The sequence below is a fragment of the Ranitomeya imitator genome, chromosome 9 (genome assembly GCF_032444005.1).
Source record: "Ranitomeya imitator isolate aRanImi1 chromosome 9, aRanImi1.pri, whole genome shotgun sequence".
Taxonomy (NCBI): Eukaryota; Metazoa; Chordata; class Amphibia; order Anura; family Dendrobatidae; genus Ranitomeya; species Ranitomeya imitator.
In genome coordinates this window covers 129295957-129440135 of record NC_091290.1, presented here as the reverse complement: position 1 = coordinate 129440135, position 144179 = coordinate 129295957, and positions in this window count along the sequence as shown.

The window sequence follows — 144179 nt, the reverse complement described above, 5'->3', positions numbered from 1 at the left end:
CCGTCCGGTCACACTTTGAATTTTCAGGCAGAAAGAATCCTGTGGATACGTTGGCACGACAAATATTTTCCCACTCATTCCTGGGAAGCATGATGCATGTCTTTGACGTGTGCCACACCTTTCATGGCTTCATGAGGAAAGAGTGACCGGTGAGAGTGAAAAAATTACCCATTGGAGAGTTGCAACACCAGTATTGTTGAAGGGTTAGTTTAGGAGAGGGGTATACATATTTTTTTTACCTCTTACCTTATAAAAATTCTAGTATGTCCCAAAAATTTGATCTCATATCGAAATGCTTAACTCTCTAGTCGATAACACTTACCATGGCATCATCGAGATGAATTAACTCGTTGAGTATCGCTTTGACTTTTAACATATTCTTCGGCTATAAACAGATCCCAAGCTCATAAGAATAAAATGGAAAATGTTTTCGATGATACCATTCAACAATACTAAATGGCAGAATCCACAGATTTCAATCCTTCATCTCTCCTTTTTCTAGAAATAAATATTTCTTAACCGGATCTGTTCTGCCCAATTACTGTTGCCTCGTCTTCCATCCCTTAAGGCCATTTATAAAACAGAGCGCCAAATAAAAAATGCATTTTACTTAATCTTATCTAATTTTAGCTGATTTTCTTTGACAATCTATTTATCATAATTATTAGTACTTGTCGAGGTTAATACAATCAAAAGCAAAATCTGGAAAGTTCTGTTTCATTTTCTGGTACGTTACGTCTATCATACTAATGGACTGAGCAATAGTCTGCATTCAGTCGTGAAGGTAAAAAATGAGACCAGTAATTGGATGAAAAATCGGGAATGTATTTTTTGGACATTTTGGAAATTTGCTGTTACTTTTTTTGTCCCTATGGTATTTGCAAAAAGTAATTGAAAAATAATGGAAGGGAACACAAGGCTACCTTACAAGCCATGCCGCTCTTTTTTACGGTGATCATTTGGCGGTAAAAATGACGTGGCAGCATGATTGCACGGGTCAATATGATTATGGTGATACCAAGCTTAGAGAGATATTTTTATTATTTTAGTGGTTTAAAACATTTTGAAGTTTGACGCCTCTCATTCAGCCAAACTAGATCTCACACTTTGTACGGACGAGGGGCAGTACCCTGAAACACAGTGTCTACAAATTGACATCTGGTTTGGCTTTTATCCTAAGTCATGTGACAAGGATTGTTAAAGGGTCGACATTGACTGTTAGGATTGCTACTTCCAATAGGTGGTGCTAGAGTTCTAGTCGTCTTTCTCTTTGAAGAGACAATTTGCATATTTCCCAGAGCAGCATTGCGGCTTTAAGACTCCTCATCTCCACATGCTTAACATGTCACTCTCCACAAGGAGAAACGATACTTTTTGGATCCCTAAAAAAATAGTGTATGTTTTGATAAAAAATAGTTTACGCTATATTAAAAACTAGTTTATCTTTATAGCTTAAAAAAAACTTATGTCCCATAACTTTCACCTAATTCCATCATTTATCTCTATGAGGACTTGATTTTGAAATGCCAGTGTGTAGTTTAAATGGTACCAATTTGGAGGGCATACCATACAGTATTTTATTTTATTTTTTTTTGTGGTGTGAAAAAAACTGCAATAGTGATATTTGGATTTTGTCCTTTTTTATTATGCTTACATTATTGGTTAATTAAAGTTATATTCTGATAGATCAGACTTTTAAGCATGCAGCAATACTCAATATGCTTTTTTTAATTATTTTTTTATTTCTTCATTTAACTGGAAAAAATTTGAGTAATCCAAATTAAAAAAATATATATATATATTTTACAGAACATTTTTTGTTCCCATCCAGAACTTGAAGCTGCAGTCATTGATGGCTGTATTATACTATTGTTTTACATAGTAAAATCCAAGGTCTCCTATGGGATTCACCTGAAGATCAAGATGGCGGTACAAGGGGCTTTCAGCAGGCAACCAATTGGCATCCTGCGGTCATGTCAAATTGGCAGCTGAATGTGCGTGACACTGGGAAGGTGCTATTTAAATGCTGCTGTCAGTGATTGACAGTAGGATTTATGGGAATGAACAGCAAAAATAAGAGCTATCTCCATTCTTTACTGATAGAGACTGCTGCTCTCTGTATAAAACAGCCATGTGTTAGGTGTCGAGTTCCCGCCTCTGCACAGGGGGAATCTCGAACCATCTTCGCTGCAGTCTCCCTTTCTTCTCCAGCCGCAGTGGTGTCTGCTCAGTGGAGAGACATCGGTCCCAGTGCCTAGCTCAGGCTGATACTGGATGACTTACTGCTGCTGTTCCAGTTTCTGCCATTGTAGCCAGTACTGGGCAGCGGCGAGCAGACGTGTTTGGGACTAAGCTCTTCCCTTTCTGAGCATGCCCAGGGAAAGATCTCTCATTGGAGATCAAGGGTCACATGCTTAGATACTGCAACAAATCCCATTTGTCCTTTAGGAAGGTCCTGAAGGTGTTCTTCTTCTGTGGCTGACTCCCATTGGTCCTTCTGGGAAGGTCTTGTTCTTGCTGCAGCTATAAAAGGTTCGCATGGCCGCACGGCCATGCGCTAGTGTACATTTGGAATCGTGTATGTGTTGATGAGTGCAAGTCGTTCTTTAAAATCCCCTCTCTTGTGTATGACTGTTCACAAAAGGTGGATGCTTGCTGTCTAGCACCCAACTAAGGCTACATTCACACTAGCGTCATACTCGGTCCGTCGCAGTGCGTCGGGCCGACATACCGACGCTAGCAGTGAATGCGCCGCACAACGGGGGCAGTGGATGCATTTTTCCAGCGCATCCGCTGCCCCATTGTGAGGTGCGGGGAGGTGGGGTCGGAGTTCCGGCTGCGCATGCGCGGTCGGAAATGGCGGACCGTTGGCAGCTAAAAACGTTACGTGTAACATTTTTTGCTGCCGGCGGTCCACCACAACACGGTGCAACCGTCGCACCATGGTTGCGACGTGTGTCAATGCGTCGCAATGCATCGCTAATGTTAGTCTATAGGGAAAAAAACGCATCCTGCAGATAACTTTGCAGGATGCGTTTTTTCCCCTAAACGACGCATTGCGATGTATTGAAAATGACGCTAGTGTGAAAGTAGCCTAAGCTGTCAACATAAAGACACACGATACAGCGTCTATTGCTGTAACCGCCAGTGCTGCGCCGTGTGCTTTTAGAGTGCTTTCCTATCCCAAGTCTGGGGGATTAGTGGTGTCCGCCAAAGCGGCACAGCACGCACTCTTGTGCTTTAAGTTATATTTTCGTTTACTTTGACACCCCAGTTGCGGTGTCGAGCGCAAGTGGTCTGGACGTACTCTAACCCTATGTCTTAGGATAGAGTCCTGAGACTCCTTGCTTGCGCTCTTGGTGCGGTTCTGCGGCCGTGTGATGCAACAGGGTTTGCTTCCTTCGCACAGGGTGAAGTTAACCTGTGTGTGTATCCACATTGTACCACCATATAGTCCGTCATTACTCAGCAGCAGGTTCCATCTCTGCATTGTGGACCATGGGCTGCGAACACACCTTATACCATCTCTCTTATAATTTGGTGCTTTCTGCTAGCCCTAACACCAGCACCTTCCCTCTGTTAAGTGGGATCTGCACCAGAGCATGGATCTGCAGCACCCCAGAGATCTGGTCGTTGCAGTAACATCGCTCTGCCACTAAGGGGAGTGATGGTATGTCTGATGGCACTAAAGGAGTTCTACTGACCAGGTATCACCAAGCACACACTACACTTCACACTCCAGCCACTAGGGGGAGTAAAAGGCTTTATTTATTGGGCCACTCCTCACATTGGTAAAAATAGGGGTTGGACAGGAAGTTAGACAGAACGGAGCCTGGGAGAGCTCCAGGGAGGACCTGTCAGAACTGGGAAATCTGGCAGGTACCTAGCGAAAGGACAGATTGCTACGGAACCGCGCCTGCACTACCTTGCGGCGGTATCCTAAGAAAGAGACACGAAGCGAAGGATATTGTGGAACAGTGAGAAACGAGATCAGCACAAAGGGGATCCAGTAGGAGTCGTGCCCCGAGAATGGCAACATCCCACTGAGGCGCATAGCCGGTGGCCGGAGCACCGAGGAAGTAACAGTCTCCACGCATTACTTCAGACAGTGGCAGGACAGTTAATTACAGGTTGGCTGTCTACCATACAACACCTAAGAAGGACAAAGGGGGCAATCGTGGGAGAGGGGCGACACTAGGGTTCCAGAATAACTCCAGGCCTACCTGTCATAAAGGTGCGTCCTAGCCATAACATACCTGGGGGACGGAGAAGAGAAAGATCTAGAAAGAACGAGAACAGAAGTTGTGAGGACTATCCTGAATGCTCAGCAGGGAAGCACTACAACACACAGGCGCTAGTGGGTAGACACTGATTTCCACTTGCAAAGGGAGTTCTGTTGTTAATTCTGTTCTCGAACTCCCTCCTGTGGTCGTGAATGGTACTTCGGCGAGTTCTGTCCATGGACTCCCTCTGGTGGCTGTGAGTGAAGCTGCTGCTTCTGAGGTTCCTTACACAGGTGACGTGGTTTATCCTTTGGTTGGCTGCTCTATTTAACTCCACTCAGATCGTTACTCCATGCCAGCTGTCAATGTTCCTGCATTGGTTCAGTTCGCTCCTGGATCTTTCTGGTGACCTGTCTTCTCCAGCAGATGCTAAGTTCCTGATAGCTATTATTTGTTCATTGTTTCCTTGTCCAGCTGGTAATCATGATAACCAGCTGGACAAGGAAACAATGAACAAATAATAACTATCAGGAACTTAGCTTCTGCTGGAGAAGACAGGTCACCAGAAAGATCCAGGAGCGAACTGAACCAATGCAGGAACATTGACAGCTGGCATGGAGTAACGATCTGAGTGGAGTTAAATAGAGCAGCCAACCAAAGGATAAACCATGTCACCTGTGTAAGGAACCTCAGAAGCAGCAGCTTCACTCACAGTCACCAGAGGGAGTCCATGGACAGAACTCGCCGAAGTACCATTCACGACCACAGGAGGGAGTTCGACAACAGAATTCACAACAGTGTTCTGGAAATGCCCATCGGACCGGCCAGTCTCAGCCAGCCCTGTTAGCAGTGCTCTGGATTGCGGATCCCAAAGCCTTCAGTAAAGAGGTAAAGAGACTGCAACCCTGTGTCCTCGTTATTCATCGCGCCTCGCACCACGCATCACACCATCACCTTTCATTGGGCGCCCCTTAGCAGGGTCATGGACCAGGTCTAGCCACCGTGACGACCCCAATACAGAGACTGAGGGGCCCGCTATCGAGAACTCATGGCCCTGTGTCTGGGGGCGCTCCAGATCCCCAGTACTTCCATGTTGTAAAAGGTCATCATGGAAAGGGAAATGGTTAAATATTAGCCCTTAATGGCCCTAAGACCTAATTAAACATTGCATCTTGTTCTGTCACGAGGCATCTGGTGACCCCTAAAACCAATTAGCAAACACTGATTGATTGCAGCGATTATTTTCTGCCTAATCTGAAAGAAATGGTCTCCTAATATTTTCCTTTGGCTGGAAAGGAAGATGAAGGCTGCAATCAATTGGCTAATTATGTTCACCAGATACTAAAAGAAGAGGAAAGGAGACCAGTGGTGGACATCGGCAGCAGTATGAAATAATGGATGGGGATGTTAAAACAGTACATGTGTATACAGGCTTGGACTGGCCGACAGGAGAAAAGGAGAAACCTCCGGTAGACCACTGTACAAGAGTGGACCACCACCTTCATATATGAGTACTTAGCACTATATACTTGAATCTCTATGTACAGACAAGGGCGGCATCTTATTCTACCCTGTTCATTTTTATATAAATTTGTGATGGAAGATAATGTCACATTTGCCTGAAGTAAAATAATCGGGCCCTGGAGTTGGTTACTGGTGGGCCCTTGGAACCCGAGTCCGACACTATTTGTATATGGTATTTTTTGTTGGCTGCTCGGCATGTGTTTTCAGCATTGAACATAAAACTTGGTCTGAAATATGGGCTGAACTTGGATTTGGGCTCAGCTGATTGATTTGAAATTCAGGCCGACGAATGTGGGAGATTTCAACCCTAACAAGCTTCCTCTCAGTCAGAGACGAAATGTCCTACATCTCTTTTGTTTCATACACTATAAGATTGTTGAATGAGAGGAAGATAAAATAGATGCTTCCTTGGATATACAGTAATGTGAAAAAGTTTTAGGCAAGAGGGGGAAACTTTCTGCAAATTAAGAATTCTTTCAAAAAAGTTACGTTAATCTACTATATAATTGTCTAAGGGTCACTTCTGTCTGTCTGTCTGTCTGTCACGGAAATCCCGTGTCGCTGATTGGTTGTGGCCCAAGGCCGCAACCAATCAGCGACGGGCCCTGTCCGGCCGTGAATTGACCCCTCCCTACTCCCCCCCAGTCAGCGCACACATAGCGTTAACCGGACTGCCATACACCACGGCATAACGCGGTGTAAGGCAGTCCGTTAACACTGGCAGTAACCCTCTGTGTGACAAACTTTTTACTATTGACGCTGCCTATGCAGAATCAATAGTATAAACATATAATGTTAAAAATAATTTAAAAAATAAAAAAAATCATTATATACTCACCCTCCGAGGGCCCCTGGATCCATTCCAGGCCTTTCCCGCTTTTTGCGCGCCACTCAGGTCCCCAGAATGCATTGCAGCAATGACCGGAGATGATGTAGCGGTCTCACGAGACCACTACATCGTCACGTGTTATTACCGTTTGGGACCGGAGCGGCGGGCGAGGAGCGGGAAAGGCCTGGGCTTGATCCAGGGACAGTCAGAGGGTGAGAATATAACTATTTTTTATTTTAACTCTTATTTTTTAACAGGGATATGGTGCCCGCATTGCTATATACTGCGTGGGCTGTGTTATATACTACATCAGCTGTGCAATATAATACGTGGCTGTGCTATATACTGCGTGGGCTGTGTAATATACTACGTGGCTGTGTAATATACTGCGTGGGCTGTGCTATATACTGCGTGGGCTGTGTTATATACTGCGTCGGCTCTGCAATGTATTGCGTCGGCTGTGCAATATACTACGTGGCTGTGCTATATACTACATGAGCTGTGCTTTATACAACGTTGATTGGAATACACTATGTGGCTGTGCTATATACTTCATGGCTGTGCAATATACTACGTGGCTGTGCAATATAATTCGTGGCTGTGCAATATACTACTTGGCTGTGCTACAGTATATACTACGTGGGACTATGTGAGCCATGTTATATACTGCATGGGCTATGTTTTATACTACGTCGGCTGTGCAATATACTACGTAGGTTGTGTAATATATTACGTGGCTGTAATATACTGCATGGGCTGTGCTATATACTGCGTGGGCTGTGTTATATACTACGTGGACTGTGCAATATACTACATGGCTGTGCTATATACTACGTGGGTTGTGCAATACCCTACATGGCTGTGCAATCTAATACGTGGCTGTGCTATATACTACTTGGCTGTGCTATATACCATGTGTGACTATGTGGCTGTGTTATATACTGCATGGGCTGTGTTACATACTATGTCGCTGTGCTATATACTACGTCGGCTCTGTAATATACTACGTGGTTGTGTAATATACTGCGTGGGCTGTGCAATATACCACCTGGCTGTGCTATATACTACGTGGACACACAGGGGCAGAAATGCTGGACACACAGGGGCAGAAATGCTGGACACACAGGGGCAGAAATGCTGGACACACAGGGGCAGAAATGCTGGACACAGTGGGGCAGAAATGCTGGACACAGTGGGGCAGAATGGTGGACACAGTGGGGCAGAATGGCGGACACAGTGGGGCAGAAATGCTGGACACAGTGGGACAGAATGGTGGACACAGTGGGGCAGAATGGCGGACACAGTGGGGCAGAAATGCTGGACACAGTGGGACAGAATGGTAGACACAGTGGGGCAGAATGCTGGACACAGTGGGGCAGAATGCTGGACACACAGGGGCAGAAATGCTGGACACAGTGGGGCAGAATGCTGGACACACAGGGGCAGAAATGCTGGACACAGTGGGGCAGAATGCTGGAGACAGTGGGACAGAAATGCTGGACACAGTGGGGCAGAAATGCTGGACACAGTGGGGCAGAATGGTGGACACACAGGGGCAGAAATGCTGGACACAGTGGGACAGAATGGTGGACACACACAGGGGCAGAAATGCTGGACACAGTGGGGCAGAATGGTAGACACAGTGGGGCAGAAATGCTGGACTCAGAGGGGCAGAAATGCTGGACACAGTGGGGCAGAATGCTGGACACACAGTGGGGCAGAATGCTGGACACACAGTGGGGCAGAATGCTGGAGACAGTGGGGCAGAATGCTGGACACAGTGGGGCAGAAATGCTGGACACAGTGACAGGGGCAGAATGCTGGACACAGTGACAGGGGCAGAATGCTGGACACGGGCAGACTGTGAGACCCAGGGGCAGAATGCTGGACATTGGGGCAGAATGCGAGACACGGTGCAGAATGGAGATACGGGGCATGATTGGAGACACGGGGCAGGATGAAAGACATGGGGGCATGACTGGAGACAGATGGGGCAGGATTGGAGACAGATGGGGCAGAATGGATACACAGGGGGCATGATTGGAGACAAGTGTCAGGATTGCAGACATGGGGGCATGGTTGGAGACATAGGGGGCAGAATGGAGATATGGGGCATGATTGGAGACACTGGGGGCAGAATTGGAGACAGATCGTGCAGGATCATGGGGCAGGATGGATATGATGGAGACAGATGGGGCAGGATGGAGAGATCACATGGGGCGATCATATGGGGCAGGATGGGGAGATCATATGGGGCAGAATGGATACTCATGAGGGCAGGATGGGAGAACATCTGGCTGACGCCAGGAATGAGACACACGGGGCCAGGCTGGGGGATATTATTAATACCATAGGGGCTAATTTAGGGATATTATTACTGCAGTGATGTATTTATTTTATTTTTTGAGTATACTGTTTTAAATGGGGGGGCGGTCCTGTTACTGTATAGAGTGATACTACGTCGCCTTCTTCATGTGGTGTAATGTAGAAGTTGTGAAAAATTAAGTAATGTGTTCTGCAAGCGGAGCTCGAGATAACTGTGTTATTTCCTGCAGAGAGAAGTCCTGGCTGGATGAAATGATGGCGGTCTGTGCTGGATGAAAGATGAAGGACTTCACCTAGAGACGTCACTGGTGAGTCAGTTTGTTACCTATACACTGACACTATACACTGTATACAGAGCTCCTGTGTATAATTTCACTAGTGATCACTATATTATCTGTACACAGACACTGCATACTAAGTACAGATCTCCTGTGTATAATGGCACTTATGGTGATAGTATGGTGCTTTTTTTTAAATTACTGATCAGAATTGTAGTATTCAGTCACTATGTGGTGGTAATATGTGGTCTGGACATGGTGTTGTGGTATTTGTTCCTTGTATGTGATATTATTCGATCACTGTGGTGGTAATATGTGGTCTGGTCATGGTGTTGTGGTATTTGTTCCTTGTATGTGATATTATTCGATCACTGTGGTGGTAATATGTCATCTGGTCATGGTGTTGTGGTATTTGTTCCTTCTATGTGATATTATAGGTTATTTTAAAAATTGAAAAATAAATAAAAATATACCTAAATTGTATTGCATATTTTAACAAATATTTAATAGGTTACAGTAGAGTAGGGCCCGGACAAAAGTGTCTACCGTGTTATAGTGGCGGCTTAAAAAAATCTTTTGGCCAAAACAAAAGCTGCCTGCTATATGTGTGATCTGGTGATGGGAACTGTTAATGTGTGATTGGTGAGAAGTGGAGTTTTTCCAAGAGAGAGCGGTGGGACTGTGGACAGTTCGAGGGGTGGAGCCTGGAGGCGGGGCTGGGGTGGAGCCTGGGCGGAGTCTCAAGGGGGCCCCGAAAATGTTGCCAGTATGGGGCCCCGAAATTTCTAGTGGCAGCCCTGTGTGGCTGTGCAATATACTACGTGGGCTGTGCTATATACTATGTGGCTGTGTTATACACTACGTGGGCTGTGTTATACACTCCGTGGGCTGTGTTATAAAAAGCGTGGGCTGTTATATACTATGTGGGCTGTGTAATATACTACATGGCTGTGTAATATACTGTGTGGACTGTGAAATATACTATGTGGCTGTGCTATATAATACGTGGGCTGTGCAATATACTACGTGGGCTGTGCAATATACTATGTGGGCTGTGCAATATACTACATGGGCTGTGCTACATACTACGTGGCTGTGCAATATACTACGTGGGCTGTGTTATTCACTATGTGGCTGTGTTATCCACTATGTGGGCTGTTTTATATACTGTGTGGGCTGTGTTATATACTATGTGGCTGTGTTATATTCTATGTGGGCTGTTACATACTACGTGAGCTGTGTTATATACTACGTGACTTTGTTATATGCTATGTGGGCTGCTATATACTACGTGGCTGTGCTATATACTACGTGGCCGGCCACAAATAATCAGCATCAGGCACACTCTGGCTGCGAATTGGTGCGGGATTTGAACCATGCTTCACTAATTGGTCACGCCCGGCCAGGCTAATTCTGTGTATTCATTGTATTAAAATATTCATAAATAAACTACATATATATTCTAGAATACCCGATGCGTTAGAATCGGGCCTCCATCTAGTAATTTATAAGAACCAAGAAACAGAGAGCCCTTCACCAAATCTTAGTGTAAAAGTCGTACGTCTAAGCAATCCTGGAAGTGATGATTTGGTCCCATCATAGGGACTTTTAGTGATTATATGAAGAGACAGAAGGATTTTGGCAAGTCTAATTTCACAGAAGATTTGTGGTTCATTTCCCAAGACATTTGGCACAACCTACCTGCCAAATACCTAGAAGTATTGTTGCTATTTTAAAAGCAAACAATGATCTCCAATGTATTCTTTAATTATTTAAAGGCTTTTCGGCACAACCTCCAGCGATGGTGAGTTGATGGATGAACGATTTGTAGGAAGATCGATCTTGTGCAAGTCTAAATAGGTCCACCAGAGTCTTCTCCATTATTTTGATTATATCAAGCCATCGGGTTGCTGGTCTACCTCTTTGTCTTGTTCTTTCTATTCTTTAAACCATGATATCCTTCTTCAGTGATTGCTCTCTTGTATGATGTGTTCAAAGTAGGAATGCCGTAGCATGGTAGTCCTTGCTTTAAGTGAAAAGTCTAGTTTGAATTCTTCCAAAATAGAATTGTTTGGTCTTCTTGCCATCCATGCTATTGGTAACAACCTTCTCCATTACCACATTTCGAAGGCATCAATCCTTCTTCTGTCTTGCTTCTTTATCATCCTATGTTACCACAGAAAATGTTCCTTAATTTGAAGACCTTGTCCAGTAACTTTATTTAGTCCTTCGAGTGGCACTCTCCAACCTATTCTTTTCTTCAGCACTAAGCATTAGACTGTCATCCTGACTCATAGAGCTTCCAATTTTGAGTTGACCTCTGATATCACATGTCAAGACATTGTGATGTCACAATGTAGCCCCAAATCTTGTCATTGACTATCGGTAAAATATTTGTCTTAGAATTTGTAAAGGACTTCATTGACTAATGGCATTTTTAATTGAGGAAAATAATACATATTGGGTTTTCACCCATTATTCTTTAATATCGACAGATACTGTTTACATAGTGAACAAGGCGTCTCATCCAACGATTCAAGCAAGTTTTACACTATCCTTCTACATGTTATACTGTATATAACCATGAAATTACAATCTATAAGGTGCTTGTCGTTGTCACTATGATGGATGGTTAACACAATGGAAAATGTTTGTATTTGCAGGTGAAAAATATGTAATCTGACATATAGAATAATTTTTTCCATGCATGAATACATTATTATAGAGTCTGAACACTGGTCGAATGTTGTATAGTAAATTTATCAAATTGACATACCTGGAAACTGAATAAAAATCTGTAGAAAGGGAGCAAAAAATGTTATTTCTAATCCAGAGGTAAAACAGAGCTAATATTTTTGACCTATAATTGTTTTTGGTAAATTCGCAGAATTAAAAATCATGGTTCATTTATTATCAGAATATCAGGGCAAATTGCCCCAAATCTTTTTGAATATGCAATTAAAAATCTTCGACTGATTTATCTCCATGACAGTTTTTTTATTATCACATTTATATTAACTTTCCTTCAGAATACTTTTCTGTCCTTCCTTCCTCCATTTTCTCTTCTTTCCTTCCTTCCATCTTTTCTTTCTTCCTTCATCTCCCTCTCTCCCTCTTCCTTCCTTCTAGTCTTCCTTCCTTCCGTTCTTCCTTCCTCCCGTAATACTTTATTTTCTTCTTGCCCCATTCTCCGTTACCCCAATCCTCCCTTCTTTCTTTTCTTCTTCCCTCCAAACCTTTTCCTTTTCTCTCTCTACTCCTTCCTTCTTTGCTTTCTTCCTTGTTTCCACACTCATTCCTCTTTTCCTTCCTTCTTTCTTCATTCTTCCTTACTTTCTTACTCTCCTCCTTCCTTGTTTCCTCCTTCTGCTCCCTCATTCACTTCCTTATTTATTTCCTCCCTTCCTCTTTTCTATTCTTTCCTCCTTTCTCATCTCTTCAATTCCCCTTTTCTTTTATTTATTTCTTCCTTCTTTGCTCAATTCTTCTTTTCTGTTCTTTATTCTTTCCTTATTTTTTTCTTGGGTCATCCCTTTCTTCCTCTAGCCATCGGTTCTTTCCCCACTTTTTTTCTTCCCTCTACTACTTGTTTTTTCTTTACTTATTTCCACCCTTATTTTTATTTTCTTATTTCTTTTCTTTTCTTCTCAATTCTTCTTTTCCTTTCTTTAGTCCTTCCAAATTTTCATCTTTCTACCTCTATTTTTCTCCCGCCATTGGACCCTTCCCCTCTTTTCTTTTCTTCTTCCTTCCTTCGTTCCTTCCTTTCTTCCTTTATTCCATCTTTCCTTTCTCTCTTTTGCCTTTATTTCCCCCTTTCTCTCCTCATTTCTTCCAGATTTTTTCCTTCCCTTCCTATGTAGTTCTTTTTCTTTCCTTCACCTCTTCCTCCATACTTCCGATCTCTCTTCAATCCTTCCAACAAATACCAGAAAGGTAATTAAAACTACTCATTATGTAATATAAAATCTATTGGGGGCATCCCAGTTGGCCCAATCTATTATTTACGACAGAGTTGCTCCTGACAGGTGACATCAAGTTACTTTTTAATGACATATAAATGATGAATGGATGAGAACGACTTCCTCTGCAACCTCCACAAGAAATATGTCGACTTTGATTTTGTTACAATCTTTTTCATAAGGTTAATGTTATTTGTTTGCTTATTTAAAAAAAAATTAGCAAGAGCTGGAGAGATGTCTTATTTTACAGGGGTTGAGCAAGAATCCATTTTTTTTAGAAAGTTCCTCTAACAATATAATGATCACAGGGATCTTTCTTCGCATACCCACCTATGCAAACGGAGCTCCAAATCATTTGCATCAGTATAGATTGTAATGGCGCAATTCCTTCTGCTTGCAGCCGCCACTAGAAGGGGCCCAGGAGCTCATCGAACCTCAATAATAATACAAAACGCAGAGGACTTGGGGTTCAGTATCAAAGAATTATAAGCAGCTAATTACACATTTAGTCTCAGAAAAAAATGGCTAAGTGGAGATAAGAAAATAATTTCATGGAGAATTGAATTTGCTTTAAATTTTAGAAAAACATTGACATTGATTTTTTAAATTCTTATTTTCTATTGTTTCAGGAAACAACACATGTAGAGACTCTAATCAAAGGTTTTGGATTAAAGCATCTAATGAGCATGTGCAATGGTCATGGTGAAGGGAGGGCTAGCAGGGGAGCTGTGACATCATCTATTGTGAATGGTAGACCATGTGCTCTTAGCTGTGTATATAGGTGTTACCTCCTATCATTGAAATCTAGTGTGACAAACCTGTCCTGGGTCCGAGCTCTGCTCCCTTCTCTCTGGTCTGTTAAACTCTTGTTCTCTACGTCAGGTTTTGCAAGTAGCCCTTCATGCTCCCATGTGATAATTTACTTAGACCTTAATAAGGTCTACCAAGACCCACACCTGTGTCTTGTTATTAAGACTCTTACTTTATCTGTTCACCATGACCTGCTCAGTATCTCTCTGTGGTCTCCCGGACTTCTGCTACTTCTTTGTGGTCTCCAGGACCTCTGCTAGCTGTCTGCGATCTCCAGGACCTCTGCTATCTGTTCTTGGTCTCCAAGACTTCTGATATCTGTCTGTGGTCTACAGGACCTTGCTATATGTCTGCAGTCTCAAGGACCTCTGCTACCTGTTCACGGTCTGCAGCACCTTTTCGATCTTTCTATGGTCTACAGGACCTTGCTATATGTCTGCAGTCCTCAAGGACCTCTGCTACCTGTTCCTGGTCTGCAGCACCTTTGCTATCTTTCTATGGTCTCCAGGACCTCTGCTAATTGTCTACAGTGTTTAGGACCTCTGCAACCTCTTTGCGGACTCCTCTCTGTCTCCAGTCTCCAGTGCCTCTGTTACCTGTTTCCCTCCTGCCTCAACTGCCCACTACTCTGACGCCCGTGGCCCGTGTGCCCACTCGATCTTTGCGCTTTGTGGATCCACCGCACAAGATGAGCCCGTAACATCCTGCCTCTGCTGATCAGGAGCCTGCTGAAAAACTCTTCCTAAAAGAACAGAAAATATAAGCCAAAAAAAAAAAAAAATATGACCAGCGTGAAAGTTACAGGATTACAAATTTTGCTTTTATTAATACATTTTATTGATTTTTCTTCTTCATATCACGCAACACCGAAACCTGATTCAAACACATCTTCTTTTTCCTTGAATTTCCTAAAAAAAACTTGATTCTGGCAAATCAAATTTTGCCATGTTATTAGACCTTTGTTGTTATCCACGGTATCCATAGTAAATCAACAGTTCAGCTCAATGCCAGATAGCTGCCAGAAAAAGTTAAAGCCAACATTTTTTTTGGCATCATGTTTAATAAGGTTTATGCACTTTATTCAGATGTAGCGTTGTTGAGCCGGTCTAAAACTTTTTGCCAGTCGGCACAATTTTTTACAACATCACATTGCGTGATTTTTTTGTTTTCCATTGGGTGGCGCTATATCGGTACGGTATACTTTGTGCTGGTTTGTTATATACTGTATACCTACTGACTATATTCTGTAAATCAGCGTGAAGGCTGAGGACTTTCGGAGGTAGGTGCATGTATTAAGTGCGTATATCTGAGCGCCAATGCTGCTCGCGAATAACAAATGTTCTCTTTAACGGGCTATCTTCATGTTTATGTGCCAAAAGCTTTATGAGGTGTGAAAATTGAAATCTCAATTGCATTTTCTCCAGCACGCTATAATCTTTAACGTGGTATCTCTCAGTAAAAGAAAATAATATTCGTTCCATCGCATTCTTTGGATTGTGCTAGTTTAACTTGTTAAGATAATTGTCTTGCAATGATTGATTTGGACATGTCAGGGATAATAAGGTTTTTTTTTTTTGGAGTCACGAGAAGCCAGTAATGTAATTTTGGAAGGATTTTTTTTTTTTTGCTCTCTCTGTATCTACTTTATGAGTTAATCTCGATGTTTTTATTGGAATTTTGAGCTATAAAATTCAATAAACATTTCGTTGACAACTGGAGCCAAAAAAAAAACCTCTGGTTATCTGTTACTTTTTCCAGGGAGTTAAGTTTAATTTAGAAAATGTAATTATTACTAATCTTTAAGGATTTTTTTTTATTATTGGATTTTATGTAAATAAAGGGTAATCATAATGTACTGAACAGATATGAAGCTTTCTAATAAAGTTTTTGTTATGATTTTTTATCATTTTGAAGATCACTGCTGATTGCCTATGAATGGGAGTATAAATATTTTTATCTTTTTGCTCCCCTTCTTCCCAGAGCCATAGCTTTTTTATTTTTTCTGTTAAAATGACCATGTTAGGGCTTCTTTTTCTTGAGGGACAAGTTATTCTTTTGAACGACACCATTGGTTTAAATATAGCGTGTACTGGAAAACGAGAAAAAAATTCCAAGTGCGGTGAAAATGAAAAAAAAAGTACAATTCCATAGTTGTTTTTTGGGTTGTTTTTATTTTTTACAATGTTCACTAAATGCTAAAACTAACCTGCCATTAGGATTCTCCAGGTCATTACGAGTTCACAGACACCTAATATGTCTAGGTTATTTTTTATTTAATTGGTGAAAAAGAATCCAAAATTTGGTAAAAAAAAAAAAAAGACGCCATTTTCCGTTACCCGTAGCGTCTCCATTTTTCATGATCTGGGGTCAGATGAGGGCTTATTTTTTGCGTGCTGAGCTGATGTTTTTATTGATACCATTTTGGTGCAGATACGTTCTTTTGATCGCCCATTATTGCATTTTAATGCAATGTTGCGGCAACCAAAAAACGTAATTCTGAAGTTTGAATGTTTTTCTCGTTACGCCATTTAGCAATCAGGTTAAATCTTTTTTTAAATTGATAGATCGGGTGATTCTGAAGGCGGTGAGACCAAATATGTGTATATTTGATTTTTTTTATTTTTTATTTTGAATGGAGTGAAAGGGGACTGATTTGAACTTATATCTTTTTTTTAGGTTTTTAATATTTTTTAAAACTTTTTTTTAACTTTTGGAATGTTTCAATAGTCTCCATGTGGTACTAGAAGCTGCCATAACCTGATCGGCTCTGCTACATACAGGCAATGATCAGATTATCTGTGTGTAGCAGAAATGCTCACTTGCTATGAGCGCCGACCATCGGGGCAGCGTTCATGGCAATCCGGCTATGACAACCATAGAGGTCTGCTGGAAACCTCTGGTTGTCATGCCATCCCATTGGTGACCCGCGATCACGTGATGGGGTCACCGATGCCATTTCCAGCAGAGATTGACAGCTGCATTTAACATGTTAACAGCTGCAGGTGGATCGCGATTCCACCCGCTGCTGTTAGAGGCACATGTCAGCTGTTCCAAATAGCTGACATGCGCTCGGAAATATGTGGGCTCAGTGCCGGAGCCGATGAAATCTGTTGTCTTTTCGGAGGGGGAGGGTAGAGGTCAAGAGCGCCCCTCCATATTCACTTCGATGCAGGGAGCTGACTGAGCCAGGAAGTAGTGGCACAGCAACTTCCGGGGTCAGAGTGGTCCATGCATCCGAGGTGCTGCAGAATCTGTGCATCTGAAAAGAATGAGATCATCTCTCTCACTGCACACATCACAGCAGAGGAGGTCCGAGGAAGACGACATGCGAGGAGGACACAGGAGCAGGTGAGTGCTCATAGAGCTGAAGATGGGGGGAGGCTGGAGACAGGGGAGGGTGGTGCTATATACTGGTGACAGGGGAGTCTGGTGCTAAATACAGGTGACAGGGGAGGCTGGAGCTATATTCTGGTGACATGGGAGTCTGGTGCTATATACTGGTGACAAGGGAGGCTGGAGACAGGGGAGGATGGTGCTATATACTGGTGACAGGGGAGTCTGGTGCTAAATACAGGTGACAGGGGAGGCTGGAGCTATATTCTGGTGACATGGGAGTCTGGTGCTATATGCTGGTGACAGGGGAGTCTGGTGCTATATACTGCTGACAGGGGAGGCTGGAGCTATATACTGGTGAACAGGGGAGGCTGGTGCTGCTATATACTGGGGAATAGGGGAGGCTGGAGCTGCAATATACTGGGAAACAGAGGAGGCTGATGCTGCTATATACTGGTGACAGGGGAGGCTGGAGATGTTGTATACTGGAGAACAGGGGAGGTTGGCAGTTGTGGGCTTGGCCGGGTGGCAGGGATGCATTTCACCCTGGGCCTGTCCCCAGGCAGCTGTTCAGGGCTGCCAGAGAACCAGCACTGTATTTTTGATTGTGGTTGCCAAAACTTAATTTGCAGCCGGGCTGGCATACTCCTTCCAGATCTTGCATGATGCATCCAAATGTATTCACCTCTTAGAGATGCAAATACATTTGAATGCATAATATCCGGCACAGAGCAGAGCATCGCGGTTTCTCCTGCCCCGTGGCCTAGTGTGCAGCAGAGTGATGAGGACATCATGCTGCGACCTCATCACACTGCTGCTGCTGGCAACACAGAGCAGGGCAGAAGAGGCGGGACGCAGTGGCCGGCATGAAGAATGGTGAGCAGTGCTCCGATGAGGAGCAGAAGCTGAGCTGCTGAAGATTAGAGATCTGTCATTTGTTGTGTATGGTGAATGGGCCATGGTGTTAGTAGTCCACGAGTGCAGCCACATGGCATTATGTGTGTGTGTGTGTATACATATGAGTGAGTGTGTGTGTATACATATGAGTGAGTGTGTGTGCATATATGAGTGTGTGTATATATGAGTGTGTGTATGAGTGTGTGTATGTGAGTGTGTGTGTGTATGAGTGTGTGTGTATGAGTGTGTGTGTATGAGTGTGTGTGCATGAGTGTGTGTGTCTGAGTGAGTGTCTGAGTGTGTGTGTATGTGTGTGTATGTGTGTACGAGTCTGTGTATGTGTGTGTATGAGTGTGTGTGTCTATGAGTGTGTGTATGTGTGTGTATGTGTGTATGCATGTGTGTATGAGTGTGTGTATGAGTGTGTGTATGTGTAAGAGTGTGTGTATGAGTGTGTGTATGAGCGTGTGTGTGTATGAGCATGTGTGTGTACGAGCGTGTGTATGAGTGTGTGTATGAGCGTGTGTGTACGAGTGTGTGTGTGTATGAGTGTGTGTATGTGTGTGTATGAGTGTGTGTATGAGCGTGTGTGTACGAGTGTGTGTATGAGCGTGTGTGTGTATGAACGTATGTGTGTACAAGTGTGTGTGTATGAGTGTGTAAGGGCTTATACTCACATGCGAGAAACTCTGACAAGTCTCGCACATCAATACCCGGCGCTGCCACCACCTCTCGGATCGGAGAGTTCAGCCTCATAGAAATACACGCAGCTGAATGCTCTGGTCCAAGTGCCGGCGGCAGTGTCGCGTATTGATGTGCGAGACTCGTCCGATCAGATGTTACAGCATAGTGGATGGGATTTCATGAAATCCCATCTCCACTATGCATGCAATGACGCCTCCGGCTTCCCTGCGGAGACACACATGCGGCGCGTGTTTACGGACCGCAGCATGTCTATGCAAGATAAATGTCACCTGTACAATATTTTGGATGCTGTGATTCCGCACGGTTCAATGAACACATTATGAATCACCTACATTCAAAAGCCGGCAGCACTTTGGATGGAGCAGGCATGTGAAGATCAGGAAACACTAAAGCAAATCCATTTGCAATTTCTTAAAATGGAATTTGAAGCAACACGGTGGCTCAGTGGAAAGCATGGGTGCACTGTGGCATGGGCGTTCTGGGTTCTAATCCCACCATGGGAAGCTGCAGATGGACCTGCTTTAGTTTTTCCTGCTCATCCCATTAGTGCTGGTAGTAATATCAATGACTTGAAAACTTTTGCTTTTGCCCAGGACCATATCTCAGTGGTTATCTTGATTACCTGCCAAAGCTTGTGTTCTTAGTTCAATTCTGACCGTGGTCTGAGTAATTCTGCCTCTCAGTTGCTCTAGTTTTTCCTGATCTTCCCATTGGTGCTGCGAGTCATATTAATGACTTTGAAAAAGCTTTACTCTGAGCAGCACAGTAGCCCAGTGGAAAACACTGATGCTTTGCAGCATGTGAGTCTATGGTTCAAACCCCACCGTGGGAAGTTGCAAAAGAACCTGCTTTAGTTTTTCCTGAGCTTTGAATTGCTTCTGGTAGTAATATCAATGGCTTCCCAAAAACTCTTTTCCAAGCAGCGTGGTAGCTCAGTGGTTAGCTCCATTACCTGCCAATGCTTGCGTCCTTAGTTCAATTCTGACTGAGGTCTGAGTAATTCTACTTCTCAGTTGCTGTAATTTTTTTGATCTTCCCATTGGTGCTGGTAGTAAGATCAATGACTTTGGAAAAGTTATCTTCTGAGTAGCACGGTGGCCCAGTGGAAAGGACTGGTGCTCTGCAACATGGGAGTCCAGGGTTCTAATCCCACTATGGGAAGTTGCAATTGGACCTGCTCTAGTTTTTCCTGATCTTCCCATAGGTGCTGGTAGTAATATCAATGACTTTGACAAAGGTTATTTTCTAAGCAGCACGGTAGCCCAGTGGAAAGGACTGGTGCTCTGCAGCATGGGAGTCCAGGGTTCTGATCCCACCATGGACGACATCTGCAAGGAGTTTGTATGTTCTCCCCGTGCTCAGATTGTCGGCCACCAATTCTTGAAAGACATACATGTAAGGGCCAGTGATGGACATGCTGTGGCTAATGATGTGTCACCTGAGCAGCATCCAGGAGGGCTGCTTGCCTGCCACCCCCCTTTGGGCAAGTATTCTGATTGGATTAATGTTCTGACACAAGTAGCAAAAAATTCATTTGTATATATAAGCAGCTCAGCACAAGCTGAGCTGTGAAAAAGTCTTTTTGGGACTTAGGAAAAATTTTCCCCCTTACATCCATATCATTTCAGTAAATTCTCATGTTCCTCCAATCCTCAGAAACACAGGACAGGAGCTGCTTACCCAATAGACACAGGTAACACCACATCACCTCCATTGTATGTCTTTCAAGAATCGGTGGCCAACAATCTGAGCACGGGGAGAACATACAAACTCCTTGCAGATGTCGTCCATGGTGGGATCAGAACCCTGGACTCCCATGCTGCAGAGCACCAGTCCTTTCCACTGGGCTACTGTGCTGCTCAGAAAATAACCTTTATTGAAGTCATTGATATTACGACCAGCACCAATGGAAAGATAAGGAAAAGCTAAAGCAGGACCATTAGCAATTTCCCATGGTGGGATTCGAACCCCTGACTCTCACACTGCAAAGCACCAGTCCTTTCCACTGGGCTACCATGTTGCTCGGAATTTAATGCTTGGCAACGTCATTGATATTACTACCAGCACCAATGGAAAGCTAAGGAAAAACTAGAGCACGGTAATGCAGTGGAAAGCGCTGGTGCTTTGCAGCATGTGAATCCAGTGTTCAAAGCCACCATGAGAAATTTGAAATGGCCCTGCTCTAGTTTTTCCCGATCTTCCCCTAGGTGCTTGTAGTAATATCAATGACTTTGACACAGATTATCTTCCGAGCAGCACGGTAGCCCAGTGGAAAGGCCTGGTACTCTGCAGCATGGGAGTCCAGGGTTCTAATCCAGCCATGGGAAATTGCAAATGAATCTGCTCTTGTTTTTCCTGATCTTGCTGCTTGGAAAATAATATTTGGCAAACTAATTGATGTTACTACCAGCACCAATGGGAGGAGCAGGAAAAACTAAAGCAGGTCCATCGACAGATTCCCGTGGGATTCGAACCCAGAACTCCCACGCCGCAAAGCACCTGTGCTTTCCACTGAGCCACTGAGCTGCTTCAAATCCCATCATGAGAAATTGCAAATGGATTTGCTTTAGTGTTTCCTGATCATCACATAGGTGCTGGTAGTAATATCAATGACTTTGCCAAAGATTATTTTCAGAGCAGCACGGTGGCTCAGTGGAAAGGACTGGTGTTCTGTAACATGGGAGTCTAGTGTTCAAATCCCACCATTGGAAATTGCAAATGGACTTGCTTTTTCCTGACTTGATCTTCCCATTTGTGCTGGTAGTAATATCAATGACTTTGGCAAAGTTGCCTTCTGAGCAGCACGGTAGCCCAGTGGAAAGGACTGGTGCTCTGCAGCATGGGAGTCCAGGGTTCTGATCCCACCATGGACGACATCTGCAAGGAGTTTGTATGTTCTCCCCATGCTCAGATTGTCGGCCGCCCATTCTCTAAAGACATACAATGGAAGTGCTGTGGTGTTACCTGTGTCTATTGGGTAAGCAGCTCCTGTCCTGTGTTTCTGAGGATTGGAGGAACATAAGAATTTATTGAAATGATATGGATAGAAGGGGGAAAATTTTTCCTAAGTCCCAAAAAGACTTTTTCACAGCTCAGCTTGTGCTGAGCTGCTTATATATACAAATCAATTTTTTGCTAATTGTGTCAGAACATTAATCCAATCAGAATACTTGCCCAAAGGGGGGAGGCAGGCAAGCAGCCCTCCTGGATGCTGCACAGGAGACACATCATTAGCCACAGAACTTCCATCACTCGCCCTTACATGTATGTCTTTCAAGAATTGGAGGTCGACAATCTGAGCACGGGGAGAACATACAAACTCATTGCAGATGTCGTCCATGGTGGGATCAGAACCCTGGACTCCCATGCTGCAGAGCACCAGTCCTTTCCACTGGGCTACCGTGCTGCTCAGAAGATAACTTTTCCAAAGTCATTGATATTACTATCAGCACCAATGGGAAGGTCAAGAAAAAGCAAAGTCCATCTGCAACTTCCCATAGTAGGACTTGAACCCTGCACTCCCTTACTGCAAAGCATCAGTGTTTTCCACTGAGCCACCATGCTGCTCGGAAGTTGACTGTTTGCAAAGTCATTGATATTACTACCAGCACCAATTGGAAAATAAGCAAAAGCTAAAAGAGGTCCATTTGCAACTTCCCATGGTGGGATTAGAACCCTGGACTCCCATGCTGCAAAGCACCAGCGCTTCCCACTGGGCTACTGTGCTGCTCAGGAAGTAACTTTTGGAAAAGTTATTGATATTACTACCAGCAACAGGAACATCAGTAAAAACACCCATTTTGGCAAGTGTCCTAATTGGATCAATGTTCTGACACAATTAGTAAATTGATTTGTATATAAGCAGCTCAGCGTGAGCAGATCTGTGAATTGGACTTAGACAATTTATTTTTAAACCTAAGTCCAATTCACAGCTCAGCTCGCGCTGAGTTGCTTATATATGAATCAATTTGTTTCTAATTTGGAACGGCCTGTGTGAACGAGCTGTGTGAACGGCCTGTGTGAACGAGCTGTGTGAACGGCCTGTGTGAACGGCCTGTGTGAACGGCCTGTGTGAACGAGCTGTGTGAACGGCCTGTGTGAACGGCCTGTGTGAACGAGCTGTGTGAACGGCCTGTGTGAACGGCCTGTGTGAACGAGCTGTGTGAACGAGCTGTGTGAACGGCCTGTGTGAACGGCCTGTGTGAACGGCCTGTGTGAACGGCCTGTGTGAACGGCCTGTGTGAACGGCCTGTGTGAACGAGCTGTGTGAACGGCCTGTGTGAACGAGCTGTGTGAACGGCCTGTGTGAACGGCCTGTGTGAACGGCCTGTGTGAACGAGCTGTGTGAACGGCCTGTGTGAACGAGCTGTGTGAACGGCCTGTGTGAACGGCCTGTGTGAACGGCCTGTGTGAACGAGCTGTGTGAACGGCCTGTGTGAACGGCCTGTGTGAACGGCCTGTGTGAACGAGCTGTGTGAACGGCCTGTGTGAACGGCCTGTGTGAACGGCCTGTGTGAACGAGCTGTGTGAACGGCCTGTGTGAACGGCCTGTGTGAACGGCCTGTGTGAACGAGCTGTGTGAACGGCCTGTGTGAACGGCCTGTGTGAACGGCCTGTGTGAACGAGCTGTGTGAACGGCCTGTGTGAACGGCCTGTGTGAACGAGCTGTGTGAACGGCCTGTGTGAACGAGCTGTGTGAACGGCCTGTGTGAACGAGCTGTGTGAACGGCCTGTGTGAACGGCCTGTGTGAACGAGCTGTGTGAACGGCCTGTGTGAACGAGCTGTGTGAACGAGCTGTGTGAACGAGCTGTGTGGACGGCCTGTGTGGACGGCCTGTGTGGACGGCCTGTGTGAACAAGCTGTGTGGACGGCCTGTGTGGACGGCCTGTGTGGACGGCCTGTGTGGACGGCCTGTGTGGACGGCCTGTGTGAACGGCCTGTGTGAACGAGCTGTGTGAACGGCAAGTATCCTGATTGGATCAATGTTCTGACACAATTAGCAACAAATTGATCTGTATATAAGCAGCTCAGCGCAAGGTGAGCTGTGAACAGGAATTTTTGGACTTAGGTTACATTTTTTTTTCCTAAGTCCAAAAATTCCTTTTCACAGCTCAGTTTGCTCTGAGCTGATTATAAACAAATCAATTTGTTTCTAATAGTGTCAGAACATTGATCCAATCAGGAAACTTGCCCAAAAAGGGGACAGGCAAGCAGCCCTCCTGGATGCTGCACAGGTGACAAATCATTAGCCACAGTCACTGGTCCCTACCTGTATGTCTTTAGAGCATGGGTGTCAACCACCTGAGCACGGGGAAAACATACAAACTCCTTGCAGATGTCGTCCATGGTGGGATTAGAACCCTGGACTCCCATGCTGCAGAGAACCAGTCCTTTCCACTGGGCTACCGTGCTGCTCGGAAGAGAACATTTTCAAAGTCATTGATATGACTCGCAGAACCAATGGGAAAATCTGGAAAAGCTACAGCAACTGAGAGGTAGAACTACTCAGTCAGAATTGAACTAAGGACCCAAGCATTGGCAGGTAATCGAGCTAACCACTGAGCTACTGCTCTGCTTGGAAAAGAATCTTTGGGAAGTCAGTGATATTACTACCAGCAGCAATTCAAAGCTCAGGAAAAACTAAAGCATGTCCATTTGCAACTTCCCATGGTGGGGTTTGAACTATAGACTCCCATGCTGCAAAGCACCAGTGATTTCCACTGGGCTACCGTGCTGCTTGGAAGAAACTCTTTCCAAAGTCATTAATATGACTCGCAACAACCAATGGGAAGATCAGGAAAAACAACAGCAACTGAGAGGAAGATTTACTCAGATTTGAACTATGGACCATACATTTGGCAGGTAGTCGAGCTAACCATTGAGCTACAGTGCTGCATGGAGCAGTAAGTTTTCAAGTCATTGATATTACTACCATCACCAATGGGAAGATCAGGAAAAATGACAGCAGGTCCATTTGCAACTTCTCATGCCAGGATTTGAACCCCTGACTCCATGCTGCAAAGCACCAGTGATTTCCACTGAGCTACTATGCTGCTTGGAAGACGTCCTTTCAAAGTAATTGATATTACTACCTGCACCAATGCGAAGATCAGGAAAAACTATATCAGGACCATTCGCATTTTCCCATGGTGGGATTTGAACCCTGGTCTCACATGCTGTAAAGGACCAGTCCTTTCCACTGAGCTACCGTGTTGCTCTGCATATAACCTTTGTCAAAGTTATTGATTTTACTACCAGCACCAAGGTGAAGCTCAGGAAAAACTAGAGCAGGTCCATTTGCAATTTCTCATAGTGGGCTGTGAAGCCTGAACTCCCATGCGGCAAAGAACCAGTGCTTTCCACCGGCCTACCGTGCTGCTCAGAAGAGAGATTTTTCAAAGTTATTCATATTACTACCAGCTTCAATGAATACTGTTGGAGGAAATAGCGGAAAAATAGGGTCTTATCCGAGATATAGTCAGTTGGTACAATTAAATTGTACTCACCAGATGTAGCTAAATTAAAGCTTTGAGAGAATTCGCTGCCGCAGATCCACAGGTCCAGTAGAGACCGGCCGTTAAATAGAAGTAATGGGAGAAAGCACAGTTTACTTCTGCGCTTCTGAATCACTGAAATTCCGAACGTATTAATAAATGTGATTTTAATTTATTTTTATAAAAAACACATTTATTAATACTTTTGGACTTTCAGTGATTCAGCAGCGCAGATCTAAACCACGCTTTCTCCCATTGCTTCTATCTCACTACCAGCAGCAATAAGATCAGGAAAAATTAGTCCACACCCATTTGCACATTCTCATGGGGGGACTTGAACTCTGGACTCCCATGCTGCAAAGCACCAGTGTTATCCACTGAGCTACTGTGCTGCTCAGCAGAGGGGTTTTTCAAAGTCATTGATATTTATACAAGCACCAATGGGCAGATCAGAAAAAACAAGGTCAGGTCCATTTGCAATTTGCCATGGTGGGACTAGAACCCTGCATTCCCATGCTGCAAAGCACCAGTCCTTTCCACTGGGCTACCGTGTTAATCAGAAAATGTTGTTTGGGAAGTCATTGATATTACTACCAGCACTAATGGAAAGATCATGAAAAAACTTGAAGAAGGCCTGTTGGAAATTCCCGTGGTGGGGTTAAAACCACAGACTCACATTCTCCAAAGCACCAGTGCTTTCCACTAAGCCACCGTGCTGCTCGGAAGCAAATCTTTTCAAAGTCATTGATATGGCTCACAACACCAATGGGAAGATCAGGAAAAACTAGAGTAACTGAGGAGTAGAATTACTCAGACGTCAGTCAGAATTGAACTAAGAACCCAAGCATTGGCAGGAAAACGAGATAACCACTGAGCTAAGGTGCTACATGTAAGAGTAAGTTTTCAAGTCATTGATATTACTACCAGCACCAATGGGAACATCAGGAAAAACTACAGAAGGTCCATTTGCAATTTCTCATGGCGGGATTTGGATCCTGGTTTCACATGCTGCAAAGCACCAGTGCTTTAAACTGAGCTATCGTGCTGCTCGGAAAAAAGTCTTTTCAAAGTCATTGATATTACTACCAGCACCAATGTGAAGATCAGGAAAAACTAGATCATGTCCATTTGCAATTTCCAATTGTCCATCCATGAACTCACATGCTGCAAAGCACCAGTGCTTTCCACTGAGCTACCGCGCTGTTCAGAAGACAACCTTTTCAAAGTCTTTGATATGACTCACAGCACCAATGGGAAGATCAGGAAAACTACAGCAGGTCCACTTGCAATTTCTTTAGGTGGGACTTGAATCCTGGATTGACATGCTGCAAAGCACCATTGCTAACCACTGAGCTACCATACTGTTTGGAAGATAACCATTTTCAAAGTCATTGATATGACTCACAACACCAATGGAAAGATCAGGAAAAACTAGAGCTACTGAGTGGTAGAATTACTGAGACCTCAGTCAGAATTGAAATAAGAACCAAAGCATAGGCAGGTAATCAAGGTATCCACAGAGCTACAGTGAAGAGAAAGTTTTCAAGTTATTGATATTACTACCAGCACCAATGGGAAGATCAGGAAAAACTAGAGGAGATCCATTTGCAATTCCTAAAGTACAACTGAGAGGAAGCAATGGAGAATATCCTCATAAAGCAAATAGATAAAGCTGCGACTCAAGGAGAAGTCATTATTATGGGGGACTTCAACTACCCTGAAATAGATTGGGGAACAGAAATCTGCAGTTCCAGCAAAGGTGATCGGTGTCTGACAACTATGAGACACAATTACCTTTCACAATTTGTTCAGGACCCAACAAGAAGGGGGGCACTGCTAGACCGAATATTAACCAACAGGCCAGACCGCATATCAAATATAAGGGTTGGGGGTCACTTGGGGAATAGTGATCACAAAATAATATGTTTTCATGTATCATTTAATAAGATGTGTAGTAGAGGGGTTACAAGGACACTAAACTTCAGGAGGGCAAATTTCCAACGGATGAGAGAGGATCTTAGTGCAATTTACTGGGACGATATCCTGAGACACAAAAATACACAAAGAAAATGGGAGACATTTATTAGCATCCTGGATAGGACCTGTGCACAGTATATACCCTATGGGAATAAACATACTAGAAATAGGAGGAAACCAATATGGCTAAATAGAGCTGTAAGGGGCGCAATAAGTGACAAAAAGAAAGCATTTAGAGAATTAAAGGAAGTAGGTAGTGAGGAGGCATTAAATAAATACAAAAAATTAAATAAATTCTGTAAAAAGCAAATCAAGGCAGCAAAGATTGAGACAGAGAGACTCATTGCCAGAGAGAGTAAAAATAATCCCAAAAATATTCTTTAACTACGTAAATAGTAAGAAACTAAAAAATGATAGTGTTGGCCCACTTAAAAATAGTCTGGGTGAGATGGTGGATGAGGATGAGGAAAAAGCCAATATGCTAAATGACTTTTTTTCATCAGTATTAACCCAAGAAAATTCCATTGCAGACAAAATGACTAGTGATAAAAAATTCCCCATTAAATGTCACCTGCTTAACCCAGCAGGAAGTGCGGCGGCGTCTAAAAATCACTAAAATTGACAAATCTCCTGGGATACACCCTTGAGTACTGCAGGAACTAAGTACAGTCATTGATAGACCATTATTTTTAATCTTTAAAGACTCCATAATAACAGGGTCTGTACCACAGGACGGGCGTATAGCAAATGTGGTGCCAATATTCAAAAAGGGGCCAAAAACTGAACTCGGAAATTATAGGCCAGTAAGCTTAACCTCAACTGTGGGTAAAATCCTGGAGGGCATTCTAAGGGATGCTATGCTGGAGTATCTGAAGAGGAATAACCTAATCATGACCCAATACCAACATGGGTTTACTAGGGACCGTTCCTGTCAGACAAATCTGATAAATTTCTATGAAGAGGTAAGTTCCGGACTGGACCAAGGGAACCCAGTAGATGTAGTGTATATGGACTTTTCAAAAGCTTTTGATACGGTGCCACACAAAAGGTTGATACATAAAATGAGAATAATGGGGATAGGGGAAAATATGTGTAAGTGGGTTAAGAGCTGGCTCAGGGATAGGAAACAAAGGGTGGTTATTAATGGAGTCAGAATTGGGCCCTCTTCTTTTTAACATTTTTATTAATGATCTTGTAGGGGACATACAGAGTGGAATTTCAATATTTGCAGATGACACTAAACTCTGCAGGGTAATCAATACAGAAGAGGACAATTTTATATTACAGGATGATTTATGTAAACTAGAAGCTTGGGCTGATAAATGGCAAATGAGCTTTTATGGGGATGAATGTAAGGTCATGCACTTGGGTTGAAGTAATAAGATGTATAACTATATGCTTAATTCTAAAACTCTGAGCAAAACCGTCAATGAAAAAGACCTGGGAGTATGGGTGGATGACAAACTCATGGCCAGTGTCAGGCAGCTGCTACAAAAGCAAATAAAATAATGGGATGCATTAAAAGAGGCATAGATGCTCATGAGGAGAACATAATTTTACCTCTATACAAGTCACTAGTTCGACCACACTTAGAATACTGTGTACAGTTCTGGTCTCCGGTGTATAAGAAAGACATAGCTGAACTGGAGCGGGTGCAGAGAAGAGCGACCAAAGGTATTAGAGGACTGGGGGGTCTGCAATACCAAGCTAGGTTATTACACTTGGGGCTATTTAGTTTGGAAAAACGAAGGCTAAGGGGTAAGCTTATGTTAATGTATAAATATATGAGGGGACAGTACAAAGACCTTTCTGATGATCTTTTTAATCATAGACCTGAGACAGAGACAAGGGGGCATACTCTACGTCTGGAGGAAAGAAGGTTAAAGCATAATAACAGACGCAGATTCTTTACTGTAAGATAAGTGAGACTTTGGAACTCTCTGCCGTATGATGTTGTAATGAGTGATTCATTACTAACATTTAAGAGGGGACTGGATACCGTTCTTGAAAAGTATAATGTTACAGCTGTGGACAAAGAGCACCATGTGTGCTCAAAACGCGTTCAGCTAACTTATGGCTTCTTTTCTGGAATAGCTGTGCAGTCATTCCCAAGCAGCTTTTTCTGAATTTTAATATGTGGAAATAAATTTGATGATTTTTTACAGCGGCAGCTCTGGGGATGGCGAGGCGGCAGAATGGTTATTGCAGGCTGTAGGCTTTCTTGAAGAGATGGGTTTTCAGGTTCCATCTGAAGGAGCCGAGGGTGGTGGATAGTCGGACGTGTTGAGGCGTGGAATTCCAGAGGATGGGGGATATTCGGGAGAAATCTTGGAGGCGGTTGTGTGAGGAATGAATAAGTGTGGAGGAGAGTAGGAGGTCTTGGGAGGATCGGAGATTACGTGAGGGAAGATATTGGGAGATTAGTTCAGAGATATATGGAAGGGACAGGTTGTGGATGGCTTTGTAGATCAGTGTTAGTAGTTTGAACTGGATTCGTTGGGGAATTGGGAGCCAGTGGAGGGATATGCAGAGGGGAGAAGCAGGGGAGTAGCGAGGAGAGAGGTGGATTAGCTGGGCAGCAGAGTTGAGGACAGACTGGAGTGGTGCAAGAGAGTTAGCGGGGAGGCCACAGAGGAGGGTGTTGCAGTAGTCGAGGCGGGAGATGATGAGGGCATGCACAAGAGTTTTGGTAGATTGTGGGCTGAGGAAGGAATGGATTCTGGCAATATTTTTGAGTTGGAGGTGACAGGAGGTGACAATAGTTTGGACGTGCGGTTTGAAGGATAGGGCAGAGTCGAGAGTTACCCCGAGGCAGCAGATTTCAGGTATGGGAGAGAGCGTGATGTCATTTACCATAATAGATAGGTCAGGTAGGGGGGATACGTGAGATGGGGGAAAGATGATGAGTTCAGTTTTGTCTACATTGAGTTTTAGGAAGTGAGAGGTGAAGAAGGAGGATATGGCTGACAGACACTTCGGGATTCTGGACAGCAGAGAGGTGACATCTGGGCCAGAGAGGTAGATCTGAGTGTTGTCCGCATACAGGTGGTACTGGAAGCCGTGGGACTTTATGAGTTGTCCTAGGCCAAGAGTATAGATGGAAAAAAGTAGGGGCCCTAGGACAGAGCCTTGAGGGACTCCAACAGAGAGAGGGCGGGATGAGGAGGTGGTGTGGGAGTGGGAAACGCTAAATGTGCGGTCAGAAATGTATGAGGCAATCCAGGACAGGGCAAGGTCTTTGATGCCAAGGGAAGAAAGAATTTGTAGCAGTAGGCAGTGATCGACTGTGTCGAAAGCAGAGGACAGGTCAAGAAGGAGGAGGATGGAGAACTGTCTGTTAGCTTTAGCTGTGAGTAAGTCATTAGTAATTTTTGTCAGGGCAGTTTCGGTGGAGTGGTGGGGGCGGAAGCCAGACTGGAGGTTGTCAAGGAGAGAGTTAGATGAGAGGTGGGAGGAAATTTGAGCATGGACATGCTGCTCAATGAGTTTTGAAGCAAACGGGAGCAGTGATATGGGGCTGTAGCTGGGCATAGCAGTTGGCTCAAGGTTAGTTTTTTGAGGATGGGTGTGATGGTGGCATGTTTGAAGGCAGAGGGGAAGGTACCAGAAGATAGAGATAGGTTGAAGACATGGGTTAGGGCTGGAATGAGCATGTTAGTGAGGTTGGGGAGCAGGTGGGATGGGATGGGGTCAAGTGCACGGGTGGTGAGGTGCGATTTGGAAAAGAGGTGAGTAAGCTCTCCTTCAGTGATGTTGGAGAGGGAGGTTATTAGGGAAGGGCAGAGGTCTGGTTTTATGGAGTGGTTGGGGTCGTGGAACAGTTAGGGTTTGCCTTGTTTGGTCAATCTTGTTTTTGAAGTAGGTGGCAAAGTCCTCGGAAGAGATGAGGGGAGTTGGAGGTGGCAGTGGTGGGCGGAGGAGGGAGGTAAATGTGCTGAATAGTTGTTTTGGGTTGTAGGATAGTGAAGATACAAGGTTAGTGAAATAGGTATGTTTAGCGGAGGTGAGGGCTAATTTGAAGTCAAGTGTAGCTTGTTTGAAAGCAGTGAAGTCGTCTGGTAGGCGTGTTTTCTTCCAACGCCGCTCTGAAACCCTGGATGCTTGTAGAAGTTTTTTTGTGAGATTGTTATGCCAAGGTTGCCTATTGGTTCGTCGCACTGTGCCATGCATGAGAGGGGTGACTGAGTCTATGGCTGATGTGAGGGTGGGGTTATAGAAAGCGGTGGCACTGTCCGTGTTGTGGAGTGAAGATATGGAGGACAGGGGTAGGAGAGAGTCTGAGAGTCTGTTAATGTCTAGATGTGCAAGGTTTCTGTGAGGATATGGTAATGGCTGGACATGGGGGCAGGTTAGGAGGACAAGGATGAGAAGGTGAGTAGATGGTGGTCAGATAGGGGGAAGGGAGAGGTTGTAAGATTGGATTAGGAACAGAGGCGGGTGAAGATGAGGTCTATTGTATGTCCGTCTGTGTGGGTGGCTGTGGAGGACCACTGAGTGAGTCCAAAGGATGAAGTAAGGGCCTGTAGCTTGGAGGCTGCTGGCTGGCGGGCGTCAGTAGGGATATTAAAGTCACCCATGATGATGGTGGGGATGTCAGCAGAGAGAAAGTGAAGGAGCCAGGTGGAGAATTGGTCAATGAAGTCAGAGGCTGAGCCTGGTGGTCGGTATATGACAGCCATTTGGAGATTGGATGGAGAGTAGATGCGGACAGAGTGAACCTCGAAAGAAGGGAGGATAAGGGAGGGTGGGGGTTGGATAGGGTTGAAGGAACAGTTTTTAGAAAGAAGGATACCCACTCCTCCACCATGTCTGTTGCCAGAGCGAGGAGTGTGGGTAAATTGGAAGCCACCATAGCTCAGTGCTGCAGGTAAGGCCATGTCAGGGGGAGTCAGCCAGGTCTCAGTGAGGGCCAGGGAGGAAAGGTTTCAGGAAGTATGTCATTATCATACATCCCAAGAATCTGAGTGTAATTATTCTGTAATTGTCAGCATAATTACTCCCTATTCAGGTTACCAGTGTCATTACCCTGTACCCAAAGTGTTAATATCATTATGCTGTTACTCAAGTGTCAGTGTCATTATATACTGTTTGGAGGAGGGAAAATGAAGCATACACTGAAATGAACACCCTACCTACAGTTAAGCATGGCAGGGGGCTGTGGGATGTGTACAGTGAAGCATAGTGGTTGCTTATTGATTCCTACAGTGATGCATGGTGGTGGCTTGGTGATGCTTATAGTGTAGCACAGTGGCAGTTGCTGGGTAATGTAGTGGCTGTTGCCAGCTAGTACAGTGGCTCAGTGGTTAGCACTGAAGTGATTGGTTCAACTCTGACTAACAATAATGCGATTCCACCTCTCAGGTACACTTCAGAAATTAAAAACAATTAACTGATTTAATGCCTTGGGCATCTAGCTTTGTCTTTCATGATCTTGCCATTGCTGCTGGCAGTCATATTGATAACCTACGTATAAATAATCTCCCGGGCAGCATGGTGGCTCAGTGGTTAGTAATGTTGTTGAAGTCATGGTTTCAACTCGGACAGAGCACGCTGAGAGTCCACCTCTCAGGCACACTTTAAAAATTGAAGCGAGTGGCTGCAATTGGAACTAGTTTCTCTTTTCACAACTTTCTCATAGGTGTTGGAAGTCATTTTCATGACTTAGCCAGTAAACAGTTCTTGGAGAACACGGTGGCTGGGTGGTTATGTTGGAAGTGGATTAATCTGTGTACAGTCCAGCTGTTCAACAGTGAAGATAGATTTATTCATGAACAAAAATAACGCAGCTTACAACTGTTATTTCTTACAGCTCGGGGTCTTAGCATCTCATCTGCCAGCTTGTAAAGTGAAAGCAGAATATGCTCCAGCTACACACAGTGTGAACAGTGAGCAGGAACGTCCTTCTACTCTTCTTTAGACAATGTGTTATTGACAATATAACACTATTGTTGGAGACAGAGACTCATGCACCAATAAACAGTAGTACATAGTAATTGTAATATATGCAATAATAATAAACATTATTCCGACAGGTTAGCATTGTAGGTTTCCATTGCTCGGGTTATTGGTTCAAATCTAACCAAGGACAATCATTTTCCACCAGGTACGGACTGGCACTGAAATTCAGCCCTGGAATTAGAAATCACACAGGCCCATGTTGTCCCCGTCCCCATGAACCAGATGGGATATATTACTAATATTACCCTGGATAGAGGAAAGGAAGATTTTCTACAAGACCAATATTTCTAATGATACCCGTGGGCTACTGGGGTAAGTGACAGAGTCAGTGACTTTGTGCTCCATCACAACTCTTAACAGTGCGGGTATCTTGAGAACATGGATTCTGTTAACAACGTAGCAGACAAGGCAGCCCACAACCAGACAGGCCCTTCTGGCGTTTGTCAGAATTGCCAGATGGCCAGTCCGGCTCTTCACCACTGGCCGTTCTGTCACATGTTAGTAAAGGCAGACAGCATGGCAATAGATATCTATTAGATAGATAGATAGATAGATAGATAGATAGATAGATAGATACATAGATAGATAGATAGATGACAGAGAGATAAATATATAGATAGATGATAGATGGATAATAGATAGAAAGAAGATAGATGATAGATAAAAGATAGATAGATAAAAGATAGATGAATAAAAGATAAATAATAGATAGAGACACTGATTGATTGATTGATTGATTGATTGATTGATTGATAGATAGATAAAAGATAGATAGATAGATAGATAGATAGTAGATAGATAGATAGATAGATAGTAGATAGATAGATAGATAGATAGATAGATCAATAGATACATAGAAAGATAGATGATATATAGATAATATATAGATAAATAGATACATAGATGATAGGTCAATATATAATAGATAGATAGATAGATAGATAGAAGATAGATAGATAGATAATAGTAACATAGTAACATAGTAACATAGTTAGTAAGGCCGAAAAAAGACATTTGTCCATCCAGTTCAGCCTATATTCCATCATAATAAATACCCAGATCTACGTCCTTCTACAGAACCTAATAATTGTATGACACAATATTGTTCTGCTCCAGGAAGACATCCAGGCCTCTCTTGAACCCCTCGACTGAGTTCGCCATCACCACCTCCTCAGGCAAGCAATTCCAGATTCTCACTGCCCTAACAGTAAAGAATCCTCTTCTATGTTGGTGGAAAAACCTTCTCTCCTCCAGACGCAAAGAATGCCCCCTTGTGCCCGTCACCTTCCTTGGTATAAACAGATCCTCAGCGAGATATTTGTATTGTCCCCTTATATACTTATACATGGTTATTAGATCGCCCCTCAGTCGTCTTTTTTCTAGACTAAATAATCCTAATTTCGCTAATCTATCTGGGTATTGTAGTTCTCCCATCCCCTTTATTAATTTTGTTGCCCTCCTTTGTACTCTCTCTAGTTCCATTATATCCTTCATGAGCACCGGTGCCCAAAACTGGACACAGTACTCCATGTGCGGTCTAACTAGGGATTTGTACAGAGGCAGTATAATGCTCTCATCATGTGTATCCAGACCTCTTTTAATGCACCCCATGATCCTAATAGATAGATAGATAGATAGATAGATAGATTGATAGATAGACATGTGTGTTACAGAAAAAAATAGACATCAGTTAATATATCACCTTTCCCACTGAAAAACATATTTCATAATCTATGACACCAGTAGTTTTTTGGAGCAGTGCTATAAGATTTATCTCTCTTCAGCAATCCCTGATCTATAATTTAAAAGGAAATTGGAAGCTGTTCTGACTGCATTTAGATCTTGTTTATTGGAAGTAGCTCTTGGAGCTGAGCTTCGGTGTGCTTTATTACCTTTTCTTCTCTTGAGTGATGTTAAAATATAAATTAAGAAAACCATGCAGTTTGGTTATGTAATGTATTATATTTAGTCACAATAATACAGCAGAAGAATTAGGTAATACTTTGTTTTGTGCTTTACTTAATAATGCAAAATCATCTATTTATCTATCATCTATTATCTATCCATTATTTATCTATCTATTATCTATTATTCATATATTATCTATCTATTATCTATCTATTATCTATCTATCATCTATTATCTATTATCTATCTATCTATTATATATTTATCTATTATCTGTAATCTATCTATTATCTTTCTATTATCTGTCATCTGTCTATTATCTATCTATTATGATAATATGATTATCTATAATATTATTATAGGAGAAAGGATTGTATCCGAAACATCGCCATGCCGTTTGGGCATTAAACATCATTTTTTTTGGAAGTCTGCTGTGCTGTTTCCTCCTTTTTTCATTATCTTAAGGAGCCTTCTGAGACTGCTGGCTGGGGATGCGTTCACATTATAGAGGTATTTTGTCTGGTGCTGTTCCAAATTTTTTTCACTATCTATTATCTATCTACCTATCATCTGTCATCTGTCTATTATCTATCTATCTACAGTACAGACCAAATAACAGTTTGGACACACCTTCTCATTGAAAGATTTTTCTGTATTTTCATGACTTTTTAAATTGTACATTCACACTGAAGGCAATAAAAAATTTGAATTAACACATGTGGAATTATATACTTAACAAAAAAGTGTGAAACAACTGAAATTATGTCTTATATTCTAGGTTCTTCAAAGTAGCCACCTTTTGCTTTGATGACTGCTTTGCACACTCTTGGCATTCTCTTGATGAGCATCAAGAGATAGTCACCGGGAATGGTTTTCACTTCACAGGTGTGCCCTGTCAGGTTTAATAAGTGGGATTTCTTGCCTTATAAATGGTGTTGGGACCATCAGTTGTGTTGTGCAGAAGTCTGCTGGATACACAGCTGATAGTCCTACTGAATAGACTGTTAGAATTTGTATTATGGCAAGAAAAAAGCAGCTAAGTAAAGAAAAAACGAGTGGCCATCAATACTTTAAGAAATGAAGGTCAGTCAGTCCAAAAAATTGGGAAAACTTTGAAAGTGTCCCCAAGTGCAGTGGCAAAAACCATCAAGAGCTACAAAGAAACTGGCTCACATGAGGACCATCCCAGGAAAGGAAGACCAAGAGTCACCTCTGCTTCTGAGGATAAGTTTATCCGAGTCACCAGCCTCAGAAATCGCAGGTTAACAGCAGCTCAGATTAGAGACCAGGTCAATGCCACACAGAGTTCTAGCAGCAGACACATCTCTACAACAACTGTTAAGAGGAGACTTTGTTCAGCAGGCTTTCATGGTAAAATAGCTGCTAGGAAACCACTGCTAAGGACAGGCAACAAGCAGAAGAGACTTGTTTGGGCTAAAGAACACAAGGAATGGACATTAGACCAGTGGAAATCTGTGCTTTGGTCTGATGAGTCCAAATTTGAGATCTTTGGTTCCAACCACCGTGTCTTTGTGCGACGCAGAAAAGGTGAACGGATGGACTCTACATGCCTGGTTCCCACCATGAAGCATGGAGGAGGAGGTGTGATGGTGTGGGGGTGCATTGCTGGTGACACTGTTGGGGATTTATTCAAAATTGAAGGCATACTGAACCAGCATGGCTACCACAGCATCTTGCAGCGGCATGCTATTCCATCCAGTTTGCGTTTAGTTGGACCATCATTTATTTTTCAACAGGACAATGACCCCAAACACACCTCCAGGCTGTGTAAGGGCTATTTGACCAAGAAGGAGAGTGATGGGGTGCTACGCCAGATGACCTGGCCTCCACAGTCACCAGACCTGAACCCAATCGAGATGGTTTGGGGTGAGCTGGACCGAGAGTGAAGGCAAAAGGGCCAACAAGTGCTAAGCATCTCTGGGAACTCCTTCAAGATTGTTGGAAGACCATTCCCGGTGACTACCTCTTGAAGCTCATCAAGAGAATGCCAAGAGTGTGCAAAGCAGTCATCAAAGCAAAAGGTGGCTACTTTGAAGAACCTAGAATATAAGACATAATTTCAGTTGTTTCACACTTTTTTGTTAAGTTACACCACAAATGTAACAGAATGAGTCTGGATCGTTAAGACAACTTCTTGATGAGTTCATGCTTTTCACTGGAAAACAGACAACAACATAAAGTTAGTGCAAAAATCAAGCTATGAACAAACTTTTAGAACACTAATTAACACAAAACTATATTGAGAACTGCTCAGTTCAAGTACTAATCCAAAGAAATTAATGAGATGATGCGTCGCATTTACCAACAAGTGCTATAAATAAGATACCAAAAATCTCAAAAACTTGAGCCAATCTGGCAAAACTGATAGCATATTCAGAATCAGCCCCCCAAAAATACCCCAAATTCATTAAAATATTTTGGACACCAGAAAAAAATTTTTTTTTTGTTGACCTGTGTTATCTATCTATAGATCTATTATTTATGCATTATGTTTCTATAATCTATCTGTCTATCATCATCATCTGTTTCTCTTGCCTATCTATCCAACAACCTACCTATAATCTATCCAGTTTCATCTATCACCGATTCAGTTTTTATTTGCAAACACAAAATTCATTATTTACCTAAACAGCAGTAATCTATCAGAAGGAACCTCATGGGCGGGCATAAAAACTAATAAATTAAGTGGTGAAAAACCTTAATATGAATGTATAGCCTTGAGAAATGTCTTTTGTGGTGGGCCCTTTTAAAGTGCATGTAAGACATGTCACGTAACGTCGCCTCACAACTATTTTAAAGACTTCCAATTATTTGCTTAAAGGGCTTCTCCACTACTATGACAGCCCCTTCTCATTCTAAATGTTTTCCTGCATTGAAATTAAAACACCTAAACTCACCACCCGCACCAGCACCGTTTCATTGGTGTCAACACTTGTCTTCCCGGGGGCTCATGTGAGGTTGTTTTGTCACGTGAGTCCTGTGCCCAATCAACGCTGGCGTCACTGTCTCCTCCTTCGAAGCGAGCATCCAGCAGCAGGTCCCATTTTCTCTTGATCACACATCAAACATTCAGAGTGAGAAGAGCTTTTCCTAATAGTGGACAACCCATTTAATGAAAAATACAAAAAAATATATCTACCTCCTGTCACCACTAGGAGGAGCTCACAGTGTGGAAAATGTAACAGCTTCCATTAAACTGTATAATCGCTTTATATGCTGAGAGCTCCCCCTAGTGGTAGCAGAGATATATTAAAATTCTAGGTTTATTGGCAGATAACTTGTATAGTTGAGCAAATAATATAATTTCCATATTTTAAAGCTGCATTTCCTTAATTCTCTCCTACAAACTATTAAAATTATAATCTGCTTTCAAAGAGTTTTTTTTTTTCCTGTGATGGTAAGGATGTTAGACAGCCGCCTACTGCTAGATGTAGTCGCTGGCCTGAAGCATCCCATCTGTAAGACAGAGTATTCCCGCAATCTGCCACTCCCATCACCTGCTAGAACGCTCCATACGCATGAGTGCCACCAATCAGGCTGGGTGCACATTTTCTTAAGTGCAGGTACTTTGCCGTCATGCTGACACCGTAACTTTTATAATAGGTTCTTAATATGTCTAATGGGTACTTAAATAGCTTCAGCTTTCATCCCTCCAGTGTAAAAGATGAAAATCTTGTAAGAGCCTGGCTCCCAAGCAAATGTAAATTCCGATCTCTCAGTACTGACATTTCAAAAGAGTGCGGTCCCACCAGCAGAGAATCATTCCTTTTTATCGGCTCTGCTGTCACTCATGTTGATTAAGTCTGATAAACACTGCAATTCTCCCGGGGGGCAGAGAAAAGGACACAAAAGAGCCATGTAACTAACATAAAAGCCGAGCGCATTTCTTCTAAGAGAATAAAACTTGATAGTTTGTATACTTTCGAAAACAGAACTATTCCTTTATCGGAGAGAAGAAGAAAAAAAAAGAGACTTCAAGACTTGCTCAGCCTCGTATTCCGACTCTTTCCTTATCGGCTTTCAAATCACATTTGATATGAAGTCACTGTTTGTCTTCACAATACCCTTGTGTCATAAATAGTATTTAATTCTCCATGGAAGAAAAAAACTTCACAAGTCACTTTCAGAAAAGTAGGTGATCGCAACGCTCCGAGAGGAATCCGGACATTTTGTCTTCGTTATGGAAAGTTGCGATGCTTATGGAACTGTAAGACTGAGTTCACATGAAAAAAATTCTGAAACAGAAAATTCTGAATTTTTTAAATCTGTATTGTATTCTGTAACCGGTTTATCACATCCGCTTTCCATCCGGTAGAGAATCTCTGACGAGAATTGAAGACGCCGAATCACATTAACTTTGCTTTGAAATTAGCTTGACAGTTAATTTATTCTCTGTGAATTGAATATTCTTTATTATGTTCTGGGGTCGGCAGAGACCCAGGGGCAAAATAAAACATGAGATGTTGAAAAAAAACCTAATATTCAACGTACCGCTTACCTCCATTGTTCAATGACCCCATATGCTCCGAGAGGAATCTGGACATTTTGTTTTCGTTCCGGACAGTTGCGATGCTTATGGAACTGTAAGGCTAAGTTCACATGAACGTGTATAAAAAAATCATGGTATAGAAAATTCTGAATTTTTTTCATCTGTATTGTCATCTGTAACCGGTTTATCCCATCCGTTTTCCAGTAGAGAATCTATGACGAGAATCGCATGAATTTTGCTGGGAAATTCGTTTGACAGTTACTTTATTCTCTATGAATTGAATGTTATTATGTTCTGGAGTTTGCAGAGACCTAAAGGCAAAAAAAAATGAGATGTTGAAAAAAAACTGATATTCATCTTACTGCTTACCTCCATTGCTCAATAACCCCATATGCTCCGAAAGGAATCTGGACATTTTTTTTCATTCTGGAAAGTTGTGATGCTTATCAAACTGTAAGGCTAAGTTCACACAAAGGTGTAAAAAGATCCTGATACAGAAAATAATGAAGATTTTTCATCTGTGCGCCATTCATTGCATCCATATTACATCCGGTAGAGAATCTCTGACGAGAATTGAAGCCGCCGAATCGAATGAATTTTGCTGGGAAATTCGTTTGACAATTAATTTTTTTCTATACGAATTGAATGTCCCTTATTATGTTCTGGGGTCTGAAGAGACCCAGGGGGCAAAAAAAAATTAGATGTAGAAAAAAAACCTAATATTCAACTTACCAGTTACCGCCATTGTTCAATGATCCCATATGGCCTTCACCGCCTTACCACAAAATCTTCCAAATAAGACTGGGTTAAGAGTGGGAAGGGACTCAACCTGGATGTCCAAGTCTAGCATGAACATACCCAGTGCATGGCGGCAGTAAAAAGAGACGCCAAAGATTGTGTGGGGGGAAAGCAAGCACCGCAGGAGGCCGTAGAGGTATGCAGTGAAGCATTTATTATTTTTATTATTTTATTTTTAATATCTTTTTATTTTTATATTATTATTATTTTTTTTTTTTTTTACATTTAACGTTCATTAACCAAACTCCAGGGCATAACAAGGAGCATTCAATTCATGGAGAAAAAAATTGCTGTGAATCAAATTTCCTTGCGAAATCTACACAATTTGGTGAATTCAAGTGTCGTCAAATCCACTCATCACAACATCTAACTCCACCTTACCTAGGAACGCTTAGCTCAGCCGATCTATGTTCTCTATGCGTGAACCACTGTCAGGCTCCTCGGGCAATGGCTAATTTCCAGGGTGAATGAAAATATTGACTGTTCAAAGTCAACTGGCTGGATCAATAGCTTCCGTGACATCATGTGTGTTGTCTCCTAAGATCATTTATTGCAAGGCTCTCCTCTCCACCTTCCGGATAGAAAAATCATCAACTAACCTTTGAATTGAAGCTGCCGCCATGTCACGAGCTGCTTCTGTGAGTAATTCAATCTGCTGCTGCTATTGTCGGTTCTGTTGCTGGAGCTGTTGCATAAACAACTTATTTGACGCCTCTTGTGCCAGCTGTTTTTGCTGCTGTTGCTGTATAAAGCAGCTTACTTGTCTCCTGTTGTGCCAGCTGTTGCTGCTGTAGCTGTTGCTGCTGCTGGACTTGCACCAAGTGTTTAATCAGGCACTCCACGCTGTCTGACATTGCTCTGTGGCTTATAGCTGCCTTCACCCACAACTTGCGGCATTTCTGTAGCAGTCACATGTGTTCCTTGGGAATGCTGCCAGCACTTCTAACACCAAATGTGCCAATGCTACTCACTTGTGAGTGATCTGAGGTATCAGAGGAACTGTTTCTATTTAAAGTTTGACTGGTATATTGCAGTCTTCATAAACAAACCACATGATAGGAAAACGTAAATACAGCCTATGTCCAACACAAAGTTAAACATAAAGTAAACAGTTCATACAATAGTGTGGATTCCTCAGCTTGGCTTATGGTACCGTTACACTAAACGACTTACCAACGATCACGACCAGCGATACTACCTGGCCGTGATCGTTGGTAAGTCGTTGTGTGGTCGCTGGAGAGCTGTCACACAGACAGCTCTCTCCTGCGACCAACGATCAGGGGAACGACTTCGGCATCGTTGAAACTGTCAGCGCCGGCCGTAAAGCAGAGCACAGCGGTGACGTCACCGCTGTGCTCTGCTTTACGGCCGGCGCTGACACAGTCAGTGCGGGAAGCTGACGCCGGGGGACGTGACAGACATCGGAATGTGAGTATGCACTGTTTTTTTATTTTTACTTTTACAATGGTAACCAGGGTAAATATTGGGTTACTAAGCGCGGCCCTGCGCTTAGTAACCCGATATTTACCCTGGTTACCAGTGAACACATCGCTGGATCGGCATCACACACGCCGATTCAGCAATGACAGCAGGTGATCAGCGACCAAAAAAAGGTCCTGATCATTCCCAGCGACCAACGATCTCCCAGCAGGGGCCTGATCGTTGGTCGCTGTCACGCATAACGATTTCGTTAAAGATATCATTGCTACGTCACAAAAAGCAACGATATCGTAAAAGAAATCGTTATGTGTGAAGGTACCTTTAGAGTCCAGCTTCTTAGTCCTTTTGCAAGGCCACACAATCCAGAAAGTCTACCCACCTCCATACACAGCACCCTGTGTCAGATAAACATGTGCCATTTGACAATGTGAATCACACTCAGGCGTGGAGATATGGTGAATAGATTACCTGTCCTAACTCTTCAGCTGCTCACAATTAGAGCTGGACCTAAGATTGCCGTTTAAGCCCTTTTAGTGCTATGCATACTAAAGTATTACTCCAGGTTTATATCACAGAGGACATGTACCTGTGTGATAAATATATCCCATCCACTATGTGTCCAGCAGCCACCTGACAGTGTCTACATGAGGCCGCCCAGTAGTTCTGATGTCAATTTTTTGGGTAAGATGTCACACAGGGATAACTCAGAGTACATAAAAAGTACGAATAATTCCACCATATTGTTACTAAACTAAACCTGGTAAACTAAAGTCTATATTGCAAGATCTCCTTCTCTACTCCCCTCTTATCTCCTCTTCTCACAATCGTATACAAGATTTCTCTCGCGTATCACCCCTACTCTGGAACCCTCTACTACAACACATCAGACTCTCGCCTACCATCGAAACCTTCAAAAAGAACCTGAAGACCCACCTCTTCAGACAAGCCTACAACCTGCAGTAACCACCGATCGACCAAACCGCTGCATGACTAGCTCTACCCTCACCTACTGTATTCTCACCCATCCCTTGTAGATTGTGAGCCTTCGCAGGCAGGGTCCTCATTCCTCCTGTACCAGTTATGACTTGTATTGTTTAAGATTATTGTACTTGTTTTTATTATGTATACCCCTCCTCACATGTAAAGCGCCATGGAATAAATGGCGCTATAACAATAAATAATAATAATAATAATAATGCCGCTATATAAGGACAAAAGATCCTGCCAGAATATTATCCTGATCCAATGACAAAAGAATGACAGATACCAGCTATATCATTTACTCTTTTAGACTTCATAAGTTTATACATTAAGAAATATACATATAATTCCAGTGACTCTGACACAATGCTCTGTTCAATTGTAGCCATTAATTTTCCCTTTCTTCTTCATCCAGCCCAGACCGCCATTACAACTTCTTCCATTCATCTGTACAGATTTGTAATGCACAGACATCTTTTTCCATCACCTTTCTCCCTTCTCCTCACTTCTACACAAACCCCATAGCACTGTAACCAAAGACAGCGCCCCAGCCAGTAATTATACCCCTCCATTTATCCCTTCACAGAAAGTGTACCCTTTTTTGTGACTTACACAGTAATAGTGCATATTTTGTGCTTCCAAGAGGTAATAATGCCTTCTCTTGGTAATATTGATAACACTGCCCCTTTGTGCTCCAACTCAGAAAAATTAGGAAATTGAGAAGTTTAGAAAATATTATTTCCTTTTTTTAACCTTCTGTATATCAGTAACAAGTCTATCCATCCCGTAATTTCCATTGTTTCATGACTTTTGCGTTCGTAGTGTTGTAATTTCCATGTTAAGGTGTATACATGTAACTACCTATTGATGCAAAATCTCTGAGGTTTGATGCTACCTCTCACAAATTATGATGTCGGATTCCATATTCCCAATCCAATTACTGCATCATGTGCCATGAGGTTTAACTGCAGAGCGTCCCAGTTTAGTAATGCATTGTGTAGTGGTTTTGCTTATTGCAGAGTAATTACGGTTAATTTTACATTTTTGATGAATTGTTTAGTTTGAATGATCAATAGATATTGCATGTGGCACAGACCACACTCCCATGTAGAAATCATTCAGATGGGTTAATATGTGATGCTATATTCATCATCATGGAATCCTTTCACTTTTTGAGCAAGATGTGTCAGGATAAAACCATTTTCTCCAAGGATAATGTATGTATCTATTTCAGCATCGCTTCATACTGCAAATCAGATGAACCCTCTGAACACACGAAGAATACAGAAATGCTGGAAAAATAAAAAAATATATAGTAGGATACATTGAAACGAGAAATGCGTCTGACCTGCATATTTCAAGCCTATTCTCACTTTCCGCAAATAAACATTTTTTCCACTTGCAGCTCCCTCCTCCCTCTCACAGCATGATCCTCCTTTACAATGAGACTGTTGTTAATAGACTGCATGTCCTGCTCTCTGTATGTCGTTGACAGAGCTACAATAGAACAATTTTTTTGTTCACTGGACCTTTTTTGAGCATTTTCAGAGAGACTTCAATCCGATAAAGGGGAACTACAGGCTGCTTCTGTAAGCTTCCTTCTGTTAAAAATATATATTACAAGGTTTTAGGCACTCATTCGAACAACTGGTTTTGTATCACAGACAACCCTCTTAATGCAGATACCAGTACATCCAGAATTGCAGGCATACAATAGATTTTTAAGGGGGGGTAAATGCTTCTCCAACAGTGTGCTCTGTGTGGAAAATGTAGTTTTACATAGCTGAAATGATGAGAAGAATTGATTATAGTTTAATCCAATATGCTTAAAATTTTACCAAAATTTGCACATTCGAACAATCTAATTTTTTTTGACAATTCAATTCACAGGATTTCAGCTGCCATTTTGCTGGATTCATAGGAGTTGGTAAGAGGTTAAAAAATGGAAATTGGTGCACATTTGATTTGGATGGAATAAATTCAATGTGATTCAAATTTGCCAGATGAATTTGAGAAAAATATTGCTAATCTGAATTTCAGAAGATTCAATCATCCCTGTAGCCATTGTGGTAAATGGATGTGCATTTAATATAAGGAATTCTCATGATCTGATCTTCAACTCTCCATTCTAGCTCTTAGTTGGACTTCCTGAACATGATATTCCTCCTTCTCTTCCTTCCCAATACATATTATATCTTCTTAGGTTGGCCATAGGATGAGTTGTACAAAGAATACTGGTCATGAACTATTCACAGAATTGGTGATAATGTGAGCAGGTTGCAAGATGCAGTAACGGATTGGAGGCACAGCAAGGGTTAATGTGGGGTTTAATTTAGCAGTGGATACTCCACGCAAGGAGAAGGGTCGGTAGGGTTGAATTAAGGAAGGGGTTTGTAACTTGGGAAAAACAGACACAGGTAAACAAGGTAAAGAGTTAAGGGGTAATAGACTTATCAGTCCGACGATGTCAGGAATTGGATTCCTGGATGCAAATGGTGGTACCAAGGCTGCAGCGCATGCTGGGGTCCGATGTAGTCCTGGAAAACATGGCATCCTGGATCCTGGTGGCGGCGATGATTCCTCGTGGTCCTCGGTCTGAAAGGCGAAGTGCAGACAGGAAATAAGTCTTTAAACCCAGCAGGGGCTAGGGTATCTCGGCGATTGGAAGCAGGCTGATCAGAATACAGTTCACAGTGGGTCACCCGGCCTCCCTGGTGGTATGTGCGCATGTCTGTGCTCTGACCGTGGACCTTGTCACTACTGGTCAGCGGTGTCAGCAGAAACGGGGCAACTCTCCATCTACAGTCTCTAGTCATGGATCTGAAGCCCCTCAGACTTAGGCTTGCTCTGTCTCGGTGCCCAAGGGTCGCAGTACTGACACTGGCCTTCTGCACTCTATACGTTCCTGCCAAGACTGACTGATTTCCCGCGCACCAGAGCTTTTTTAGCTTAGCCGCATCCCCATTCACTGAGAGCAAAGGTTGGTCAGGGGCCTGAAGCTTTCCCCTATGCAACATTGGTGACAGCCCCAACAGTTCTGCATCGTCACGAAAAGGTACTCCCAATCCAGTTCTTCTCCTTACAATAACTTACAAGATTACAAGATTTCTCATGATCCCACTGCTGGTACCACCATTATTTCAGAGCATGAGGGTCAAGAATCCTCTATTGGGATATTCCTGCAGTGATCTTTCTCAGACAATTTGATTGGAGTGTCGTTGCACATGCTCAACAACATGGCCTTTGAAATTGGTAACTCTTGGCTCCTTTTCTTGTTAACCATCGTGGGCTCAGTCTTCAAACTCCCAGCGATCAGAAATTTATCACCTAAGCTATATATAACCAGAGACAAAATAGCTAACAAACATAAGCTTGGGTGTTACATATTGTTACACACCTGCCCTGGGTATATCGGTTTCTGCTTCCTTCCCCTTAGATAGCTGCCCTCAGCTGTGCAGCATGCTGGAATTTGCAAGTTGCAAAGGTAGCTTTCAGGCCTAATCTCCTGAGGCCTTTTGAGGCCCCAAAAAACATCACTTTATATTAGAATTAATATAGGCCAGTGTTCCCCAACTCCATTCCTCAAGAGCTACCAACAGATGATGTTTTCAGGGTTTCATCAGTATTACACTGATGATGGAATTATCACCAGGGCAATACTAATGAGATCCTGAAAATATGATCTCTTGGCGGCTCACTGTAGAGTAGAATAGAGTACTGGAGTTTAGGAACCCTGCTCTAACCATTCGGTGCTCTCAACCTGGAACACCTCTGAATTGCTGCACTAATTCGAATTGCTTCGCTAACTCAATATTGCCAGATACCAGTCAAGTTCCAAATCCAGTGTTACCTTCAAGCAGCTATTTTTGAGATTTGTTTGCTCTATTCACACACCAGTGCTATACATCTGTGTACTCTTAGCCTACCTCTGAGTGCTGACCAAGATTAAATATGTCCTTTCTACCTCTTGTGGTCTCCAGTGTGCCAGATATTCGCTTCCCATGTGTCTACATGCCTGTAGCTCTTGCTCAATGTGCCCACCCTGACCTACGGCTTTGAGAGCTCACCTCATCATGCAAGTCTAACACATGTGCATCAACAATATCTTAAAGCCCAATTCCAGTGGTTTTCTTATTTCAGAGCTAGAGTGGTGCCACTAACATAAAGTTCCTGGCCCTAGCTGCCTGCTTCAGGTTTTCTCAGAGTGGCTCATGTCCCACAGCTACCATTTTGTGACTGAAGGCAGACTTAACAGTCAGAAGCTCTCAAAGTAAGTCTGTAAGAGTTTCATTCTGGACTTGTTCTGGCTTTCATAGAATTAAGTTGAGTTATGACGTCCTGATTGCCCAGGAAACACTGGAGCTATTCAGCAGCTGGAGAACAATTGGAGCACCACCGATAACAGAAGATTTTGGAGACTGTTGAGTATGAGACTAAGTGCGGGGACCTTAAATTGATGGCAAAATTCCAGCTCTGCAATAAAATGCTGGAGAGTAGTGTTGAGCGATACCTTCCGATACTCAAAGGTATCGGTATCGGATGGGATTGGCCGATATCCCAAAAATATCGGATATCGCCGATACCGATACCCGATACCAATGCAAGTCAATGGGACACAAGTATCGGAAGCTATCCTGTATGGTTCCCTGGGTCTGGAGGAGAGGAAACTCTCCTTCAGTCCCTGGGATCCATATTCATGTAAAAAATAAAGAATAAAAATAAAAAATATGGATATTCTCACCCCTCCGACGAACCCTGGCTGTCACCGCTGCAAGAGTCTGCCTCCGTTCCTAAGAATGCAGAGAGTGAAGGACCTTCGATGATGTCACCTGACCGCGACATCATCGAAGGTCCTCCACTCTCTGCATTCTTAGGAACAGAGGCAGACTCTTGCAGCGGTGACAGCCAGGGTTCGTCGGAGGGGTGAGAATATCCATATTTTTTTATTTTTATTCTTTATTTTTTACATGAATATGGATCCCAGGGCCTGAAGGAGAGTTTCCTCTCCTTCAGACCCTGGGAACCATACGCACCGCACACGCCGAAGATGACTGGGAACATTTCCGATTCCAATTTCCGATATCGCAAAAATATCGGAACTCGGTATCAGAATTCCGATACAGCAAATATTGGCCGATACCCGATATTTGCAGTATCGGAATGCTCAACACTACTGGAGAGGTGTTTTAAGAGAAAACAACATAAACAAGACAAAATATTTATGGGTCTTTGCTGCTGTATCACAGTCATGTAAAAATATACATTTTAGTAAAACATAAATTCATTAAAAAAAAATAAATATATATACTGTATATGTTAGGGCTAGCGGAACGCACTGAGTAAATATAGATGTTTATTATTGGTGCGTTCGCAGCCCGGGGTCCACTGTGCAGGAGGAACCTGCTGCTAGTGAATGGTGGCACTATTTGGTGGTATAAGCTAGCTCTGTTACTTCACAGAGTAGCCGTGAAAGGAAAGCACTGCGCCCTGTTTGACTCACAGGAGCATAAGCTAAGTGCCGAGCTGATAGCAGTCAGTGGTCATGCAAACACACAATCTCCTCATCGGAGGTGCCGGTATTCTAGGGGCTTATTTCAGCCGGGTCCCTGAATACGTACACAACCCACAATCTCCTCACCAGAGGTGCCGGTATTCTAGGGGCTTATTTCAGCCAGGTCCCTGAATACATACACAACCCACAATCTCCTCACCGGAGGTGCCGGTATTCAAGGGGCTTATTTCAGCCGGGTCCCTGAATACATACACACATAACCACACTGGCGCAAAGCACATAACATAGATTGATACTAGCGCATGGCGGTGCAGTCATGCGAACCTTTTATAACTGCAGCATCCACAGGACCTTCCCAAAAGGACCAATGGGAGGCTGCCACAGAACTTGAGCAACTTCAGGACCTTCCTAGAGGACTAATGGGAATTGCTGCAGTACCTGAGCATGTGACCCTTGATCTCCAATGAGAAATCTTACCCTGGGCATGCTCAGAAGGGTAAAAGTAGGACTTAATCCCAAAGACGTCTGCCCATTACTGGCTACAATGGCAGAAGCTGGAAAGGCAGCAGTAACCCTTTGCACAGTGTCAGACTGAGCAAGACGCTGGGACCGACGTCTCCGCTGAGCAGACTCCACTGTGGCAGGAGAAGAATGGGAGATTGCAGCGGAGATGGCTCGAGATTCCCCCTGTGCATAGGCGGGAACTTGACTCCTAACAATATACATATATATATATATATATATAAACACAAAAATCTTTCCATTTTTAAACTTGGGACAACCCTTTCAATGATTGTCCCTTTCCTGTTTCTGGAGGAACACGTCTACTACTTTATTCTATCCATGCAATAAACATTTACTCTTGGTAAAAATAAAAAAAGTAATAAGACACAAAAATCCTCCAGTTTGTGATGTCTGTTTGGTATATTACAATTCTCAAGATTACTTCACGTTTGCCCGGAGCGCGATTTAAAGGATTTTAATATAATTTAGTTGTGTTTAGAATCTCCATCACGGCAGCCCTAGTTTTACTGATTTATTGTGTGAATTTTCTCTTGAATTTTTATGTGACTCTTGATCTCCCCCGAGGTGCTTCTTCAGTTCTGATTGGCCGATGCAAATTTCCACTGGAGATTAAGCATAAATGAGCTTGAAATTGATTTATTATAATGAGCGAAATTGAGGTCTAAGGTCTTTCTTTTCTTTTTTAGAAACCAAAGCTGCCGAATGACAGCAATATTTTGCTGTTACTGGAAGAACAATGTAAGTAAATGTAAATTAGTCGAAAGCGTTTCATGTCTCAAGAAGCAGACAAGTTGCTCGAGAAAAAAAATTCTGAAAGGTAGAAGAATATAGTCAGTATAATCAGAGGATTTCAGGGTATTTGCATCAACTTTAATTCCTGTGATTTAATTTTCGGTTCATTCATCTTGTAAGGTCAACCTCAATGTAAGACAACTCATCTCCTAATTATCCTATGTCTTCACGCCGTTATTTCAAAGCAATCATCAAACTGGCTAACTGACTGTCGAAGAAAAGAAACCTGATTGCTAAAAACTTTTAGTGGGTTACAGATTGCAACTGCAAATTACTTTTAGGTTTACTTATATATTATACTACATTAATGGAAGCCCAAACCCAAGACCTACATGTCTCATTGTTACCTGGTATTCAACAAAATACAAAAAAAACCAAAAAGCAACTTTTTAGAAACCACCTGTGTTTTTTAACGTTTCCCAAAATTTACAAAATGAATTGTCAGGTTTAGGAAACTCATTGTAATATTAACCAACTAAAGAGAATCTGGCAGCAAGTTTTTGCTATGGAATCTAAGAGAGTTTTAATGTAGTAACCGATAGCCTGATTCTAGCGATGTGTCACTTACTGGGCTACTTGATGCATTTTATTATAAAATCCCTGTTTTCTCAGCTGTTAATGTAGAAATACTATAGTTGCTGAGCTGTGTATAACCCCGCCCACACCACTGATTGGTAGCTTCCTGCTTACACTGTCAGTGAGCTGCCAATCAGTGGTGAGGGCGGAGTTACATAGATTAGCTGGACTGGTCTGCACCTGAAACCTAGTCCTCTAGTGACATTTTCCTGCTGATAAAACACTGATTGTATTTATCATTGGTTATGTGTTTGGTATCATCATGCAAAGAAGGACAGGCAACATTGCTTACATTTTTTTTAAACATTTTATTTGTATTTCAATTTAAAAAAAAAATAGGGGGTCAAAATAAAACCTATATCTTTGTGCGTTTACATTAAGGTGTGTAATAATAATAATAATAAGAAGAAGAATAAGAATAAGAATAGTGATAATGATAATAATAATAATAATAATAAGAAATAAGAGACCACTAACTGCAATGTATACCTCCAACATAATATGTAGCTCTTAAAAAAAGTTAAAAAAAAATCATCAGAATACATACAGCTTCTAAAAAGACATAGCAAAAGTGCTTTGGTTATACAAGCGTTTTTCTCATCATCATAAGTAGATGAAATTGCAAAGTGCTTGTAAAAACATGACTTGATTTTAAAGATCCTCTCTGTTTTCCAAAAAGGAGAGATTTTTAATTTCAGAATCTACTGCTCAATGTCTTGGATATTCAGCAGTTGACTAATTCCTGGGCAAGATGTGCAGCGCTTACAAGCTCTTTCTGATAAAATCATCAGCTCACTGGGTTGAGAAATGCCCAGAATGAGGGTGCGGTGCACGGAATCTTCGGGCTGGTTTCCAAAGCAAGTGAACCGTGAAAAAAATGGTCATGATTAAGAGCTAGTGTAGCTCCAAACGCGTCATGTTTTTTTAAGCTTTACTTTTTCATGTTGTGACCTACAAATAAATGTGATGCTTTAATAAATTTTGTGCTTTCCGGTAGAGCTTGTAAGTGCTGCTCTGAAAATGTGCAGATTGATTTTCCCTGATGCTGCAGAGGCAAATCGAACAGAAAAAAACGAAATTCTACACAATGGTAAAATAGATGGCACAATAGAAAAACGTATTCACAATGAAATGCCCGAAATGATGTCACCCATCACATCTTGGGTTATGTACTACTATGTTCAACGTTTTATCACTTATGGTAATCAATTGACAATAAGAAAAAGATCCCCAAGTAGTACTTGTGTATAAAATATCACTTTTAAAAATAATTATTAAAAAACATGAAATTACATTAAAACAAGGGTGCTTGGTCCTATAATGAGGGACTTCATTACCACAGGGTATTCCTAACTATTGGCTGTATATATAATGAAAAAAGTATCCCTGTGTGTTAGGGCTAGCAGAACGCACCGAGTAAATATAGATGTTTTTATTGTCATTGGTGCATTCGCAGACGGGGTCCACCGTGCAGGAGAACCTGCTGCTAGCAAATGGCAGCACTATATGGCGGTATAGACTAACTCAGTTAATTCCCCCGAGTAGCCGTGAAAGCAAAGCACTGTTCCCTGTTAGACTCCACAGAGGCACAGGCTAACTGCCCACACAGAGAGAAGTCAGTGGTCACGCATGCACACAAAAGTCCTCACCGGAGGTGCCAGCATTTTAGGGGCTTATTTCAACCAGGTCCCTGAATACATACAAACACAATCTCCTCGACGGAGGTGCCAGCATTCTAGGGGCTTATTTCAGCCGGGTCCCTGAACACACTCTTACGTGACTACACTGGCGCAAAGCACATAGCATAGAACAATACTAGCGCATGGCCGTGCGGCCATGCGAGCCTTAAATAGTTGCAGCACGTACAGGACCTTCCTAGAAGGACCAATGAGAGGCTGCCACAGAGTGTGAGCACCTACAGGACCTTCCTGAAGGACCAATGGCCTTAGCTACAGTATCTGATCATGTGACCTTTGATCTCCACTGAGAGATCTTACTCTGGGCATGCTCAGAACGAGAAAAGCAGGACTTAGTCCCAGAAACGTCTGCTCGCCGCTGCCCAGCACTGACTCCAATGGCAGAAGCAGGAAAAGCAGCAGTAACTCTTTGTACATAGTCAGACTGAGGGAGACACTGGGACCGACGTCTCCGCTGAGCAGGCTCCACTGTGGCAGGAGAAGAATGGGAGACCGCAGCGGAGATGGCCCGAGATTCCCCCTGTGCAGAGGCGGGAACTCGACCCCTAACATTGTGTGCTTGAGCAAAAGAATTCCTATTTCACATGGGGTATATAACAGTACCTCCAATAAACCTCCTTGGCATTCCAAAGTGGAGGGATATGACTCTATTAATCCCCCTGTATCTGTGTGTACTTAGTTGGAGAAATAATATTCTGCATACCCAAATTTCATCCAAGATTCTGATTGCACTGCTCAAGTCAATGAGTCAGTGGAAATTATCCGACTGCACTGAAGATATCTGAGTGCAGTCCAATTTCCACAGACTGATACAATGGAGAAGATGGAGACATTTTTTTCTCCATCTCCTCCTCATGCTATAGGATCGGATCACACTATGCTGATCAGAGTTTGACCAGAGTTTCATTTGCATAATTATTTCGCTGATCCTCCCAGTTGAGGCAATACAACGTTGACTGTACCCGGCCTTACACGGACGTAAAACTAGACACAGATATGTGATTGTAGCCTGTGGCTATATTAGTCAAAAAATATCCTTTAAGTCATCATCATCCATTTTTTTGCCATTTTGCGAAACTCTTCAATTATTTGCTAGATGTGTATTTTATATCTTTTTGCTTTTTATAGACACCAGTCAAAAACCATGTTATTATGTGATTACTTAAAATCTCAACAGCATAAAATGTTTTAGGTCGGATGCCTGCTCATAATTTGGCTTCGCTTTGTACTGGTCCCAGTGGATGTAACGGAGGCAGATCTTCATTTTCAATCAAAGTGCCAAGTCGGGCTTGATTTGGCACATACTGCCATGTAATAGCGAAGTATAAAAAATACACAGTGTGGCAGCAATTACACATGACTTCCAATAATCATTTTACAGTGTGTGTCTAGCTATTATTTTTTTGTTTTTACTTTAAACCGACTTGCATCATTAAAATGATTATGTTTTATGTGCATGCCAAGAAAACGTTCCCGGGATCTCAAAGCTGCGTTATTGTATATCAATCATAGATGATAAGCCAAAAATATAAAACAATCATGTCAAGGAAGCTAAATGTAAGTTAATTGGGAGAGGGGTCTCTAATAGTGATGAGTAAACCTGATTGGATATGGTGTTATCGGAGCATGCAGTAGCTGCTGGACAGGTTAGCAGTGAATGCAGTATTCTTTATTCTTTTTTTGTTGTAGAGAATTATATAGAACATTCAATTCAATAAACAACTTGAACACAAATTGAATTCCTCTGTTAAATTTTTTATTTTTACAGAACTCGAATCTCGGCAGAATCGGTCATCTAACATTGGTAAAGACATGTACTCATTGATTGAAGCGTTCTGAAACATAAATTTGATCTAATGAGAGTTAGAATTTTTGCCCAATTTTAATGGGAGTCTCTCAGTACAAAATGGCTGTTCAAAAGAAGCACAAGCTCACCTTGGCTTGTCTGAGCAGCTCAGAGCATGTTCCTACCAACTTATTTTCCATCTAGCAATGTGCTCCTCTTGCTTAGTAGTGAAATGTTAGGTTAGAAGCTGGGGAACAAACACAAGCCCAATAGCGTCTTAACTGGTAACACAGTGAGAAACCAAATGCGGGTGCTAACTCACCTGGTGGGGTTGCAAATTAGCAACACACTCAACACATAAACCAGCTGAAACAGGACACGGGTCCATAGACCAAAGAGGACCATCAACCAGTAGAAGAAAATATGGGTCTAAAGCTGAGAAAATCAGGATGCCGACTGCTTTGAAAAATAGTTTATTCTGAATAGGTTTAATCGTCAACACATTTCAAGGTCACGCATCATCTCTTCTTCAGGACAAAAACCCAATATTGAACTTCTTGGTCAAGCCAAGGGTGCACCGAGCACCTGTGCTTGGTTTGCACACTCAATTTGAGCTAGCAGACTTCCTTTAAGCTTCTAACTTAAGTTATCCCTGGATACCAACAGGGACAATGGAGTAGCTACCAGGTTGACAAGCATAGACTTTGCTATGGTTGACTATCAGCTAAAGAGGGAAGTATTCTATTTGTTAGCAGACTCAGAGGAAAATGAAGATGTAACATTTAGTGGGGTTCAGACGACTGAAAATCCAAAGGTAACTCAAAACCCATTGGATGTTCCATTCTGCACCAAAATAGAGAATGGATCAATTAAAGAGGTACCAATTGGCAAATAGTGAGCTGATGTCAATAGGGGACCATTCTGTCACTTCCAAAGTGTGAAATGAACCTCCACGCTCTAACCTCACTTTTACTACATGCTTGACTGCAATGTGCCATGACTGAAAAGTGAATCTTCGGGCAGATTTTCAGGGTAAAATTGACATGCTAGTGATGTAAAATACCAGGACTGTTATTAGATTTTATGTTTGCTCCACAGCACAACCAGAAGGCAATGGAGGTCTACCATTGACCATGTGCAAGAGGATACGATTGACAAATGGAGGCAACATCGAATTACCATGCAAATGAAATTTCTTTTACTTGATGGCATTCGCTCTTTGTTGCTCTTCTTTTTTTTATTTTTCCATAATTATATTTTTTAGGATCTATGATACTATATGATTAATCGGTATTGTGTGTTTTTCCACTGCAATCAGTGCATCCAAAGTAGTTTGGAACAGAGAGCCAAAGCGAAAATGTTCTGTTGGATCTGGGATGGTTGGAAATGAAGCCATTTTTTTAGCACTTTGATATTTTTTAATTTAAGAGGTTGTCTCAATATTGCAACTAAATAATGTAGTGCTTCCAAACCTACTGGGTTCCTGGTTGCTGTGGGGAAGGAATGTGCGCTCCTGATTGTTGACAGTTTGGAACAGTCACATGGTCTCCACCCTGGTTCCAACATGGTGCTCTCCGATGCTGTAAACAGGAGCAGCAACGAAGCAGTGCAGGAGGGGCACTGAAGCTGGCCGGATTACATCTTTGTCTGAGTGACCGTCCACCAATGGAGCAATAAAGAATAAAATTAAAGAGCTCTCTAAAATCTTGAGAATGGAGAAGGATTTATTGACCTCTAATTTGCCAAGTTGCTAGTATTTATGATCTTGAGAGAACCCCTTTAAAAAGCTCAACAGATCTGTACACCATAGCAAAAAGCACAGCAAAAAAAGGGCACAAACCTTTCCAACGTCCAGTATATCATAGAAGATTGTGTTACAAACATGGAGATCTTGGAAAGGGAGAAACTCCCCGTGGAGTTGTAAATACAAGTGGTGGTTTATTGATCTACGAAAGTCTACGTCGTTGACAAGTTAAATGAAATCTCAATAGCTTAGATGGACACTTTAGGGCTGTGTGTCATTTACAGTGAAATATTTATTATGGACTGGTTACTGCTCCTTCTTTCAAGAAAATCAAGGCTGGTAAAGAAAGATCAACATTCCATCTTTTCAGTTAGAAGCATTGAATGCCCGAATTATATCATTATATCATTCTACATTGAGATAAAACTTGTGAGTCGTCTTTCGGTAGAGGATAGAAATACTCAAAATATAGGTTCAGGGCAGAGGTGATGTGATCGAATATTTTGAATTAAAATATGTGTTAGATACCTTTTTTCCAAAAAAATTAGTTTGTAATTAGTCAATTCACTTTGAATTGGAAGTACTGTAAAGACTACGATTGTCCCGAAAAGATGTTTGTAACACTCTGAGGTCTCTTAGAACCGTATCCAACCAGAAACAATGGTAAATCAGTAGATACCAACAGTGCGTTGACAGATGTTTCATGCTGTTTTAAAATTTGTAATGAGGCATACCATTCTGTGCAGAACGCTGACTCAAACTAACACTGACAGCCAAAGGATTCCTGTAGGTATATACAACTCTGGCAAAAATTAAGAGATCACCGCAAAATGTTCAGTTTGTCTAATTTTTCTCTTTATAGGTAAATTTTTGAGTAAAATGTAAATTGTTCTTTTATTCTATAAACTTCTGACAACATGTCTCCGAAGTTCCAAGCAATACATTTTGTATTTTTTTTCTGAAAAGGAGAAATGGTCAAAATGAAAACCCCAGTGCTTTCAGACCTCAAAAAATGCAAAGAAAACAAGTTCATAATCATTTAGAAACAACAGTACTAATGTTTTAACTCAGGAAGAGTTCAGAAATCAATATTTTGTGGAATAACCATGATTTTTAATCACAGCTTTCATGCGTCTTGGCATGCTTTCCACCAGTCTGCTTCTGGCTCAAAAATGTAAGCAGTTCTTCTTTGTTTGATGGCTTGTGACTATCCATCATCCTCTTGATTACATTCCAGAGGTTTTCAATGGGGTTCAGGTCTGGAGATTGGGCTGGCCATGACAGGGTTTTGATGTGGTGGTCTCTTCATTTTTGCCAGAGCTGTATACAGCAAATATATTTTTAAGACTTTTATGTGCTTATTTTTAATAGAAACAAAAGTAGAAGACAGACTATTTAATGCCTTAAAGTCTCAGTGATTTTTTTATTTTTGCAGTTTCGATTTTTCTTCCTCTTTTTCCAAGAGCCATCATTATTTATTTTTACACCAACAAAACTTTATGAAGGCTTTTTTTTGAGGGAACGAGTTGCAGCTTTCAGTGACACCATTCATTTTACTCTATCGTGTACTGCAAAAAGGAGAAACAATTCCAGTTAAAATTTTGAAAAAATAGCAATTCTGCCATTGTTTTTCAAGCCTTGTTTTGACAGAGTCCATTGTGAATTAAAATGATGGGGTAACATGATTCTTTTAAGTCAGTAGAATTATGGTGGTACTGAAACCGAAAAACTCCTTGAACCATTTAAAAAGTTGAGCCAACTCTACCATACACAGGAGAGCTCGATCAGGTGAGTGCACGTGTTTTCTTTGACAGAGCTGACAAATGACATGTTGGCCAATAGCTTAGGGGCACCCTCATACACATTAATCTGTCAGTGTTAGTGGGTGTAGCCAACATTAGTGTAATGTTTATGAAGTCTTTACACTCTAGGAGTCCTCATATGACTCACGGGTCCATGATATGTGGCTCGGGTCAGTCTACCAGATTGATGCATTAGCACCAGATCTTGCAAACAGCTATGACAAGCGTATCTCTACAAATGGTAACTTTTCTCAGTAGCCCCGCACAAAAACAGCAGTTATGGATGCACACATACTGAGTGGTTGGCTAAATATCTTAAGATGGATGCAGGAATATAAAATCAGTCAAAGTGGTGCTTGAAGCTGGATGCAATAGTATGGTGGGAATGCTTGATGCACGAATACTCAATGTAGGTAAAATGGGCACTACTGGAAATATGTTGCTTAAAAAAGAGGGGACACAAGCTCTTTAGGTGTGTCGTAGCACAGTAGCAAAATATCCCAGGGGTAGGAGCTCCTCCCCTATCAGTAAAGCTGGGGCGCCCTAGATATCCCTTTCCCGGGATTACTTCTAATGGTGAAGACACCGGAGCCACGTGCCTTACTAAGCTCCTGAATCATCCCTTATCTATCCAGTCCCCCACCCATGAAAGTGGGGAGTTGTTGTGTATATGAATACACAAAACCAGACAAACAAGGGAAGATGTACAAGGATAAATGAAAATATCAATGATACAAATATGCACTCACAAACAACAGAGTAGAACATTGGGAAGTAAAGGAAGGGAAACCAAATAGGAGAGGATGAGGATATGCACATAGACAAATCACCAAGCAACAGTCTTCTGAACAATGCCCTAAACAACTCCTCAAATGACCAACACCTCTAACTCCATAACCATGCAGTATAGAACTAACTTTGGCAAGGCCTGGTCACCAGAGGTGAAATATATATAGGAGAGGGGAGTAGTAAATACTGAATAGCTGAGAGCATCAATGCAGAAAAACCTCCAGGAGCTCTCAGCAGAACAGATTAACTCCTGCCCTGATAGCAGAAACCTGCCTGTTTAATATGAAGGTCAAGTTCTTCTAATGAGTGCAGGATGCAAGAAATCAGATAGAGCAGTTTTCTGGCTCCTCTCTTTCGTGGTAAAACCCATGACAGTGTGTTTTTGTGATGAAGATTTGGCTGTCTCTATACCAGACTCTGGGTGTCACTACAATAAGCGGAGAAGGCACTGAATGTGGCTTGTGACCATCTCTCAGAGTGGAATGTGGCTCTCATGGTAAGAAAGATTTGGAGTCATTACTCTAAAATTTGATTATTAGGTAAATCACTCCCAACTCATTCCATATACATATGGAAACATGGTACTCAGCATTAAGCAGAAGAGATGATAAAGATTTATGGAAACAATCCAAAACCAAAATTACATTTACATTTTGTTCCTATGTTCCAGAATGTAATGGATTGCTGTATGTAAGAGTTGCACATGTAGAATTCTGTTGTGAATTCTGTGGTCAAGCTCCCTCCTGTGGTCATGAGTGGTACTTCGGCTGGTTCTGTCCATGAGCTTCCTCTGGTGGATGTGAGTGGGGCTGCGGCTTCTGAGTTTACTTCCTCAGGTGACGAGGTTAAGTCGTTAGGTGCTGCTCTATTTAACTCCACCTAGTTCTTTGTTCCTGGCCTCCAGTCAATGTTCCAGTATTGGTCTTGCTCTCTCCTGGATCGTTCTTGTGGCCTGTCTGCCCTGCATAAGCTAAGTTCTGCTTGTGTTACTTTTGTTTGCTATTTTTTCTGTCCAGCTTGCTATATTGGTTTGTCTTGCTTGCTGGAAGCTCTGGGACGCAGAGGGAGCACCTCTGTACCGTTAGTCGGTGCGGAGGGTCTTTTTGTGCCCTCTGCGTGGTTGTTTGTAGGTTTTTGTGCTGACCGCAAAGCTATCTTTCCTATCCTCGGTCTATTCGGTAAGTCGGGCCTCACTTTGCTAAAATCTATTTCATCTCTGTGTTTATATTTTCATCCTTACTCACAGTCATTATATGTGGGGGGCTGCCTTTTCCTTTGGGGAATTTCTCTGAGGCAAGGTAGGCTTATTTTTCTATCTTCAGGGCTAGCTAGTTTCTCAGGCTGTGCCCGAGGCGCCTAGGTCTGGTTAGGAGCGCTCCACGGCTACCTCTAGTGTAGTGTGATAGGATTAGGGATTGCGGTCAGCAGAGTTCCCATGTCTCAGAGCTCGTCCTATGTTATTAGTAACTATCAGGTCATTTGCTGTGCTCTTAACCACCAGGTCCATTGTGGTTCTAAATCACCAGTTCATAACAGAATTCGCTGTAGAAAAGCAACCACAGAGGCACCTGTAAAGGCATTTAATTCTGATGAGGGACCCGAACATAGGAGCAAAACATTAACGTGATTGTCTACTACTAGAACAACTCCTATTCGATCTGAATGTTTGCCCTCGTAAAAGGGAAAAAAGCTTATGCTCACCTCCCGTTTTGACCACCGTTTCAGTGGTGTCGGCACTTTCATCCCTGGAGCTCACATGAGGTTCTCATGATATGTGAGACCTATGTCCAATCAATGCTGATGTCATTGTCCCCGATTTCGAACATATTAGAAATCAAGAAAAAGTTGAGTGGCCAGCCGCAGCTCTCACTTGCTCTTGATTTCGTTTACATCCAAAGACGGGGACAGTGACCCCAGTGCTGATTGGGTATCGGGCTCACCTGAGTCCCTGGAACACCAGTTTTGACAAAGCTGGAACGATGCTAGCACAGGAGGTCATTAAGCTTTTTTTTAACAAGGGCAAACATTCATATCGAGAAGATGTTGTCCTAGTAAATTCGCTTTTGGATCGCTTCAATAAATCTTTATCACCTTTCGTCGACTCTCTATATACATACTTCACAGATTGGATTTTGACTCAAGCACCATCCTTCTCATGGAGTGGCATATATTGTCTTCCAATATAGACCGTAACTAATTCTAGGCATGAGCTACTTGACTCCAGAAACCCTACCAATCCCGAGTGACACTAAAAATTACCGTTCTAGCCAGTCAACGGTTTGCAACCTGCCTAAAGTGACGGATGTAGCATTTCAATCACCGTATTGGAAATTTTGCAAAAATAAACCTAAACCTTATTATCATTATTACTTTGAAAGCTAGCAGGTCACAAGTGAGACTGAAGAATATTTAATATATTCATACATAAGTAAGTGTATTCTCCCATTTGAGCAGAGCTGTCTACCTTGCATGCACTTCAGCATATTACATCCCTCTTACTTCCCGGCTTAATAGTGCCAAACTCAGGGGTATGACATAAAATAGCCTATTTCATTTGGGATGGTTTAAGCTGGCCTGAGGAGCGACAGGAGAATATAGCAGACAGTGAGTGCTAATGACAGCATACCTTTCTTATAGACTAAAGGTCAAGCAATGAATTTCAATTATAGTGTGTCAGGATGCTCCTGTGTAGGTGCCCGATAACAAGCCTCAAGCTTCCAGCTTCTGCAGATTTGTTCTTAAGAATTTCAATAAAGCTGCTGGCCTGTGGCACAGATCTTTATAGAAACCAATAGCATGAGCAGCAATCCTTTACAAAAGATTCCTTTTCTCTGAAAACCCTTAAGTTATGTTATGGTAGAAGCTTAATTTTGTTTGCTCCTTTAGTCTCCTGGGCACCGGAGCGTCACTATCTGTCATGGTATGAAATGGCGAGGATGATGGGCAAATATATTTTAAGTGGATGTTATCAAACGTCTTTACAATCCTCTAGACGGGCAAAAAAAAAGTTTGGAGAATTGTCTATTGCAGTGCTGAATGTGGCAAGTTAGGTCAGCGGAATAAAAGCTGCCTGTCTAACACGGAATGTATGAAATTAGAAGAGATCTGTTTTGTTTTTTGTTTGTTGTGTTTTGTCTCCATGGTGGCTCGTGGTTGTGTTGCGTATTGCCGGTGAGTTCTATTTAGGGTAAGCAAATGAGCGCTCATTCAGAAGAAAGAAAGCTAGTTGTGATGAGCGATCGTGCTCGGATAAGGTGTTATATGACTATGCTCGGGTGCTAACCGAGTTGTTCAAACACACAGGCAATCCCTGCATCTGTTGGGGCTATAGAGAAGCCATGGGAATTCGAACATATTTTTCTAGCACACCACACCACATGCTCGGATATCACCTTATCCGAGCACATTCGCTCATCACTAAAAGCTAGCTCTCTCGTGCCACCTATTGGAAGTAGCCACTAGTGGTGAGTAAACGCACTCGATGTTATCCGAGCATGCTTGTGCGCTAACAGAGTGTCTTCGGCAAGCTTGAAACATATGTCCAAGTCCCAATGCTGACAAGTCTCGTGGCTGTTTGACAGCCGCAACACATGGAGAGATTACCTAACAAACAGGCAATCCCTGCATGTGTTGCCGCTATTGAACACTCGTGAGACATGGAGCCGCAAGGACTCAAACATACTTTTCAAGCACGCCGAAGACACTGTTAGCGCACAAGCATGCTCGGATAATGCCTTATGCTAGCTCTCTTTTGCCACCTATTGGAGGTAGCTACTAGTGATGCACAAACGTGCTGAGATAAGGTGTTATGCATGTCCGGGTGCTCAAAAAATATGTTTGCATCCCCGGGCCTGCAAGTCTCGTGGCTGTTTGACAGCTGCAACATATACAGGGATTTCCCAACAAACAGGAAATCCCTGCATGTGTTGTGACTTTCGAACAGCCATGGGACATGGAGCCGCGGGGACTCAAACATACTTTTCGAGCATGCAAGTCACTTGGCTAGAACACAAGCATGCTCTGATAATACCTTATCCGAGCACATTTGCTCATCACTAAAATGTAGCTCTCTTGTGCCACCTATTTGAGGTAGCTACTAGTCATGAGCATATATGCTCAGATAAGCTCATATCCTAGCATGCGCGTGTGCTAATTGAGTGTCTTTGGCATGCTCAAAAAATATGTTTGAGTGCCCGTGGCTGATCGACAGCCGCAACACATACAGGGATTGCGCCGCAACACATACAGGGATTGCCTGTTTGTTAGGCAACCCCTGTGGCGTGGACTCGAACGTATTTTTCCAGAATGCCGAAGACACTTGGTTGGCTGATCGACAGCCGCAACACATGCAGGGATTTCCTGTTCGTTAGGCAATCCCTGCATGTGTTATGACTGTTGAACAGCCGTGAGACATGCAGCCGCGGGGACTCAAACACATTATTCGAGCACGCCGAAGACACTCGATTAGCACACGATCATGCTCCAGTGACACCTCTTTGCTCATCACTAGTAACTACCCAAAAAGTAATAGTGGTGGTCCAACGTAAGTATTATTTTTATATATTGATGACATTGATGATAGGTTCTCTTTAAAAACTTTGTTGCAAAACTATCGCCGAGATGTATCCCCTCCAATCTACCTGGTGTGTCTGGCAAACTCTTTTGAGCTTGACTATTCAGAGATAACATTTGTTTAACAGTATTTCCACTGAGCTTACATAACAAAACAGCACAGTGAGAAATTCATGTTATTGCATGAATAAATAATACCGCCAGAGCCCAAGAAGAGGAGAATTTGAATAACAAACAGGAGATGCATGGGCATTCCAATGATTTATTTATAAAGGCAACATTCGAAATTAGATGCTTGAATATTCATAATTATGGCAGGATAACGCGGGCACAAAACTCGCCCATTCTTCCCCTTAATACCGTACGTTCTAAAATGTAACGCCATTTGTTTTGTTGGGAATGTTGAAAGCACCACTAGCCCAACTAAGTAGATTTTAAAAGACTGTAATCTGGAGACATTAGAAACCCAGGCAATCATTTCCCGCCGCTCGAAGCCCACACGATCCCCAGCACCGGTTAAAACCACTCAGCAATTCACATTCAAGCAAACAGCTCGAGAATAATAATAATACAACTTCCTTTCTTCCATTTATAAAGCTCGCCTGGATATTAAATTCAAAAGAATACATTGTTTTAATTTGCATGTTCTGCTTTCATCAAAAGATTAAAATTAAAATTGCTGTGAGACGAGCTGAATTAACCTCTTTATTGGAGGGCAGGAAACATATTTCAAGCAGTTAAGGATTTAAACAGGAGAAAGGGTGATTGAAGCGAATTGAAAAAAACAAAACAAAACGGTGCCACCATATTAATGGGACGGATCAAGCGGCAATTATGCGGAATTTTAACCCTTCGTGCAACCATTGGGATCTGAAGGTGCAGACGCTGTAGTTAGATCCAGTAGAGCGGTCTATTGATGCAATTCATTGTAATTAGTAGAGATGCAAACTGAATTCATGTTAAAGTTTTAAGAAGTAGTTGAACTCCAAAATTGTGATGAAACACCTAAAACGGCCTCTGAAATGTTATATATAATAGCCAGACAAGGCTCACATGATCTTGCGCGCAGCTGGATGAGATTTTCCTTAAAGCGAACCTGTCATAAGGATTTTGCTCAGTAAACTACAGACAGTGTCAGGTCGGCGCCGTTATACTGATTACCATGATACCTGGGTTGAAGAAATCCATCTTGTGGTTGTTTAATCTTTGTTTGCAGTTTTCAGCTAATGAGATTCTCGTGCTTCAAGGTGGCATGTGGGTGGGGCTGTGGGTGGGCTATAGGTGGGGCTGTGGGTGGCCTGTGGGAAGGCTGTGGGCAGAGCTTTATTTAGTGCTTTAGCCTCATCTTAAACTTTGTGGGCTTAAATGACAGGTCACTGATCCTTCAGTGACCTGCCAACTACTTAAAGTACTTATTTACATTGTGGTCTTTACCAAAAAAATTAACTTCAGCAAAATTGCGCCGGCGGCAGTACCTGCGCAAGTGGCATCAATCATCTATTTTACTTAGCAAAATCCTGATGACAGGTTCGTTTTAATGCTATGCAACTATCACATCATATCCCATGATACAACACAAACAATCAGAAAGACTATCTTAGCCTGTATAAACACTCTTGAAAAATCTAAACCTTATGAATTAATATGTCGCACTAGGTCAATATAGTCCTTATTCATTGAAATTGGAATTTTCGAGTGATGCCTTCCATAGATAGATGAATGGATGGATGGATAGATCAATAAATAGAAAGATAAGCAAAAAAAGGGGGAAGCAGCAAAAGCAAAAGTTCAGGTATAGGTGCCAGCCTACAGGCTGCGTAAATCTCAGCACCAAACGTCAATAAGAGAAATTGGCCTCTCTTGCAAAATTGCACAAATTTTATTTGGTCTGGCACCAAAGGTACAGAACTTCCAACATTTTGATCCATCAATGTTCTTTATCAAGGACATCTGTAGAAATAGTGGCTGGGTATGCACTGTTGCACTGCTTGGCTGGGGAGCCATATGCGTGTATATGATGCCCCAGGGTCCTGGTTGTCACAGTGGCATTGCTTTCCTCACGGGGAGAGTGATGTCACACTTGGAAGCGATGAAGGATTCCTTTTTGACAGGAAATCAGCACATACAACACCGTTCTGACTCCAGGCTAGAAGGGGGAGCTCTACACCCAACTTCTGTCTCTGTTCGGGAGGAGGAGTTAGTTGCTAGGCAGTTGGGAAGAATTAGACAGTTGGTGACAGACAGCAGACTGGAGCAGTCTGAGGCAGAAGAACAGGTGAGGGGTAATACAGTTTGAGGTGCTGCAGCTCCTTGATAGCGAGATACAGAAGAAAGAACAGCCTTTAGCTAACGTGCCAGAGAGCAAAGCACAGGAGAGTACAAGGAAGAATAGCTGCGACTGGGCTACCTCTCTGATAGAGTGCAGATACCGGTAACCGGAAGACCGAGGTTGTGTCATACTCCAGAAACCGGTAGGACAGTTAGACTACACGTATAATGTCCGCCATAATACCCAGGAGACACAGTGATATATAGAGCCCGGGTCATGATATAGACCCTCTAAAAAGGCTCAATTCACCTGTCATACGGGTTTGTGTCCCATTTCAATAAAGGACAGAGATAACTGAGAGGACCTTGCTAAGAAGCCATTGGCAGTAAGGGACTATAATACCTGTCACGGGGTCCTTCTCCGGTATCACACAATCAACAGAGCTAGAGTATAATAAGCAATTCCAAGACCTTTATTTAGGCAAAATGGGAAAGGTCCATATACGATCCACCACACAAAGGATAAAATAGTCCAGAACACGAATGCATTTCATTAACAGGATAAAAGTCCAACAATCCAGCAGACAGAGGATATCATAGTTCATATGCTCTTCTTTCTCTCTGATATGCTGTGTCCACATCATCATTCCACACAGGACTGACTTCCCCGCTCATGTCCTCCCCAGCCCCCTGTTTATGTCCAGGGGCAGTCAGACAGGTTGGGGTCCCACTAACAAACGCATCCAGCCAGAGTAACATCCTCCATCACAGCACACTGCTGCTCAAAGTCCTTCAAGAACCCATCCACAACTCTGGAAGCCTCATCAAATAGCTTAACCCCTTCATGACCATGGGATTTGTCATTTTTCCGTGTTCGTTTTTCACTCTCCTCCTTCCCAGAGCCATAACTTTTTTATTTTTCCGTCAATTTGGCCATGTGAGGGCTTATTTTTTGCGGGACGAGTTGTACTTTTGAACGACATCATTGGTTTTAGCATGTCGTGTACTAGAAAACGGGAAAAAAATTCCAAGTGCGGTGAAATTGCAAAAAAAGTGCAGTCCCACACTTGTTTTTTGGTTGGCTTTTTTGCTAGGTTCACTAAATGCTAAAACTGACTTGACATTATGATTCTCCAGGTCAGTACGAGTTTGTAGACACCTAACATGACTAGATTATTTTTTATCTAAGTGGTGAAAAAAAATTCCAAACTTTGCTAAAAAAAAAACAAAAAAAACAAATAGCGCCATTTTCCGATACTCATAGTGTCTCCATTTTTCGTGATCTGGGGTCGGTTGAGGGCTTATTTTTTGCGAGCTGAGATGACGTTTTTAATGATAGCATTTTGGTGCAGATACGTTTTTTTGATCGCCCGTTATTGCATTTTAATGCAATGTCGCGGCGACCAAAAAAACATAATTCTGGTGTTTCGAATTTTTCTCCCGCTACGCTGTTTAGCGATCAGGTTAATGCTTTTTTTAATTGATAGATCGGGCGATTCTGAGCGCGGCGATACCAAATATGTGTAGATTTGATATTTTTTTATTGATTTATTTTGATTGGGGTGAAAGGGGGGTGATTTAAACTTTTATGTTTTTTTTATTTTTTTAACATTTTTTTCAACTTTTTTTTTTTACTTTTGCCATGCTTCAATAGCCTCCATGGGAGGCTAGAAGCAGGCACAACTCGATCGCCTCTGCTACATAGCAGTGATCTGCTGATCGCTGCTATGTAGCAGAAATGGAGGTGTGCTGTGAGCGCCGACCACAGGGTGGCGCTCACAGCCACCAGCGATCAGTAACCATAGAGGTCTCAAGGACCTCTATGGTTACAATGGAGACGCATCGCCGACCCCCGATCATGTGACGGGGGTCGGCGATGACGTCATTTCCGGCCGCCCGGCCGGAAGCGGTAGTTAAATGCCGCTGTCTGCCTTTGACAGCGGCATTTAACTAGTTAATAGGTGCAGGCAGATCGCGATTCTGCCCGTGCCTATTACGGGCACATGTCAGCTGTTCAAAACAGCTGACATGTCCCGGCTTTGGTGCGGGCTCACCGCGGAGCCCTGCATCAAAGCAGGGGATCTGACCTTGGACGTACTATCCCGTTCAAGGTCAGATAGGGGTTAAACTCTGTCCAGGTGATCCGGACAGGCTCCCGAATTATTGAGTTTACACTCCACATTGCATTACTCCCTCTTTCAAGCTCCATTGCTTCTTGTCTCCACTGTGCTCAGTGAGCAGCCTCCTCCTTGTACTCCTGAGAGATGCCTGGGCCCAGAACCGCCATCTCTTCTTCGTACCACAGTACTCACTGACTTTTTGGGGTGGGGATCCCTGTCTCCAGTGCTCGTCTTTCAGACATATGGGAGAAGGTGGCTAGGCTGGCACCCACCAGTAGGTCAATTAATGCCTCTTTAGCCAGTCCCTGGTAGTTCAGGCCCAGGTCTCTGGCTCTCTCCTGTAAACTGGATACAGTCCAATTTCTGTACTCACTCTGTGGGTGGTTCTCCATTTGGTTACGCTCTGTTGATCCCGCTGCTTGCAACCAGTTCACACGAGGTCCTTCTCTGATATCACACAATCAACAGAGCTAGAGTATAGCAAACAATTCCAAGACCTTTATTTAGGACAAAAAAATGAAAGGTCTATTTACGATCCACCACACAAAGGATAAAATAGTCCAGAACACGAATGCAGTTCAGTAACAGGATAAAAGTCCAACAATCCAGCAGACAGAGGATAGCATAATCCATATACTCTTCTTTCTCTCTGATATGCTGTGTCCACATCATCATTCCACACAGGACTGACTTCCCTGCCCATGTCCTCCCCAGCCCCCTCTTTATGTCCAGGGGCAGTCAGACAGGTTGGGGTAATTTTCTGGCCTCCCAGACCTGTCAAAGGTGCCTTGGGGATTAAGGCACTACAGGGGGTCATTGTTTCAACAAGCTATTTCAATATGTCATTAGCATATTAGCAAACAGGTTTATTCACTGACCCTGTTAGAAGACTGGGGCTGATATCACATGGCAACCACAGCCATTCATCAATTAGCAAATAACTCATCCTACAAGAGAACACCATGAAAATAAGTAAAATAGAAATATACACAAAAATGATACCTACATAGCATATCACACCATCACAATACCACCGCACTAAGGGCTCATTTCCACTTGCAAGACATCCGTGTCTCGCAGGTTAAAACCCTCCTCTGGCGCCGGCACTCCTGAGCAGAGCGAGCAGCCACATTGCAACACGTGGAGCTGCACGCTCCGCTCCCAAGTGCCGGCACCAGAGCTTGGTTTTAACCTGCGAAACATGGACGTATGTCTCGCAAGTGAAAATGAGCCCTAAGTGGAAGGCTTTTAACTCCACCTGGTAAAGCTGGACTCTGAACTCGCTTCCAAGCCGGCCGGACCCTGCCTGTACCTGTCATCTGGTGCCCTGGACTGTGGCTGCCTGCTACCATCAGTAAACCAGGTAAAAAGACTGCACAACTGCATCCTTCGTTCTTTACTGCACCACTCAACATCTTCCATTTATTCGCCGGAAGCCCTGAGGACCTACTTCATCTGTGGGAAGTTATACCATCTGCCTGCCATAACATCCCCCAGAGGACCCCTTTAAGCAGCGTTGGTCATCCCTGACCGAATACCACAGGTGGCGTCACAAATTTTCTTTATTTCTAAAAAAAACCTTTAAAGACCTACCCTTTAACATGGGCGCCCAAGGCCATGGACCGGGTCGTCGCTGCCGTGACACATCCCTATGAGTACCGGACCCGGTACCGAGTGCCCCACGGCCCTGGCGGGCGACTTATTTACATACCCAAGATTTGCGGCAGGGCATAACTGGCCACTACTTATAGCGATGTCCTTGATAAAGACCACTTGTAAGTCAAAGTGTTGGACATAATTTGTTCTTTACCTTTGGTTCCTGATCAAATAAAATTTGTGCAAATTTGCAAGCAACACTAATTTCTCTTATTGAGACTGGTGCTGAGATTTCCGCTGTCAATACTTTAGAAGTATAATCCTTTCCTCAAACGTGACCAACTTGATATCAATAGCGCCGGCTTCTCTCTAAGGGTACCGTCACACAGTGGCATTTTGATCACTACGACGGCACGATCCGTGACGCTCCAGCATCGTAACAATATCGCTCCAGCGTCGTAGACTGCTGTCACACTTTGCAATGTACGACGCTGGAGCGATAATTTCATGACGTATGTGCGATGTAGAAGCCGTTGGTTACTATGCGCACATCGTATACAATATCGTGCACACCTTTGTTACACCGTGCGATCATGCCGCCACAGCGGGACACTAGACGACGAAAGAAAGTTTCAAACGATCTGCTACGACGTACGATTCTCAGCGGGGTCCCTGATCGCAGGAGTGTGTCAGACACAGCGAGATCGCTGGAACGTCACGGATATATCGCTGGAACGTCACAAATCGTGCCGTCGTAGCGATCAAAATGCCACTGTGTGACGGTACCCTAAGTTTATGTAAGCAACCCACCAATCTATGGTTCATAAGTAAGCAAAAATGGCCAGCACTCTATGGCAATCTCCACACAGGAAACCGGTGGCAAAGTTTCAACTCAACACCAAGTGAGACTTGACTAAGGCTTGACAAAGGCTCACTACTCTTAAGCTGACGTCTTGGAACCTTTTCACCTGAGCTAATAAATATACATTTCTTTTTAGTGTTGCCCACCTATTTTTTTAGAAAGATAGATTGATAACTTCATCAATCATTTCATTAATAATGTCTCGAAGAAAAAAAGATCTCGTCAAGAAAGCGGTTACTGTAGTCCATGACGTGAAATAAATTGGTGGAAATATCTATTTACTGAAGGTGAAATTTTCTCCGATTTTAATATTTGTCCTTCGATATGTTGATGGTGTAAGCACACGCACTTCAGCAAATTGCCTCTTAGTATGCATCAGTGTGTTCAATCTGTGGCTGACGATAGCAGGGCATTCATCATCCCTGACTCCTAATGTACCTTTTCACTTTAGAGATATTGATTCCATAGTTTTTGTTGAGTGCATACTTTGTGTATGGGGCTGTAACAAGTTGAAGTCTTATTAGCAGAAATCCCCAGCCTCTCCATACTGCAATATACAGTCAATAATCAACATCCACTTTTATAGAGATGAAATAGCTCAGAGTCAGGAGGGTGAAAAAATAATCAGTTTTTATGTATTTGCCGCTTACTTAACTATAATCTTGTGACCTTAAGAAAAGATGAAACAGTGTTATTAAAAGTGTGAAAGGCAGCCATTATTTTCTGTAAACCTAAGAATAACCGTACAGTAGAGCGGCAGCCGAGGCAGAAATGTTGTCATTTCCAAGTGCAGAGAATCTGGTACTTAGGTATAATCCCGAAGACTTCTAGAGATGTGACTATATGAAGGAAAAAGAACAAAGCAATAAATAACAGCAATCGTAACCTCCGATAGGTCACAGAAATGCTCTGGTGGATCTTCAGGTGTGAACTCAATATCCTCTACATGACGTCTGTTCGTAGACTAGTGTCGACAAAATATTTTCATCCTTGTTGGTTCCCCTTATGTTGTAATTTTTTACATGACTATTGGATGAGTCAATGGTCACAATTTATACTTTGCACCCCTGTGAATTGTCACCCCAATGTGTCTTTATAGCTTGTATGGGCTTCATAAAGTGGTGGGAACCTAATCTATGATCATTAGGTGAAGATCTGGTGACTAGTGTTGAGCGAGTGTGCTCATTACTCAGGTTTTCTGAGCATGCTCGGGTGGTCTCCAAGTATTTGGACGTGCTCGTAAATTATGTTTTTGTCGCTGCAGCTGCACATGCAGGGATTGCCTTTTTGTTAGGCAGCCTTGCAGCCACAAATCATGCAGCTGTGGGGACTCAAACAAAATATATGAGCACCCCCAAAATACTCAGAGAACACCCGAGCATGCTTGGAAATCTCGAGTAACGAGCACACTAGCTCATCACTACTAGTCGCCAATTTATTTTAATGTCATTTCTCCTGAAGTAGTCACTTCAAGATTAATGATCCCTTTCGGACAATTTGATTAAATTTACGCCTTTCTCCTTCTCCAACTCACCATCCGTTATCGATACCTGATTGACGAGGAAATAGGCATTTGCTCCCAGTCTACTTGTGCGCCAACTCAACTCCTCCATGGTCAAGTTGCAACTAGAGCATTGGAAGCAGTGGTCTCGGCAGCCTTTCAAAAAATGATGCATGCACTCAGCGTTGCTTGAAATTACCCATTTTTCTTATATAAAGAGGTGTCCTCTTTGTGCTCTCACATGTAGTAGATTGTGGGCCAATTTTTTTATTTTTTTTTTTTTTTTTTGGCTTGAAAGTGCACTCTACCGTAATCACATGGAGCAGCAACTATGGCAGGGAGAGCTTGTGTCTTACAGCCAAATGTGTGGATTTTTTGAGTGGCAGAGAACCAGGACAGGTTGTGAAGCCACCACAGATAGGTCCTAAGTCTTGTTCTTCCACCAAATGGAAGTTATCAACATCTTCCCACACCTCCTCTGCATCTTCCTCAATGACCATGACACCATGTCCAACAGATATAGGGCATAGCATCTCATCCAGTTCCCATCCTCAGTCTTTTCATTCTTGTATGGCTAATCGCTATTTTATAGCTTGTGAACATGGGTGACAAAAATCACATAGCGGATAAGTTTCTCCTCTGCATCAATCAGTAAATATCATGTTTAATGGCTCACTGGCAGCTGCAACTGCAACCATTTAGCTGCAATTGGGCAAAGTAACTCCCCAAACCATCATTGATTGTGGATACTTCCCACTAGACCTTGGAAATCAAATTCCCAGAGTTTGGAGGAAGAGTGGAGAGACAGACAATCCAAGCTGCTTGAGGTCTAGTGTGACACAATCAGTGATGGTTTGGGGAGCCATGTCATCTGCTGGTGTAGGTCCACTGTGTTTTATCAAGACCAAAGTCAGCGCAGCCATCTACCAGGACATTTTAGAGCACTTCATGCTCCCTCTGCCGAACTGCCGACAAGCTTTTTGGAGATGGAAATGTCATTCTCCAGCAGGACTTGGCACCCGTCCACACTGCCAAAAGTACCAATACCTGGTTTGCAAACAAGAGTATCACTGTGCTTGATTGGCAGCAAACTCGCCTGACCTTAACCCCATAGAAAATCTATTGTCAAGAAGAAGATGAGACACCAGACCCAACAATGCAGACAAGCTGAAGGCTGCTATCAAAGCAACCTGAGCTTCCATAACCCCTCAGCAGTGCCACAGTCTGATTGCCCCCAAGATATGCCACATTGATGCAGTAACTGATGCAAAAGGAACCCCGACCAAGTATTGAGTGCATTTAATGAACATACATTTCAGTAGGCCAACATTTTGGATGTTAATGTTAGGGTTGGCGGAATGCACCGAATATATATATTTATGAGACAGTAGGTGCGTTCGCAACCCGGGGTCCACCGTGCAGGAGAGAAACTTGCTGCTAGTAACAGGTGGTACTATATGGCATTATAAGCGAACTCTGTTACTTCACAGATCACTACAAAAAGGGATTGCCATACCCTGTTAACCTCACAGGAGATCACAGCTACCTAATAGAGCCAACAGTGGTCATGCAGTCAAAATAGCACACAAGCAACTCCTCTCTGGTGGAGCCGGAATTCTAATGGCTATATGCCAGCCCTGAATCCACATACACAAAACTCCTCACTGGAGGTGCCGGTATTCTGGGGGCTTATTTCAGCCAAACCCTGACCATATACAACCATAACCACACTGGCGCTGAGCCCATAACATAGGTTTGATACTAGCGCATGGCCATGCGGCCATGCAAACCTTTTAGGGTTTTAGCACTCAAGGACCTTCCTAGTGGTCCAACAGGAACCGCAAAAGGACCTCCGCATGTGACCCCCGACCTCCAATGGGAGGTCGTCCCGTAGGCATGCCCAGTATGGGAAAAACAGGACTTAGTCCCAGAAAGATCTGCTCGCTGCTGATCAGCGCTGGCTACAAAGGCAGAGCCTGGAAGAACAGCAGTAACCAATCACCCAGTATCAGCCTGAGTCAGACCTTGGGACCGACGTCTCCGCTGAGCAGGCTCCAGTTTGGGCAATATAACAAAAAGGTCTTTTTTCTGTCTTTAACCATGCGTATGACTTTCTAGTGGAAAATGTAGCACTTTCTTACATGGTGCAAAAATTGCAGAAATATAACCCACATGTCGAATATGAAATCATTCTAGGCGACGGCGCTAGATTACATGTATGGCAAATCTAATGAACTATTGAAAAGTTGCAAATGAAGAATTGAGTAAAAACTTTTGGAAACCCTTAACCCCTTCCCGACCTGTGACACAGCGTATGCGTCATGAAAGTCGGTGCCAATCCGACCTGTGACGCATATGCTGTGTCACAGAAAGATCGCGTCCCTGCAGGCCGGGTGAAAGGGTTAACTCCAATTTCACCAGGCCTGCAGGGACAGGGGGAGTGGTAGTTTAGCCCAGGGGGGGTGGCTTCACCCCCCCGTGGCTACGATCGCTCTGATTGGCTGTTGAAAGTGAAACTGCCAATCAGAGCGATTTGTAATATTTCACCTAAAAAACTGGTGAAATATTACAATCCAGCCATGGCGATGCTGCAATATCATCGGCCATGGCTGGAAACACTTATGTGCCCCCACCCCACCGATCGCCCCCCCAGCCCTCCGATCGGTGGTCCGCTCCCCTCCGTCCTGTGCTCCGCTCCCCCGTCCTCCTGTCCGCTCCCCCCGTGCTCCAATCACACCCCCCGTGCTCCAATCAACCTCCCCCGCACTCCAATCACCCCCCCGCACAGCGATCCCCCCGTGCTCCGATCCACCCCCGTGCTCCGATCCACCCCCCTGCACAGCGATCCCTGTTATGTTTGCTAATGACAGGTGTTATGAAGGCAATCCAGAAACACAGTGTGCTTAGCGATCAGAGCGCACACAGTGATCTGACAAATACCCAAAAATACAAGAACGAGCTCTGAGACGTGGAAACTCTGTAGACTGCACACCTGATCCTATCCTAAACACAACTAAAAGCGGCTGTGGATTGCGCCTAACAACTACCTAGGCAACTCGGCACAGCCTAAGAAACTAGCTAGCCTGAAGATAGAACAATAGGCCTGACTTGCCCCAGAGAAATTCCCCAAAGGAAAAGGCAGCCCCCCACATATGATGACTGTGAGTAAGATGAAAAGACAAAACGTAGGGATGAAATAGATTCAGCAAAGTGGGGCCCGATATTCTAGGACAGAGCGAGGACAGTAAAGCGAACTTTGCAGTCTACAAAAAACCCTAAAGCAAAACCACGCAAAGGGGGCAAAAATAAAACCCACCATGCCGAACTAACGGCACGGCGGTACACCCTTTGCGTCTCAGAGCTTCCAGCAAAACAAAAGACAAGCTGGACAGAAAAAAAGAAACAAAAAAGCAAAAAGCACTTAGCTATACAGAGCAGCAGGTCACAGGAACAATCAGGAGAAGCTCAGATCCAACACTGAAACATTGACAAGGAGCAAGGATAGCAGCATCAGGCGGAGTTAAGTAATGAAGCAGTTAACGAGCTCACCAGAACACCTGAGGGAGGAAGCTCAGAAGCTGCAGTACCACTTGTGACCACAGAAGTGAATTCAGCCACAGAATTCACAACAGTACCCCCCCTGGAGGAGGGGTCACCGAACCCTCACCAGAGCCCCCAGGCCGACCAGGATGAGCCGCATGAAAGGCACGAACAAGATCGGAAGCATGAACATCAGAGGCAAAAACCCAGGAATTATCTTCCTAAGTATAACCCTTCCATTTAACCAGATACTGGAGTTTCCGTCTAGAAACACGAGAATCCAAAATCTTCTCCACAATATACTCCAATTCCCCCTCCACCAAAACCGGGGCAGGAGGCTCAACAGATGGAACCATAGGTGCCACGTATCTCCGCAACAACGACCTATGGAATACATTATGTATGGAAAAGGAGTCTGGGAGGGTCAAACGAAAAGACACAGGATTGAGAACCTCAGAAATCCTATACGGACCAATAAAACGAGGTTTAAATTTAGGAGAGGAAATCTTCATAGGAATATGACGAGAAGATAACCAAACCAGATCCCCAACACGAAGTCGGGGACCCACACGGCGTCTGCGATTAGCGAAAAGTTGAGCTTTCTCCTGGGACAAGATCAAATTGTCCACTACCTGAGTCCAGATCTGCTGCAACCTATCCACCACAGAATCCACACCAGGACAATCCGAAGACTCAACCTGTCCTGAAGAGAAACGAGGATGGAACCCAGAATTGCAAAAAAATGGAGAAACCAAGGTAGCCGAGCTGGCCCGATTATTAAGGGCGAACTCAGCCAACGGCAAAAAGGACACCCAATCATCTTGGTCTGCAGAAACAAAACATCTCAGATATGTTTCCAAGGTCTGATTGGTTCGTTCGGTCTGGCCATTAGTCTGAGGATGGAAAGCCGAGGAAAAGGATAGGTCAATGCCCATCCTACCACAAAAGGCTCGCCAAAACCTTGAAACAAACTGGGAACCTCTGTCAGAAACAATATTCTCAGGAATGCCATGCAACCGAACCACATGCTGAAAGAACAAAGGTACCAAATCAGAGGAGGAAGGCAATTTAGCCAAGGGCACCAGATGGACCATTCTAGAAAAGCGATCACAGACCACCCAAATGACTGACATCTTTTGAGAAACGGGAAGGTCAGAAATGAAATCCATCGAAATATGTGTCCAAGGCCTCTTTGGGACCGGCAAGGGCAAAAGCAACCCACTGGCACGAGAACAGCAGGGCTTAGCCCTAGCACAAATCCCACAGGACTGCACAAAAGTACGTACATCCCGTGACAGAGATGGCCACCAGAAGGATCTAGCCACTAACTCTCTGGTACCAAAGATTCCAGGATGACCAGCCAACACCGAACAATGAAGTTCAGAGATAAGTTTATTAGACCACCTATCAGGGACGAACAGTTTCTCTGCTGGACAACGATCAGGTTTATTCGCCTGAAATTTTTGCAGCACCCGCCGCAAATCAGGGGAGATGGCAGACACAATGACTCCTTCCTTGAGGATACCCGCTGGCTCAGATAAACCCGGAGAGTCGGGCACAAAACTCCTAGACAGAGCATCCGCCTTCACATTTTTAGAGCCCGGAAGGTACGAAATCACAAAGTCGAAGCGGGCAAAAAATAACGACCAACGGGCCTGTCTAGGATTCAAGCGCTTGGCAGACTCGAGATAAGTCAAGTTCTTATGATCAGTCAATACCACCACGCGATGCTTAGCTCCTTCAAGCCAATGACGCCACTCCTCGAATGCCCACTTCATGGCCAGCAACTCTCGATTGCCCACATCATAATTACGCTCAGCGGGCGAAAACTTCCTGGAAAAGAAAGCACATGGTTTCATCACTGAGCAATCAGAACCTCTCTGTGACAAAACCGCCCCTGCTCCAATCTCAGAAGCATCAACCTCGACCTGGAACGGAAGAGAAACATCTGGCTGACACAACACAGGGGCAGAACAAAAACGACGCTTCAACTCCTGAAAAGCTTCCACAGCAGCAGAAGACCAATTAACCAAATCAGCACCCTTCTTGGTCAAATCGGTCAATGGTTTGGCAATGCTAGAAAAATTACAGATGAAGCGACGATAAAAATTAGCAAAGCCCAGGAACTTTTGCAGACTTTTCAGAGATGTCAGCTGAATCCAATCCCGGATGGCTTGGACCTTAACTGGATCCATCTCGATAGTAGAAGGGGTAAAGATGAACCCCAAAAATGAAACTTTCTGCACACCGAAGAGACACTTTGATCCCTTCACAAACAAAGAGTTAGCACGCAGGACCTAAAAAACCATTCTGACCTGCTTCACATGAGACTCCCAATTATCTGAGAAGATCAAAATGTCATCCAAGTAAACAATCAGGAATTTATCCAGATACTCACGGAAGATGTCATGCATAAAAGACTGAAACACAGATGGAGCATTGGCAAGTCCGAACGGCATCACTAGACACTCAAAATGACCCTCGGGCGTATTGAATGCAGTATTCCATTCATCTCCTTGCCTGATTCTCACCAGATTATACGCACCACGAAGATCTATCTTAGTGAACCAACTAGCCCCCTTAATCCGAGCAAACAAGTCAGATAACAATGGCAAGGGATACTGAAATTTAACAGTGATCTTATTAAGAAGGCGGTAATCAATACACGGTCTCAGCGAACCATCCTTCTTGGCTACAAAGAAGAACCCTGCTCCCAGTGGTGATGACGATGGGCGAATATGTCCCTTCTCCAGGGATTCCTTCACATAACTGCGCATAGCGGCGTGTTCAGGCACGGATAAATTAAATAATCGACCTTTAGGGAATTTACTACCAGGAATCAAATTGATAGCACAATCACAATCCCTATGCGGAGGTAGAGCATCGGACTTGGGCTCTTCAAATACATCCTGATAATCAGACAAGAACTCTGGGACCTCAGAAGGGGTGGATGACGAAATCGACAAAAATGGAACATCACCATGTACCCCCTGACAACCCCAGCTGGATACCGACATGGAATTCCAATCCAATACTGGATTATGGGTTTGTAGCCATGGCAACCCCAACATGACCACATCATGCAGATTATGCAACACCAGAAAGCGAATAACTTCCTGATGTGCAGGAGCCATGCACATGGTCAGCTGGGCCCAGTATTGAGGTTTATTCTTGGCCAAAGGTGTAGCATCAATTCCTCTCAATGGAATAGGACACCGCAAAGGCTCCAAGAAAAACCCACAACGTTTAGCATAATCCAAATCCATCAGATTCAGGGCAGCGCCCGAATCCACAAACGCCATGACAGAAAACGACGACAAAGAGCATATCAAGGTAATGGACAGAAGGAATTTGGACTGTACAGTACCAATGACGGCAGACCTAGCGGACCGCTTAGTGCGTTTAGGACAATCAGAAATAGCATGAGTGGAATCACCACAGTAGAAACACAGACCATTCAGACGTCTGTATTCCTGCCGTTCAACTCTAGTCATAGTCCTATCGCACTGCATAGGCTCAGGTTTAACCTCAGGCAGTACCGCCAAATGGTGCACAGATTTACACTCGCGCAAGCGTCGACCGATCTGAATGGCCAAAGACAAAGACTCATTCAAACCAGCAGGCATAGGAAATCCCACCATGACATCCTTAAGAGCCTCAGAGAGACCCTTTCTGAACAAAGCTGCCAGCGCAGATTCATTCCACTGAGTGAGTACTGACCATTTCCTAAATTTCTGACAATATACTTCTATATCATCCTGACCCTGGCACAAAGCCAGCAAATTTTTCTCAGCCTGATCCACTGAATTAGGCTCATCGTACAGCAATCCGAGCGCCAGGAAAAACACATCGACACTACTCAATGCAGGGTCTCCTGGCGCAAGAGAAAATGCCCAGTCTTGAGGGTCGCCGCGCAAAAAAGAAATAATAATCAAAACCTGTTGAATAGGATTACCAGAAGAATGAGGTTTCAAGGCCAGAAATAGCTTACAATTATTTTTGAAACTTAGAAACTTAGTTCTATCTCCAAAAAACAAATCAGGAATAGGAATTCTTGGTTCTAACATAGATTTCTGATCAATAGTATCTTGAATTTTTTGTACATTAATAACGAGATTATCCATTGAAGAGCACAGACCCTGAATATCCATGTCCACACCTGTGTCCAGAATCACCCAAATGTCTAGGGGGAAAAAAAAAAAAGTGAACACAGAGCAGAAAAAAAAAAATGATGTCAGAACTTTTTCTTTCCCTCTATTGAGAATCATTAGTTGGGCTCCTTGTACTGTTATGTTTGCTAATGACAGGGGTTATGAAGGCAATCCAGAAACACAGTGTGCTTAGCGATCAGAGCGCACACAGTGATCTGACAAATACCCAAAAATACAAGAACGAGCTCTGAGACGTGGAAACTCTGTAGACTGCACACCTGATCCTATCCTAAACACAACTAAAAGCGGCTGTGGATTGCGCCTAACAACTACCTAGGCAACTCGGCACAGCCTAAGAAACTAGCTAGCCTGAAGATAGAAAAATAGGCCTGACTTGCCCCAGAGAAATTCCCCAAAGGAAAAGGCAGCCCCCCACATATAATGACTGTGAGTAAGATGAAAAGACAAAACGTAGGGATGAAATAGATTCAGCAAAGTGGGGCCCGATATTCTAGGACAGAGCGAGGACAGTAAAGCGAACTTTGCATGATACACATGGGGTATCAGCGTACTCAGGACAAACTGGACAACAACTTTTGTGGTCCAATTTCTCCTGTAACCCTTGGGAAAATAAAAAATTCTGGGCTAAATAATTATTTTTGAGGAAAGAAAACGTATTTATTATTTTCACTGCTCTGTGTTATGAACTTCTGTGAAGCACTTGGGGGTTCAAAGTGCTCACCTCACATCTAGATAAGTTCCTTTCGGGGTCTAGTTTCCAAAATGGGGTCACTTGTGGGGGGTTTCTACTGTTTAGCCACATCAGGGGCTCTGCAAACGCAACGTGACGCCCGCAGAGCATTCCATCAAAGTCTGCATTTCAAAACGTCACTACTTCACTTCTGAGCCCCAGCATGTGCCTAAACAGTGGTTTACCCCCACATATGGGGTATCAGCGTACTCAGGAGAAACTGGACAACAACTTTTGGGGTCAAATTTCTCCTGTTACCCTTGGGAAAATAAAAAATAGCGGGCTAAAAAATCATTTTTGAGAAAAGAATTTTTTTTTTAAATTTTCATGGCTCTGCGTTATAAACTTCTGTGAAGCACTTGAGGGTTCAAAGTGCTCACCACACATCTAGATTAGTTCCTTTGGGGGTCTAGTTTCCAAAATGGGGTCATTTGTGGGGGATCTCCAATGTTTAGGCACACAGGGGCTCTCCAAACGCGACATGGTGTCCGCTTATGATTGGAGCTAATTTTCCATTTAAAAAGCCAAATGGCGTGCCTTCCCTTCTGAGCCCTGCCGTGCGCCCAAACAGTGGTTTACCCCCACATATGGGGTATCTGCGTACTCAGGACAAACTGGACAACAACATTTGTGGTCCAATTTCTCCTATTACCATTGGCAAAATAGGAAATTCCAGGCTAAAAAATCATTTTTGAGAAAAGAAAAATTATTTTTTATTTTCATGGCTCTGCATTATAAACTTCTGTGAAGCACCTGGGGGTTTAAAGTGCTCAGTATGCATCTAAATAAGTTCCTTGGGGGGTCTAGTTTCCAAAATGGGGTCACTTGTGGGGGAGCTCCAATGTTTAGGCACACAGGGGCTCTCCAAACGCGACATGGTGTCCGCTAACAATTGGAGCTAATTTTCCATTCAAAAAGTCAAAAGGCGCGCCTTCCCTTCCGAGCCCTGCCGTTTGCCCAAACAGTGGTTTACCCCCACATATGAGGTATCGGCGTACTCGGGAGAAATTGCTCAACAAATTTTAGCATCCATTTTATCCTATTGCCCATGTGAAAATGAAAAAATTGAGGCGAAAATAAATTTTTTGTGAAAAAAAAGTACTTTTTCATTTTTACGGATCAATTTGTGAAGCATCTGAGGGTTTAAAGTGCTCACTAGGCATCTAGATAAGTTCCTTGGGGGGTCCAGTTTCCAAAATGGGGTCACTTGTGGGGGAGCTCCAATGTTTAGGCACACAGGGTCTCTCCAAATGCGACATGGTGTCCGCTAACGATGGAGATAATTTTTCATTCAAAAAGTCAAATGGCGCTCCTTCCCTTCCGAGCCTTACCATGTGCCCAAACAGTGGTTTACCTCCACATGTGAAGTATTGGTGTACTCAGGAGAAATTGCCCAACACATTTTAGGATCCATTTTATCCTGTTGCCCATGTGAAAATGAAAAAATTGAGGCTAAAAGAATTTTTTTGTGAAAAAAAAGTACTTTTTCATTTTTACGGATCAATTTGTGAAGCACCTGGGGGTTTAAAGGGCTCACTATGCATGTAGATAAGTTCCTTGGGGCGTCTAGTTTCCAAAATGGGGTCACTTGTGGGGGAGCTCCAATTTTTAGGCACACGGGGGCTCTCCAAACGTGACATGGTGTCCGCTAAAGAGTGCAGCCAATTTTTCATTCAAAAAGTCAAATGGCGCTCCTTCCCTTCCAAGCCCTGCCGTGCGCCCAAACAGTGGTTTACCCCCACATATGAGTTATCAGCGTACTCAGGACAAATTGGACAACAACTTTCGTGGTTCAGTTTCTCCTTTTACCATTGGAAAAATAAAAAAATTGTTGCTGAAAAATCATTTTTGTGACTAAAAAGTTAAATGTTCATTTTTTCCTTCCATGTTGCTTCTGCTGCTGTGAAGCACCGGAAGGGTTAATAAACTTCTTGAATGTGGTTTTGTGCACCTTGAGGGGTGCAGTTTTTAGAATGGTGTCACTTTTGGGTATTTTCAGCCATATAGACCCCTCAAACTGACTTCAAATGTGAGGTGGTCCCTAAAAAAAATGGCTTTGTAAATTTAGTTGTAAAAATGAGAAATCGCTGGTCAAATTTTAACCCTTATAACTTCCTAGCAAAAAAAAATTTTGTTTCCAAAATTGTGCTGATATAAAGTAGACATGTGGGAAATGTTATTTATTAACTATTTTGTGTCACATATCTCTCTGGTTTAACAGAATAAAAATTCAAAATGTGAAAATTGCGAAATTTTCAAAATTTTCGCCAAATTTCCGTTTTTATCACAAATAAACACAGAATTTATTGACCTAAATTTACCACTAACATGAAGCCCAATATGTCACGAAAAAACATTCTCAGAACCGCTAGGATCCATTGAAGCGTTCCTGAGTTATTACCTCATAAAGGGACACTGGTCAGAATTGCAAAAAACGGCAAGGTCTTTAAGGTCAAAATAGGCTGGGTCATGAAGGGGTTAACCACATTTTGGCAATCTAAAAAAAAAAAATTGGAAAACAAATTAGAAAAAGGCAGGGATAGCTGCGTCCAAGAAAGGCGCAAAACACCAAAAACTGGCCAAAAAAACCAGACACGGATGCAGGAATGAATCAAATCTGTTGTGTTTCTCTAATTTTCCCAGTGGTTTAGTCACTGTGACAGAAATAGCTGTTAAGTACGTGTGGCGGGGGGCGCACACAGCGCAGGGGGGGTCTCTCGAGTCCCATAACAACCTTCTCAGACATTGCCGGAGTAATGCTTTGTTCTCCTAAACAGCTTGCAAACTACGGAATGTAAAGGAGGCTTTTTACTCCTTCCCGGTGAAGCAGCTCGACTGCAGCTCACTTCATCAGCATCGCTTTCTGCATTGCACCTGCGCCATTCTCCTAAACGACGGTCTCTAAAAAGCCTCGGAAAATTGCAGGAAGCGACAGAAAGCTCAGCGCCCGCACCTCATCCATCACAGCGCTCTCACGTCAGGCAAACGGCGGCAAATTTCACCAGGATTTCTTATCAATTTAACAAAACATAATGGTAAAATAATGGTAAAATGTAAATGTTATAATGACTGTGATGTGTGAAGAAAGGCTGACTCCTGATGTGCGCAGCGCTACATCCTGCTTCCTTTCTGAGAGCCACACTGAGGCGGGTGTGTGCCCCTCCCCCAGCTGGCAGAACATGGTGCAGTGTGACCCCCGACTGCGCAATTATTTTACTAATGGTCTTACATTTGCTGAATTCATTGATTGATGGCTCAGGAATTTTTAAAACATCTGGTAAGAAATTAATCCCCTGTACTGTGCCGCAATGGCAAACGGTGTGCGAAGGGCAGAGTGGCTACTCTAATCATGGGGCACCGAGGACCAGCACGGCCTCCACGTCATACACCTCATATACTGTATATGCCTATCTATTTATCATCTATTATCTATCTATCTATCTATCATCTATCTATCTATTATCTATCTATTTATCATCTATCTATCTATCTATCTATCTATTATCTATATATCTATATATCTATTTATCTATTATCTTTGTATCTATCTAACTACAGTATTTATCTATCATCTATCTATTATCTATCTATCTATCTATCTCTCTATCTGACTATTTATCTATTATCTATCTATCTATCTATCATCTATCTATCTATCTATCTATCTATCTATTTATCTATCTATTATCTGTCTATTATCTATTTATCTATCTATCTATCTATTTATCTATTATCCATCTATTATCTATCTATCTATCATCTATCTATCTATCTATCTATTATCTATCTATTTATCATCTATCTATCTATCTATTATCTATCTATCTATTATCTATCTATCTATCTATCTATCTATCTATCTATCTATCTATCTATTATCTATCTATCTATCTATCTATCTATCTATCTATTTATCATCTATCTATCTATCTATCTATCTATCTATCTATCTATCTATCTATCTATCTATCATCTATCTATCTATCTATTATCTATCTATCTATCTATCTATCTATCTATCTATCTATCACACTGCACAACAAATTTCAGGGAGGTTTTTGTCCCCTGAGAAAAGTTGATTGTATCTTATAGATTCTGATATGCTGAACACGAATATGTGCTCCAAAAGTCAGTTTCACCCCTTCATGATCGGAGCTTTTTTCGATTTTTCATTTTTCACTCCCCTTCTTTCCAGAGCCATAACTTTTTTATTTTTCCGTCAATATGGTCTTATGAGGCCTTTTTTTTTTGCAGGACGAACTTCCGTTTTTAATGATACCATGTTGGTGCAGATACAATCTTTTGATCGCCCGTTATTGCATTTTAATTCAATGTAGCGGCAACAACAAAAAAAGGTAATTCTGGAGTTTTGATTTTTTTCTCGCTACGCCGTTTAGCGATCAGGTTAATTCTTTTTTTTATTGATAGATCGGGCGATTCTGAACCCGGCGATACCAAATATGTGTAGGTTTGATTTTTTGATTTTTTATTTTGATTGGGGCGAAAGGGGGGCGATTTTAACTTTTACATTTACTTAATAAGTAATAAGTAATGATGAGTAAAAGAGGACTTAAAGGGTTGATTGTGACTTGTAGGATCGCTACTTCCAACAGGTGGCGCTATAGAGTTTAAGTCCTCTTTTTCTCAGAAGAGGCAATTTGCATATTATATCCAATATACATATTTTTATTGTTATGATTGGGTAAAACATAATTTTGGTTAGTCTACAATAAAGTAAAATGTTTCATTTAGGAATGTTGTTCACCAACGTAAATCCTTTTTACCTCTATATAACATGCCTTCTGTAGACACTACTGTACACTCCCAAAATGCAAAGTAATGTAATTATGAATTTTGGACAATCACCATTATAAAACATTTGTCATCACTTTCGGGACACTTTTCAGTGCCTAGTTCAACCATTAAAGCACCACTCCAGTGTATTTTTTTCAGTGCTGAAGTGATGCTTTAAATGTAAGCCCCCAACTACCGTTCTTATACTCACGTTCCCGCATCTTCCCCTTTTTTTCGGTGCGGCTCCCGTCACACGGTGATATCTTGGGGCCATAATGTCTGACTGGTCGGAAATCAGAAGTTGCATCACAAGAGCTCAATGCAGGTCTATGTGGGCCAGGATGAGGCTCTCATTGAGATGCATTGAAAAGTGACCTCCGACGCGTGCCATCAAACACTAGCCCCTTTAGACCCCACTCCAGAGCCTCTCACCTAGCCAAATTAGTTCTCATGCTTCGCACTGATGAGGGCCAACAGCCCGAAACACCGTGTCTGCGAATTGAGATACTAATTTGGCTTTTATCCTAAGTCATATTGCACGACTCGTTAAAGGGTTGATTGTGACTTGTATAATCGCTACTTCCAACAGGTGGCGCTATAGAGTTTAAGTCCTCTTTTTCTCAGAAGAGGCAATTTGCATATCAAACACTAGGCCACTTTTCACGGGAGCCCGTAAAGAGCGACGCTTGAAAAAGATGCAAAAAAAACCCAAAACGCTGGAGTGGTGCTTTAACTAAATTCTTTAAGTTGCAAATCAGCCATATAAGATGTGGGCCTACACTCCACCACTAGTGGGCAGCAGCAATAAGGTCCCAATGCATGAGAATAAAAATGCAGATTTGGTTGTGTGTGGAGAAGAGATCAATGGAAATGAAGATCATCAGGATGAAACTAGTAAAGTGAGGCACTTAGAAAACATAGATGTGATAATATATGACATTCTGTATGTGTTCCTATACATACACACATTAATATCATATTATTATTATACTCAATCCATTACTCTGATGTGAATTCAACAGGAAGAATTGAGTAGGTTTCTACATCCCCTTCTCTCATCAGCAGGTCATGCCCAACATTGGTAAATCCGACACGTTAATTAACACAGTTATAAAACACAAACCTGCAATCATGCAATCATGGGAACGAGTTTTCGGAACATCTGCCTCTCGTCAAAACCAGATGACAAGGAAACATTTTCCAATTACACAAAGGTGATGTCCATGCCTGGATCGTAAGCTTGATATATAAAAAGACCTCATTATAGAGAAGCTGTAATATGACTTCATGTGATATGACAAGATGGTATGTGTTCATCTAATTCATCACCATTAATGCCATTAATAGAGACTCGCGAGGCCAGCCGGAGGGCGAAGGTATTGTCGGAGAACCTTTGCTTGTGGTTGGAAGGCCTCATGCAATTACACAGCAAATTATGAGACAAGCATTCCTTTCAGCAGGTGTACCGACAGTTACAATACATAGATTACCATGACCTACATTAATAATGGCCCTGGACCATTCCTCGTCTATTATGGAGTCAACTGAAAGTCAGGTTTATCTTAGAAATAATGAAGATTAATTCACATACAGTCAGTAGGTCTCATGAACTAACTGGTGAACTTCTTACTAAACACGTTTTTCACAATCTCAGTGGCAAAATCCAAATGTTTCAGAATTTTGGTAGAAAACTCTTCACTTTCCATGTACACACAATCCTTTCGGGTGACACAGCTCAAATGTCCTTTGCTGAGGATCAGTTTCATGTTACTTCATCAGTACTCCTTCTTAGCTTCTCATCCAGTCTATTGGTCTCTTGAACTAAGTGGTCAACTCCTTGCTATCCACATATTTCGCAATCTTGGTGGCAAACTATGAAACTCCTTTTCACATGTTTCACAACTTTGATGAAAAACTCTTCACTGTCTATGTACACAATCTTCTCGGGTGACACAGCTCAAATATCCTTTGCCTAGGATCATATAGTTTAATTTTCCATTTTCCTTTAAGCTACTAATCCAGTCAATAGGTCTCATGAACTTGTGGTAAACTCCTCATCAACTACATGTTTCACAACATCAGTGACAAACTCTTTTATCGTCTACATGTTTCACAACTTTGGTGTAAAACTCTTCACTGTCCATTTACACAATTTTCTTGGATGATGCAAATGTACTTTGTATAGGGTCAAACAGTTTCATTTTACCCCCTCTTAGCTCCTCAGCTTCACTCTATGGGTTGTCTCTTCTTCCTATCTTAAGGGGAGGACATGGTGACTTCTACTCAGGTCAGTTACAAATGTAATGTTCCCTCTGTAACTTTGGATGACACACCTCTACAAGGGTGCTCTCTTCCTGTTTTCAAGTCAAAGACTCTAACGGGTCTAGATTCTACCTACTCCATATGCCCTCTGCAAGTAACTTAGAATGGAGGAAGCTAACCTTTAAATAACTTATGTCCCTCTTAGTTCCACTCAGACAATAAGCTTAATTCTAACTGACTGGGTTGCGGAGTAGAATTTTGAATGTTTGACTAGTTCTCCATTCAATGCTATGGGTCAATGGGAGCCATATTGCACATGCTTGAACAGAGCTCCATTTATTTACCATGAGAGTCTTTTGTCACTTTTCACATGTGCACTTCACTTCCATTTCTATAAACCCATTAAAATGAATGAAGTAATGGTTATGCATGTGATCTCGTCCTCCATTTACATGAGGGACACAGAATCCCTGTTCTTCTGCTTGGTGGACGTTCCAGCAGATGAAAACTCCATAAATAATGCATTTATCACCTGTTCTGAGATACATTTTATTCATGTTGTAGGTTTTGAAGCCTGTGTTCTCCAAACATCTTGGAGAAATAATCACAGATCTTTTATATATATATATATATAGATTTGTGAAAATCCTTTGTCTTCGTGTAATCCTAGACAGACTCAATTATGTTGGGATCAGAGCTCATCAGCCCATAGTACCTGCTGATATTTTTCTGCACCCAGGTTCTGTGTTTTCATGCACAGTTCAATCACTTAGCCTTGTTTCCATCTAAGCTATGGCTTTTTAGTGGCAATTTTCCATGAAGAACACTTCTTGTCAGACTTCTCAGAACAGTAAATGGATATACATGGGAGCCACTAGTTGCTTCTAGCTCTGAGATGATGGCACTGCTGAACATCTCGTGATTTTGAAAGGAAGTAAACATGATGTATCTTTAATTTGATGCACCAACTTTCATTGGGTTGACACTGCACCTACTTTCCTCAATGTTACACACCTCTTGGTGCTTCATAAAAGAAACTTAAAGCACCACTCCAATGGGTTTTTTAGCGTTGGTGTGGGTCTTCTAATGTAAGGTCCCTGCCCCCCTGGTATTAAGCTCTCTCTGGCGTCTTCAACTTTTTTCGGCGTCTCGAAGTGCTATCTTGTGACTTCAACTTCTGACTGGCTGGAGGACAGAAGTTACATCACAAGCTCTCAATGCAAGTCTATAAAAGCCAGAATGAGGCTCTATGGGATTGTGTAGTGACCTCCAGCGCACTGCATGAAACACTGGAGCAATCTGGAGTATCACAAACTCCTAGAGATCGACGGGAACGACGGTGATAGAAAAGGAAGTGGGCAGCAGGAATGTATCAGACTAGGTGCAGGGATCTTACTTTAGAAGCGCCATTCCAGTGGTAAAGTAAAAATAAAACGCTGGAGTGATGCTTTAAAGAACACATCTGAGAACCCCAGTTGGCTTTAAAATCTTTGCCTGATGGAGACCTAGCTGATGCAGTATAACTACCTTGTGTCTTGTTGCTCTGCCCAGTCTTGCCATGGTGTATAGATTTATCACCTACGACATGAAGCTGTTGTTAGGGCTAGCGGAATGCACCAAATAATAAGACAGATAGAGTATGGTGCGTTCGCAGCCCGGGGTCCACCGTGCAGAGATGGAACCTGCTGCCAAGTAATGACGGACTATATGGCGGTACTCATAAGTATACACACGTGGGTTAAACTTCACCCAGCGTGAAGTAAGCGATCCTGTTGCATCACAGGACCGCGGTAGTCAGCGAACTCAACCCCAACTAGGATTGAAGTCCGATTAGACCCTTGCTGGCACAACACCGCAACTGGGTGTGTAAGGAAACCAAATAACAATATTAAGGCACAAGAGTGCATGCGGTGCCGCACTGACGAACGCCACTAACCACCCAGGCTTGGGTAAGGAAAGCACAGAGGAAGTGCACGGCGCCGTACTGGCGGTCACAGCAACTGGACGCTGTAATGTGTGATTCGTTTTGTAGGATAAGTCGGGCGCTAGATAGCAACCATACACCTTCCGCGAACAGACATTCAATAGGGTAGGGGTATCCAAGGACGACTTGCACTCACAACATACACACATTAACAATTGTACACTAGCGCATGGCCGTGCGGTCATGCGCAGTTTATATAGTTGCAGCACAGGAAGTGGCCACAGAAACTTTGCCCTTCCAAGACCTGCCAAGAGGACCAATGGAATGTGCTGCAGAGCCTGAGCACATGACCCTCGATCTCCAACGGGAGATCTTGCCCTGGGCATGCTCAGTGTGTGCAGACAAGGACTTAGTCCCAGAGAAGTCCGCTTGCTGCTGACCAGCACTGGCTTTAATGGCAGAACCTGAAGAAGCAGCAGTAACTCTCTGTACAGAGTGAGACTGAGCAAGACGCTGGGACCGACGTCCCTGCTGAGCAAACTCCACTGCGGCTGGATAAGAATGGGAGACCGCAGCGGAGATGGATCGAGATTCCCCCTGTGCAGAATCGGGAACTCGAGACCTAACATTACCCCCCCTCCTTGGGCCTCGCTACGCTCGAAGGCAGCAATGAGCTGTGGAGCCCGAATGTTTTCAGCAGGCTCCCATGACCTGTCCTCTGGGCCATAACCCTTCCAATCCACCAGATAGAACTTTTTGCCGCGTACCACCTTGCACCCCAAAATAGCGTTCACCTCGTAATCGTCCGTAGACGAACCCGATGTCCCGGCAGATGACTCGGAAAACCGGGACATGTATACGGGTTTCAAGAGGGACACATGAAAGGTGTCGGTGATACCCAAGCGTGGAGGAAGAGCCAAACGGTAGACCACAGGATTAACCCGTTCGAGAACCTTGAAGGGACCCAAGTAGCGAGGAGCAAACTTAGTGGACTCAACTCGCAGCCTGATGTTACGGGCGGAGAGCCACACCAAGTCGCCAGGAGCAAAGGTCGGAGCGGGGCGCCAATGAACATCGGCGGAGGACCTCATTCTCTCCTTGGAGGCCCGAATGGCATCCTGCGTGTGGTCCCAAATGTCCCGTGCCTCCACAGCCCAGTCTGCCACCCTGGAGTCAGCAGAAGACACAGGCATGGGCACAGGAACACGCGGATGCTGGCCGTAATTTAGGAGGAATGGAGTCTGACCGGTGGAGTCGGCTACGGCATTGTTAAGTGCAAACTCTGCCCACGGTAGCAAGGATGCCCAGTCATCCTGCCTGGCAGAAACAAAATGTCGTAAATATGTGACCAAGGTCTGGTTGGCCCTCTCTACCAACCCATTCGTCTCGGGATGATATGCCGAAGAGAGATTCAACTCAATACTGAGTAGACGACAAAGCTCTCTCCAGAATCGAGACGCAAACTGGGGACCCCGGTCACTAACAATTTGGTCTGGCATACCGTGTAGGCGAAAGATATGCTTGACGAACAAGACCGCCAACGCCCGTGCAGAAGGTAGCCGTGGAAGAGGCACTAAGTGCACCATTTTGGAAAAATGGTCGGTGATCACCCAGATAATGGTGCAGTTACGAGACTTGGGTAAGCCCACCACAAAGTCCATCCCGACCATCTCCCAGGGCCTGTCCGCCACCGGCAGAGGATAAAGCAAACCAGCTGGCCGTTGCTGAGGAGTCTTGTTCTTGGCGCAAGAGACACACGCCCGAACATACTCTGCGACATCACGAGCCATATGCGGCCACCAGTATGTCCTCGCCAGTAACTCAGATGTCCTTTTGGTACCAAAATGTCCACCCACCCTGGACGAGTGTGCCCAAGAGAGAACCTCCGGTCGCAAACTGGATGGAACAAAAGTCTTGCCCGGGGGCACAGACTCTAGCGAAACCGGAGCCACAGTTCTCAAGCTCTCGGTGGGGACAATAAGCCGAGGCTCCTCCTCCTCCGCAGATGACACAACGGAGCGAGAGAGAGCGTCGGCCCGAATGTTCTTCTCCCCAGAAAGAAAATGGAGGGTGAAATGAAACCAGAAGAATAAGGACCATCTGGCCTGGCGAGAATTCAACCGCTGGGCTGTCTGCAGGTAAACCAAATTTTTATGGTCTGTGAAGACTTGGAAGGGAAAACGTGCTCCCTCCAAGAGATGTCTCCACTCCGAGAAAGCCAACTTCAAGGCTAGCAACTCCCTGTCCCCGATGGAATAATTCCTCTCTGCTGGTGAGAAGGTCTTGGAGAAAAAGAAGCAAGGATGCTTCCGACCTTGAGCATCCTTTTGGAAGAGGACTGCTCCAGCACCAACAGAAGAGGCATCCACCTCCATGATAAATGGCTTATCAACATCGGGGCAATGTAGGATGGGAGCACTAGCGAAGTGTGACTTTATAGAGTTAAAGGCCTTGGAGACCTCCTCAGACCACAATTTGGGATTCGCCCCCTTCTTGGTGAGGGCAACCAAGGGAGCTACCAAAGTTGAGAAGTGCGGAATGAACTGACGATAATAATTAATGAACCCCATAAAGCGCTGCACTGCTTTAAGAGAATGGGGTTCCTGCCAGTCCATCACAGCCTGTAGTTTGGCAGGATCCATAGCCAATCCCTGCGCAGAGATGATGTAGCCCAGGAAAGGTAAGGACTCCTGCTCAAACATAAACTTCTCCAACTTGGCATAGAGGGAGTTTGCCCGTAGGAGGTCGAAGACTTTGCAAACATCTCTCCGGTGGGAGTCAATATCTGGAGAGTAGATGAGAATATCATCCAGATAGACTACGACCGAGGTGGAAAGCATATCCCGGAAGATATCGTTCACAAAGTCTTGGAAAACGGCTGGGGCATTACAGAGCCCGAAGGGCATCACCAGATATTCATAGTGCCCATCCCTGGTGTTAAAAGCCGTCTTCCATTCGTCCCCTTCAAGGATGCGAATCAGGTTGTAAGCACCCCGCAGATCTAGTTTAGTAAATACCCTTGCTCCCCAAAGCCTATCGAAGAGCTCAGATATCAAGGGCAAAGGATACTTATTTTTAACGGTGATGGCATTAAGACCCCTGTAGTCTATGCATGGACGCAATTCCCCATTCTTCTTCTGCACGAAGAAGAACCCTGCCCCAGCAGGTGACACTGACTTCCTAATGAATCCTCTTGCCAGATTTTCCTGGATGTACTGTGACATTGCCTCTGTCTCCGGGAGAGATAGCGGATAGACTCGACCCCGGGGAGGCTCAGCACCAGGCAAGAGATCAATAGGACAGTCATAGGGGCGATGGGGCGGAAGGATCTCCGCCGCCTTTTTGGAGAACACGTCTGCATAAGACCAATACTGCTTGGGGAGAGAGGAAAGATCTGCGGGTACCTCTGTAGTAGCAACCTGAACGCACTCCCTCTGACACCTACCCCCACAAGATTCGCCCCATCCCAGGATTCTGCCAGAGGACCACTCGATATGAGGAGAGTGGTACCGTAGCCAAGGTATTCCCAACAGGACCTCATCAATTCCCTCAGGAATGACGAGCAGAGATATAATCTCCTGATGAGATGGCGACATGGACAGAGTACAAGGGATGGTCTGGTGTGTTATCTGTGAGGGCAGTGTCGACCCATTCACCACTCGTACCGTTACTGGTTGAGCTAGCATAACCAGGGGTATTGCGTGACGTTGGACGAAGGCAGAAGACATAAAATTGCCCTCCGCCCCAGAATCCACGCAGAGCTCTACCGAGTGGGAGAATGAGCCTATAGTAATTGTCCCCTTAAAGGACAATTTAGAGGCAAACGTCACCGTGTCTAGTGTACCTCCACCTACAACCACTAAACGCTGACGTTTCCTCGACTGCTGAGAACATCTGGTGGCTAGATGTCCTGACTGCTGGCAAACATGACAGACCCTGAGTGTACAAGCGGTCCGGGACTTAGATCCCACTTGTGACACTTCCCTGGCCTCATGTGACTCAGGAACCAGGACCGGAGATTCCAGAGGTTTGGCGAAGGTAGGAGCCAGCCGAAACCTCTGCTTACACTGGGCTCGCTCTAACCTCCGCTCGTTAAAACGGAGGTCAATTCGAGTGGAGACAGTTATTAACTCCTCCAGTGTGGCAGGAACCTCCCTAGTGGCCAGAGCGTCCTTAACGTGGTCAGCCAGGCCCCTCCAAAATATGGGGATAAGAGCTTTATCCGACCAATCCAGCTCAGAAGCTAAAGTGCGGAATTGGACGGCAACATGACTGACCAAGGACTCACCCTGAGTTAATGCCAGCAGTTGGAGCGCAGTATCATGGGTGACTTGAGGTCCTAAAAAGACCTGTTTCAGAGTGCTCAGAAACAGCGGAGCACTCTGCACCACATGATCGCCACGCTCCCACAGCAGCGTAGCCCATTCCAACGCCCTGTCCGACAAGAGAGACACTATAAATCCCACCTTAGCCCGCTCTGTGGGAAAACGTGCAGCCAGGAGCTCGAGGTGAATAGAGCACTGACTCCCAAATCCCCTACAAAATTTGCTATCACCAGAAAATTTTTCTGGCAGCGGGAGGCGAGAAAATGTCGGAGCAGGGGTGGCAATGGACAGGGTTGCTGCAGCCACGCTAGCAGCCTGTACAGCAAATGCGGTAACATCCACAGCTGAGGTTGCGCTCTCAAGAGCCGCCAACCTACCCTCCAGCTGCTGGATATACCGCAAGGATTGCTGTTTGTCCGTCATTACTAGCCAGACCCTGGCGCTAGTGTAATGTTAGGGCTAGCGGAACGCACCAAATAATAAGACAGATAGAGTATGGTGCGTTCGCAGCCCAGGGTCCACCGTGCAGAGATGGAACCTGCTGCCAAGTAATGACGGACTATATGGCGGTACTCATAAGTATACACACGTGGGTTAAACTTCACCCAGCGTGAAGGAAGCGATCCTGTTGCGTCACAGGACCGCGGTACCGCACATAGAGCGCGAGCAAGTAGTCAGCGAACTCAACCCCAACTAGGATTGAAGTCCGATTATACCCTTGCTGGCACAACACCGCAACTGGGTGTGTAAGGAAACCAAATAACAATATTAAGGCACAAGAGTGCATGCGGTGCCGCACTGACGAACGCCACTAACCACCCAGGCTTGGGTAAGGAAAGCACAGAGGAAGTGCACGGCGCCGTACTGGCGGTCACAGCAACTGGATGCTGTAATGTGTGATTCGTGTTGTAGGATAAGTCGGGCGCTAGATAGCAACCATACATCTTCTGCGAACAGACATTCAATAGGGTAGGGGTATCCAAGGACGACTTGCACTCACAACATACACACATTAACAATTGTACACTAGCACATGGCCGTGCGGTCATGCGCAGTTTATATAGTTGCAGCACAGGAAGTGGCCACAGAAACTTTGCCCTTCCAAGACCTGCCAAGAGGACCAATGGAATGTGCTGCAGAGCCTGAGCACATGACACTCGATCTCCAACGGGACATCTTGCCCTGGGCATGCTCAGTGTGTGCAGACAAGGACTTAGTCCCAGAGAAGTCCGCTCGCTGCTGACCAGCACTGGCTTTAATGGCAGAAGCTGAAGAAGCAGCAGTAACTCTCTGTACAGAGTGAGACCGAGCAAGACGCTGGGACCGACGTCCCTGCTGAGCAGACTCCACTGCGGCTGGATAAAAATGGGAGACCGCAGCGGAGATGGCTCGAGATTCCCCCTGTGCAGAAGCGGGAACTCGAGACCTAACAGCTGTCTTCCACAACCTCGCATCCTTATTTTTCAGCATTTTATTTCACTGTATGCCTACATTTTTTGCACAGTACTATATATATATATATAGTTGTTCTTTTTTTTTAATTTGTCCACTATACATTTTAATCCAAAGATATCACTTTAATTCATCACAATTAAAGTGGATTCCAAAGTACAATTTAATTAAAGGCTGACAAAGAGACATTTGATGATTCTCTTTCTTCCCATAGTGAAGAAAAAAAGCCCAGAACTGAATATTACATATGGCAATGTCCCTAATTTTCTCCTTTTCTCTCTGTATAATAGCATTTAAATAATGAATTAGAGTTTAATTTTAAAAAAAAGAAAAACTTAAGGGCTAAATTGTTTCAAAATTGAGTTTTAATTCCACTAGTTGAACAAAAGACCGGGAAAAAAAAAGCAATGGTAATAATACTGTAATTTACCATTTCAATTGACTACTGTTATTTTTAAAGATTTCCTTGAATTATTTAATATGCGGCACTAATTAATAACGGAGCGGAATAATTCATAAGGAACGAGTGAAGAGTGAGCGTTTGACATACTTGTTTGCTTGTAAAATGACCCAATTATCTGGCATTGTTTGTGGGACACGAGATTAATAGAAAATTAGTACAAGGTGATTTCTTAGGACACTTAAGAAGTTGGGAAAAGTACAGTGATCAAGATTAAATGTCAATTATTTGGACACTCATTAAAATGAAATTCCCCCTTAAAAAACGCTAGGAAATATCTGATATATGTTGATTATGTAGTGTCGTTCTGAGATGTTGGAGAAGTAGGGTGATCCTCCATGTGGCTGCCATTACAACTGGGGAAGGAATGCCTTCTAACTTTTCTAGACTCCCAATTAGCAACTTTTTCAAAATATAACAGAAGGAAACCTCTTTTACTAAAAAAATAAGGAATTTTTACATTCAGGACTAATAACATAACTGTTTGCCACTTATCGCGTAAAAAAAAAACCCAAAATGATTGGGCATGTAAATTCAAACTGCCAAATCCTTTTCACCTGTGACATGATTGTCAGAGTGTAGTATGAATATAAAAATTGATATTTTGAGTCCATATTGAAATATACAGAATGCAATCAGACCATGACAGAGCAGCATTGCTGGTCATACATTTAGCGAAAGACAAAGCTCATAGTGACACAATCTTAGAATGGTTTACTTATTGTCTGAAATCATTTACCTCACAAAATAGTTCAATGTTTCTCTGTGTTTGTTGTTTGTTATTGTAAAACATGAAGGTTTATATTTAACCTCTGTCTGTTGTGGACTTATCTAATTCTTGAGAACTTTTTTGATTTGTCAGGTTTATTGCCCGTTGGCTGATGTTTGCCTGGTATCTCTGATTCATCTTATCTTGAAAGCTGGCCACTGGAGGAGGAAGGTGAAATCAGAGTTACTACACAGTGTAAATCACTATATAAGGCCAGAGAAACGTGACTAAGATAGAAGCAGAAACTTGGGTACCTGTACTTATATGTGTACAGTGTTGTGATACCTGCATAAGTGGGGATGCCCGCGCAGTGTTATGAATTTCCCAGGGGTTTTCTGTCTTGGTGTTGCTTCTCTGATATTCCAGATGGATGATGCTTAAAAGCTCCTTGGTGATGATGTGAGTATATGTACATAATCTTTATATGTACTTAATCTTTATATATATTTAACATTTATATGTATTTAACCATTATATGTTAAAATATACAAAAGTGTACGCAATCATACCATTCCTTTAATTTTGTACTTTGAAATAAAATTAAGGCAAATACAAGAATCAATAAGCATATAATGCAGTGAGTGGCCGAGAGCATGGTCATAATCTAACACAAAGCTCTCCCTTGTATCAAACAACTAGATAATATACACAGGAGTGTCACTCCTAATCTCAAATGTAATACACCAGCGAAATAAGGGAGCATAGACACTAAAATTACTAGAAAAATATACAAATATTTTATTAATAAGTAAATATCAAAAAGAATAACATACACAAAAAGAGCATGATAGAATGTAAACAAAATTCCACCATGCAGAGAGGAGGAAAACCAGCCAGTACACTAATGGTAAAGCACACCAATGCAATAAGACCTGGGTAAATATCAAAAAAGGGCAAGGTTATCCAGGATACTAGTGTATCTACAACGAGGGATCGTCCCTCCGGTACCAAAAAAGCCCCATATGTAGCTAGGAATCATATAATCTAGGATATACACATATCACCAAGGTAGTATAAGCTTATCCATCATAAGTCCGCATTAGCGTGGCCTTCCCACCACCCCTGACGTGCGTTTCGCGTTGTCGCTTTTTCAAAGGGGGAGTGTTAGCAGTGTCTCACTCTTGTTGCACTATTTATAGGAGGTCGGCACACCAGTGTAATTGGCGCATGCGCGCCTGAATACCCACACAAAAAAGTGCACAATTCATAAGCGTCATGGTGCGGCGCGCATGGGGGCGAGAAAGCACACCCATGGTACCTCATATCCATCCACACTGCACCTGTTGTAGATGCCACTGAGATTAGGCAGTGCCGGGTAAATCAGGCGGCGCATGCGCACCACTCGCGCCAATGAACCGGAAGTGTATAGTGTCAAAAGACCGGAACTAAAAGCAACCTAGTCCCGATCAGATTGCGCCTGCGCAGATCCTCAGTATCGCATCGCTACACCAGCGGTTCACGTCGCCATGGTAAGCAAAATCGCGCCTGCGCATAACCGACGCCAGCACAGACGATTCAAACAGATAAAGCTGCGCGTGCGCATCACTCGCTTCAATGAGCCAGAGTAATGTAGTGTCTAAGACCCGACCAGCAGAGGGAACCGATCAAGACCGTAGTGCGCCTGTGCGAATTCCCGATCACCCGTCCCCAGATATTAGTAAGTGTTTACCATGGCGATCAGGACCGCATATATACACCACTCACTATACGGGGGCAAAGATGTCCAAATAAGACCCATATATGGGTAACCCATACCATGGTGTTAACATATTAAAAAATATATTTACAAGAACACCATACGCATAATAATGTATCAAAGAGAATTTTACCGAATAAAGGGAAAAGAAAAACCGAAAAAGGGGGAAAAAGAAATACAAATAAAAAATGGGGATAAATAAGATACACAAGTATCTGTGCACACAAGATAGAAAGTGCATATCTATAAAAGCGAGGGCTATACTCGCAATATAAAACTCATTCTAATATGTGGTACAGTGTACAGAAACACTCATATCACATAATGATTTACATTCCCGTGAATAGTAAAAACAGCACAAAAATGTGCAGTGAACAATGGTGCATAAATGATCATAACGTGAATGCATATACCATCAGTGACAAAGGAGTATTGGACCCCAAAACCACCTAGACGATATGAAATAGAAAACTCACATATCATTATAGCAATTATGATATAAAATAAACATAAACAACAATAGTGCAAAAGTGTAATGTCCAAATGGCCATCAAGGCGTGTAGATAAACAATGTCCCCCTGTGGGATTTCTTCTCCATTCAGTCCGGGTCTCAACCGACATTATAAAGGCGCTGATGTATTAGGATTCTGTCCATATATGGAAAATCTTGATGGCCAAGATCCAACAATGGTAGTGCAGAAATAAACGCATCACAAGAGAAGGAATTCAAAACATAAAAACTAAATAAAAAAGAAGAAAAGAGACACACATAATTAAAAACATACCATGATTCCAATATATACTAAATGCAAATAATCTGTAGTCTAACTGCACACGACACAGCCGCGGGAACAGGGCCCCCCCGTGCCACAGTAAAAGGGACTTCACAAAAAGGGTGCAAAGGATAACTTTTCGTTTAGACCCTTTGGTGCTACTGTGTGTAGGGTAACTATCCACCTACATTCACGTTGGGCAAGGGTCTGTTTGAGGTCACCACCCTTGATACCCCCGTGAATGCGGTCAATACCCCTTACACTCAAACCCTTGGGATTACACCCATGATGTTCCCTAAAGTGTCTGTGTAGGGTCTTAAGTGTTGAGACGTCCAGTACATCCTTAGCAGCTATGATCTCACGGACGTGCTCCCGTGTCCGGATTTTAAGTTCCCTAGATGTGAGACCCACATATATTAGGGAGCAGGGACAGGTGGAATAATATATCACATATGATGTCTTACAGGAGATGTAATCCCTGATTTCAAATTCCCTGCTCCCATCAGATAACATGAAGGTCCCACATCTAGTTATATTAGGGCACGCAACGCACGATCCGCATGGAAAACAGCCCCGTTTATTTCCGCCCTGGTTGAAAATCTTCGGTTGTTTAGCCACATAGTGGCTGCTCACTAATTGGTCCCTCAAGTTCCTACTCCTTCTTTGTATCATTAGTGGGGACTCTGATAAGTGGGCAGACAAGACACTATCACTACGCAAAACTGGCCAGTGTCTCCGCAGGATTTCTCGAATCTTATCCCACTGACAGTTGGAAGTAGAAATATAACTCAATTTATAATCACTATTCTTTGTAGATCTTTTTTCAGAGGACCTAAGCAGCTCACTTCTTCTCATAGCCCGTGCACGCCTATATCCAGATTTGATGCAACGGTTGCTGTACCCCCTGGCCTTGAATCCATCTGTAAGGATGACTGACTGCTGTTCAAAGCGGACATCTGTGGAGCAGGAGGGTATGCTTAATTGCAAATATCCTAACTTTTTTTGTGTACAAATCCCATGCAGTGCTTCCTGTTTCTATGGTAACAGACTACATAAAACTTTGTAGTCTGATCTTGACGCTTGCTTGGTATCTTGCATGTATTTTGCATTAATCTTCGCATAAAGCAGGTGAGAATTTTTTTGACCTCCTTGCGCTGAGCTTCAGTACGTGGTGCACATGAGGAATGCAATAGTTTTAACTTGTAAAATTGGCAAGCCTTGCAAATAATTTTATGTCCAAGTAAATATTACCCTTTGGAGATCTTATTAACAAACTGTGTAACTATAAAAAGCCGAAGAATATTACCAACCTTTCGTTTCAGAAATGTGTGTCGGCCATTAAGGCAAGTCATCCAAGAATGTGCCCTTCAGTGTAATACTTACTTTAAATTATGTTGCTTTTAAGTGGAGTTTTTGCCAAGGGATTCTGTTAATTAACAGCTGCTCATTTTTATTATCCTTAATTTTTCGTTAACTTTTTTAACCTATGATTTTTTTTTTGTCGCTAAAATATTCAGAATGAAGGAGATTCTTGGCGAGGTGTTGACTTTAATCCAATTCGTCTGGAACTAGGTGACTTTGTTGTAGGGATGAAATTAAGGGAGCACTCTGATTACTGTACTTATATGTAAAGACTGCTAGTATTAGGACAGGAAGAAAAGAAGGCAAAGAAGACAGGAAGGAAGGAGAGAAGGAGGGAAGGAAAAAAGGAAGGAAGGAAGGAAAAAAGGAAGGAAGGAAGGAATGGAGGAAGGAAGGAAGGAAAGAAGGAAGGAAAGGGGAAAGGAAGTAGGGAAGGAAGTAAGGAAAGAGAGAAGGAAATAAGGAAAGAAGTAAAGAAGGGAAGGGAGGAAGGAAGGAAAGAAGGGAAGAAGGAAGGGAGGAAGGAAGGAAGGAAAGAGAAAAGGAAGGAAGTTCAGAAGGAAAGAGGGAAGGAAAGAAAATAAATAAATAAAGGAGGAAGGAAACAATTTAGCTACTGTAGTTGCTATTTACCAGCTCAGACACATTTGATGTTGATCTGACTTGATTGCCTTGCTGCACAAGCACCACCCGTCATTACAGCTATTCAACAGGACCAAGGTTTCTAAGAAATCCCAAAAGAGAAAAACCGCACCCTATGTCCATACAGCTTCCATTCGCATATTGGCGCAAGTCAATGCCAAGGGGTCCAGCCCGGCTGCAAGTCCATATCCCAGAATAGAAGAAAGACAGTGCCACAACGGTCAGTGATGAAGACCTTACGTGTTTAATCTGCCTCCTGCGGCGACGTTTCGGTACTTGATAAATGTTATTGTACCGAAACGTCGCCGCAGGAGGCAGATTAAACACGTAAGGTCTTCATTACTGACCGTTGTTGCGCTGTCTTTCTTCTATTCTGGGACAAGGTTTCTAAGAATCCATCTGTCCAAGTGAGACAAAAGCAGGAGGAAAAAAAAGGGGAAAGAAAGAAAGAAGGAAAAAAAGAAATTTGCGGTGGGTGCTGCAAAAATTTCTCACAGTGCTATATAATAAGATGACTGCAATATATTGAGTATAAAAACTTCGATGGGATTAGGGCTTCTTTAATAGGAAAAGAAAGGAAGCAGGAAGTTAGGGATGGAATGAAAAAAGAATGAGCAATAAATGGATAATATTTAATTCGGAAACCAAATTACAGTAAGTAAGACTTTATATTTGTTGAGAGTTAAATTTAAAAAAATAAAGTATTATTTTTATAAAATTCTTTGAAACTGTCAGACGCAACCACTAAACAAGATTTCTGAAATCGACTGCAGTCTGCTAAAGTGGTCCTCTCAGTAGGTCCATTGCCCTCTGTTATCTCCTTTATGTATAGCTGAGTACATAGATCAATGCTTTGGTAGAGTTCTACTTTGAAATAAAATTGCCTCATTGAAAATCCTATGCTTGGTGTCTGCATAGTACAATGTGTCCCCTTGTTATGCACCTGGGTGCGTGTACTTAACCCTCGGATATTTTTCAAACTAAGTTCAGCTTAATGACAAACTGCTGTAAAATCCATATTATTCCCTAGAATAACAGATCATAAAGTGAACTGGAGAGGACTCATTGTGCCACCAAGCTAAGAAAACGAACCTCTTCAAAGGCAAAATATAAAAAAAAAATTCCATTTCAAACAATTTTCTCATGCTGTTAAAACACAGAATATCTCGTTTTAAGAGTAAAAGAGCCAAGAGTTATTTGAAATATTTTAGCACCTTGCTCTTTCAGGTCATATTCTAATTTCATGTTGGGATAACGTAAGTGATTGCATGACTCACTATTAGTCTACAGGTGGTGGAACATGTTATACAAGACAACAAATTACGAAGGCAGATGGGAGACAGAGGAATATTTTTATACTTGAGTTCATGTACTTTAAAGAGACGTTACCAAACTCAAATTATAACTTTTTGACCACTTGTAAACTCAAGATTGTCTTGGGGAACGTCTGTTCCTATAAGTGCCTAACTATGTCTTGGGGGAAATCTGTTCCTATACGTGGCTAACCATGTCTTGGAGGAAGTCTGCTCCTATAAGTGGCTAACCATGTCTTGGGGGAAGTCTGTTCCTTTAAGTGGCTAACCAGGTCTTGGGGGAAGTCTGTTCCTATACGTGGCTAACCATGTCTTGGGGGAAGTCTGTTCCTATACGTGGCTAACCATGTCTTGGGGGAAGTCTGCTCCTATAAGTGGCTAACCAGGTCTTCGGGGATGTCTGTTCCTATATGTGGCTAACCATGTCTTGGGGAAGTCTGTACCAATAACTGGCTAACCATGTCTTCGGGGATGTCTGTTCCTATATGTGGCTAACCATGTCTTGGGGGAAGTCTGTTCCTATACGTGGCTAACCATGTCTTGGGGAAGTCTGTTCCAATAACTGGCTAACCATGTCTTGGGAAGTGTGTTCCTACAAGTGGCTAACAATATCTTGGGGAAGTCTGTTACTATAAGAGATTAACCATGTAATAGATACACAATCAAAATGAAAACTTATTTTATTTATTGACTTTTCACTCTTGCTTATATCAGTGGACCATCTTACTTCTATGACAGTTATGTAGGATGTCTTAATAAAGACCATAAATAGGCAATTTTTTAGAGTGATCTTACCAAAAATCAACCTAATTGTAATCCATTGATATTTGATATTCTTATTTTATTGACATCTACTAGATGGAGAGAACCTCCTGATCTAGTGTTGCTCTTTGTAACTCCTCTTCACTATGGCCAAGAGACAAGAATCCCAAACATAGGTCCCCCATCTACTAATTTCTAATGGAGTATTTTAAAACTTTGTACAGTTTTAGCTTTTTTTTCTCGTAATTTAAAATGTAATTTTCTATGTTAATCAACTCAAATCCTGAAAACTATTACAAAAAATGCATAAAAGTAATTTGGAAATAAAAGAAACAAACAACAGCTGATCAGATCCTTCTTCTACTCAACTCTGACCAGGTTCCTGGTCTTTGCTGAAGGAAAGCCTACTCACAGCATTATGCTGCCACCACCATGTGTGACTGTGGGGAGAGTGTTTTCAGGGTGATGTGCCATGTTCATTTTCTCCCACACACAGCGTTTTTGCATTTAGCCCAAAATGTTCTACCTTGGTCTCATCTGACCAGAGCATCTTTTTCCACATGCTTGCTGTGTCCACTGTTATGAAAGGCAATTCAGTACCACAATGGACATAGCGGTCAGAGCACATACAGTGATCTGACAATAACCCAAAATCATAGAACGAGCTCTGAGACGTGGGAACTCTGCAGACCGCAATCCCTAATCCTCTCCAAACAACACTAGAGGCAGCCGTGGATTGCGCCTAACTCTGCCTATGCAACGCGGCACAGCCTGAGAAACTAACTAGCCTGAAGATAGAAAATAAGCCTACCTTGCCTCAGAGAAATACCCCAAAGGAAAAGGCAGCCTCCCACATATAATGACTGTGAGTTAAGATGAAAAGACAAACGTAGAGATGAAATAGATTCAGCAAAGTGAGGCCCGACTTTCTTAACAGAGCGAGGATAGAAAAGGTAACTTTGCGGTCTACACAAAACCCTAAAGAAAACCACGCAAAGGGGGCAAAAAGACCCTCCGTACCGAACTAACGGCACGGAGGTACACCCTTTGCGTCCCAGAGCTTCCAGCAACAAATTAGACAAGCTGGACAGAAAAAATAGCAAACAAATAGCAAAGAAGAACTTAGCTATGCAGAGCAGCAGGCCACAGGAATGATCCAGGGAAAAGCAAGTCCAACACTGGAACATTGACAGGAAGCCAGGATCAAAGCATTAGGTGGAGTTAAGTAGAGAAGCACCTAACGACCTCACCAGATCACCTGAGGGAGGAAACTCAGAAGCCGCAGTACCACTTCCCTCCACCAACAGAAGCTCACAGAGAGAATCAGCCGAAGTACCACTTGTGACCACAGGAGGGAGCTCTGCCACAGAATTCACAACAGTACCCCCCCCTTGAGGAGGGGTCACCGAACCCTCACCAGAGCCCCCAGGCCGACCAGGATGAGCCACATGAAAGGCACGAACAAGATCGGGAGCATGGACATCAGAGGCAAAAACCCAGGAATTATCTTCCTGAGCATAACCCTTCCATTTAACCAGATACTGGAGTTTCCGTCTAGAAACACGAGAATCCAAAATCTTCTCCACAATATACTCCAATTCCCCCTCCACCAAAACCGGGGCAGGAGGATAAACAGATGGAACCATAGGTGCCACGTATCTCCGCAACAATGACCTATGGAATACGTTATGTATGGAAAAAGAATCTGGAAGGGTCAGACGAAAAGACACAGGATTAAGAACCTCAGAAATCCTATACGGACCAATGAAACGAGGTTTAAACTTAGGAGAGGAAACCTTCATAGAAATATGACGAGAAGATAACCAAACCAGATCCCCAACACGAAGTCGGGGACCCACACGGCGTCTGCGATTAGCGAAACGTTGAGCCTTCTCCTGGGACAAGGTCAAATTGTCCACTACATGAGTCCAAATCTGCTGCAACCTGTCCACCACAGTATCCACACCAGGACAGTCCGAAGACTCAACCTGTCCTGAAGAGAAACGAGGATGGAACCCAGAATTGCAGAAAAATGGCGAAACCAAGGTAGCCGAGCTGGCCCGATTATTAAGGGCGAACTCAGCCAAAGGCAAAAAGGACACCCAGTCATCCTGATCGGCAGAAACAAAGCATCTCAGATATGTTTCCAAGGTCTGATTGGTTCGTTCGGTCTGGCCATTAGTCTGAGGATGGAAAGCCGAGGAAAAAGACAAGTCAATGCCCATCCTACCACAAAAGGCTCGCCAAAACCTTGAAACAAACTGGGAACCTCTGTCAGAAACGATATTCTCTGGAATGCCATGTAAACGAACCACATGCTGGAAGAACAATGGCACCAAATCAGAGGAGGAAGGCAATTTAGACAAGGGTACCAGATGGACCATCTTAGAAAAGCGATCACAGACCACCCAAATGACTGACATCTTTTGAGAAACGGGAAGATCAGAAATAAAATCCATAGAGATATGTGTCCAAGGCCTCTTCGGGACCGGCAAGGGCAAAAGCAACCCACTGGCACGAGAACAGCAGGGCTTAGCCCGAGCACAAATCCCACAGGACTGCACAAAAGCACGCACATCCCGCGACAGAGACGGCCACCAAAAGGATCTAGCCACTAACTCTCTGGTACCAAAGATTCCAGGATGACCAGCCAACACCGAACAATGAACCTCAGAGATAACTTTATTGGTCCACCTATCAGGGACAAACAGTCTCTCTGCTGGACAATGATCAGGTTTATTAGCCTGAAATTTTTGCAGCACCCACCGCAAATCAGGGGAGATGGCAGACACAATTACTCTTTCCTTGAGGATACCCGCCGGCTCAGACAAACCCAGAGAGTCGGGCACAAAACTCCTAGACAGAGCATCCGCCTTCACATTTTTAGAGCCCGGAAGGTACGAAATCACAAAGTCAAAACGGGCAAAAAACAGCGACCAACGAGCCTGTCTAGGATTCAACCGCTTAGCAGACTCAAGATAAGTCAAGTTCTTATGATCAGTCAATACCACCACGCGATGCTTAGCTCCTTCAAGCCAATGACGCCACTCCTCGAATACCCACTTCATGGCCAGCAACTCTCGGTTGCCCACATCATAATTTCGCTCAGCAGGCGAAAACTTCGTGGAAAAAAAAGCGCATGGTTTCATCACTGAGCAATCAGAAGCTCTCTGCGACAAAACAGCCCCTGCTCCAATCTCAGAAGCATCAACCTCGACCTGGAACGGAAGAGAAACATCTGGTTGACACAACACAGGGGCAGAAGAAAAACGACGCTTCAACTCTTGAAAAGCTTCCACAGCAGCAGAAGACCAATTGACCAAATCAGCACCCTTCTTGGTCAAATCGGTCAATGGTTTGGCAATACTAGAAAAATTGCAGATGAAGCGACGATAAAAATTAGCAAAGCCCAGGAACTTTTGCAGACTTTTCAGAGATGTCGGCTGAGTCCAATCATAGATGGCTTGGACCTTAACAGGATCCATCTCGATAGTAGAAGGGGAAAAGATGAACCCCAAAAATGAAACCTTCTGCACACCAAAGAGACACTTTGATCCCTTCACAAACAAAGAATTAGCACGCAGGACCTGAAAAACTGTTCTGACCTGCTTCACATGAGACTCCCAATCATCCGAGAAGATCAAAATGTCATCCAAGTACACAATCAGGAATTTATCCAGGTACTCTCGGAAGATGTCATGCATAAAGGACTGAAACACTGATGGAGCATTGGCAAGTCCGAATGGCATCACTAGATACTCAAAATGACCCTCGGGCGTATTAAATGCAGTTTTCCATTCATCTCCTCGCCTGATACGCACCAGATTATACGCACCACGAAGATCTATCTTGGTGAACCAACTAGCCCCCTTAATCCGAGCAAACAAATCAGATAACAATGGCAAGGGGTACTGAAATTTAACCGTGATCTTATTTAGAAGGCGGTAATCTATACAAGGTCTCAGCGAACCATCCTTCTTGGCTACAAAAAAGAACCCTGCTCCTAATGGTGACGATGACGGGCGAATATGCCCCTTCTCCAGGGATTCCTTCACATAACTGCGCATAGCGGCGTGCTCAGGCACGGATAAATTAAACAGTCGACCTTTTGGGAATTTACTACCAGGAATCAAATTGATAGCACAATCACAATCCCTATGCGGAGGTAGGGCATCGGACTTGGGCTCATCAAATACATCCCGGTAATCAGACAAGAACTCTGGAACCTCAGAAGGGGTGGATGACGAAATTGACAGAAAAGGGACATCACCATGTACCCCCTGACAACCCCAGCTGGACACCGACATGGATTTCCAATCTAATACTGGATTATGGGCTTGTAGCCATGGCAACCCCAACATGACCACATCATGCAGATTATGCAACACCAGAAAGCGAATAACCTCCTGATGTGCAGGAGCCATGCACATGGTCAGCTGGGTCCAGTATTGAGGCTTATTCTTGGCCAAAGGCGTGGCATCAATTCCTCTCAATGGAATAGGACACTGCAAGGGCTATAAGAGAAACCCACAACGCTTAGCATACTCCAAGTCCATCAAATTCAGGGCAGCGCCTGAATCCACAAATGCCATGACAGAATACGATGACAAAGAACAGATCAAGGTAACGGACAGAAGAAATTTTGACTGTACAGTACCAATGGTGGCAGACCTAGCGAACCGCTTAGTGCGCTTAGGACAATCAGAGATAGCATGAGTGGAATCACCACAGTAGAAACACAGCCCATTCAGACGTCTGTGTTCTTGCCGTTCAACTCTGGTCAAAGTCCTATCGGACTGCATAGGCTCAGGTTTAAGCTCAGGTAATACCGCCAAATGGTGCACAGATTTACGCTCACGCAAGCGTCGACCGATCTGAATGGCCAAAGACATAGACTCATTCAAACCAGCAGGCATAGGAAATCCCACCATGACATCCTTAAGGGCTTCAGAGAGACCCTTTCTGAACATAGCTGCCAGCGCAGATTCATTCCATTGAGTGAGCACGGACCACTTTCTAAATTTCTGACAATATACCTCTATGTTATCCTGACCCTGACAAAGAGCCAGCAAATTTTTCTCTGCCTGATCCACTGAATTAGGTTCATCGTACAGCAATCCGAGCGCCAGGAAAAACGCATCGATATTACTCAATGCAGGATCTCCTGGCGCAAGAGAAAACGCCCAGTCCTGAGGGTCGCCGCGCAAAAAAGAAATAACAATCAAAACTTGTTGAACTGGATCACCAGAGGAGCGAGGTTTCAAGGCCATAAATAATTTACAATTATTTTTGGAACTCAGAAACTTAGTTCTATCTCCAAAAAACAAATCAGGAATAGGAATTCTTGGTTCTAACATAGATTTCTGATCAATAGTGTCTTGAATCTTTTGTACACTTGCCGAGAGCTGATCCACAAATGAAGACAGACTTCTAATGTCCATCGCTACACCTGTGTACTGAACCACCCAAATGTCTAGGGGAAAAAAAGGCAAAACACAGTGCAAAGAAAAAAAAATGGTCTCAGAACTTCTTTTTTCCCTCTATTGAGAATCATTAGTACTTTGGGCTTCCTGTACTGTTATGAAAGGCAATTCAGTACCACAATGGACATGGAGAAGCACCTAACGACCTCACCAGATCACCTGAGGGAGGAAACTCAGAAGCCGCAGTACCACTTCCCTCCACCAACAGAAGCTCACAGAGAGAATCAGCCGAAGTACCACTTGTGACCACAGGAGGGAGCTCTGCCACAGAATTCACAACAGTCCACTACATGGATTTTTGCAAACTATAAATTGGACTTCCTATGGGTTGCTTTCAAAACTAGCTTTCTTTTCCTGTACTTACAGATTTGTGGAGAATGCGACTAATAGATGTCTTGTGGACAGATTCTCCACCTGATCTTTGGATCTCTGCAACTTATCCGTACTGACCATGTGCATTTTGGCAACTTCTCTAAATAGGGCTCTGCTGACTTGGGATGGCAGTTAGATGGATGATGATGTAATGGTAGGATTGCAATTGTAATATACTGTTAGGACTGGCGGAATGCACCAAATAATAATTAGAGAGGATATGAGGTGCGTTGGCAGTCCGGGGTCCACCATGCAGAAAGGACACCTGCTGCTCGGTAATGGCGGACTAGATGGCGGTATAATGTGAAAACACACACGGGATAGCTTCACCCAGTATAAAGGAAGAGAACCCTGTTGCATCACAGGGCCGCGATACCGCTCAGAAAGTGCAAGTAAAGGGTCACAGAGCTCTGTCCCAAGACACGGAGAAAGAGTTCCTCTAGACCTCATACGCTTGACACCGTTACTGTGTTGTCAGGGGTAGAACAAAACTAATAATAATAATTTATCGCACAAGAGTGTGTACAACGCCGCTCTTGCTGATGCCACTAACCACCCTAACCAGGGCCCGGTTAGTGCACTAAGCGCACAGCGCCGCACTGGCGGTCGCTGCTGAGAGACGCTGAATTGTGTGCTAGATGTGCAGAGTAGCACTATCTGGCGCTAGGTAGCTTCCAACATTCGCGAGCAGGCAACAACACTAGGGAAGGGAATGATTCTGAGCATTCATCCATCGACAGGCATTCATCTACACACACATAAGTAAATAAGTTTACATTATGGCTTGGCCGAGCGGCCATGCAAACCTTTCATGGCAGTAGCGCTCCAGGACCTTCCTGATGGTCCAATAGGAGCTGCAACAGGACCTGAGCATGTGACCCTCGACCTCCAATGAGGTCGTCCCGTGGACATGCTCAGTATGGGAAAAGCAGGACTTAGTCCCAGAAAGGCCTGCTTGCTGCTGATCAGTGCTGGCTACAAAGGCAGAGCCTGGAAAGGCAGCTGTAACCATTCACACAGTATCAGCTTGAGCCAGACGCTGGGACTGACGTCTCCGCTGAGCAGGTTCCACTGCGGCTGGAGGAGAATGGGAAACCGCAGTGGACATGATTCGAGATTCCCCCTGTGCAGTGGCGGGAACTCGACACGTAACATATACTCCTTCCATTTTTTGGATTATGGATTGAACAGGGATCCATGATATGTTAAGAGCTTGGGCTATTTTTTCATAACATAACCCTGCTTTATTTTTCTCCACAACTTTATCTCTGACCTGTCTGATGTTTTCCTTGGTTTTCATGATGTTGTTTGACGCCTAATGTTCTCAAACTTCTGGGGACTTCACAGAAAAGCTGTAGCTATATTCAGAAGAAATTACACACAAGTGGACTCAATTTATTATTTATGTGACTTTTGGAGTCAATTCAGGATTTTAATTAGGGGTATCATGCTATAAATGACTGAATATAAAGAGACATCACAATTTTCAGATTTGTATTTTTAAAATAATTAGAAAACCATGTATCATTTCCTTCTGTTTTTCATAAATAGAGCCACTCATATACTTGGTTGGGGTATTACAGCTCAGACCCGTCAAGTAAACTGGGTCTGAGCTGCATTATCAAATTCAATCAAGGACAATATAAAAAAAAATCAGTACATTCCATTGAGCCGATGCAAACAAAGTATCCCATTTAAAGGGGTATTCCAGGAGAAAAAAGTGTCACTAAAGTCAGTCAGGTAAATAATATTAGTTTTCTTTGGCATCTGCCACTTGTAGTGTGTTTTCATACATTCAGTTTGTAAGACTTTTTTTTAGCATTGTGATTAATTTTTTCATAAAAAAGATGTTGGCTGTATGTCAATAAGAAAATATAAAATACAATACCAAAAGTCAAATTTGGTGGCTTTTTTTTTTTAACACAATGGATGTGTCTATCTTATTGCCCTGATATTTTTTTTCAAAGTACTGCACTTGTGGGTTTTTTACATAGGTTTCTCTATAGGTATACATACATGCTAGCCACCTTAGGGAGAGACCCAAGTTGGGCTAAATGTAGCGGGACGAAAGAGACCGAAAAGCCCTCTACTCAAAGGAAATACATAGTGGATGCTTTCCTGAAACGGAAAGTACTTGCAAGCAGCATAATACAAAGAATAGCAGGTTTACCCAGAATCCTTTGCAGTAGGCGGAGCTATGAAAATCATCTCTTTCCACCCCTGTCTAATCCACAGCGCTTGGAAAGCATCCACTATCTATAGGTATAAAAATTCATTCATAAAGTGGGAAGAGGAAGAAGAAGGAGACAAAGGAGGAGGAGAAGAAGAACATGAAAAAGGAGAAGGAAGAGGAGAAAACGAAGGTTATGGAGAGGGACAATGAGGAGAAGAAAATAAGAAGGAGGAGGTGGAGGAATAGGAGGAGGAGGAGAAGGATGAGGAAAAGGAGGAAGTTGAGAGAAAGAAGAAGGAGGAGTAGAAAAAGAAAGAGGAATAGAAAACGAAGGGGATAGAGAAGGATAATGAGGAGTAAAATAAGAAAAAGAAGGAGTAGGGGAGGAAGGAGGAGAATGAGAAAGAAAAGATGGAGACACAGGAGAAGGAGGAGGAGAAAAGAGAGAATGAGAAAAAGGAGGAGATGAAAACGAAAGGGATGGAGAAGGATAATGAGAAGAAGAGAAGATGAAGGAAAAGGGGGAGGAATAGTATAAAGAGGGGGAGGAATAATATAAGGAGAAAGAGGAAAAGGAGGACAAAAAGAAGGAGAAGGAGAAAAAGCAGGAGGAGTAGAAAAAGGGGATAGAAAAGGATAGTGAGGAGGAAAAGAAGAAGGAGGAGGGGAAAAGGGGAAGGAGGAGGAGAAAGCGAAGGAAAACAAGGAGACACAGGAAGGAGGAGTATGTGAAGGAGGAGTAGAAGAAGAAGAAGGAGGCAGAGGAGAATGAAAAGGAGAAGTAGAAGACAGAGGAAGTGGAGTTAAAACCTACATATGAATTGAACAGACAGAAGAAGAAAAAGAACAAGAACATGAAGAAAGAAAAGGGGAAGAAAGAAGGAGGAGAAAGTAAAGAAAGAAAGGAAAGAGCAGAAGGAGATGTGAAGTAGGGGCAGAAGAAGAAGAAGAGAAAGAAGAAGAAAAAGAGAAGATAAAATTTACATATGAATTGAACAGACATCATTTGGCTAAAACAATTTAACAATTACATAACAGGATTGGCAGATTGGATAATAATGATAGGGTGTCAGTAAATCACGCACAAGAGGCTATTTCTGCTGTCATTATATAATCTACACTGATATTCTTTGAGTAAATTGCGGCAATGCAAGTAATTTTAATCAAAGGAGACTGTCAAGGAGTTCTGGTTTGGATTGAGGATCATGAGTTTCAAATTGCCTCATCAAACTTAGTCAGGGTTTATTGAAGATAAGCATCTTTCACAAAATCCTGTGTGCACACATTAAAGAGAACATAGTCTTGTTTAAAACAACAGTAAAAACCCTTAGATCAAGATTTCATTCATTCTAATTAATTACCCCGCCAGCCCATGGATCTTTTTAATTGTCTCCTTATATGTGTCGGTTAAGGCATTTCAATGATTACATTCTGGTGATGCTTAAATACATAAAGACCCTTTTTAAATGGAGTAATGATCGCCAGAGTGATTGTTCATAGGAACGATTACTTCCGATCATTAACCAATGTAAATAAGCTCATCAAGCAAATTTTGCTTGATCGTTGCTGATCTAATCTTTTATGCGAAACTAAAAATAAAAAAAAGGTCAATAGTGCATTTAACCATGTAACAATACGGTGTGCTGCAGGCAAAAATATAAAGGGCTTTGTTATGGACGAGCAGTACGGAATAGAAGCAATGATACAACAAAAACAGACTTAGAGAACGGTACATGTAACCACTATACAACTGATATGGAGGAGAAGCAAAACAGGAAGCACTAGATGCAGCAGGGCATGCAAAGTGTACTAGAGAAAAAAAGTATAACATGCAGCAGCATTAGGTTAGCTGAGATTAGTTGGCTATAAGGAACTTGACACAGCAGAGTAGAAGATGCAGCAACACCAGGATATGTGAGAAAAGTTTGTTATTAGGTAACAAGACATAGAAAAGTTGTAGATGTGGCAGCACCGGAACAGCAGGGTTACGTTTATCATGTATCTTGTTGTAACTGAGTTGAAAGTGAGAATAGCACTAGTAGTAGTAGAGACATGTTTGTTATCAGGTAATTTGTTGCAGCTGGGCTAAAGATGTGAAAAACGCCTTAAGTAGCAGAACTATGCTCATTGTCAGGTACTAGTTGTTACAGAACCCCCAGCACCAAGAATATGTTATGCAGTGTATATTATGTATAATAGGTTCCATGTGAAATGCATCAGTCCCCAAGCTGCGCCCCTGGTCAGAGGGGACAAGATATTCTCCTTCAGACCTCCCCCACCTTTGTAATTCCCACAGTAAATATCAGCAGGCTCCGGCCCCCTGCGGCTATTGTAATGTATGTCAGGCCTGTTTTTTCTATTGGCCTGCCCTGTGTATCTGTGTTATATATTCTGTGTGCTCTGAATAAAGTGTGTTCTTTTAGACTGGAAATGCGTGGAGTAGCAGTCAGCTTTTATATGCTCTCGCATAATCAAGGAATTCCAGCCAGCGTCCTTCATTCAGAATCCAGCAAAAGCAGAGTGGACCTCCTGAAACACAGGGGGTGCTGAAAGAGGTACTACAGCACAGTAGACCCCGTTACACTAGTGATGAGCGAGTGTACTCGTTGCTCGGGTTTTCCCGAGCACGCTCCGGTGACCTCAGAGTATTTGTTATTGCTCGGAGATATAGTTTTCATCGCCTCAGTTGTATGATTTTCGGCTTCCAGATATGCTGTATACATGTGAGGAATGCCTGTTTGTTAGGGAATTCCCACATGTATTCAGCGTATCTGGAAGCCGTAAGTCATTCAGCTGAGGCAATGAAAACTATATCTCCGAGCAATAACAAATACTCGGAGGTCACCCAAGCGTGCTCGGGAAAACCTGAGCAATGAGTATACTCGCTCATCACTGTCAGGTACATTATAGCATCAGGGTTAAATATGTGAGTAACACCAGAAGAAGCATCACTTGGCTTGGTAATAATAACTGGTTGCTGAATAGCAGTCTGGAGATGAACTGTTAATCCGATAATTTGCTCCAGGTAAACAAAGTGGGATGTGTGTTGCAACTCCTGACAAACACTTGGTATTAAAGTTTTATACCAATTCAAAATGCAAATAGTCCATAGCTTCCTGATCTGGTCCTAAATGGCCTTGGTTGATGACATCAGAAGTACTTGCCAGGTTAACTTCGTAATCTGTTGACGATTAACCCAGAAGAAACTGGCAATAGAAGAAGGAAGCAAAGCCCGGCACTGGAGCTGGTACAGGTGAGTAGCAGATTTCTTTCAAACGATCACACAATTACTGTATCTGTGGGCAACCTTACCGGTAGATGTATCTAAATGTTATTAACTCAGAGCTGATCAAAATTGATATCGTCGATTGGAGCATGCTGCTAAAAATGTATTTGTCTTTGTGGATTTACAGTTTAATAATTATGAGATAGGTCAACTCTAAATTGAAGCTTTTATGGATTGCGCTTGAGATGGCCAATGAGGTTATCATCCATTATACCTCCTTCCCAAAACCATTAAGATGGCACAATGGTGGCAAATCCAACTAGGCTAATATGTAGGCATGCTATACAGCAGTTCTCTGGCTAGTCTAAAGTTGACTATTCTAAAGTTGGCCAATTGCAATTTAGCCAATAGCCATCTCTCCCAACTCCCCCATATATAGGAAAACTCAACTCGGCACAGCCATCATGTGTCCTCTACAAGAGAGCTGCTGCCAGAGTTCTCTTGTAGCAACTTATCTCCATTCCGAGAAAAATAATTGGCTCTTCAAATTCAACAGGCTAGACCCTTCTTTTCACAGGCATTGTCTGTAAGGAAAACGTCTGCAGGTAGGCTCCTGAGGTCAGAAATCATCCGATCCCAGAAAAAACGGTGTGCTTGGCTGACTTATCTAATGTGTATGGAGGGTTTAAGTCTAATCTTGATTAACCATTTAAGATATGTTGTAGATACAACTTTCTCATTACAGATAATATTTACTTGTACTATGATTTATAAGTATTTCAGGCAGCACTGTAGATATCGGTCTTCATAAGTGGTAAATTAAATGTCAAGAGATCTAAACAATAGGCAGCTGTTGAGATCCACACAGATGTCATGTTCCCATAGACAAGTATAAAAATTGAGAACTATAGTCTTTCGTCGACTTCCGTCACGACAACACATGGCCAGTCCCTGGTCCTGGCTCATGTTACCATGCAGAACAGTCTAGTGCTTTTGAAGCTCCAGCTTTTCTCTCATAGCACAAAAAGAAGTTGTCATCCTTGAGATGCCCTTTTCTTCTTTTATTTGCTTATGTCTAGGGATTTGTTCACACATTGGATTTTTGCAGCTTTTTTAATGCAAATTTTCAGCTGTGTTTTTCAGTACCAGAAAAGTCTATGAAATTTCAGAAATCTCTTGCACGCAATAATAAAGTACAATCTCAACCATGGGTCCACCGTGCAGAGATGGAAAACTGCTGCTAGTGAATAATGACGGGATACATGGAGAACGATCACCCGTACACACTGGGTTAAACGCCACACAGTGTGAACAGGATGCTGAATTCCAAACTCTGCTATGCACAGGAAGGAACAATACAAATGAGTGCTAAGTGCTTTGTCATGTTAAATGGCACCGGACAAGCTCGTGAAGTGAACTTGCACACAGACATGAAACAGAGGCTCTGCAATTGAGCTGTGTCACTCGCACACAGAAATGAAAGAGATGCTCTGCAACTGAGCTGTGTCACTCACACACAGAAATGAAAGAGATGCTCTGCAACTGAGCTGTGTCACTCACACACAGAAATGACAGAGATGCTCTGCAACTGAGCTGTGCCACTCGCACACAGAAATGAAAGAGATGCTCTGCAACTGAGCTGTGTCACTCACACACAGAAATGAAAGAGATGCTCTGCAACTAAGCTGTAACACTCACAGAAATGGAACAGATGCTCTGAGCTTAATACTCTGACTAGGGATGAGCTTGCTCTGAAACTCTACTGTGCTAACCGCACACATGTAGGTAACAGATGCTAAGCCAAGCGGCTAATTTGCCCCCACTGATGCTAGCTGCCTATTTGCGTGTGCAGTCCCAATGCTAGACAGACACACAACACATGCAAAGTGGTAGAGTGTTCACTGGCAACAACCACACATAAATGATACTAGTGCACCAGTGTGTACCTCAGAGTGCCTTTTATACACTAGACTCATGTCCAGTCAGACAGGACCTTGCCCGTAGACAGATCCTGAGCTGACATCACCAGAGCAGCTGATGTCCGTCCCCAAATGGGAAGACGCCACCTCACAGACATGCTCAGTTAGGTGATCTCTGGACTTAGACTCCAGAATGGCAGGTTGCTCCTGTATAAGACTGGTTACAAAGGCCTTGGCTGGAGAGCCAGCAGTAACCAACTGTATACCACGAGCCTGAGCTAGACAATGGGACCGACATCTATGCTGAGCAGCACTTTCCGCGGCTGATCCCGAATGGAAAACTGCTGAGGCCGACAAGGCTTGGGATCTATCCTGTGCAGTGGGAGAATCCAGGAGCATAACACACACATTGTTTTTTTTTTTTCCTGACTGTTTTGTCAAAACTCTGCCTTTTTTTGGAAAATGCAGCATGGCACTTTTTCCAGCATTTCTGCAGTGTTTTTCACCCATTGAAAGCAATGTATAGTGCGAAAAAAAAAACGCTGCAAAAAACACAGCAGGTTTTAGTCTATTTTTGGTGCCAAAACCTGATGAGGTTGAATAAGATTAAGTGTGGTCCATGTGTGAAAATGCAATTATGTTTTTAGTTAAAGAGATTTTTCTCTAGACAGCTCACCGTGTGGCCTGGCATGGAATTACAACTAAAAGTAAATCACATCCATCATATGCAAATGTATTAAATGCAAATGGTTAGAAGTTCTAAAATTGTACAACGCATGGTTTTCATATAACGATAACACCATTATTCTGTGTGGTTTTAGATCAGATCAATCTCCTTTTTTATTTTTTTCGTAAAGGATTAACCACATCGTTTGCACATGTTGCCTCGCAGATTAATCAATTTTGAAAGAAGATCTCAGTAATCTTTAGACAAAGAATTACATGTTTAAATGGGTCAGCTGAAGTGATTCAATGGGATCAGAATCTGTCCATATGCCTCTAATCCCCAGCAGGTGACTGCATTGTTCTGCAAATGGCTGTTTACAATTTCTTTTCTAAGTTCTCATTTTTACAGGGTGCTAATAGTTTCCAAGACATTGAAGACTGTTTTAAAGTGCAGTGTGTCAGAAAATGGTTACAAATCACTGAATAGAAGATTAAAAATAATATAATAGCAAACTAATGAGGAGAGAAATTGAGCCTTGGTATTCTTCAGTACTTTGTCACACTATATAGAACAATGGATAAAAGGTTGTGGATATAAATCTCTGCTCCCCATAGCAGTTTCGAAAAGCCACAAACCCCACCTTCCCACCATAGATATATAAGTAAGAGACCTGCCCACTATTTTTAATATTTCTTTTTCTAGGCAGTGTTAGACGGAGTTGCCTTTGACACTATGACATAGAAAGGTCCCCATGCAGTTATGATTACCCTTACTTTTCCAAAATTTTCACGAAAGGGTAATGGGAATTTCAAGTAATTTTTCACAATCAGCTTTCCCACGTGTGTACATGAGGGATACCACTAAATCTGAAATGCTGGTGGGTCCAGGGGCTTGGCTTACCCTGGAGGGGCAGGACTTAATATCTACAAAGTAGACACTAAAGCCTCTGATTGTGAGGATAGGCTGGGCCACCAGTAGAAACCAGGTACCACTCCAGTGCAGTAACTGGGACTACATCAGATGACCGGAGGGCCAGAGACTTAGGTAAGGGGTAGAGGTGGGCAAGACCAAAGGAAGTTCAGACGGTTTGAGGTTGGGGCAGGCAGCCCAGCTTCAGAATTCATAGTTCAGGTCAAGAGCAGAGAGATCAGGAAAAACAACAAGGCTAGGCGAGTCAATAATGATAACAGGTGAGCCAAACAGGAATGAGCCCCTACAGTAACAAAAGATAGAGCTACTAAGAATCTGAGTTCAAACAATGAATGGAAGGAGGAATAGCCTGATATATCACCTGCTGCCAGTTCTAATCTGAGATGTCTTTTTTCTAAGTTAAACAAGCCAAACTTTTCCAACCTCTAGTCATATGAGAGGCCTCCATCCCTTGTAATAATTTATTTGCTACTTTGAAGTGACTACCTTCTGAATATCATTTTTTAACATGTAAGGCCCAAAACTGGAACCTTTATTCTAAATGTGATCTTCCAAGTGATTTAGAGATTGGTAACAATTCATTGGGATCACAGGATTTTATCTTTTTTTTTATACACCATAACCCTAAAATGTTATTTGCTTTTGCAGCTGCTGCTTGACATTGAGGAGCTTGTAACCAGAATTCCCTGTCCTTTCCCTATTCTGTAGTCCACAGTATACTCCTATTTAATGTGCATGCAGCAATAGTATGATTCTGTCCCAGGTGCATTACTCTACATTTAGTCAATTCCTTATTCATCTGCCTATTGTTTTCCCTAGTCTCTTATTCTGGAGCTTCAGTCAGAGGCTGTTATGTGGTACAGTATCAGATGCCTTTGCAAAGTCCCGATAAATCCCATCAACTGCATTACTAACCTGCACTTATCCCCTCACAGAAACCCAACATGCTGGTTAGACCTGACTTATTCTTCATGAATCCATGCTGGTTGTCAGTTATTATATTATTGTCTGCAATATATCTCTGCAGGTCATCTCTCATAATGCCCTCAAATACTTTCCACACTACTGATGTCGGGATTACCGGGTGGTTGATGCTTGCATCCAACTTGTTAGGCTACTTTCACACTTGCGTTTTTTGCAATTCGTCGCAATCCGTCGTTTTGGGCAAAAAACGGATCTGCAAATGTGCTCGCAGGATGCGTTTTTTGCCCATAGACTTGTATTAGCGACAGATTGTGATGCATGGCCACACGTCGCGTCTGTCGTGCAACGGACACGTCATGGTTTGGCGGACCGTCGTCACAAAAAACATTCAATGTAACTTTTTTGTCCGTCGCGTCCGCCATTTTCTACCACGCATGCTCGACCGAAACTCCGCCCCCTCCTCCCCGGACTTCAGAATGGGCAGCGGATGCGTTGAAAAACTGCATCCGCTGCCCACGTCGTGCACAAATTTCACAATGTGCGTCAGTATGTTGGCTCGATGCATAGTTACGGACCCGTACCGACCCAAGTGTGAAAGTAGCCTTAAATATCAGTACCACGTGAGCCATCCTACAATCACCCTTGTTACAAAAGAGTCTAAGAATATGAGATACAGTGGCCTGTCAATTACGGGCTCAATTCTCTCTGTGTCCCTGCATGAATGCCATCTGGGCTGAGGGATTTGTCAATGTTTAATTTGCTCAAATTCAGGCTTTCTTCTTGTGTTAAACTAGTTATATCAGGTGGTGAACTTTGAGTTTTGTTTTGTTGAATGATTCCTGGAACAGGCAGTTCATTTGGTGAGCATGGATGAAAAGTGACGGTTTAATATCTCAGCCTTTTCTTTGTCCTCTACAATTATCTTGACATTATCATGTTTTAAGGAGCTGATACAATTCATTTTTAATTTGGCTTTGATGTATTTATAACATTTTTTGGATTTATTTTAATGTCGTTGGCAATTTGCTTTTCTGTAGATAACTTTGCTATCTTGATTCCTTTTTTACATTTTTTATTGAGATCTTTATACTCCGGAAAAGCTATTTCTGTATACCCGGCATTTGGGATTTTAAATGCCCTTTCCTTTTATCAATATTTGCACAATCTCCCACTGTTTTATTCTATATGATTATAGACAAAGTTGTAACTACTTTTATTTGGTGCTGGAGAATATCCCCTTTTGGACTATTGAAAATTAAACTCGTCTACTATTTTCTCCAAGACGCTCACCATAATTGTCCCACCTTTGCTCCCCACTTGATTCCCGATTAACTCCTATTTTTTCTTCTGTTTCCCTGGATCTTCTGAAAGACCCTGGCATTATTGACTAGGCCCCATACTGTTACTTTAATGCAGGGAGTGAATGCCTTCCCTGTAAATTCAATTTGCATTAAATTTATTCAAAGCAAATCAAATGTCACCCCCACTAAATTGAGCCAGTCTGCCTTAATCGAATTTCAGGAGATTCACTCAACTTTATTTGCCAGGTGAATTACATTTTAGCCAAATTAGGGGCTGTCTTAATTATTGGATTTCTTGATGATTATGATATCAGGGAAGTAGACCCTTAGGGTCGCATCCCATATACCCCACAAGTATAAAATTGAGAGCTCTTGCCATCCTTGAATGTAACCAACATGTCCGTCAAAGCACACCTCAAAGACTTAACTTCTCATTTGCAAATCTGCCTAGCTATCCATTCAGATCTTCCATTTTTCCTGCATGATGATGAAATTAAGTCTTGTAATCCAAAAGGTGAAAACTGTAAGTTTTTTTCTACTTTGGAAGAAAATGTTTTTAATTATAAATGTCTAGTAGTCCGCTACCAGATTTTTGAAGTTTTAGAATATATACTTTTTATATGATTAGTAAGAAGCTAAGCCTGCAGGATATGATGCATGACATATGTCCTAGCCTAACCGCAATAGACTGAAGAATCGCTGTTTGGCCACTCTTGGCCTCAATATGATTATCTGTAGCGGCAGACTACTTGAGAGGATCTGGTTATCATTGACAGCATGTGATGACCTGTTACGGAGAATGCACTTAAAGAAAGTGGTGCTTTTGATCTATATGTTCTTGAACATCACAGGACTTGGAGACCAGTTGCGTGTAAATAAATTGATTCTGGCATGGGGCATTATAAGATGATTACCTCAGCTTCTGTGTTGGACTCATTGAGATAAAGTCCTTTCTAAGAAACTAACATTTTCCTTACAAACCTCGAGGGAAGAAGAGATGCAAAAGTAATTTAACCAGTCTCCCTGAGCACAGAATTGAATCCTTAGGTCATGAAAGTCAATCCTCATATACTGTCTGAATTGCTAAACTCCTCATTGTTTTTCAGGTAGCTTTAAAACTGACTTTTTCCCATTTCGAGGACTGGTGATACCAGTTGTGATAATTTAAGGACCCAGCAGGCTTTCGTATCGATGAAAAAATTCTTGTAAAATGATATTTGGGCAGCACGGTGGCGCAGTGGTTAGCACTACAGCCTTGCAGCGCTGGGGTCCTGGGTTCTAATCCCACCCAGGACAACATCTGCAAAGAGTTTGCGTGGGTTTCCTCCGGGCACTCCGGTTTCGTCCCACATTCCAAAGACATACTGATAGGAATTCTAGATTGTGAGCCCAATCAGGGACAGTGATGATAATGTGTGCAAAACTGTAAAGCGCTGCGGAATATGTTAGCTGTTATGGCTGGCAATCAGGCAACACAGCGTGCAGTAATCAGCGCACATACAGAGATCTGGCAATAACCCAAAACAATAGGACGAGCTCTGAGACGTGGAATCTCTGTAGACTGCAGTACCTGATCTATCCTCACACAACTGGAAGCAGCAGTGGATTGCGCCTATCAACTACCTATGCAACTCGGCACTGCCTGAGGAGCTGACTAGCCTGAAGATAGAAATACAAGCCTGACTTACCTCAGAGAAATACCCCAAAGGAATAGGCAGCCCCCACATATAATGACTGTTAGCAAGATGAAAAGACAAACGTAGGAATGAAATAGATTCAGCAAAGTGAGGCCCGATATTCTAGACAGAGCGAGGATAGCAAAGAGAACTATGCAGTCTACAAAAAACCCTAAAACGAAAACCACGCAAAGGGGCAAAAAGACCCACCGTGCCGAACTAACAGCACGGCGGTGCACCCCTTTGCTTCTCAGAGCTTCCAGCAAAAGATAATAACAAGCTGGACAGAAAAAACAGAAAACAAACTAGAAGCACTTATCTAGCAGAGCAGCAGGCCCAAGGAAAGATGCAGTAGCTCAGATCCAACACTGGAACATTGACAAGGAGCAAGGAAGACAGACTCAGGTGGAGCTAAATAGCAAGGCAGCCAACGAGCTCACCAAAACACCTGAGGGAGGAAGCCCAGAGACTGCAATACCACTTGTGACCACAGAAGTGAACTCAGCCACAGAATTCACAACAGTACCCCCCCCTTGAGGAGGGGTCACCGAACCCTCACCAGAACCCCCAGGCCGACCAGGATGAGCCACATGAAAGGCACGAACAAGATCTGGGGCATGGACATCAGAGGCAAAAACCCAGGAATTATCTTCCTGAGCATAACCCTTCCATTTGACCAGATACTGGAGTTTCCGTCTAGAGACACGAGAATCCAAAATCTTCTCCACAATATACTCCAATTCCCCCTCCACCAAAACAGGGGCAGGAGGCTCCACAGATGGAACCATAGGTGCCACGTATCTCCTCAACAACGACCTATGGAATACATTATGTATGGAAAAGGAGTCTGGGAGGGTCAGACGAAAAGACACCGGATTGAGAATCTCAGAAATCCTATACGGACCAATAAAACGAGGTTTAAATTTAGGAGAGGAAACCTTCATAGGTATATGACGAGAAGATAACCAAACCAGATCCCCAACACGAAGTCGGGGTCCCACACGGCGTCTGCGATTAGCGAAAAGCTGAGCCTTCTCCTGGGACAAGGTCAAATTGTCCACTACCTGAGTCCAGATCTGCTGCAACCTGTCCACCACATAATCCACACCAGGACAGTCCGAAGACTCAACCTGTCCTGAAGAGAAACGAGGATGGAACCCAGAATTGCAGAAAAATGGAGAGACCAAGGTAGCCGAGCTGGCCCGATTATTAAGGGCGAACTCAGCCAACGGCAAAAATGACACCCAATCATCCTGGTCAGCGGAAACAAAACATCTCAGATATGTTTCCAAGGTCTGATTGGTTCGTTCGGTCTGGCCATTAGTCTGAGGATGGAAGGCCGAGGAAAAAGATAGGTCAATGCCCATCCTACCACAAAAGGCTCGCCAGAACCTCGAGACAAACTGGGAACCTCTGTCAGAAACAATATTCTCAGGAATGCCATGTAAACGAACCACATGCTGGAAGAACAAAGGCACCAAATCAGAGGAGGAAGGCAATTTAACCAAGGGCACCAGATGGACCATTTTAGAAAAGCGATCACAGACCACCCAAATGACAGACATCTTTTGAGAAACGGGAAGGTCAGAAATGAAATCCATCGAAATATGTGTCCAAGGCCTCTTCGGGACCGGCAAGGGCAAAAGCAACCCACTGGCACGTGAACAGCAGGGCTTAGCCCTAGCACAAATTCCACAGGACTGCACAAAAGCACGCACATCCCGTGACAGAGATGGCCACCAGAAGGATCTAGCAACCAACTCCCTGGTACCAAAGATTCCTGGATGACCGGCCAGCACCGAACAATGAAGTTCAGAGATAACTTTACTAGTCCACCTATCAGGGACGAACAGTTTCTCGGCCGGACAATGATCAGGTTTATTAGCCTGAAATTTCTGCAACACTCTCCGCAAATCAGGGGAGATGGCAGACACAATGACTCCTTCCTTGAGGATACTCGCCGGCTCAGATAACCCCGGAGAGTCGGGCACAAAACTCCTAGACAGAGCATCCGCCTTCACATTTTTAGAGCCCGGAAGGTATGAAATCACAAAATCAAAACGAGCAAAAAACAACGACCAACGGGCCTGTCTAGGATTCAAGCGCTTGGCAGACTCAAGATAAGTAAGGTTCTTATGATCAGTCAAAACCACCACGCGATGCTTAGCACCCTCAAGCCAATGACGCCACTCCTCGAATGCCCACTTCATGGCCAGCAACTCTCGGTTGCCCACATCATAATTACGCTCAGCAGCAGAAAATTTCCTGGAAAAGAAAGCACATGGTTTGAACACTGAGCAACCAGAACCTCTCTGCGACAAAACCGCCCCTGCACCAATCTCAGAAGCATCAACCTCGACCTGGAACGGAAGAGAAACATCAGGCTGACACAACACAGGGGCACAGCAAAAACGACGCTTCAACTCCTGAAAAGCTTCCACGGCAGCAGAAGACCAATTAACCAAATCAGCACCCTTCTTGGTCAAATCGGTCAATGGTCTGGCAATGCTAGAAAAATTACAGATGAAGCGACGATAAAAATTAGCAAAGCCCAGGAATTTCTGCAAACTTTTTAGAGATGTCGGCTGAGTCCAATCCTGGATGGCCTGAACCTTAACCGGATCCATCTCGATAGTAGAAGGGGAAAAGATGAACCCCAAAAATGAAACTTTCTGCACACCGAAGAGACACTTTGATCCCTTCACGAACAAGGAATTAGCACGCAGTACCTGGAAAACCATTCTGACTTGCTTCACATGAGACTCCCAATCATCTGAGAAGATCAAAATGTCATCCAAGTAAACAATCAAGAATTTATCCAGATACTCACGGAAAATGTCATGCATAAAAGACTGAAAAACAGATGGAGCATTGGCAAGTCCGAACGGCATCACCAGATACTCAAAATGACCCTCGGGCGTATTAAATGCCGTTTTCCATTCATCTCCCTGCCTGATTCTCACCAGATTATACGCACCACGAAGATCAATCTTAGTAAACCAACTAGCCCCCTTAATCCGAGCAAACAAGTCAGAAATCAATGGCAAGGGATACTGAAACTTAACAGTGATCTTATTAAGAAGGCGGTAATCAATACACGGTCTTAGCGAACCATCCTTCTTGGCTACAAAAAAGAACCCTGCTCCCAATGGTGACGACGATGGGCGAATATGTCCCTTCTCCAGGGACTCCTTCACATAACTGCGCATAGCGGTGTGCTCAGGTACGGACAAATTAAATAAACGACCCTTAGGGAATTTACTACCAGGAATCAAATCGATAGCACAATCACAATTCCTATGCGGAGGAAGGGCATCAGACTTGGACTCTTCAAATACATCCTGAAAGTCCGACAAGAACTCTGGGATGTCAGAAGGAATGGATGACGAAATAGACAAAAATGGAACATCACCATGTACTCCCTGACAACCCCAGCTGGTTACCGACATAGAGTTCCAATCCAATACTGGATTATGGGTTTGTAGCCATGGCAACCCCAACACGACCACATCATGCAAATTATGCAGTACCAAAAAGCGAATAACTTCCTGATGTGCAGGAGCCATGCACATGGTCAGCTGGGCCCAGTACTGAGGCTTATTCTTGGCCAGAGGTGTAGCATCAATTCCTCTCAACGGAATAGGACACCGCAAAGGCTCCAAGAAAAATCCACAACGTTTAGCATAATCCAAATCCATCAGATTCAGGGCAGCGCCTGAATCCACAAACGCCATGACAGAATATGATGACAAAGAGCACATTAAGGTAATGGACAAAAGGAATTTGGACTGTACAGTACCAATAACGGCAGAGCTATCGAACCGCCTAGTGCGTTTAGGACAATTAGAAATAGCATGAGTAGAATCACCACAATAGAAACACAGTCTGTTCAGACGTCTGTGTTCGTGCCGTTCTACTTTAGTCATAGTCCTGTCGCACTGCATAGGCTCAGGCTTACTCTCAGACAATACCGCCAGATGGTGCACAGATTTACGCTCGCGCAAGCGACGACTGATCTGAATGGCCAAGGACATAGACTCATTCAAACCAGCAGGCATAGGAAATCCCACCATTACATCCTTAAGAGCTTCAGAGAGACCCTTTCTGAACAAAGCCGCTAGTGCAGATTCATTCCACAGAGTGAGTACTGACCATTTTCTAAATTTCTGACAATATACTTCTACATCATCCTGACCCTGGCATAAAGCCAGCAGATTTTTCTCAGCTTGATCCACTGAATTAGGCTCATCGTAAAGCAATCCCAGCGCCTGGAAAAATGCATCAACATTACTCAATGCAGAATCTCCTGGTGCAAGAGAAAACGCCCAGTCCTGTGGGTCGCCGCGCAAAAAAGAAATAATAATCAAAACCTGTTGAATAGGATTACCAGAAGAATGAGGTTTCAAGGCCAAAAATAGCTTACAATTATTTCTGAAGATCAGGAACTTAGTTCTGTCACCAAAAAACAAATCAGGAATCGGAATTCTTGGTTCTAGCATCGATTTCTGATCAATAGTATCTTGAATCTTTTGTACATTTACAACGAGATTATCCATTGAGGAGCACAGAGCCTGAATATCCATGTCCACAGCTGTGTCCTGAAGCACTCTAATGTCTAGGGGAAAAAAAAGACTGAAGACAGAGCTAAGAAAAAAAAATGATGTCAGGATTTTTTTTTTCCCTCTATTGGAAATCATTGAAAGGCTCCTTGTACTGTTATGGCTGGCAATCAGGCAACACAGCGTGCAGTAATCAGCGCACATACAGAGATCTGGCAATAACCCAAAACAATAGGACGAGCTCTGAGACGTGGAATCTCTGTAGACTGCAGTACCTGATCTATCCTCACACAACTGGAAGCAGCAGTGGATTGCGCCTATCAACTACCTATGCAACTCGGCACTGCCTGAGGAGCTGACTAGCCTGAAGATAGAAATACAAGCCTGACTTACCTCAGAGAAATACCCCAAAGGAATAGGCAGCCCCCACATATAATGACTGTTAGCAAGATGAAAAGACAAACGTAGGAATGAAATAGATTCAGCAAAGTGAGGCCCGATATTCTAGACAGAGCGAGGATAGCAAAGAGAACTATGCAGTCTACAAAAAACCCTAAAACGAAAACCACGCAAAGGGGCAAAAAGACCCACCGTGCCGAACTAACAGCACGGCGGTGCACCCCTTTGCTTCTCAGAGCTTCCAGCAAAAGATAATAACAAGCTGGACAGAAAAAACAGAAAACAAACTAGAAGCACTTATCTAGCAGAGCAGCAGGCCCAAGGAAAGATGCAGTAGCTCAGATCCAACACTGGAACATTGACAAGGAGCAAGGAAGACAGACTCAGGTGGAGCTAAATAGCAAGGCAGCCAACGAGCTCACCAAAACACCTGAGGGAGGAAGCCCAGAGACTGCAATACCACTTGTGACCACAGAAGTGAACTCAGCCACAGAATTCACAACAGTTAGCGCTATATAAAAATAAAGGCTATTATTATTATTATATTTTTCAGAGATGTTGGTATTTTATTATTATGTTTCATTCGTATATTGTTTTTCATATTTGTTGTTTTGTATTTTAGTATGAGTCTATAATTTTACCATCTTGGAACTAGTATAGTCCTTCGTGTTGTTACACACTTGACCAGGGTATCCCGGGCTTTGCTTCCTTCACCTCAGTCTGCTGCCCTCTGTTGTGCTCCACATTCGGCTTTGCAGGTAGCCTCCCATGGCTCAGTGACATCATCTCCATGATCCTATTGGAGGCCCATTAGGACACCCACCTGCATCTTAGTATTGATATTCAAGACTTACGTTTGGTGTACTCCACCTTCTGTGAGCAACGTACTTTAACTTGCTTCATTCCCTGCTGATTTCCACTTCATCTATCCTGCTGCTCCCAAGAATCCTGTGAGTGCCATGTCCTCGTTTCCCAAGTACCAGCCTTTCAGCTGCCCCAATGCTCGTGCACCCACCCATACCTGGTTCATAGTGAGTTCATTTCACAAAGTGAGCCTCACAGGTGTGTGGTCCTGTAATGAAAAATTTCCAGTCTGTACGAATATTGAAAGACCAATCCAAGTCATATTGGACATGCTATATATTTGACAAATAAAATGTTTATTTTTGTCTTCCAAAAACCCCTGTACCCAGCCACATTTCCCTTATTCACCCTCCTGGGGTCCAGCACTAAGTCTCTATCACTGCTTCTGGTGTCTATTACCGTATTAAATGTCACATCGACAGGGCTACAGCCATTGACTGAACTCAGCGGCTCTATGAAAGTAGAAGACTTGAGCCGCCCAGAGTGGCCCTAGCGCTGTCGATGTGACGTCACCACAGCAGAATATGGCTTTTTATCAAAGTCTGAATCTCAGTGACAGCTGAGTTATTGCAATGGAAACACAATCTGTTGACTAAAGCCTTCGAAATAAGGTGTATGTCGATAGCAAACACTTTTTCCAAGACTTCAACTCAACTCAATGGAGGATCTCTTTGAGGCTTGCTCGTTATCATAACACTCTTTTCTCCATTTCAGCATTTGAAAACATAACTCGAAGAAGAGAAGCTCTTTAAATTTACCTCTTATCAAAATGCATTCTTATTTCTACCAGTTTAGCCAAATTACAAATGTCCTGTCTGATATTTTCGTAAAACGTTTTTTATTTCTCTTCCCTGTAGGCAATCGGAATCGACAGGAATCACAGTAACAAGTAAGTGTCTATTTCAGGCGAACAACTGCATCATGTTGATTCCTCTAATCTGATTCCAGAAGGTTGCTTTCTTGCTTAGTCAATTTTCTGTGTCTAATTTAATCAGGAAAGTTTACTGTTCTTAATCACGCAAATAAGCTTGTTTCATAATGTTGCATGCAAATATTTTTTTTTTCTAGTATTCGCGCAGCACAACAAAACAACACTTTTGGATTAATTCACGTATTTATTGTACGAGACCTATGTAATTAATATTGATTATATATTTTTGCAATTCTAAATAAAATTTTGTCTAATGTTTTGGTATCTATGACTCTATGTCCTCCTTAATATAACAAGTGTTCAGAAGGCAGGAGACATTATTCCGATATCCACGTGAAGAGCTGCAATACCAGACATTGCGCATGAAAAAAGTGGCGCTATTTTTGTTTATAAAGTCAGTGAGTGTAAATATCGAAACTATTATAATTTATCATAATAATTACTTGTTGCTTAGAAACGTCAAATTCATGACAATGTCTCCATAATTATGCCCTATGGTTAATGGGACACATATCTGATTGATTTGAAAAAACTGGATCTGGCAGCGTTATGTTAAGAGAAAATAATTCAGCACTCCTTATGGGGTTGAAGAGAACAATCTTTTATGGGGCAATCCAGAAAACAGGGTTTCATCCAAGGTCCAAGCATGCCGTCCATTCACAGTGCTTTTCTTATACATGAGTTCTCTACATGGCAATGATCTGATGAAGGCCCTAAGTTGACCGAAACGTTCTATTTTCTGGATTGCACCATTAAAGATTGTTCTTTTCAACAAAACAAGTGCTGGATATTTTCCTCTTGTTTAATGTGGGATGGTTCCCTTCCATGCACCAACTGATAGAGTGATGTGTATTGTGTACACAGTTCACCAACTTAAAGGCAGTCTGTCAATAGAAAATTACTGTCGAAATCAAGCACAGTCGCCAAACAGTTCAGTGCACCTTCCCACCTACCTATTTTTCATCGATTTTCGACCTTCTCTTGCTACTGCAAAACCATAGCTGTCAATCATGAAAAAGGAGGGTGGAGACAGATGGAAAACAAGTAAGTGGGAAGGGGCACAGCTGTTCGGCCATGGTAAGGCGCATCGAGTGTCCGTACTTGGCTTGAAAAGTAATTTTCGATTGACAGATTCCATTTATTACAGTATATTGCCAGATTCAAATCACAAAAGCTTTTTTTTTTGCTACGAGTGCACATTGATAGCTGTTCTATGCTGACCTTGCTAATGGTGACATATTAAAGGCATGGTCCCGTACTTCAATATTGAAAACTTATCAATAGAATAAGTCATCAATATGAGATTAGTGAAGGTCCAACAGCAGATATCCCCACCGATTAGCTGACATCTGCTCTGGCCGCTGACAAGTGTTCAATTCATTTCCCACATGTACAGATCATCTTTGACATGTAAGATCCAAACTGAAGATATTTTGTAACCTGTAAACTTGACATGTATCTTGAGCATTGCCATTTCTATATATTGTTATTCCAGTGTGAAAGAAAACTATGTGGTCCATAGCAGCACTTGTATTTGGGCCACAAGTTCATCAATACCTTCAGGAGTAAATGCAGGACATCTCAAATTTTTTTTTATTTCCATCTTTCCTTTCTTTTTTTGCAAACCAAGCAACTTTGCAATATACTTTTTTATTTAAAGTCTTCTGCATTCTGTAGAACAGATTGATTCTCTCATTGTATATTGTAAGGCTTGTCTTTAAGTAGTGGTCTGTCTACTACAGAAGGAACTCGGTGCTTTCAAGCTCTTTTCTGTAGAGCTTGTAATTGTTGTTCTGAAACGGGTTGAATTGATGGATCGGGTCAACTGCATTACCCCTTCTTGTCACATCAGAGAACTCCAGAAAGCCAAAAGGCAGAGGGATGGTAGCCAGCTATGAAAAACCCATTACATTTTGTCCCTTCAACTCTTCCAATTCATTCTACACATCTTTCTCCACATTTTTTCAATAGACCTTCTTGATTATCAACGTCTATGTTGACTTCTCTTGCATCCATGGTGTTGCACCTAAACCGTTGTCTCTCAAGCATTCTGAAAGCAATGTGACATCTAAATATGGTCCTTTGAGACTTTTCTTGGCCTTCGAGTCTGAAATCAGCTTTTTCTATCCCGTAGTTTTCTGTTTCTGTTATCTATAGTTATTAGTCTAGGTGGGTTTTCTTGGTATTGAGGTTCCACAGTGAGCACTCTGTTAGTTATATCCATGGTCCTATGCCGAAAATTGTTGCTTTTTTCCAACCTTATGATAGCAATGAGTTTCGACCTATGAGAATTTCCCAACAACAGGTCATAAATTATAACCTTTTAGCTCTGCAACTTTATGGCTCATGATAGAATATAACAGGAAGCCCTAGAAGACAAAGCTCTTAAATCATCTCCACTTTACAGGGATATTCAAACCACGCCAACACTTCTGCCGCATCCGTCTACATTATCTCCCCTTGACAGCTTAACAAAAAACAGAATTCCCTGCCGAGGACTGGCACATTAATATTGTAGTTTAAATGCAACATTTGTTTTTTATTCCTTTGGACTAAAGAAAAGAACGAACGTGAACCTCAATTACTTAAAATGGGATTGTATCACCAGCGACTCCTTGATTTGCTGAATCTTTAAGAAAAACCCATTTCTTTAGCATATGGCCCATAAAAATGTATAACAAATCTTTTCGATGTTTTCCAAGATGACGGGAAGAACGGAAAAAATAATAATAATAAAAAAAAGTCTGGGGTATTGCTGTAGATCGTGAGGCATGAGACCGAAGGAAAGTGAATGCTGATGAATTGCTTTGCCTTTGATTGGTTATAAAGTAATAAAAAGTAAGTGAATATTATTTTTCCATTTTAGTGTGTCAACAGAAAAATGTGCTGCATGCTATAAAACTGCTTTTCTCTACAAGCTACATATTCAGGAGGTTTTAAAACTGATTGCCCATCTGTTTGGGAATATTATAACTTTACACTTTCAAAACTTGTGATAGAATATGCGGATGATTTTGACTATTAAAGAGCGATTACGTGGAAGAAATATTGTGCGGGTTGTCAAACAACACGGCGCCGTCATTGTAAATAATTCTAAAGGATTCTTACTCATTTTAGTCGTTGACATCTTCGGAGATTCCATTTCAATTTTCAGTCTTTTGTATCTTTCCAAAAAAAAAAGATTGATGAACTTAGCGAAGGCTCCAGAACTCAGTACTAAATCTATGAAATTCACAAATCTTCTTTGTACAAGATTTTATGTGGAAGCGATCACTGTCCCACCTACATGTGCAGAATTAGACCCTCTGTATATATTGGAGCAGATTTACAAACTTCTTTAAGTTGAAAACTTTTAGTGAATAACGTTGCAGTAAGTGGTTTAGACACTTTATGCAGCACAAGGGGGTGGGGTTTAAATGTAAGGGTGTGGCTTATGGTAAAGCGGGTGCGACTTACAGGAAATAGGTGTGGCTTAACTGTCATGATCCCAATGGCAGGGGATCACAAAAGGACAAGCACACAAAAAACAGAACAAGCTCTAGGGTGATGGAAACTGAGCTAACCGCGATCCTGAACCTAATTCACAACACTAGCAGTAGCCGGGGAACGTGCCTACGATGATTCTAGACGTCTCGCGCCAGCCGAAGGACTAGCTTCCCCTATTAGAAGAAACAAAGACCTCTCTTGCCTCCAGAGAAACACCCCACAGAAATAGCAGCCCCCCACATGTAATGACGGTGAAATGAGAGGAAAGCACATACGTAGTAATGAAAACAGATTCAGCAAAATGAGGCCCGCTAAAACTAGATAGCAGAGGATACAAAAGTGAACTGCGCGGTCAGCGAAAAAACCCTACAAAAAACCATCCTGAAATTACCTGAACTCATGTGCCAACTCATGGAACATGAGGAGTAATATCAGCCCACTAGAGCAACCAGCAACAAGGAATCACATAACTGCAAGCTGGACTAAAACAAAAATAAAGCAAAACGTGGAACAGGAAAATCAAAAACTTAGCTTGTCCTGAAGATTACTGAAGCGGAAAGCAGAGGTAACAAGACACACTGATTACATTGATCGCCGGCGAGGAAATGACAAGAAAGCCAGGTTAAATAGGAAACTCCCATATCCTGATAGAACAGGTGGACACCAGAGACCGCAGAGAACACTAGTCACCCAGTACCATCTGTAACCACCAGAGGGAGCCCAAAAACAGAATCCACAACACTTAACTATGGCAAATTGTTCCAAAATTTGGCAGCAAAAACTGGCGTAATTTAAGGCTACCAATTAAAAGGTATATAGTTAGATAAAGTGTATAATAATGCAACAAATGTATCAAATACCACAAGCCACTGCAACAAATTGGTTAAATTTTCACATTTCTAAGTCTAAATTTGCATTGTTAAAATTGGATTTGTAATTTTGCTCAAGTAAAGAAAAGGGTTGTTGTTCCAACATCTGGTAAAATTACTTCTTTATTTTAAATCAATTAAAACTTGTAAAAATTACAATGGTTGCATAGTCAAGTCGGGGGAGCAAGACGCGTTTCGAACGCTCACTTCTTGCGTTCTTTATCACAGCTTCCTTTTTTCCCCTTGACTGTATTATCTGGTGTGGATCCACCTGGTTCCATGCAAATTGGACTTCAAGTACTAGGTGAGCTGGCTTTCTTTTTTACTAATAGTAATTTATCCCTGATACTTTCAACCTATAGATGCAAATCTAGCTGCTTTTTGCCCTATTTGCATTTGTCTGCAAATCAGAGGTCACACACAACAGACTCCTAAATTCCAATTTACTGTTTCATTTTTAGTTTTTTTCTTACTTCTTTTTCTTTTTGCGTTGGAAGATTTCGTACCAAAGAGGTCCAACTGGATGCACATCTATTGAAAAGATTTATTGAAATCTTGCACCATCAATACCATGTAAAATGTTGTATTTGAATCTTCAACTGCGCAAAATAAGAAAAAAAAAAATAAAAAATTGATTAGAAAGATTTTGGAATCAACTGGGCCACTAAAAAACTATTTCATAGAGATTTTGGGTATTTTGAAAAGTAAGAGATGATGCATAGGTCTAAAACATCGGAATAGTCAAAAGTTGATAGTAATGAACAAAAAGAGAAACAGACAAAATCAAATAGATTTCACTTTCAAAAAGGTGCAAATATAAAAGGCACTATTAGAATTTTTTTCCTCCACAAAATTTGGATTCGATGACTACCATTTTGTTTGATTATAGAGGTCCAGGAAGAAGTAAAAAAATATTTTACCCATCTCTCCTCAGCCCTCTCCATACCTGTGATGCTGTTGCTGACCGTCTTTTCTATTTCTTACTTATATCTTCTACCTTCCTCCTTCTAAGTTCCAACTTCTATTTTTCTTCCAGCCTGGTCTTCGATCCACCAGGCTCCATGCAGTCATGTGGAAAGCAATACTCATCAGCGACACGCAACTCCCCCAAGTTAACTGTATGTGGAGTGACGCACTATGGTTACGTGCATTGCACCCCAAATGTTATGCCAATACCCTCTACAGAGATTAACTTTAGTGCCATATTTTTGGGCAGCAATCCTGAAACTCAATATGGAAGCTCGAATGAACAATACCATGTGACTTAAAATAAGAAGCCAAACCAGATACTCAATTTCCAAACAAGTGTTTCTAGGAGTTTGCCCCTCATTAGTGCAAAGTTGATAGCCAAATCAGACTAAGTGAGAGGACTCTGACATAGTGTTCAAGGGGGGAATATTTCTACTTGTGGAGATTAGCAAGTGTCCTTCACCCTTAGGCTCCACATGATCCCTATTAAATGGATGAGATGGCAAGATTGAAGTTATAACATAAAAGAGCCAATCAGAGGACTGGCGGAGGAGGGACTTTGTACCTTGAGTGTCGAGGAGAGACGAGTATAAGATTTCTTCTAAGCTCATTTTTAGATTTAAATGATATTAAATGTATTCAATATAAACATAAGTTGCCCTCTAAATTGAGAAAATCTGCCCGAAAAGAATTTTAGGACATTTGCTTAACTCTAGTATTATGGTTTAAACCCAGGTCATGGAATATTCAATGATAATTTGTGGTTTACATAAATCTGCTGGGAGCCATAAAACACAGCTTAAAAGCTAAATAAAGAAATACACAAACATACGTAAAAGAATAGGATATCAGGACAAGTGTATATATATATACTGTATATAGTTTTGTAATACTTGTTTAAAATAATCTTATAAATAAGTTAAAATAATTAAAAAATATAATTTTGGAATCATCCTTTTGTGGAAAGTTTTTCTTATCGTAATTATTTTTATTTACGTACTGAATATTAAATCCTATTTTCTTTCATGTAGACTTTTCAAGAGTGAACTACATGGAACTATTGAAAAATAAAAAAATTAGCGGTTGTCATCCTTTACTGACCTGTAGCCAACTTTACAACATGGTAAGTTTTGACTATGGTTCATTAATGAAATTTGAGACCTCGCCACTGACGCCTTTGCTCGTGACTTATTAAAGTGATCCAAACAAGTTGTCTTGTTTTTGAGAAATGAGGCACTTTCCTATTGAGTCTACATGATTACTCTTAGTGTAGTCATACAAGATGCAGCGGGAATTGATTCGTAGAATAGTTTTATCCATTGACAGAACAGCTGGGGATTGACGTGCTCATCACTCTCCTCGGTGCATAGATTTGTGAATCTTTTTTTATTCCTTTGTAACATGTCACCTTATTCTAAGTAATGTGACTATAAAACAATTCAGGGGCTGACCACCGTTCCATCAAACGAGGACGTGATACGTTTAATGGTCCAATTTGTACTACAATCACTAAGAGGGTTGTCTCATCAGACACAACTCCTTAGAAATTATTGTCTTGGGTCCCACTCTCGTCCAAGGAGCTTTAGTGAGATTGTATTATTAGATGGCAGGCATTAGTCCGACTGGCCCTTTTTGTAATACAAAGGCAACGCAAGACTAATAAAATAAGAGCTACTCATGCAAATTATCTCTCCATTCTGGCTCATAGAGTGGGATGAAAAGCATAGAGCCCTCCTTTAAAATCTCCAAATGCCCTAATAATATAAATGTACAGGGGTTGCCGAAAGACATCCCCTTCAAAGTACCTCTGTTTTACGTGACTGTTTGCTTTGGCTGCATTCAACTTAAAAGGACACAGGGGGAGGAGCATTGTAGAACTCCTATCAGGCAGCCAATCAGAATCGGTAGGCGTGGATTTATGAATGCTGATTGGCTCAGTAGTTAACTCTCCTAAAAATGCTCCTCCCTCTATGTTATTTTCAGATTTATGCAGCATCAATGTATAGTTTCTCTTAACATTGGCATTTAAAATCAAAGTGCCACCTTTATAATGGGTTAAAAATGTGCTGCCTACCTACATAATATTAATACAATATATACTTTGAACATTTTGAATTCCTCCTGGATCTTTGCCCCGGTTAATAGATGAGAGTCTTGCACCAAAATTGAGAATTTGAAAGTTTTTAAACTAGAGAAGCCTTTTGAGTGGAGATAACATAATATAATAACATAATATTTAGGCTTTTCACTAAGTTTCTAAAGTTCTAACTATACAAATAGTTTATTTAATGCAGAGGTAGTCAAAGATTACTTTTTGGTGCCTCTGATTAGACAGAAGGACAAATAGGACAGTTATAGAGGCAATGTTCAAGACTTGTATTGAGCCCTTGTTAAATTTATACTCACTATACATTTGGTCTCACCAGTCAAGGCATCTTAATGATGTTGTAATTTAAAGTCGCCTCTGCTAATGATGACATAAAGTCTTAAAAAACTGTACTCTTAAGAACTGCTTAAAGGTAATCTGTAACCATATTTTAACTGACCCATCTGAGAGCTGCGTCATATAGAAACAGAGACTCTCATTACAGCAATGTATCACTTACTGCAATTCAGATAAAGTCATTGTTTTGCCTGCCGCAGATCCACCAGCTCTCTGAATACTGAGCTCTGAATAACCCCGCCCACACCATTGATTGGCAGTGTACACTGCGCATAGGCTAAAATCTTCCAATCAGTGATAGGGGCGTGGTTGGATTACCCTGCAGCAGGTTTACTAGTCCTCAAGTGATAATCTCCTGCTGAGAAAACACTAATTTTATCAAAACTACAGCAAGTTGCCCTGTAAGTGACACATCTCTGGAATCAAGGTCTCTGTCTCATACTGCTCTCAGATTGGGTGGTAGATTCCTTTTAAAACAAATATAAAATATGGCACTAATAAAGCATTTTCATAGAAGAGGACAGAGAGATTACACCTCAGCTAAAAGTTCACCCATCCCTGTAAAAAAAACACTAATTGCTTATTCCTGTTTAGTCAGAAAGAAGCTTTTTGTTTCTTTTATTACCCAGATTGTTAACACACAGCAGATGTGCGGTAAAAAAATAGTAAATATAAATAACCATTAATTATATACATTTGCCTTTTTGCTGACAGATATGTGAAATATATTATTTCTGACTTTAAAATGTAGCATTGGAGACAGATGGCAAAGTATCACTCGAATCCTATATAGTCAGTACAGAGATAAAAAAGAATGCCATATGTACAAGTGGGTTTATTGGAATGGCTGGTACAAAGAATTATGCTCAACCACAGTTCTAAATTAGCGATGCAAAGAATTGGGAATGGATTCAAATAGTGAAAAATGAATATTTATTACCGTATATCATTTTTAGATAGTATTAGGCTAATAAAACAGTTCACAAAAACATAAAAAAATTAAAATGACCCTAAAAATGTTTTGTGTGGCAAAGGATTGTTCCTCTAAATTTTTACCTCTTTTATACTTTTATTTCTGCTCCCCCCAAAATTGGGCAGATTTACTAATCATGTTGATTAGGGCAAATTTGGACTACAGAATCTAAAATTGTGCCAAATTTTTTACATTGTGTTACTCACCTGTGCGCGAACCTTTTAGCTCACTCGTTTAGGCCGTAAAAGCTGGCCTAGGTGGCAGTGCTGGGCAGCGGCGAGCAGACGCTTTCGGGACTAAGTCCTGCTTTTCCCCTTCTGAGCATGCCCAGGGCAAGATCTCCCGTCGGAGATCGAGGGTCACATTGCTCAGATACTGCAGCAGATCCCATTGGTCCTCCAAGAAGGTCCTGAAGGTGCTCAACTTCTGTGGCAGCCTCCCATTGGTCCTTCTGGGAAGGTCCTGTACATGCTGCAAATTTGCTGAAAAAATAAATAAATTGTGCAATTTTCCGAGACTCGTAGCGTCTCCATTTTTCGTGACCTCGGGTTGGGTGAGTGCTTATTTTTTGTGCGCTGAGCTGACATTTTTAATGATATGATCTTTTGATTGCCCCTTATTGCATTTTAATGCAATGTCGCATTGACCAAAAAAAACATAATACTGGAATTTTTTTTTTTGTCTCTACGCCATTTTGCAATCAGGTTAATCCTTTCTATCTATTGATAGATTGGGCGATTCTGAATGCAGCGATACCAAACATGTCTATGTTTGATTTTATTATTATTGTTTTATTTTGAATGGTGCAAAAGGGTGTGGTTTAAACTTTTTTTCATATTTTTAATCACTTTTTTTTACTTTTGGCATGCTTCAATAGTCTCCATTGGAGGCTAGAAACTGCCACAAATTGATCGGCTCTGTTACATAGAGGCGATGCTCAGATCACCTCTATGTAGTAGAATTACAGCATTGCTATGAGTGCTGACCAAAGGGTGGCGCTCATAGCAATCCGGCGTCAAAAACCATAGACCTCTGGTTGTCATGCTGACACACCACTGACCCCCGAACACATGACGGGAGTCAGCAGTGTGCATATTTCTGACCCAATGGCTGGAAGCGAGTTAAATGCCGCTGTCAGAGTCTGACAGTGGCATTTACCTAGTTAATAGGTGCGGGCCGGATCACGATTCCACCAGCGCCTATTGTGGGCACATACCATCTGTTGAAAACAGCTGACATGTCTTGGCTTTGAGGTGGGCTCACCGCCGGAGCCAACCTCAAAGCGGGGCTTCTGACGTCGGACGTACTATCCCGTCTGACATCAGAAAGGTGTTAAACATATAAAGCGAGTTTATATTTCCATAGATTCGATGCACCCCTAGGAGACCTCAAAGTGTTACACCAGTCTGTTCCGGCAAACAGATACTTGGCGGTACTTCACAACAAATCAAATCCCTGCAGATCAAATTATGATGAAAAATTTGTCAAAATTAACAAATTTGAATATTAAAATATACTGATGAGTGCAAGTGCTCGTTACTCGAGTTTATTGAGGGTGGTCAGGTATGTGTCGAGTACTGCTGGTGCTCGAGTGATATGTTAGACTCCCCGAGGCTACATTTTTCATGGATGTTATATATGCGCAAAACATGTAAGAATAGCCCGTGTTTCTCAGGCAATCTCCAAATTTTTTGACTGTCCAACAGCCATGAAAAATAGGGCTGTGGGGACTCTAGGGCCGGGGTCACACTGGCGACTTAAACAAGTGAGTGCAATGCGATTCAAAGTCGCATTGTACTCAGACCAATGTTAAGCTAGGGGGCAGATCCCAGCAGCCGATTTTTTGTCGGCCATTTTCCTCGGTCACGGACACTCGGCCGACTGCCGGCTCACTCGCACCCATATAAGCGTATGGGTACGAGTGAGACAGCGCACACCACTCGGATATCTTTTGCGTGATGTGCGTTAAACGCGGACCCCAGCAATGGAGGAGATGGAGAAATTCATTTATCCGCCTCCTCCGCAGCTGTGCTCCGATCCTCCCTGTGCGAGAGGCTCAGAGCACAGATGCATGACACTCGGCTCTTACTCGCAGCAGAGCAGAAGCCGAGAGTCATTAGCATATCGCATCCGATGATCTCGCATCGGATGCAATACGCTAGTGTGACCCCGGCCTAACATGTCACTTGGGCACCCGTGATAATCGGTGGATACCCGAGCCCTCTAGGTGAACTTGCATAAGGAGAACTTGTACTCATCACTAACGCTCATCTTTACCAAAAAATGACAAATAATGGAGCACTTCAAATTTTTGCAATTTTGTGCTACTTTTTCCATTTTTGATGCTTATGATCATGGCGGGGATACATTTTATTTTCTGGAGCACAAGTTAAAAAATTGTTATAAATTATTGACAATTCGTTGGGTTGTAGAAACATGATCATCTACTAAACTCTAACCATTTTTCATAAAAGTGGCAACTTTTTTCCACTCGGAACGAGTACATTTTCCTCCATATTATTCAACTAATCATAACAGTATTTTAGATGTAATAAGTTACTTTACTTTTGCAGAGTGAGAAGTTTTACTTTCTGTAAATGTTTTTTTTCCTTTTTTTTTTTCATTTGTGCGTTACGCGTACCTTCCTGGCCTTACAATATGTTTATGCTGAATTTGCAATTTTTACATATACATATTTTGTTCCAAATGAAACGTAAGAGCGAAACATTACTTTTTTTTCTGCCAAAATCTCCTTTAAAAGCGAAGACAGGAACGCTGGTTTTTGATGCTCGATAATAAAATGTTCTTGTATGCTGCATTCAATAGCAAACTGTCATGTTCTTGTCACATTTCATCTTTCACCGTTCATTATTTCACATCATACGTGCCGGAACAGTGAAGGTCAAATGTCTTTTGTTTAAAGTTCATATTTAAAAAAATCTGTAAAGTTTCATTTATTTTTGCGCTTTCCCATCTCCAGGAGTTTGCTATCCTTAGAAACTTCAATTTATTGTGCTTTTACAAACTTGTAGCTGGCTGTTCCTAAATAAACTTTGCCAGCTTAGATTCTAGGTCGTAAAATGTAGCTGACAGGTTCGCTGAAGGAAATGTTTTCACTTCCTTTTTTTTTATTCTTTATGTCAATAATAAAAAGATTTTCAGCGGCAACAACACAAAAACGGAATGAAATACGTAAACTTACTTAGTGAATAGGCTTATCATAATCACCTCAAATTTTCAAGGAAGCAAAACATTTGAAAAAAAATTTGTTGTCCGGCGTAATCGTGCAAATTGTGAAATTATGGAGGAGAGTATATTGGGGAACTACATACTAAACAAATCGTCAGAAGAGAATTTCATAATACGGAATTTTGCATACATAATTCCACCGAACTTTTGGTAAGTTCCTCTTCTGTCGTTTTGTTCGGTATGTCCTACTGCTGCCACAATAGTAATGTTTTAATTTATCTTTCATCTACCATGAGTGCCAAGTTTCTTGCTTGCTAAACTTGTCTCCAGTCCTCCATCAGAGTCATTTTATGAACATCTGACATTTTTGCACCAACGTTATGACATTTTAATGGAACTTTTCGCACTAAAAATTAGCAAAAAAAAGGTCATAGACAGAAAAACCTGCAGATTTATTTTGAGCAAAATTCCCGAATCACATGAGCCATTTCGAAGAATTCCGTGCCATAAACATCTCCGAGCACCAAAGAGTCAACGAGTCAACTTTTTATATACTTAAAGTGAACTTTATGTATAATTAGTCAACCTACCTAGTCTCGATTTGTCTCCACCAAGAAGGGCATTCTGTTTCTCCTACATCCAAGTTGGGCATCACAGTGGCATGGTGAGTGCAATTGTAAGTCTAAACCAGTATTCCCCAACTCTAGTCCTCTTTAGCCCCAATAGACACTGCTTTTGGGATTTCCATATGAAATGGAATTATCGCCTGTGGAATAGTATGGAAATCCTGAAAACATGATCTGTTGATGGCCCTTGATGAATGAAGTTGAGGAACACTTGTCTAAGCCATGTCTATCCTACCATTTTGTGTGCTGAGGGATAGAAAATGGAGGAACCCTGAGTTCTAGAACAAAGATCTTGACAAGGTTCTACCAGAGAACTGCATGTCAGCACCAATTTGGTAAATTTTGGGAGTTGGGAGGTGCTCCTTAATAGGACTGATGTACACTATTTTGCTTCTGATGCTTTCTTTGTAGGTCTCATGTGGTTTCCAGCAGACAAATCCAATACTGACCTCTATTGTATGACTTATCCTGTCGAAATTCCATCACTGAAATTATAAACTTTGGAAATTGCCATTTGCCCTTACAAATCTTCCTTAATTTTCACTTCTAGTATATAAAGAAATATGTAATTCATTACAATGGAACACGCAGAACAAGAATGGCAGTAATATGAAAGACATACAATTATTAAAATGAGATCGACTCTAAAAAATGCCCCCCAGAGAGCAATAAAATAGCTATATACTGAAACATGAAATTACAGTATCTCAATATATCCATATTATACATTTCAAGGGGCCGGTAGGAGATGTTCGCTTTTCTTGTTTCCTGGTATGTGTTTTAGACAGCTGGGGTATTAAAAATTGAATTCCTGGTATAAGAAAGGTAAAATTAGTCCAGACAGCTGCTTCAGCTCTTTCCACAAAGTAATGCTCCTTAGAAGGAGCTAATGAATTTAATTGAACCTAAAAGGCACTGTCAAAGCAGCAGAATGTGATTTAAAATGTACAGAAAGGTCCTTTGTAAGCAGCTTCACTAAGCACCAAAGGTACTAACGCAAAACACAAGTGTATACTGTGTTAACCCGAAATACACTGGTCTGGTAAATGTTCTTTAATGCTTCACTGATGTGGAATGGTCTTATCATTTATATACTATAAAGATAAAATATTTTCTTCCCTGTGTGTGTACATATATATGTGCTTTGGTCTGATGAGTCCAAATTTGAGATCTTTGGTTCCAACCACCGTGTCTTTCTGCGACACAGAAAAGGTGAACAGATGGAATCTACATGCCTGGTTCCCACCGTGAAGCATGGAGGAGGAGGTGTGATGGTGTGGGGGTGCTTTGTTGGTGACAGTCTTGGGGATTTATTCAAAATTGAAGGCATACTGAACCAGCATGGCTACCACAGCATCTTGCAGAGGCATGCTATTCCATCCGGTTTGCGTTTAGTTGGACCATCATTTATTTTTCAACAGGACAATGACCCCAAACACACCTCCAGGCTGTGTAAGGGCTATTTGACCAAGAAGGAGAGTGATGGGGTGCTATGCCAGAAGACCTGGCCTCCACAGTCACCAGACCTGAACCCAATCGAGATGGTTTGGGGTGAGCTGGACCACAGAGTGAAGGCAAAAGGGCCAACAAGTGCTAAGCATCTCTGGGAACTCCTTCAAGATTGTTGCAAGACCATTCCCGGTGACTACCTCTGGAAGCTCAACAAGAGAATGCCAAGAGTGTGCAAAGCAGTCATCAAAGCAAAAGGTGGCTACTTTGAAGAACCTAGAATATAAGACATAATTTCAGTTGTTTCACACTTTTTTGTTAAGTATATAATTCCACATGTGTTAATTCATAGTTTTGATGCCTTCAGTGTGAATTTACAATTTTCATAGTCATGAAAATACAGAAAAATCTTTAAATGAGAAGATGTGTCCAAACGTTTGGTCTATACCTTATATATACATATATATGTGTATGTGAGAGAAAGAAGAGCGAGCAAATTTGGGCTGAATAGAACTCTGCTCAAAATTTTACAATAATTTGCATTCACTGAAATATGGATTTCCTGCACAGATTGAGTTATTTTTTGACCTATAAAAATGAAAAAAAAATCTTTAACGCTCAGATCCCTAACACCTCTGCATCACCCATTTGGTCAGATGTCATGTTCATGCTGAAATCCCCAGGCCTTTTATACTTGGCAGAGACTTCTGACTTTGATGAGGTCTGGGGAGAATCTGTGCAAGTGTACGAAAGGTCACGGCATCATGAAATCACTGATTATGCAGTGATCTTGCGCACATGCATAGATTTATGCTTGAGCACTGGCAATTTGAAGATTCAGTGAAGATCAGATAGGTGACGGTGAGGGGTGAAGGGCCCGGAGAGGTGAGAGGTGAGGTGTGTATAAGTATTCTTTTTTTTACATTTTACATCTTACATTTATTATGTTCTGAGGTCTGGAAAGAATAACTTCTCCATGAGAGCAGGCAAATTCAAATTTTCCTAATCTGCTTTCCTCTGATATATACGTGGAACGCCCACCAGGGCCATGGGGTACTCAATACTGGGTCCGGTAGTTAAAGGGATGTGTCACGGCGGCAGTGACCTGGTCCGTGGCCCTGGGCACCCATGTTAAAGGGAATGTTCTTAAAGGGGTTTTGAATAAAGTTCGCATTCGTGACACCACCTGTGGTATTCGGTCAGTGAGGGCCGACGCTGCTTAAAGGGGTCCTCTGGAGTGATGTTATGGCAGCTAAGATGGTAGAACTTCCCACAGGCGAAGTAGGTCCCCAGAGCTCCCGGTGTATAGGTGAAGATGATGAATGGCGCACTAAAAAATGAGGACACAGGTTTGCAGTCTCTACCTCTTTACTGTATGATTCAGGCAGCCACAATCCAGGGTACCAAATCACAGGTGCTGGTGGTGGTCCGGCTGGCTTGGAAGAGTCTCAGGAATCCCCCTAGCCAGCTGGAGTAAGAAGCCTTCCTTCTAACACTGTATTGTTGCAGTCCCTTGATGCCTTAGGCCTCACACAAGGTCCTCACATTTTCTTTCTCTCCCCTTTAGGCAGGACACTAACCCGTACGACAGGTAACTTGAGCCTTTTTACAGGATCTCTATCACGACTCTGGCTCTATCTGTTACTGTGTCCTCGGGTGTTAATGGTGGACAGGTAACTTGAAATCTAGTTGTCCTCCAGTTTCTGCCGTGGGGCATGCAGTTAACCCCACAACCTCGGTCTTCTGGCTACTGGTATATGCGCTCAGCATGGAGGAAGTTCAGTCACAACTTCTGTCTCCAGTTCTTCACTTCGCCTTTGCTCCTGTCAGTCTCTTTACAAGTTGCTCTGCTCTCTTTCTCCTTCCCAGGAGCTGCAGAATCACTCGTCTGCACGGCCCCAGCTTTCCTTCCTCATTTCTTGCTGTCCTCTCACTAACTGTCTAACTCCAACTGCCAAGCAACTGCTTAGCAACTGACTCCTCCTCCCGACCAGAAAGAGCAGCTCCCCTGAAGTCGAGTTTAGAGCTCCCCCTTCTGGCTTGGAGTCAGAACAGTGTTGTATGTGCTGAATACCTGTTAACGGGATCCTTTCTCGCTTCCAAGCATGACATCACTCTCCCCATGAGGAAAGAAATGTCACTGTAACAATTGGTTACTGGTGTGTTACACTCACCCCCGTTAAATCCTGTACTCCCGGATTGGGAAAACAAAAAGACAATAAATGGTTAAATACATGTACAAAAAATATTGAAATGCATTTTAACTGGTAAAATAACTTTTTCTTCCCTTTATGGGAGGCTGTTTTCTTGAACGTTACATAACACAAGTGCAAACATTTTTCAAGTGCACAACATTAGATTAATAACACTTTTACTTCTTGTCCCAGGGCAGGTCCTTAGGCCTGCATCCTGCTAGACTGGAGGCCAGCTGTATCTTCTCTTTTTTGGGGTACTTGCATGGACTGCATGATTTTGGTTAGTGCAGCCACACTTTTGGTCAATTCCTGGACCTGGAGATGTAGGTCTCCAGAGTCTTTCCTTAAAGTCACTCAGCGTGTGGGACTCCCCCAAATATTGTGACAACCAGGCTGCTCCCGATATATAAGGCATGGATAAAGGCATTATGGGGGCTGTAGCTGTGGCTGAGTCTGGCTGGTTTACAGAGACTGCGGTCACCGCTG